This window comes from Rhinoraja longicauda, chromosome 31 (genome assembly GCF_053455715.1).
Source record: "Rhinoraja longicauda isolate Sanriku21f chromosome 31, sRhiLon1.1, whole genome shotgun sequence".
In the NCBI taxonomy this organism is placed as follows: Eukaryota; Metazoa; Chordata; class Chondrichthyes; order Rajiformes; family Arhynchobatidae; genus Rhinoraja; species Rhinoraja longicauda.
In genome coordinates, this window is record NC_135983.1 from 11,537,967 (window position 1) to 11,682,145 (window position 144,179).

The 144,179-nt window shown below is 44.8% G+C and overlaps 3 protein-coding genes and 1 long non-coding RNA gene across 5 annotated transcripts in view; 3 read left to right on the plus strand and 1 right to left on the minus strand.

The window, feature by feature from the left end:
• Window positions 1-1,065, plus strand: part of LOC144608404 (P2Y purinoceptor 1-like) — a 6,330-nt gene extending 5,265 nt beyond the window's left edge. Inside the window, exon 2 of the mRNA XM_078426132.1 lies at window positions 1-1,065. This exon is cut by the window's left edge and continues 732 nt beyond it. Coding sequence (XP_078282258.1) covers window positions 1-249 — 249 coding nt within the window. The 3' untranslated portion in view covers window positions 250-1,065.
• Window positions 1,066-57,858: 56,793 nt separating this feature from the next.
• On the plus strand, window positions 57,859-62,829 carry LOC144608230 (glutamine synthetase-like). Its single transcript, XM_078425812.1, has 5 exons — window positions 57,859-58,024; window positions 58,103-58,264; window positions 58,450-58,596; window positions 62,408-62,535; window positions 62,626-62,829. The coding sequence occupies exons 1-5, from the start codon at window positions 57,859-57,861 to the stop codon at window positions 62,827-62,829; spliced, it is 807 nt and encodes a 268-aa protein (XP_078281938.1).
• Window positions 62,830-69,802: 6,973 nt separating this feature from the next.
• LOC144608431 (uncharacterized) lies at window positions 69,803-75,310 on the minus strand. The gene is made up of 2 exons (XR_013549197.1): window positions 74,889-75,310; window positions 69,803-72,876 (listed from the first exon to the last, which is right to left on the minus strand). It is a non-coding gene; the product is annotated as an uncharacterized LOC144608431 (long non-coding RNA).
• A 77-nt stretch (window positions 75,311-75,387) lies between these two features.
• Window positions 75,388-116,761, plus strand: arrdc1b (arrestin domain containing 1b). Of its 2 annotated transcripts, none has more exons than XM_078425975.1 (8): window positions 75,388-75,530; window positions 90,173-90,283; window positions 97,008-97,058; window positions 99,442-99,596; window positions 101,687-101,869; window positions 106,928-107,104; window positions 109,774-110,191; window positions 110,455-116,761. In XM_078425975.1, the coding sequence occupies exons 1-8, from the start codon at window positions 75,413-75,415 to the stop codon at window positions 110,517-110,519; spliced, it is 1,278 nt and encodes a 425-aa protein (XP_078282101.1). In that variant the 5' UTR covers window positions 75,388-75,412; the 3' UTR covers window positions 110,520-116,761. The 2 variants fall into 2 exon arrangements, with proteins under 2 accessions (XP_078282101.1, XP_078282102.1); XM_078425976.1 differs by having other exon boundaries at window positions 109,774-110,179.
• The last annotated feature ends 27,418 nt before the right edge of the window (window positions 116,762-144,179 follow it).

The following is a 144,179-nucleotide window of genomic DNA, read 5'->3' on the forward strand; positions in this document are numbered from 1 at the left end:
CAAATGATAGTGGTGTCCCTGACAATTTTTATAGTCTGCTTCTTCCCTGTGCATGTGGCTCGAACGGTCGGGATCACAATTAAGTTCTTTTATCCTGATCAGTGCCAGGAGGCGAGCAAAGTGGAATTGGTTTATTACAGGTGCTTTGCATTGTCCAGCATAAATTGCTGCCTGGACCCTTTATTGTATTTTTTTGCATCGAAAAAATTTCGTGCGTCAATGAGCAAAGTGGTGAGTTTCACAAGATGAAGTGAGAAGGTTTCGTTTTTCTCATGATTCCACTTCATTGCTTTTGAAGGAGTAATTGCCCTGAAACATTAACTCATTCCCCTATGCAACGTGTTGGATCTGCAAAGTCCTTCTAACAGTTTCTGCTTCCAATACAGCTATCAACATCTGCAACACCTCACATCATGCTTGTACTGCTATCTGTGATTAAAGTTTAGCATCATTGAAAGTTACCCAGATTGTCTAAGTGATTAAGGATGTAAAACCACAAAACCTAGTCTGCTCCACCATTTGATCATGGCTGATCTATTGTTTCCCTCTCAATCCCATTCTCCTGCTTTCTCCCCATAACCTTAGATGCCCTTACTAAACAAGAACCTATCAATCTCTGTTTTAAAAATATCCAATGTATTGGCCTCCACAGCAGTCTATGGCAGTGTATTCCATAAATACACCACACTCTGGTTAAAGAAATTTATCCTCATTCACATTCAAAAATATTCTGCGGACACAGGTTGCTGTATCTCTAGGAAAGAAGTTGACAATGTTTCTCAATGTGAAGGGAACAGGTTAGGTTGCTGGTGCTTCCGAATTTGAAACTCTCGACAGCAGCTTAGTTTAATGTAGTTTAGAGATACAGCGCGGAAACAGGCCTTTCGGCCCACCAAGTCCACACCGACCAGCGATCCCCGCACATTAACACTATCCTACACACACATTAGGAATAATTTTTACACATACCAAACCAATTAATCTACAGACTAAACACCTGTATGTCTTTGGGGTGTGGGAGGACACCAAAGATCTCAGAGAAAACCCACATGATCACGGGGAGAACGTCGGGAGAAGTGAGGATTCACTGCAGGGGAAACATGGGAAAATGAGGGGTGTTGAGGTTGAGAGGTCAATAACGATGACAAGGGGCATCGGCGGAGCAGTTAAAGGAGACGACAAGGTCTATTCACAAGGTGAATGTTGGGAGGCTAGAAATCATGGCCTGAAGGTGGAGCAGGCAAAAATAAATTAGATCTGAGTTTGAAATCTCCAAGCTAAGAATTCAAGCATGGAGCAGCATCTATGGTTAGAAAAGAATTGTCAACGTTTCTGGTCAGGACCTGAATCCATCAGATATTTTGCTCCAGATGCCAGCATCAAGCAGTCTCTTGTGCCTCTTTATCCTGCTGTAACCTTTGATAATCTTCCTCCGTCGCCCCATCATCACCAATGTCATCCACAAACCTTCTGATTAAACCTCCTATGTTCACGAGAGGGTAAAGTATATCACAAATGAGCAGGTACACAGCACTGATCTTTGTGGTACCCCATTGGTCTTCCAATTAGATCCCCTCTCGACCTTCTTACTCCTTTCTTTCTTTTTTTCTTTCTTTCTTATGTCATCTACAACAATCAAAAGTGGCACTTGGTGCTTCAGAGTACTATAGTTGACGCTTTGCTGCAAATCTTGCCAGTTCCGTAGAACTACCCAGGGTGCACGACGACGTAAAGCACCTCCCACCCCCTTCTCACTCCTTATGTTAACCTATGCCCTCTGACCTCAGACATGGGGGAAATGTTTCTTATTATTTATTCTACATCCCTCATCACTTTGTGTACTTGTGCTTCAAAAAACAACAGACTGCGCAGACTCTCCGCGTAATTGAGGTATTTTTGCACTTTCCTCGCCACAGAGGGAGTTCCTCATTGTAAACCAATCTGTAACATCCTCTTTGTGGCACATGGATAAATGACCACCCTGACCTTCTCAGCGCCACATTGCCCCTGTGACACCAGTTCCCTATTTCCACTGGCTTGGTGGATTAAGAATTGAACGAGTAAGATTGAAAAGGAAATAACTGGAGTCCCTTACGTTGGAAAAATGTAACACCACCAGCACTGGGAGAGATGAAAATAGGCAGATTAGTTTTCAAGAGTTTTCTTTCAAATTCATTTATTTTTAAAGAGACAAGGAATATGTCACACTGCCCAGTATTAGAAGCTTTTTTACATTGCACTTGTGAAATGCCGACAAGCACTTACCTATGTTAATTGCACTGTATAAATCTAGTTAACTATTGAGAGTGTATGATTTGATTTTTTAAACGAACCTGGTGCATTTAGTACACAATACAAGTATTTAAAATCATTCATATTTATCAAATAAATTGTGTTTAATATGCATTGAATAAAATTTCTTTAAATGCCAGGTATTTTTTTCTCCACATGGTCAACATTTGTCCACAGGATTTCTGCTCCAAAATCTAAAGGTACAAATATTGCCCTGAAATATTCCCAATAAACATTTCAGCTTTCCGGTTATAGTTGGTTCTGAAATGTTATTGGTTTTGGTTTTGGTTTTTCGTTGATTACTGTGCAAACATCTCATAAGTGGTTATCTCGTGCAGGTACAAAGTGATCGAGGGGTGCCTGTGAACTACTGATGCGTTTGGCTTTTACTCCTAAACATCCCCAAGATAAATTGACTGAATGACAATTTACCCTTCCCACCTCACCACCTCTCAATCTCCCTCACCCCACCCATCTCCATTTGCTCCATCCCATTTCAATTTCCCCCACCCCACCACCTCCCAACCTCTTCAGCCCCAACCCATCCCAACCTTCCCCACTCCACCATCTCTCAACCTCCCTATCCCACCCCATCCCATCGCAACGTCCCCGACTCCGCACTCTCCACCTCACTCACCCCACCCCGCTCCATCACAACCTCCCCAATCTACCACCTCTCCACCTGCCATATCCCACAACCTCTCAACCCCACCTCACACCATCCCAATCTCCCTCACCTCACCTCATCCCATCGTAACATCCTCACCCCACCTCAACTTCCCCAACGCACCCCATCTCTACCTCCCCCACCCCAAAACCCTCCATCTCCATCTCCCCCACCCCATAGCACCCCAATCTCCCACACCCCACCCCATCAGCTCCTCCCCCATCTCACTCTATCCCCACCTCCACCTCCCACACCCCACCACCTCCCAACCTCACCATACCTCCATGTATTTCATACAATTCACATGACAATCTGCCTCTGCCACACTGCAGGGAATTCATTGCTAGGACTAGTTAACAATTCTATCTATAGAGTATTTTAACACTGGTGATTGGACACCATGGGGTGGTTCCTCTTTCCTGCCAGATACTGACTGGATTGAGTAAGTTCCAAGATCAAATATACCAGTGTGCAGAAAATACATCGGCTAATTAGTCACGTGTTCAGTATTTTCTGCATTTGTTGGAAAGATTGTAACATGATTTTATTTCTTCTGGCATTTGCTATTATTTCAGTTAACCAAAGGAGAGGGAGCCTTGCCCCTGGATTTTCTCATCCATAGACACTGCTGATATTGACATTGCAATGAATGCAAACTTTGACATTAAAACGAAGCTTGTGGAGGAGTGACCGGATACTTAGCTAACAAGCTGGAAAGTTCACAGGTTTAGATATAAAGTTCCGAAGTGTGGGTTGATAGTGATTGAAGTCATACCTTGCTGTTTGGAGAATTGGGTTGCGCTAATGCAGAATGAGAGATGGCAGAAGTCACAGAGTCGTAGAGCACGGAAACAGGCACTTTAGGCTCATTGCCTGCCTCTTTGACCCTTATCCCCCTCAACCTTTCCCATCCATGTACCTGTCCAAAAATCTTCAAAATGTTGTTATTGTAGCTGCCTCAACCACTTCCTCTGGCAGCTTGTTTCATATACATACAACCCTCCTGATTCCTCTAGCCTGGGAAAAAGACATTCTGTGTGCATTCACCCTATCTATGCCATTCATGATGAAAAACACATCTATAAGGTCACCTCTCAGCCTCCTGCACTGCAAGGACTTATCCTGCCAACCTTTCCATATAGTCACGTCCTCAATTTCTGCCATCGGCCTCAGTGACTGAGATTGCAGAGGCGTTGGGGGACTGTGGGGGATCCCAGAAGGTACATCAATGTTCTCCCTTTCAGAGCGAGCATAGAAATCATTGAGCTTGTCCGGGGGCGAAGTCGTCGCTGTCAGAGCAGCAGGTAGTCCCCCTCTCTCTCTCTCTCTCTCTCTCTCTCTCTCTCTCTCTCTCTCTCTCTCTCAGTAATGGGTGGTGTGGTTGGCCTTAGATAGATCCATGGAAGTGAGAAGGGCTTTGTTTCTGTGAGTCCTGTGTTTTGTGTTTAATGGTTGATAATTTGAACCAAAGAACACAAACATTAGTTGGCAACATCAGTGATGGCACATGCCAAGGTATAATGATCCATCAGCTGTTACAGGTGGCTGAAGGATGAATAATTGTAGCTGAAATGCGGAGGTGAAGATACCAATTGTAAATGAAAAAGCAGTTGACTGTTCAGTTAAGGTGCAAGTTGAGCCATTTAACATGAAGCACTATTAACCCTCTCGGATATCACTTTACGATCAGATTCTCCAAAATCTCTGGTTTTCCCTCATCTATTACACAAACTGAAGATGACAAAATGGATATTTTGGGATATGCCTTCTGCAGGAAATGCTGAATGTCGGATTGTATATGCATCAAACTTCACCTCAGATATTCAGTTCCCCTGATCAATAGAACCAAGTTTTAAAAGTAGAGCCCAAAGGAAACTGTATCATTAATTGAGCGAGTTCACGAAGGAACAACTTTGGTCCAGAGCAGGAGTTAAAGGTTGGGTGTTGCTGTTGTTTAGTTGGCTCACTCAGGAGAGGTTGGAGAAGTCACGTGCCAGCTTGCAGGCTGTGGAGACTGGGGAGGACACAGCGCGGAACTGATTCTATTTCTGCAGAGGATGTGGTATGGTAGTGGCTATGTTTATGGACAAGGAATCAAGAAATACAAAACTGCAAACGCTGAAAATGTTCAGCAGGTCAGGCAGAATCAGTGTGGAGAGAAAGAAGGGTCTCTCGACCCAAATTGTCACCCACCCATTTTCTGCAGAGATGCCACCTGACCCGCTGAGTTACTCCAGCATTCTCTGTCTATCTTCAGTGTAAAGCGGCATCTGCAGTTCTTTCGTACACAAAGAGCGAAACGGTGTTTGCATGGATTTTGCATTATTGTTGAGTTTACAAATTCTGCTTTGACCTTGGTACAGGTATTGTTTTCTTATTGTCACGTGTACCGGGATACAGCGAAAATCTTTATTTGTGCCACTCGATCAAATCATACAAGGATTACAATGAATACAAACACAGGAACAACAGAGGACAGATTGTTCAGAATTAGAAAGTGGGAGGTCAAGGGTGATAATAAAGACGTGACACGGGTTGGGACTGGGATTGACAGGATCAGAGGATGGTGGGGGGGGGCACATATAGGGGGGGTAAGGTGTGTTGGGGTGAGGGATGGGATAAGAGGTGGGTGGGGAGATGTGGTTTGGTCAGAGGCAGTGGAAGAATGGTGGGTTCCAGCGGTGCTGACATCGGAGATCCAGTCCTGGTGATGGGTGGGAGCATGGTTTGATCCGGTAGCGACAGTGGAAGTCCCAGTCTGGAGGTGGACGAGCTTGCAGTCCTTGGTGAACGTCAGGTAGGTTAGGAAATGCCTGTTTTTTACATCAACTATAATTTTTACATCAAATACAATTTTTTACATCAACTATATTTAACTCCGAAAAAATTAAACAATTTAAATCCAAATTTACCTGAAATTTGTTTTAGATGCAACCAGGATGTGGGTACTTTTTTACACTCCACATGGGCATGTCCGAAGGTAACTCCTTTTTGGAAAGACCTAAAAAACTTTTTGGAGCAATTGATGAATAAGACCATACCATTGGATTCAAGGTTGTTTTTATTGGGAGATACTAAAGGAATATTACCAAGATTAATTTTAGATAAATATCAGGAAAGATTTCTCAAAATAGCAATAGCAATAGCAAAAAAATGTGTGGCGGTCACTTGGAAAGATCACAATGAAATAAGAATTGCAAGATGGTATGCAGAAATGCGTAGTTGTATCCCATTAGAAAAAGCTACTTATAATCTGAGAAATAAATATGATTTATTTTTGAAACTTTGGAACCCATTCACTTTAAAACTAGGATTAAGAATTGGAAATATTTAATTTCAGGATTGTTTTGATACCCCTAAAAAGAATTTACTAAGAAATTAGCCGGAAGTGTTTCCTTCTTGTCTCCAGGTTTCCTTCTTTCTTCTTTCTTTCTTTCTTTCTTTCTTTCCTTTTTTCTAATATTTTTTTATCTTTCTTCTTCTCCTTTTTCCTCTTTTTTCTAACTGGGGGGTGGGGGAGAGGGGGGTTGTGGGTGGGGAGATAATACAGAACAATACAAGTATAATCGAATTTAAAATGTATAATCGAATTTATAATGTAGGTACCATCGCGTACTATGAGTTCATACATGTATTTGTTTTGTTAAAATTTAAATAAAATTAATTTTAAAAAAAGGAAATGCCTGTTGAAGGTGTGGATCCGGTGGAGGATGAGGAAGAGGAGAAGTCTATGGCACATCCAGGAGACCGTGGACCAAAGCTGTGAGAGTGTCTGAGAAAGGGCCAGAACGTCGACTGTCCAGTTCCCTCCACCTTGACCCGTTGACTTCCTCCAGCACTTTGTGTTTTGCTCAAGTTTCCAACATCTGCAGTCTCTTGTCTCTCCAACCTATTTAATCTTTCCAAATCTCAGAGTGAGAGACAAACTCATACAAACTGTCTGAGAGGGACTGACAGGGTGGATAGCAGAAGGCTGTGTCCTCGTGGTGGTCTGGAATGAGGACACAATGTCTGAGGGTGAGATGTTGGCTGTTTGGAACTCAGAGAAGGAGAAATTATTTTCAGCAAATGGTAGGAATAATTTCCCTCAGTGGATGTGAGCGCTCTGTCATTGAGTAGACTCAAGGCTGAGGTTTTGGCATGACAAGAATCGGAGCTTTGGTTACTTCTCTATTGAACGAGCACGTTTGATCTTGTTTCTATTTCTTAACGTCTCAGGCACTTAGGATTAACAGGTAGCAATACAACATTTAGGTGCAATTGGAATTTGTGAAGATTAATTATTTTTCACCATGCAGTACTGTCCTGAAGTTTCTAACCCCATTTTAAATATTGCAAAGTGTGAGCATTCTGAGACCAGAGGGTTGTTGGTGTACAATCCCTAGATCCTTGGAGATGGTGCCACTGGCAGATAAAGAAGGCATTCAAGATGATTGCCTTCATTCTCTGAGGCACAGAATATAACAGCAAGGAAATCATGCTACAATGCTATAAAACTTTACTTAGGCCACAGTTAATTTATGTTGTTTGCAGTTCTGGTTGCCCCTCCAGATTACATTGTAAAATGTGCAGGGGGATTCACCAGGATGTTGCCTGGGGTGGAATGTTTGAATTGTGGGGAAAGATTGAATAGGCGGGGTTTGTTTTCCGTAGAGTAAAGAAGGTTGAGGGGACCTGCTATAAGATTGTGAGAAGCATTGATAGGATGGACTTTTGGAATTTTTTCTTGTAACAAAAATGCCTGAATAATGATACAACATGGAAACAGGCCCTTCGGCCCACTGAATCCAAGCTGACAATCAATTACTCGTTCACACTGGTTCTATGTTATCCCACTTTCGCATCTACTCCTTACACACTAGGCGCAATTTACAGACACCAATTAACCTACAAACCCGCACGCCTTTGGGATGTGGGAGGAAATCAGAGCACTCGGAAGAAACCTTTGCAAACTCCACACAGACAGCACTCGAGGCCGGGGATCAAACCCGGGTCTCTGGCGCTGTGAGACAGCAGCTCTACCAGCTGCACCACTGTGCTGCCCAGATGGCATATCTTTAACATGACGTATGAGAATTAAAAGGGATCTGAGAATTTTCTTTCATTCAGAGGATGGTTCGAATCTATCAAAAGGAACTGTAAATGCTGGTTTATACCGAAGATGGACACAAAGTGCTGAAGTAACTCATTGGGTCAGGCAGAATCTCTGGAGAAAAAGGATGGGTGACCTTTCCAGTTGGGACCCTTCTTCGGACTGTTATACTTTGAGGAGATTTCGCTGTGGACCAGAAAAAATGTGTAGGACGGAACTGCAGATGCTGATTTATACAGAAGTGCTTGAGTAACTCAGCAAGTCAGGCAGCATCTCTGGAGAGAAGGAACGGGTGACATTTTCATATCATATCATATATATACAGCGCGGAAACAGGCCTTTTCGGCCCACCAAGTCCGCGCCGCCCAGCGATCCCCGCACATTAACACTATCCTACACACACTAGGGACAATTTTTTACATTTACCCAGTCAAATTAACCTACATACCCGTACGTCTTTGGAGTGGTTCAGAACTCCTCTTTACACTGGACTGGTTATAATCTGGGCTGGGTGATGCTGGCAGGTACACTCACAAGAGTAGATGAACACTTGAATTGAGGCTACATACCAAATGGTGGCAAATGGGAATAGTGTAGATGGGTGTCAAAGGATACGGGGAGAAGGCAGGAGAATGGGGTTGAGAGATAAAAATAGATCAGCCATGATCAAATGGTAGAGAAGTGTCAATAGGTCAAATGGCCTAATTCTGCTCCCATATCATATGGCCCTGTGGTCCTATGGACATGGTGGGCCAAAGGGCTTGTTTCCGTGCTGAATGGCCTCATTATTTCAATCTATGTCTCCTCAACAGACGAATCTAGGGATCGAGGGTCTTCCATATACTGTCGTGTGATCATTTGGCTGAATATCTGACGGTGATTGTAGAAGAATAATGACTTTGCTTTGCCAATCCGATGGAGGTTCCAGGAACATGCCGAGGATGGGATAGACGTTGTGTACCTACAGTATGTCCTCCAGAGATGCTGCCTGCCCCACTGAGTTACTCCACATTACTTTGGATTCTGCACAATAAACCATGCATGCATCGATTCCAAGTGCTTGCTGGGACTTCCTCTGAGGTGCCAGAATTTCTGGCCGCAATGGTGGTGACAATCACATAGCAAAGGGACTCTCCATTGACAAATATTAAAAGCTTTGTAAGGAACTTAAAGAACTTCCAATGACATACTGATTAGGACATGTTGGGGGGGGTGGGGGTGTAGAACCAGGAGGCACAGTTGGGGGAGTGCAGAACCAGGGGCCACGGTTTAAGAATAAGTTCAACAGTTCAACAGTTCAACAGAGCTTTATTTGTCATTCGGTACCAAGGTACCGAACGAAACTACATAGCAGTCACACACAAAAAAGAACACAAGACACATAACCCCAACACAAACATCCATCACAGTGACTCCAAACACCTCCTCACTGTGATGGAGGCAACAAAACTTCCACTCTCTTCCCCACGCTCACGGACAGACAGCTCGTCCCCGACCGACCCGCACAGTCCCCGCGGCCGCGTCGCACCGGGCGCTGAAACGTCTCGCGGCCGAGCCGGGCGGTGGAAGGCCCCGCGACCGAGCCGTGCGCAGCTAAGTCCCGCGGCCAAGCCGCGCCGGGCGATGTTAGGCCCCGCGGCCGAGCCGCACCGGGCACTGTTAAGTCCAGCGGTCGAGCCGCACCAGCGATGTTAGGCCCCGCGGCCGAGCCGCACCGGGCGATGGAAGGCCCCGCGGCCAAGCCGCACCGGGCACTGTTAAGTCCAGCGGCCGAGCCGCACCGGACGATGTTAGGCCCCGCGGCCGAGCCGCACCGGGCGATGGAAGGCCCCGCGGCCGAGCCGCACCGGGCGATGTTAGGTCCCGCGGCCGAGCCGCACCGGGCGATGGAAGGCCCCGCGGCCGAGCCGCACCCCGCGCCGTGAGGAAGAGACCTAAAAGAGAAAGGTTTCCCCCACCCCCCCACCCACACCACCACCCCCCCACCCACACCACCACCCCCCCACCCACACCACCACCCCCCCACCCACACCACCACCCCCCCACCCACACCACCACCCCCCACACATACACAACCAAAAAAAAACAACAACAAAAAAACCATCCCAACACCGACACACAACAAAAAAAAAAGGAAAAAAGACGAACAGACTGCTAGCGAGTCGCAGCCGTTAGGCGCCGCCACTTCCACATGTAAAATGTTACAAGGGGTAGGCCATTTAGAATTGTAGGCCAGAGAGTTGTGAATCTGTGGAATTCTCTGCCTCAGAAGGCAGTGGAGGCCGATTCAATGGATGCTTTCAAGAGAGAGTTAGATAGACTTAAAGAGAGCTCTTAAAGATATCTAAGGGATATCAGGAGAAGGCAGGAATGGGGTACTGATTGTGGATGATCAGCCATGATCACAGTAATATATTCCTTTATTCGTCCCACACCGGGGAAATTTACAGTGTTACAGCAGCAAAGTGGATAGCAAGTGAGCAAGAGATCATTCATTATAAATAAAAGAGACATAAATTGTCATCAGTTTTTTGTGTGTTCTTAGCTGTTATTGTTGACTCGTCTGCTGGGAGCAGTGCTGGTTGTGCAGTCTCACAGCAGCGGGAAGGAAGGACCTCCTATATCTCTCCTTCACGCACTTGGGGTGAAGGAGTCTGTCACTGAAGGAGTTACTCAGTGCAGTGACAGTGTCCTGCATTGGGTGGGAGTCGATGTCCAGCAGCGATGTTAGTTTTGCCATCATCCTCCTCTTTCCCACCATCTGCACTGAGTCGAGGGGGCAACCCAGGACAGAGCTGGCCTTCCTGACCAGCTTGTCGAGTCTCTTCTCTTGACCAGCTTGTTGAGTCTCTTCCCTAATAGTGAATGGTGGTGTAGTCCGAATTGCCTACTCCTACAACTATTGTCTATTGTCTATTGACATCTTAAAGTACTTTACAACCAATTAAGTACTTTTGAAATGTGGCTAACACTATAGTTTTTATTCGCGTCATGTCAACCACCTACTGAATCATATGATGATCACTTCCCTTTTAGCACTAGCATTCTATGCTTCAGTCTAAAAGCCTGCACAGTAGGATATACTGAACGACATCAAAGTGCTGAGAAAATTGGTTTCCCTTTGCAAGGCTCTGTTGAGGGTTCTGACAATGGTGAACTGCTGTGGAAGCAAACTGACCAGAAGGCCATTGCAAGATATACCAGCCCTGGTTTCAATAACACCAAAACATCACAAATGAAGACTTTTGAAACTGCACAACATCAAACGTCACATATTTTGTTTGCCAGTATGGTAATTAATCATATTTGAGAACAGAGATATGATTATTCGATTTTGTTAATTCTTCAAATAAAAAGAATGCTGGCTTTCATATTCTGGGCAGTATTTCTGAATTTCTAATGAACCAAAAGAGAGTTACAAAGCATCCCATTCATGGGATTTTGACATTTTATTTTTTATTTATACTTTGCATTTGAAGGCATTCAAGTTAATAAGAAAGGTATCGTTCCAGAAACTATTTTCTGTTATAGTTTAGTTTAATTATACAGCATGCAAATGAAACCTTTGGCCCAGCGAGTCCACACCGACTATTGATCATCTGTTCACACAAGTTCTATGTTATCCCACTTTCGCATCCACTCCTTACACACCAGGGATAATTAACCTACAAACTCGCATGTCTTTGGAATGTGGGATGGAAACCGGAGCATCCAGCGGAAACCCATTCATTAAGGGGACAAATTACAAACTCCACATTGGCAGTACCTGAGGTCAGAATCAAACCCAGGTTTCCTGCATTGTGAGGCTCTACCAGCTGTGCCACTCACTGTTGAAAATCAATTTGGAGAACTTGAATACTGACTGCTCACCTGACCTTGTGACCTGCTCACGTGACCTTGAGGTGACTGACATTTAGTTGACAAAACTTGTGGCCTGCTCCCGAAGCCTCACGAGCCAAAGCCTCAGCACTTACCCTTATGACTTGGAAATGCATTGTCCATTCCTTCATTATCTCTGGAAAAAATTCCAAGAGCTCCCAATCCAGACTAGAGGAACTGTAGATGGTCATAAGAGCAGTCTGCCACCATCTCAGGGGCAATTGGAGAAGGACAATAAAAAGGCAGCAACACCTTCACCCTGAAAAATAAAGTCAAGAAAAAACATTTCCTGAACATCACCCAAACCAACCTGCCTTCCATTGACTCCATTTACACTTCACGTTGCCTTGGCAAGGCCACCAGAATATTCAAGGACGAGTCTCACTCTGGTCATTCCCTCTTCTCCCCTCTCCCATCTGGCAGGAGGTACAGAAGTATGAAAACGCACACCTCCAGATTCAGGGACAGCTTCTTCCCAGCAGTTATCAGGCAAATGAACCATCCTATCACCAACTAGAGAGCAGTCCTGACCTATCATCTACATCATCGGACTACCTTTAAACGGACTTCACTGGAATTTTCCTTGCACTAGACTTTATTCCCTTTATCCTGTATCTATACACTGTGGACGGTTTGATTATAATCATGTACAGACCTTCTGCCAACTGGATTGCACACAGTAAAAAAGATTTTCACTGTTCCTCGGTACACGTGACAATAGTAAACTAAACTAAACTGAAATATTCAATTTGAATTCAGTGTTTTGAAGTCGGTTGCAAAAACCTCACCCACACGACCGCTGTCACATTGAAATAAATTACTGTGAGTGGGTTCAAAAGCTTTCACTTTTCTTAAAGTGAAAAGCATTCTGCAGATGGCCAAAAAACAGTGAATTCCCCGCCCAGAGCAGAACTAGACGTTCACTTGGTGACAACATGATACCACCTCCTTTAGATCACTGCAGATTTTACAAGGGATCTCGCTGGTCATTAGTTTAGCCAATTGTTGGAGACAATTGTTGGCAAAATCTGGGTGTGATGGCACAGAGGCAGATCATCCAGGTTTCCATTTGCTAGGTGACATCCAATCCCACCCTGCCTGCTCTCCAGCTCCCCACTCCCTGCCTGGTGAACCCTCCATGCAAATCCTCCGAAGCCAACAGCCCAACGCCTTCACATCATGCTGCAGGCAAAGTAACTCCAGTGGGATGTGCACAAAATAATGGAAATGCTGGATGCTCTTCCTTGTACAGATAGAGTCATCGAGTCATTCAGCGTGGAAACAGGCCTTTCAGCCCAACTTGCCCATGCCGACCAAAATGCTCCATCTTCACACAGAGAGTGGTGAGTCTGTGGAATTCTCTGCCACAGAAGGTAGTTGAGGCCAGTTCATTGGCTATATTTAAGAGGGAGTTAGATTTGGCCCTTTTTGCTAAAGGGATCAGGGGGTATGGAGAGAAGGCAGGTACAGGTTACTGAGCTGGATGATCAGCCATGATCATATTGAATGGCGGTGCAGGCTCGAAGGGCCGAATGGCCTACTCCTGCACCTATTTTCTATGTTTCTATCTATGTTTCTATCTATGCTAGTCCCACCTACTTGCATTTGGCCCATATTCCTCTAAAACTATCCTATCCATGTACCGATCTAAATGTCTTTTAGTTAGTATAGTACCTGCCCTAAAACTACCTCCTTTGGCACCTCGTTCCACACACCCACCACCCTTTGTATGAAAAAGTTGCCCCTCAGTTTCCTTTAAAATCTTTCCACTCTCACCTTGAGCATATGTTCTCTGCTTCTTGTCTCCCTTATTCTGGGTAAAAGACTGTGCATTCACTATCAATTCCCCTCATGATTTTATGCACATCTATAAGATCACCCCTCAGCCTTGTGCCATCTGAGAAATAAAGTCCTCGGCTGCCCAACCTTTCCCTGTATCTTGAATACCACTGCACTGACGCAAAAGCAGATGTTAGATTCAGACCATTATGTGAAACTGAGTTTTAGTATTTACTAGACGACTCGTGGACCCGTTGGGTTCCTGTTGTTACTAAAGGTTCTTTAGTAACTTGTCAGTTTCTTTGTTGAACTAAATTAAGGCGCATGTTGCAATCAAAAGCACTTGAACAAATGGTTGGGCAGAAAGCAGCCAAAACGCTACACGATAGCGCAACAATTTGAACGAAACACGACACGTGGACCTGTTGGGTTCCCATTGTGACAGTCCTGGGGCCGGGTGCGGGCGAGGGGGGAGAGGAAAGGGGAGAGGGAGCCACTCACCCCGGCCCCGGGTGGTCATCACGGCGGCCAGCAGCAGGAGGGCGTCTGCAAGGCGCTGCCCCATGTTCGTCCTGCCGGCGGCCATCTTCTTTAACCTCTTCTCTTGTTGTTGACAATAACAGAGTCGTCACTGTACCTGGTGTCATCGCACCGCCCTCTCACTCCACCTCTTTTCTTATATCTCAGAGCAAGAGGCAACACCAGAGTTCACATCAAAGAGTAACGTTTGGTTACAGATGGAAATGAATGCAGAACGACACACAAAGATCCAAGCTTAAGGTATGTTGATACTACTAAAAATAAGTAGTTCATCGAATTGTTCCTTGGTGAAGTTCCATGTTAGATGATGGCTGAAACTTACAAACTGAGTAAGGAACAGGTTGGCACGATGCAGATAAAATCAACATGAGGAAGTAATACAGAAGAATTTGTAGATTAATAACACAGATCGGTTTGGGTGAATACAGTTGCAACTAGGATATTGTATCAATCTGGCTCACATACTCTCAGTAAAACGCTGCTACACCTCTGGAAACCCCATCTGATTCACCGACTGATGGTCACTGACCTCCCATCCCATTAACCGCTGCCTCCGTTCCCAGCTCCCTCCTTCCTAACCAGGATCGCACATCCTGTCCCTCCCTTTCACCTTACCTGGTTTCACTGGAAGAATTTTTGTCAAACTCTGCACCATTTGCAAAATATGAATTAAAGTGGCATCGATACATTTGTGCAAATAACTTCCTGCAGTCCAGAAAATGTGCACAGTGAATGGCAGGGACCTTCAACTGGAGCACCCGGATGAAACCCATGCAGACACAAGCAGAATTCGCAAACCTCACACAGACAGCATCCGGGGTTAGGTTTGAATGCAGGTCTCTGGCACCGTGAGGCAGAGGCTTTGCAACATGCATCACTGTGCCGAGTCTTGACTCATTGCCTCTCCGGATCCCTGTATTCAAATTAAAGTGGTAGCTACAAGGAATCTATGAGCGAGTATTAGTGTGGATAGGAAAGCTCCATGGGATCAAAGTTAGTGCTCAAGTTCATGCAAAATATTATAATGCATGCACAGTGAATTGTGTTTCCATAGTCAATGTTGTCACATTTCAACTTTGGTTCCACATGCATTTCCTACTGCATTGCATGCTTTCGATCTTACAAAAGAAGATGGATTTATTTCCCATTAATTGAGAAATCAAATCGATGAGCGGCCATTTTTCAGATGCCATTCACTCAAAAATTCGATTGAGCTGGAGTAGACCCAAATAGTTCTACTATCACATCTGGGGTAATCCTGCCTGTTGTCAGGGCCGTCTTTACAGCATTATGGGCCCCGGGCAAAGCAGTGTACTGGGGCCCCTCCTCCTCCCACCCTCCCCGTCGCCCCCACCGTTACTCTCCCCACCCCCCTTTCCCTACCAGCCCCCCCCGTTGTGCCGGCGAAAAACACTTACCAAAAAGCACTTTGCGATGGACTTAGGGTGCTACATTGTTGCGAAAAGCACTTACAGATCGCTGTGAGAAGCACTTAGGGATGGAAAAGCAAAGCACTTAGGGAGCTAATTGTTGCGAAACAGATCGCTGTGAGAAGCACTTAGGGATGGAAAATGTTGCGAAAAAAACACTTAGGGACCGAAAATGTTGCGAAAAAAGCACTTATTGAACCTACATTTTTAAAGTAGCATTTATTTATTGCAAGTCACTTAACATACACAGATCAGTATGGGGCCCCTATGCTCGTGGGGCCCCGGGCAAGTGCCCATCAGGCCCATGCGTTAAGACGGCCCTGCCTGTTGTGAAACTGGAGCTGATGCTGTGTGACCCCTGACACAAACAGAAGGTCGAAGGTGCAGCCTGCGTGCTAAACCTCAGATACAAACAATTCCTTCTTGGGAAATGTTATTACCCCAATCACCTCTCCTACTTGTCCCACACTCCCTTCATGTGCCTTAAAGCTTTTATGCATTCACTGTTTTAAAAAATAACTATCAACATTACTATTTTTGATTCTGTGATACAAGTGAATGAAGTTATTCTGAGCAACTTGAGACGGAAGCTGATTTCCTTGTCTGAACTTCTCTCCCAGCTTTCACCACTGTTGTAATGTAATTGGATGTAATGTAATTGTAGCTTCTTTTACACAAAGGGTGGTGGGTGTATGGAACGAGCAGCTGGAGGAGGAAGTTGAGGCAAGTACTATTGCAACATTTAAGAAACCTTTCGACAGGCACTGTCTGATAGGACTGATTTAGAGGGGAATGGACAAAACACAGGCAGGTGGGAATAGTGCAGAAGGTGTAAGTTGGTCAATGTGGGCAAGTTGGGCTGAAGGGTCTGTTTCCATTTTATATGACTATGACTCTATAAGTTCAGGAGAGATATTTAAAGGTGCTCACTTCAATATTTTCCCTTTTACCCTGCCATCCAAAGTTAAGCGTAGGTTTCAAAGGTCTTTTATTGTCACATGTACCAATTAAGGTACAGTGATTTGCGAATTACCATACAGCCATACGGAAAAAAAAGCAACAAGACACACAACTACATAAAAGTTAACATCAACATGTTAGCAGATTCCCCACATTCCTCACTGTGCTGGAAGGCAAAAAAGTCCAAACTTCTTCCTCTTTATTCACCCGCGGTTCGTGACAGTCCAACCATCCGTCAGGGCGATGGAAGCTCCCGCAGCTGGCGGTCGAAGCCCCCGCATCGGGGCGGTCGAAACTCCCGCGGCTTGGAGTTCCCGAAGTTGGGCTCTGACTAGAGTCTCTGACCAGAGACCGCGGGCTCCGTGATGTTAAGTCCGCAAGCACCCACGGTTGGAGCTCCGAGGTCGACCCCCAGCAAAGGCCGCCAACTCCTCGATGTTAGGCCGCAGGCTCCCATGGTGGAGCTCCCAGTCGGTCTCCAGCAAAGGCCGCCAACTCCTCGATGTTAGGCCGCAGGCTCCCATGGTGGAGCTCCTGGTCGGTCTCCAGCAAAGGCCGCCAACTCCTCGATGTTAGGCCGCAGTGCGGACAGAGATACGATACAGAAAAAAATCGCATCTCTGTCGAGGTAAGAGAGCACATAGCCTTTTAGACCCTGTTAATATTATTTTAATTGTAGTTGCTGGATATCTAAAATAGAACAGAAAATGCTGGAAATGTCCAGCGGGGGTCTTCAACTCCATTAATCTTCACACAGATGTGCCAGTCCTATCAGAATGTTGTACATTTCAATGGGAAATTTCAGTTTCACATTTCACTGTTCAAAACTCTAGCAAAGACATATCTAGTCAATTCAAAGTCTGAAGAAGGTGATCCAAAACGTCACGTATACATTTGCTCCAGAGATCCTGCCTGACCCGCTGAGTTACTCCAGCATTTTGTGTCTATCACTAGTCAATTCTTCACGGTCTTCATAGTTATTCTTCTAGTCAAAACTGTCAAAATGGCGGCACTGCCCTAGCAGCTGCGGCTCACCTGCGGTCCATTTGTTTCTGTGTTTTTGTTGGTTTTTTTTGGTCTTAATTGTAGTTGTGATGTGGTGTTTTTGTGTTTGTGTACTATGTGTGTATGTGGGGGGGAGGGGGAAACTGTAACATTGTAAATATGTGTCCCTTCCGAACGGAGACCCGACCTTTGTTTTCTGGGTGTTGTCTCCGTTCCTGCTGCGGCCTACCATCGGCCCAACTCCTGGAGCTGGCGGCCTCCAGGGCTCTGGTTCGCAGAGCCCGCGGATCGGACTTACCACCACCGGAGCCGGCCGTCTTCGGAGGCTGCGGGAGCGGCTGCGACTCGCCTTAGGCTCGGGCCGCGTGGATGCCGACATCGGGAGCTCCGGCAGCGGCAGCGGGTTCGCCCGCCCCGGATCGCGGGGCTTGGGTCGCGGACATTTCACCGTCCGGCGCGGCCTAAGATATGCCGCGGGATATTTCTCTGCTGGGCGGGGGCTTCAATGTCGGGAGCCACGACCGCCCCGACGTGCAGCAACAGCGGCAGCAGCGTGTTCGCCCGCCCCGGATCGGACTTATCATCGGCGGAGCCGGCCGTCTTCGGAGGCTGCGGGAGCGGCTGCGACGCGACGCGCCTTGGGCTTGGCCCGCTGTGGACCGTCCGGTGCGGCCTGCAACCACAACAACCTGGCTGCGGGCGAGGACAGCGGGAGAAGGGAAAGACATTGTGGCCTTCCATCACAGTGAGGAGAGGACTGAAGGAGACTCACTGTGATGGATGTTTCTTTGATGGATGTTTCTTTTTTTGTGTGTTTTTGGGGTTGGGTGGTTTGAGTGCCTGTTTGATGCTTTTATTGTTGGACTGTGTTTTTGGGGGGGGGGTTTTGGGGTTGTGTAATTTGAATGCCTGTTTAGCGCTTTTATTGTTGGACTGTGTTTTTGGGGGTTTTGGGGTTGTGTGATTTGAATGCCTATTTAATGCTTTTATTGTTGGACTGTGTTTTTGGGGGTTTTTGGGGTTGGGTAATTTGGGTGCCTGTTTAGTGCTTTTATTGTTGGACTGTGTTTTTGGGGTTTTTTTGGGGGTGTAATTTTGATGCTTATTTAATGCTTTTGTTGTTGGACTGTGGGTGATTGAATTAACATTTTGTTCAAGATGGCCGCGCCGTTGCGTTTTGGCTGCCTGCCACTGTATGTTTCTTTTTTTTTCCTAGTCAGATGTGCAGCACTTTGGTCAACGTGGGTTGTTTTTAAATGTGCTATACAAATAAATTGACTTGACTTGACTTGACTAGTCTATGTTTTGGCACTCCTCCATTGTCAGAGTGAGGCCAAACGTAAATTGGAGGAACAGCATCTCACATTTCGCTTGTGCAGCTTACAACCCAGCGGTATAATTTTGGATTTCTCTAACTTCAAGTAACCTCTGCATCCCCTTACTCTCCGTTCATCCCCCACCCTAGTCATCAGACTAGTTTTACTGACATCCAGTTAAAAAAATCATTGTGATTGAAATCGTGAAAGAAAGTTGAAGAAATTTAGCTGCAAAATGACTGCCCATGGCATTATGGATTATGGCATAAATCATTCTTTAGTCAGAGGGTGGTGAATCTGTAAAATTCATTGCCACAGTCAGGTGGCCAACTCAATGGATATTTGTAAAGCTGAGATTGACAGATTCCTGATTAGTAAGGGTGTCAGCGGTTATGGGGAAAAGGCAGGAGAATGGGGTTGAGTGGGAAAGATAGATCAGCCATGATTAAATGGCAGAGTGGACTTATAGACAAAAGGTGCAGGAGTAGGCCATTCGCCCTTCGAGCCAGCACCGCAATTCAATGTGATCATGGCTGATCATTCTCAATCAGTACCCCGTTCCTGCCTTCTCCCCATACCCCCTGACTCCGCTATCCTTAAGAGCTCTATCTAGCTCTCTCTTGAATGCGGCCGAATGCGACTTGATGGGCCGAATGGCCTAATTTTGCTCGTCGAACTTATGAACATGAAATATTTAGTGAGATGGAAGTATCGCAAATTAAGAACTATAGGTTCAATGCAAGATTTATAAACAGAAGCTGAAAATAGGTTCCCAATCTCAGATCCTCATTTAACACATGTGACTGTTGAACAGAATTAGTCAGATATTTCCATTGAGGGACATTCAGTGAAACCCCCTCTGGATTGCTACCCTGCCCCTTTCCTGAGGAGGTCACATGCTGACCTTCATCTTCAGGCAGTAGCAGAGTGTTGAAGTCCCTTCAATGATATTCCAACAATCTAAGTTCACAACCCTATTGTCCCAGTACCTCTTGGTTACTAACACCATACTACCAGATTATGTCATTAGAAACAGACATGTCCCAGTGTTTCTAAATGAAAAGACAAACAGAACTGTGCATCAAAAAGGTTTATTTCTCTTCTAGCTTTGGAATCAATTGTTTCACTTCTTCATTGTTATTAAGGGTATTAAACATTCATCTTAAAAAGAGAAGCGAATTGGAAATAAAAATTAATATCAAGCTACCAACTTACATTGATATTGAACTTTACAACAAATCTCCATCACGAGCAAGGAAATGTTTTTGAACCAACTCAACCCAAACACTACCAATACATAAATTCAACAATTCCCTTGTTCAAAACGAGCCTTCCCCTATCACCCTCCACCTTGCAGCTCCTCAACCAAGGGGCTATCCTTCAGTGGTCTGGCCAAAGAAAGCAGGGAGGCTGATCACAAAATTAAGTTCCCAGTTTGTTCATTCCTTCCACTGATACAATGACCAAAGGGCCTGATTCCATGTTGTATCTCAGGTAGTTTTTTCTTAGTTTAGTTTAGTTTACTTTAGTTTATTGTCACATGTACAGAGGTACAGTGAACAGCTTTTTTGTTGCAAGCTATCTAGTCATTGGAACGACTGTACATAATTACAATCAAATAGTCCGCAGTGTAACAGATACAGTAGAAATGAAATAATGTTTAGTGCAAAATAAAGTCCAGTAAAGTTCGATTAAAGATAGTCCCGTAATCTCCAATGAGGTAGATGGTAGGTCAGGACCGCTCTCTAGTTGGTGATAGGATGGTTCAGTTGCCTGATAACAGCTGGGAAGAAATTGTCCCTGAATCTGGAGGTGTGCATTTTCACACTCTTACCTGATGAGAGAAGGGAGAAGAGGGAATGACCGGGGTGATACTTGTCCTTGATTATGCTGCTGGCCTTGCCGAGGCAGCGTGAAGTGTAAATGGAGTCAATGGAAGAGAGGTTGGTTTGTGAGATGGTCTGGGCTTTGTCCACAATTCTCTGCAATTTCTTGCAGTCTTGGATGGAGTAGTTCCCAAACCATGCAAACAAAGTATACTATAACGTATATTCAATCAAAATCATTCAATGAAAACTATTACCAGGGTATTGCATCTATTGCAGTATCGGTCTGCTGTTCACATGGACACATCGTGAATCTGCCTCACTGACATCCAACATCCTGCAGTAACGCTACGCAGACACAGAGCGGTGCTGTAGTTTCAAATTAAATGGTATGCTTATCAAAGCCGACAAATCTCGAGATCCAGACACTCCAGCAAAGGACAACTGCAAGGTGGATTTCAATAGTGCATAAGAAAATATAAAATACTGCAGCTGCTGGAAAATGAAGCAAAATAAAAATGGAAGAGGCCCGTAGCGCAGCGGTAGAGTTGCTGCTTTACAGCAAATGCAGCGCCGGAGACTCAGGTTCGATCCTGACTACGGGTGCTGTACTGTACGGAGTTTGTACGTTCTCCCCGTGACCTGCGTGGGTTTTCTCCGAGATCTTCGGTTTCCTCCCACAGTCCAAAGACGTACAGGTATGTAGGTTAATTGACTGGGTAAATGTAAAAATTGTCCCTAGTGTGTGTAGGATGGTGTTAATAGTGTTAGTGTGCGGGGATCGCTGGGCGGCACGGACTTGGTGGGCCGAAAAGGCCTGTTTCCGCGCTGTATCTGAAATATGAAAAATATGAAATACTTGGCTAATAAAGTATGATAATCATTATGATTATGATAGTCGCCACATACTGTGCTGCCAAAGTTAGAAAGTATCCCCCATCCGCACGCTGGTTCCCCCATGCTGCGTCCCCCTTTGTTCTCCCTCCCCCTCTCCCTCTCTCCCCCTCCCTCACGTCGGTCCCCCCACGCCTGGTCCTCCATTGTTCTTAGGTGCTTGAAGAAGACCGCTATCACCCAGTGCCAAAGAAAAACATGGTGGCATGCCTAAATGACCACTGCCCCATGACTCTGACATCCACCATCATGAAAGGCTTCGAGAGGCTGGTCATGGCACACATCAACTCCAACACAGCAGACAGCTCAGATCCACTCCAATATGCCCACTGTAGCAACAGGTCCACAGCTAACACCACCCCCCAGGAACAATTCATAACTGCATCATTATGATTTTGATTTAATATTCGTTTTAGTATACTTTGTTTGCATGTATTGGGAACAGTTCCATCCAAGGCCACAAGAAATTGCAGACAATTGTGGACGCAGCCCAGCCCATCACACAAACCAACCTCCCTTCCAGTGACTCCATTTACACTTCACGCTGCCACCATAAAGCCACCAGCATAATCAAGGACGAGTCTCACCCCGATCACTGCTACTTCTCCCCTCTACCATCAGGCAAGAGGTACAGAAGTGTGAAACCAAGCTCATGCCCAACCTCCCGGTCAGGGTTCAGCACCACTCTCTGTAACTGGATCCTTTACTTCCTGACCCATAATCAGTAAGAATATACGCCTAAATATGATAGGCACAATGTATTGTGCTGCATTCACAACTCTGCAATGTCTTGCCGTCATGGGCATAGCGGATACTATACCATATAGTGATGCATCTGGATAGAATGCTTTTTATGGTACAGCTGTAGAAATTGGTCCAAGTCATTGGAGACGTGTTACAATACGTTACAATACAATACAATATATCTTTATTGTCATTATACAACGAGATTGGGAATGCGTCTCCCATACGATGCAATAAATTAATTAGCTAGTCAGTATTAATTTAAACAACCCAATGAAACAAATTAGAACAGTTTTAAAACAGAATAAAGTGCAGTAGATCTGTGCCGGTTCACTGTGTGATGTGACCATCCGGCTCAGCAGGACCGGTTCATAGTAGCTATGGCCCTGGGGATGAAGCTGTTCCTGAGTCTGGAGGTGCGGGCGTAGAAGGCCTTGTATCGTCTGCCCGATGGTAGAAGTTCGAACAGACTGTTGCAGGGGTGTGAAGAGTCTTTGTGGATGCTGGTGGCTTTTCTGAGGCATCGTGTGTTGTAGATGCCCTCCAAGGCTGGTAGCTGTGTTCCGATGGTCCTCTGAGCTCTATGGACTACCCACTGAAGAGCTTTCCTCTCTGCCTCCGTGCAGCTGAGATACCACACAGGGATGCCATGTGTTAGGATGCTCTCTATGGTGCAGCGGTAGAATGTCGTCAGCAGCTGTTGGGGTAGACCAGACTTTTTCAATGTTCTTAGGTAGAACAGTCGTAGTTGTGCCTTCATGACCAGCGCAGCAGTGTTATTGGACCATGTTAGGTCCTCCGAGATGTGAGTGCCCAGAAACTTGAAGCTGGACACTCTCTCCACACTGTCCCCGTTGATAGAGATCGGGGCATATTCCCCGTTATGTGACCTACGGAAGTTGATGATCAGCTCCTTGGTCTTGGTGGTATTTAGGGATAGGTTGTTATCAGAGGACCAGTCCGCCAGGTTCTGCACCTCCGCTCTGTATTTTGTTTCATCACCGTTGGTGATCAGCCCGATCACCGTTGTGTCATCTGCAAACTTAACAATGGTGTTGGTGTCGAATGCAGGAACACAGTCGTGTGTGAATAGGGAGTAGAGCATGGGGCTCAGAACACAGCCCTGTGGTATGCCGGTACTCAGGGTGATAGTGGAAGACAGGTGCGGGCCCATTCTCACTGCCTGCGGTCGCTCCAGCAGGAAGTCCAGGATCCAGTCGCATAACGACGAGCTGAGGCCTAGCTGGTGGAGTTTGGTGATGAGCTTGGTGGGGATGACCGTGATGAAGGCAGAGCTATAGTCAATAAATAGCATCCTCACGTACGTGCCCTGTCTCTCCAGGTGAGTCAGGACAGTGTGAAGAGCCAGAGAGATGGCGTCCTCTGTGGATCTATTCGCCCTGTATGCAAATTGGTGTTGAACTTCTTTTGCTTCTGGGAAGTGGAGGCATTGACGTGCTTTCATGGCTTTAGCACCAATGTGGTTGCACCAGGACAAATTGTTGGTAATATTTATACCCAAGTGTTTGAAGCTCTTGACGTGGAGCTTTTGCTCCCTGTGACATTCTCACTGCTCCAGCACCACAAAACCACCTCCCTTAAATGAGGAGACTACTTCTGACAGACGAATTCCCATTATCATTGCCCCCATGACCCCCCCCCCCCCCCCAACCCCACTGTCCCGCCGTTAGAATCAGAGAAAATATACAATAGTCCACTTGAAGAGCTCTCCAGTCTAATGCTGCCTCCCAGCACATAGAACATCGAACAGTACAGCAGAGGAACAGGCCTCTTGGCCCACAATGTCTGTGCCAAACATGATGCCAAGTTAAACTAATCTCTGTCTTCACGTGATCCTTATCACCCCCATGCCCTACATACCCTTGTTCCTATCTAAATATCTCTTAGATACAGTAGTATCTGCCTCCACCACCGCCCCTGGCAGTGCGTTCCAGGCAACCACCGCCCCTGGCAGTGTGTTCCAGGCAACCACCGCCCCTGGCAGTGTGTTCCAGGCAACCACCGCCCCTGGCAGTGCGTTCCAGGCAACCACCGCCCCTGGCAGTGCGTTCCAGGCAACCACCGCCCTTTTAAAAAAAAAGTTTGCCCTGCACATCTCTTTTAAACTTTTCCCCTCTTACCTTAAAGTTATGCCCTCCATCCCTTCACATTTTTGGCCTGGGATACAGGTTGGTACTGCAGGTAAAGCAGCGATTCCCTTGAGCTTTTAGCGGGCTGTATTTGGTGCTTGCATTGTGGTCTCCCCCATATTGGAGAATCTGAGAACATTGCAGAACAGTTGGACTCTCCATCCCACTCTGACCTTCCTGTCTCTGGCCTTTTACACTGTTCATAAGATCCATAAGCGATAGGAACAGAATCAGGCCATTTGGCCCATCAAGTCTACTCCGCCATTCAATCATGGCTGAGCTATCTCTCCCTCCTAACCCCATTCTCCTGCCTTCTTCCCAGCCTCTGACACCTCTGTTGAACCTCTGTTCCAACGATGTAAAGTGGGGAATAACACTGAATGCGCCTCTTTGATATGCAACAGTGCTGCTCTGAAAGAAGAGATTTCATACAGTTTACGTCAGTGCTGGCTGATTTTAGTGAGGGAGCAGAGAAGGCAGAAGCCTAGGGTTGTTCGATAGATCGGGTGGTGTATTTGGAGAGTTTAGATGGCGAGGACTAACACCTTTGATCAGTTGAGTGCATGGCAGGAGGGTTGTTGATGGTGTGTTGCTCTGTTTCTCTCTCCACAGACGCAGCCTGCTCTTTTCGGTGTTCCCAGCATCGTCTGTTTTTGTTTCAGATTTTCAGCAGCTGCAGTTTTATTGCTCTCCAGTTCCTGGCTTGTTTTTAACATAACTTTAGACTTTTTCATACTTTAAAGATAAAGCATGGGAAAAGGCCCTTCGGCCCACCGAGTCCATGCCGACCAGCAATCACTCTGTATGCGAACGTTCACACGCTAGGGGACAAATTTACTACTTACCAAAGCCAATTAACCGAAAAAACCTGTGCTTCTTTGGAGTGTGGGAGGAAACCGGAGCGCCCGGAGAAAACCCACGTGGTCACAGGAAGAACGAACAAACTCCGTACAGACAGCACCCGTGGTCAGGATTGAACCCGGGTCTCTGGCGCTGCAAGGCAGCAACTCTACCGCTGCGCCACTGTGCTGTTGCTTGTGTTGATTTTCTATGGAAGTGGCCTGAATAAAACTCATGTGTTAGTTCAGATTCTCAGCATCTGTCCTTCTCTATTTTAGTCCATTTTTCCTTGACCTCCTCAATCCTCCCTCTGCATGCACTATACAGGGGTGGCCAAACTTGCTTAATGTAAGAGCCACATACGATAAAGTTCAGATGTTTGAGAGCCGCAAGACATGAACAAAATTTACTGTTACATATGCATTTTGTTACAAAAAAATTATATAAATATTAAGAAATGCATGTATGCAATAATATTTATTCATGTATGCAGTTTTTTAAACTGTTAATTTGTATTAGTTTCAGTAATCACAAAGTACACATATATACCAAATGTTTTCAAAATCTTGACTGATGATTGTTTTAACTATATTGAGCGTATTTAATACGGTAATGAACTACGGGAACTTCTAAGAAAAATGTGCGAATTTGCATTTCAGTAACATAAAATTAGACTGCCAAAACTAAAACTAAAAAGGAAAACATTATATTTTTAATGATATTTATTTGTCTTAGTAAATATCAGGTCAAAACATGGAGGAAAATATGTTTTAAAAAAAAGCAAACCAATAAAATTAGAGATATTTTAATCAGATACCACCTTACAAAATTACAGTCTTATCATAATATTTTTATGACAAACAGATAAAACTTGTATCCGAAGTGTACCAACTAGGTCTGCACAGTTCAACGTCTTGTGTTACACTGACGTGAGTGCGGTCGGGCCTAGACTCATTAAGCCACCTGTGACCATTCTTACTCCCCGGCGCACCCAAATCTTTAACCCCCTTACCCATGACCTCAGTCTTCTGACATTCCTCTGTAACCCTTGCTGACCTGAAATTTCTTTAATCCCTCTGCCTCCCACCATTCCTTCCCCCAGCACTAAAGAACAATGCCTCACTCAGAAATTAGCATTAAAATCAGGATTTAAATTCTTAAATATTTTTACTAACCATGAACATTAAACTTACGTTTTATTCCAATGGGGTCTCAATTCATACCCAGTAAATAATTATAAAGCTTGAATTTTTTTCTTATTTACCTTTTATATTAACTGTGATGAGCTCAGCCAACATATTTCCACGTGCCGCATATTAAAGGTCAAAGAGCCGCATGTGGCTCGCGAGCCGTGGTTTGGCCACCCCTGCACTATTATTTTGGATTCCTGGTATCTGCATTTTTTTTTGCTTTGTCCGTGTCACCGAGTGCATGATTGCTTTTTGTGATGAGGGCACCTCGTCATGTGCGGCACGGTAGCGAATGCAGCGCCGGAGACTCAGGTTCGATCCTGACTACGGGTGCTGCACTGTAAGGAGTTTGTACGTTCTCCCCGTGACCTGCGTGGGTTTTCTCCGAGATCTTCGGTTTCCTCCCACACTCCAAAGACGTACGGGTATGTAGGTTAAATTGGCTGGGTAAATGTAAAAAAAAAAAAAAATTGTCCCTAGTGGGTGTAGGATAGTGTTAATGTACAGGGATCGCTGGGCGGCACGGACTTGGAGGGCCGAAAAGGCCTGTTTCCGGCTGTATATATATGATATGATATGATGTACCTGGCTTTGTGTTTCAGTTTTGCGAGGAGGGTGGATGTATGATAATGCACCAGGCAATAAGATATTAGGCTTAGCAATTCATCACAGGCATTCAGCACTGAGGCACAGCCTCGAGGCTCTTCTGTTATTCAATTTGAATGGAATTCAAGCCTAAACAAATGACAAAAAACACAGAGTCGTTGAGTCATAGAGTGATACAGTGTGGAAATTGGCCCTTCGGTCCAACTTGCCCACACCGGCCAACATGTCCCAGCTACACTAGTCCCACCTGCCTGTGCTTGTCCCATATCCCTCCAAACTTGTCCTATCCAAGTACCTGTCCAACTGTTTCTTGAACGTTGGGATAGTCCCTCCTATGGCCGCTTGTTCCATACACCCACCACCTTTTGTGCGAATAAGTTACCCCTCAGATTCCTATTAAATCTTTTCCCCTTCCACTTGAACCTATGTCCTCTGGACCTCAATTCCCCTGCTCCGGGCAAGAGATTCTGTGCATCTACTCGATCTATGCCTCTCATGATTTTATGCAGCTTTATAAGATCACCCCTCATCCTCCTGCACTCCAAGGAATAGAATCCCAGCCTACTCAACCTCTCCCTATAGCTCAGATCCTCTAGTCCTGGCAACATTTTCGTAAATGTTCTCTGAACCCTTTCAAGCTTGACAATATCTTTCCCATATCTCTTCTGAACAAGGGTCTCGACCCGAAACGTCACCCATTCCTTCTCTCCCGAGATGCTGCCTGACCTGCTGAGTTACTCCAGCATTTTGGGAATAAATCGATTTGTACCAGCATCTGCAGTTCTTTTCTTATAATATCTTTCCCATAACATGGTGCCCAGAACTGAACACAATACTCTAAATGCGGTCTCACCAATGTCTTATACAACTGCAACATGACCTCCCAACTTCAATACTCAATAATCTGACTGATGAAGGCCTATGTGCCAAAAGCCTTTTTGAAGGCTTGCTCACAGTGATAGTTGTGCTTCGCACTCGATACACTTATTCTCATAAGCGGTAGAGTTGCTGCTTTACAGCGAATGCAGCGCCGGAGACTCAGGTTCGATCCTGACTATGGGTGCTGCACTGTAAGGAGTTTGTACGTTCTCCCCGTGACCTGCGTGGGTTTTCTCCGAGATCTTCGGTTTCCTCCCACACTCCAAAGACGTACAGGTATGTAGGTTAATTGGCTGGGTAAATGTAAAAATTGTCCCTAGTGGGTGTAGGATAGTGTTAATGTACGGGGATCACTGGGCGGCACGGACTTGGAGGGCCGAAAAGGCCTGTTTCCGGCTGTATATATATGATATGATATGATGATGATGATTTTCCTATTATATTTAATAATAGATTGCATAATACAGATTCCAGGCAAACCCAGTCAGTTACATTCCAGGCAGGCTCCTCACGGAACTGTTTTTTTTTTTTTTTTCAGATGATGCATCATGATAGCAAGAACTGCGCTTCAGAAGTGACAAACACAACCTCCCACTTCTGAGAAATGTGGTGCAGGAGAGCAAATTTGAAGGTTAATAATAATAATAATAATGCATTTTATTTATATAGCGCTTTTCATATACTCAAAGACGCTTTACAGAGATTTTGAGAACATAGGGAAATGAATAAATAGATAAATAAGTAAATAAATAAATGAGCAGAGAAAGGAGACAGAAGGTGAGGTGACCTTCAGTGGTTGAAGGCAGTACTGAACAGGTGAGACTTCAGCGATGTTTTGAATGTGGTGAGTGTGGGGGAGTCTCTAACGGTTAGGGGTAGTGAGTTCCATAGGGTGGGAGCAGCGATGGAGAAAGCCCTGTCCCCCCAGGATCTGAGTTTAGTCCGGATGTGGGGGGATAGGAGATTGGCAGCGGCAGAGCGGAGAGTGCAGGTGGGAGTGTGCCTGTGGAGGAGGTCGGTCAGGTAGGATGGGGCCAGGTTATGGAGGGCTTTGTAGGTTATGAGGAGGATTTTGTACTGGATTCTCTGGGGGATGGGGAGCCAGTGGAGTTTATAAAGGACGGGGGTGATATGGTCACGGATCGAGGTGTGTGTGAGTAGACGGGCAGGGGAGTTTTGAATGTATTGAAGTTTATTGATGATTTTTGAGGGTGTGCCATAGAGGAGGCTGTTGCAGTAGTCCAGACGGGAGGTGATGAAGGCGTGGATGAGGGTTTCTGCAGCTGTGGAGGAGAGGGATGGACGGAGACGGGCAATGTTTTTGAGGTGGAAGAAGGCTGTCTTTGTGATGTGTTTGATGTGTTTGTCGAAGGAGAGGGTTTGATCAAGGATGATTCCAAGATTCCGGAAGTGAGGTGAGGTGGATACTGTTGAGGATGAAGTTTTGGGTGGATTTGGTGAGCGTTTTTGGACCAATGATGATGATTTCAGATTTCAGATTTCAGATTTCAGGTTGTTGGAAAGAAGGTGTGTCCATTGAATCAAAGGAGGTTAGAGAGTCACTGGGTTTAACATCATGGAAACATGCCCGTCGGTTCAACTCATCCATGCCAACCAAGGTGCCTACCTAGGCTAGTCCCCTTCGGCTACGCTTGACTCATATTTTCTCAAGGTGTGGCTGGAGGAAGCAATGTGGTGCCATACCTGTGGGTGCAATGCCCTGCTTTGGACCTCAATGCTGGACCGGAGAGCTGACTACAGTAGTAGCTCTTCATTTTCACGCCAATTTCCTTACTCTGTCTTCTTGCGATATACCAAAGCCCTTGCTAATAACCCCTCTCGCTCTGCCAATGCACTTTGTTGCGTCTCTGTCTGTCCAGGGGCAGTGGTATTCACCCTCACCATGTTATAGCATGTCACTTCCCCCTCATAGCCACCCTGCACCAATGCTCTGCCTTGCCTGTTCAACACATGCCATTATCCACACTCACGGGACTCTCCCTTCCATCTTCAAAATAACTCAATTAAATCCGTGAGGCACAATCTCCCACGCACAATCTCCCACTGACTATCCCTAATCAGCAAGAGGTGTTCCTCTGTTTAAGAAGGGCAGTAGAGACAAACCGGGAAATTATAGGCTAGTGAACCTTACTTCCGCGGTAGGAAAATTATTGGAGAAGATTCTGTTGGATAGGATCCACTTGCATCTGGAATAGCATAGACCTACTTGGAATAGTCAGCATGGCTTTGTACAACGGAGGTCATGTTTGATAAATCAAATTTGATTGATTTTGAGGCGATGATGAAGATGATTGATGAGGGTAGTCCAGTGAATGTGATATAATTGGAATTTTGCAACAAGAAACAGAAACATAGAGACTAGGTGCAGGAGGAGGCCATTTGGCCCTTCGAGCCAGCACCGCCATTCATTGTGATCGTGGCTGATCATCCACAATCAGAAACCCGTGCCTGCTTCTCCCCATATCCCTTGATTCCGCTAGCCCCTCGAAATCTATCTAACTCTCTTTTAAATTAATCCAGTGAATTGGCCTCCACTGCCTTCTGTGGCAGAGAATTCCACAAATTCACAACTCTCTGTGTGAAAAAGTTTTTCTCATCTCAGTTTTAAATGGCCTCCCCTTTATTCTTAGACTGTGGCCCATGGTTCTGGACTTCCCCAACATTGGGAACATTTTTCCTGCATCTAGCATGTCCAGTCCTTTTATAATTTTATATGTTTCTAAAAGATCCCCTCTCATCCTTCTAAATTCTGAATACAACTCTCCTGACAAGATCATTCATGGTGGGCTGATCCAGAAGATCAAAGTACATGGACACTCAGTAGATTGGATTCAAAATTGGCTTGACCATAGAAGACAGAGGGTAGCAGTGAAAGGGTGTTATCGTTGCTGAAGGTCTGTGAACAATAGTGTTCTGCAAGGAATCAGTGCTGAGACTTCTGTTGTCGGTGATAAATATAAATGATTCGGACTAAAATGTAAGTGGGCTGATGAGTCGACTAGCAGATGACACACACATATTGGAGTTTGGGGAAGGTTGTCAAATGGTTCTATTGGATATAGACTAGTTGGAAGTATGGTCAGAGAAATGGCAGATGGAATTTAAACTGAACAAGTTGCACTTTGGGAGATAAAAGGGAAGAGACTACAATATATGGAAGGTCCCTTAAGAGCACTGATGTACAGAGGGATCTTGTGCTCCAAGTCCACAGCTTCCTGAAAGTGACAGCACAAGTTAATAGCTTGGTAAAGAAGGTAAATGGCATGATTGCCTTCATGGGTTAGGGTGTTGGTATAAAAGTTGTGAAGTCATGTTGCAGCTTTATAAAACTTTGGTAAGGCCACATTTGGAGTATTGCATACAGTTCCAGTTGCCCCATTACAGGAAAGATGTTGAGGATTTTGGTAGGGTATCGAAGAGGTTTACCCAAATGGTGCCTGTATTAGAGGGTATTAGCTATAAGGAGAGGTTGGACAAACTTGGATTGTTTCCTCTGGAGCGTCAGAGACTGAGGGGAAATCTGATGGAAGTTTATAAAATTATGAAAAGCATAGGAAGGGTAGACAGTCTGTTTCTCCAGGCTGGAAATGTCAAATACTAGAGGACATAAGTACAAGGTCAAAATGGAACAGTCTCGAGGAGCTTTACGGTGCAAATTTGTTGCTAGGTAAAGGGATTAGATGCCTGGAAAATGCTGCCAGAAGAAATGGAGGAAGCAAATATAATGCTGTAGCGACCATAGAGAATGGTCCAGGTCGTCGAACCCTCGGATTGGCCAGCGAGGTCACGTGGGAACGCGACCATGGGGATTGGTCCAGGGAACGACATCGCTGATTGGCCAGCGATGTCATGTGCGCGTTTGGCGCCCGTTTTAGTCAGTTCGGCGAAGTCTTCAAGGAAGACAGTAAGTTTGTATTGGTTGTCCTGTACCTTGTTGTTTAACTCTGTATTCGTGTATTGCGGCTGCAATAAACTTCGTCTACAACCAACAAGTTTCGGACTCGCCATATTGGTGACCCCGACGTGATCTGGACGATCACCGACTGAGCAGGAACCCGACGCCTCGTTGACGATGACCGAGCAGGGCACACCGGAGTCAAGCGCGGCAGGCGTTCATCTTCCGTTATTTTGGACGTACGCACCGCAAGCTTGGTTTATCCACGCCGAGGCTCAATTCCATATAAAGAAGGTGTCGGACGAGTCCACGAAGTACTTCTACCTCGTCAGCGCTCTATCGCCGGACACAACCAAGCGTGTGATGCGGTTCATCGTAAATTCACCTGCGGAAGACAAGTACGAGGCCATGAAGAAGGTATTACTACGAACCTTCGGGTTGAATAAGCATGGTGGTGCGGCAAAACCTCTGCACCTACCGGATCTTGGAGACCAACTGCCTTCCGTCCTCATGGCCGAAATGATGATGCTAGCCGGTGAGCATACGGATTGCCCGATGTTTGAACAGGCATTCCGCGAGAAACTTCCCGAGGATGTCCGACTGCTGCTCACGGATTGTTCTTTTAAGGACCCCGAAGCATATGCAGCGAAAGCGGACGCGCTCATAGCGGCAAAAAACAAGGCAAGTGGTTCAATCAACAAAGTCTCGACATCGGTGACCACGCCACAGCGACGGCAAGATGGCGCCACGTCTCCCGCCAATTCTTCGAAAGCCCGCCAAAAAGATCCGCACAAGCGCGGCTGGTGCTATTATCACCTATGATGGGGTAACGAATCCCGCAACTGTCGTTTGCCTTGTACCTTCGCGTGAAATGCCTCGGCCGATCGTACATAGGGGCAGTTACGATTGGCCAGAACCGGCGCCTCTATGTCCATGATCGATTCACGGACACAGAATTTTTGGTAGACACGGGAGCCATCGTCAGCATAGTGCCGCCGACCGACCTCGAAACCAGATCGGGTAAGACAGGTCCCACCCTCATCGCGGTTAATGGCAGCCCAATTCGCACTTTCGGTACACGGAAGATGTCCCTTGTGTTAGGCCTCCGCACGTACGAATGGCCATTCATCATAGCCAACGTTAAACAAGCGATCCTGGGCGCAGATTTTCTCTGGGCTTTTTCACTGGTTCCTGATGTCCGCGGTAACGACCTCCGACCCTCTGCCGAAGATGAGCACGTCGCTCCGACAATCGCCTCCTCGCCCAGCCCTACTGTCCAGGCCGTCGTCGCGGCCCCCGACTCGTATGCTACGATTCTGGCAGAGTTCCCAGAGCTGCTCGTCCAACGTTTTGACGCACCTTCGGCTAAGCACGGTGTGGTCCATCACATCCGCACCGAAGGCCCTCCCGTTTTCGCTCGGGCCAGGAGACTACCGCCAGACAAACTGGTGGTGGCAAGGGCGGAGTTCAGGAAGATGGAGGAAATGGGAATTGTCCGTCAGTCTGACAGCCCGTGGGCCTCGCCGTTACACATGGTCTCCAAGGCATCTGGGGGGTGGAGGCCATGTGGCGATTATCGGCGTCTCAATGCTGTCACCACGGCTGATCGCTACCCCATACCGCACCTACAGGTCTTTTCATCTGGGCTGGAAGGAGCGGTGGTGTTTTCCAAAATCGATTTGGTGCGAGGATACCATCAGATTCCGGTGCGACCGGAGGACATACAAAAAACTGCAACTATTACTCCGTTCGGGTTGTTTGAATGGTTGCGTATGCCTTTCGGTTTAAAGAACGCGGCACAGGCTTTCCAGCGACTGATGGACCGCGTGGGCCGGGGTTTACCCTTTTTGTTTATTTATTTAGATGACATCCTGGTAGCCAGCCCCTCAGTGCAGGAACACCAGGCCCATTTGCGGACCGTGTTCCAGCGGCTCCAAGACCACGGGCTCATTATCCAACCCTCCAAATGTCAATTCGGCCTGCCTGCCCTCGATTTTCTAGGGCACAGAATTACTCCTGCCGGCGCCGCCCCTTTGCCCGAGAAGGTGGAAGCTATCCGGGCTTTTCCCAGGCCCACCACAGTAAAAGGGCTGCAGGAGTTCGTAGGCATGGTTAATTTCTACCATAGATTCGTTCCGGCAGCGGCGCGAGTCCTGCGCCCGCTTTTCCAATGCCTTGCAGGGAATCCGGTAGAGTTGTTGTGGTCCCCGACCGCAGAGTCGGCTTTTACGGCAGCTAAGGCAGCCTTGGCAGACGCCACCATGTTGGTCCATCCGAGCCCCTCCGCCCCCACGGCCCTGACGGTTGACGCCTCTGACGTGGCGGTGGGTGGGGTTCTGGAGCAGCAGGTCGGTGGCCGTTGGCAGCCTTTAGCGTTTTTCAGCCGGCAACTAAATTTGGCCGAGCTGAAATATAGCGCATTTGACCGAGAGCTTCTAGCTCTCTATTTAGCTGTCCGTCATTTCAGGTATTTCCTCGAGGGCCGCCCATTCGTGGCATTTACGGACCACAAGCCATTAACATTTGCTTTTTTGAAATTGTCTGACCCATGGTCGGCCCGCCAGCAGCGGCACCTGACTGCTATCTCCGAATTTACCACAGATGTCCGTCATGTCACGGGTAAGCTTAATGCCGTTGCTGACGCCCTGTCTAGACCTGCTTTTCCCCCTATTTCGGCGGTGGACTGCGAAGTGGATCCCCAGGAGCTCGCGGAGGCACAGCTCCTAGCGGATACCGTTTCGGCTTACCAGTCCACCACTTCGGGATTGAAGTTGGCCCAGGTAGCTTGTGGGTCGGAGGGCACGAAAGTCTGGTGCGATGTTTCTCTTCCTCGTCCCAGGCCGGTAGTACCGCCCTCCCTTCAGCGCCGGGTTTTCGATGCCATTCATGGGCTGGCGCACCCGTCCATCCGCTCCACCTCTGCCTTGGTAGCAGCGAGGTTTGTCTGGCATGGCCTGCGGAAACAGGTAGCGGGGTGGGCACGTTCCTGCGTGCCCTGTCAGACCGCTAAAGTCCAGCGCCACGTCCAGCCCCCCGTACAGGATTTCGAGGTCCCGGCTTTTCGTTTTTTCCACATCCACGTGGATTTGGTTGGGCCTTTGCCTTCCTCCCGGGGCTACACCCACCTCCTCACGGTGGTGGATCGGTTCACCCGGTGGCCAGAGGCTTTCCCATTGTCTGATATCTCGTCAGCGTCTTGTGCTAGGACTTTGGCCCTTCATTGGGTAGCTCGTTTCGGGGTCCCGGCAGTTATTACAACTGACAGAGGGCCACAGTTCACTTCGTCCCTCTGGGCCGCGCTGGCGGAACTGTACGGGTCCAAGTTACAACCCACAACTGCATATCACCCCCAGGCAAATGGACTCGTAGAAAGGTTCCACCGCCAACTTAAGGCATCCCTCAGTGCAAGGATTGAAGGCCCGGACTGGGTAGACCAACTCCCTTGGGTGCTTTTGGGCATCCGGACTGCTCCTAAGCCAGATCTCGGTGCGTCGTCCGCAGAGCTAGTATATGGCTCGACACTTCGAGTACCCGGAGATCTGTTTCCGGACCCTTCAGCCCTGCTCCCTACAGTCCCATCAGCGTTAGCATCTCTCCGGGAACGGGTGGGCTCCCTGGCTCCAGTGCCGACTTCACGTCATGGGTGTCCCATGGTACATGAACCATCTTCCCTGAAGGACTGTGAGTTTGTTTTTCTGCGTAAAGATGCCCATCGCGCCCCGTTGCAGAGGGTCTATCAAGGGCCGTTCCGGGTTTTACGTAAGGGAACGGCTACTTTCACCTTAGACATGGGCGGCAAGAGTGAACTCGTCTCGGTGTCCCGGCTCAAACCTGCCCATTTGGACCCGGATCAACCAGTCCTGGTCGGTCAAACCCCTAGGAGAGGCCAACCTCCGTTAGTTCCGCCCAGTCCAGAAACCCCCGTTCTGACAGTTCCTCCAGGACCCCCCGTTTCGGCAGTTCCTCCAGGACCCCCCGTGCCGGTAGTTCCTCCGGAACCTCTCGTTCCGGCTGTTCCACCAAGTCCGGAACCTCCGGCTCCTGTGGTTCAGGCTGTCCCTCTCCGTACTCGTTATGGTCGCGAAATCCGGCTCCCAGCTAGGTTCCGCACCTCGGGTTCTGGGGGGGGTCATGTAGCGACCATAGAGAATGGTCCAGGTCGTCGAACCCTCGGATTGGCCAGCGAGGTCACGTGGGAACGCGACCATGGGGATTGGTCCAGGGAACGACATCGCTGATTGGCCAGCGATGTCATGTGCGCGTTTGGCGCCCGTTTTAGTCAGTTCGGCGAAGTCTTCAAGGAAGACAGTAAGTTTGTATTGGTTGTCCTGTACCTTGTTGTTTAACTCTGTATTCGTGTATTGCGGCTGCAATAAACTTCGTCTACAACCAACAAGTTTCGGACTCGCCATAATGCAAATATTTAACAGAAATTTAGACAAACAAATGAACAGCTGGGGAACAAAAGGATGTAGACTATGTGCAGTCAGATGTGCCATTTGAAATGGTATCATGGTTGCCATCGGCATCGTGGGCTGAAGGACCAGCTCCTATGCCCAGCTGTTCTATGTTGAATGTTCCATGTAAATCAGGATGTGAAGGATCTGGAAGGGTTAACATTTCAGATGGACGTCCATCAGCACTACCAGTTCCGAACTGTACTATGTTATCAATAATCTGTGGAACATGCCTTTCTGAAAATAACTTGCGATTTTATGCAGGCAACCGGTCATATCTGTATTTTAACTTTTGCAATCCATCTGACATTTGATCCATCTGATCCCTGGACGAACTGTACGGGATTGTAAATGAGCTGGAGAACTCCCATTCCTGAGGCTGCGTTTATTGTTCTGGGAGACTTCAACATAGCCAATATGAAGAGGGTTCTCCCAAAATACTTCCAACACATTACCTTTCCCACTAGGGGTGAGCTGACCCTGGACCATTGTTACACCCCAGTCAGAGACTGTTATAAGCCCCTCCCTCGCCTTGCTTTTGGTAAGGCAGATCACTGTTCCATTCTACTGCTGCCTGCATACAGGCAGAAACTAAAACAGGAAAAACCTTTTTCCAGGGTCATATATAAATGGAACAATGTGGTTGATGAGGTCTTACAGGACTGCTTTGACACAACTGACTGGCAGATGTTTGAAGACGCAGCAGAAGGCAATACCAACGAATACACAGACTCTGTCTTAGGCTACATAAGTAAGTGCATCGATGATGTGGTTCCAAAAGCCACCATCTGCACTTACCCAAATCAGAAACCCTGGGTCGGACGGGAAATCCGTGCAAAACTTAAAGCACGGACTACTGACTTCAACTCAGGTGACCTCAACGCCTACAAGGTAGCCAGATATGACCTCCGGAAGTCCATCAGGAAAGCCAAGAGAGACTACAGAAACAAAATGGAATCTAACTACTACAGCTCGGACCCCAGATGCATGTGGAGTGGATTACGCTGCGTCACAGACTATAAAGGGAAAAACAGGAGCACTGTTCAGCCAACCGCATCGCTCTCAGACGAGCTTAACACCTTTTACGCCCGGTTCGATGCAGACAACACAGCGCCCACCATGAGTCCACAGGTGTGCTGGGGGACTACCACACTGTCCTTACAAACGGCAGACGTGAGGCGGTCCTTCTAAAAGGTCAACGACCGCAAAGCTCCAGGGCCGGATGATATTCCAGGGCGGGCTCTCAGAGCGTGTGCTGATCAACTGGCAGTGGTGTTCACCAACATCTTCACCCTCTCTCTGAGTCAGTCTGTGGTTCCCACCTCCTTCAAAGTATCCATCATCGTTCCTGTTCCAAAGAAAACAGTCACCTCCTGTTTAAATGACTACTGTCCTGTCAGGCTGACATCAGTCATCATGAAGTGCTTCGAGCGACTAGTCAAAACTCACATCTGCTCCTCTCTCCCTGACACCTTGGACCCTCTTCAGTTTGCATATGGACCAAACAGGGCCACGGACGATGCCATCGCCATGGCAATACATACTGCGCTCACCCACCTGGACAAAGGAAATACATATGTGAGAATGCTCTTTATTGACTACAGCTCGGCATTCAACACTATTATTCCCTTAAAACTCGTCCCCAATCTCCTTGATCTTGGACTGGAGACCTCCAACTGCAGATGGATATTCGATTTCCTGACGGGCAGGCCCCAGGTGGTGAGAATTGGCAGCCACACCTCTTCCTCACTGATCCTCAACACAGGCACACCACAGGGCTGTGTGCTCAGTCCTCTCCTGTACTCCCTGTTCACGCACGACTGTACCGCTGCTAAGCTCAGCTCAAACATCATCCTAAAGTTTGCTGACGACACGACCATCTTGGGCCTCATCACAGACAACAATGAGACGGCCTACAGAGAGGAGGTAAAGGCACTAAACAGCTGGTGCCAGGATAATAACCTCTCTCTCAATGTCAGCAAAACTAAAGAGATGATCGTGAACTACAGGAGACAGTGGGGGAGTGGACACTTCCCCATCCACATCGGTGATGCTGAGGTTGAAAGGGTCAGCAGCTTTAAGTTCTTCGGTGTGCACATCACTGAGGACCTTTCTTGGACACTGCACACAGACACAATAACAAAGAAGGCCCACCAGCGGCTCTTTTTCCTGAGAAGACTGAGGAAGTTTGGCATGAACGCCAGCATCCTCACAAACTTCTACAGATGCACCATCGAGAGCCTGCTGACGGGCTGCATTACAGTCTGGTACGGGAACTGTTCTGCCCACAGCCGCAAATCACTACAGAGTGGTGAAGACGGCACAGCACATCACTGGCAACTGTCTCCCGGCCATTCAGGACATTTTCTACCGGTGGTGCCTGCGGAAGGCACGCAGCATCATCAAGGATCACAGCCACCCAGCACGCAGGCTGTTCTCCTTGTTACCGTCAGGCACACGATACAGGAGTATGGCTGCGCGTACCACCAGACTTAAGAACAGTTTCTACCATCAGGCCATCAGGCTTCTGAACTCATAAACACATTTCGCATCATATATGTTGATTATTTTAATATTGTCTTTTTATCTTACTAATGTCATTTTTTATCTTATTTATCCTTGGAATATTACTGCTGAGGTGACCCGTTGTCTTGTCAAATACATTTCATTGTATCGTTGACCCTGTGCTAACTTACATATGACAAATAAAATTATTATTATACATTTTAGATCATACTAAACAACAATTTTATGTGCTGGTATGGAACCACACCCATCTCTGTATTTATTCACAAGATTAGTCCTATTAAAGTAAATATCTATTGCCTTCCAAAAATAGGTTCAGGCAGGAATTTAATTAATGACAGTCCACATTTCAAGTGATTGTTTTACAACAAAGGAACTGCGTGGAAGCATTTTATGAGGTGCTGCTTCTGAACCTAAAGAACAAGTCTGATTAAAATGATCATGCAACATTGGAGCACTTTCTCTTGGTAGCAGTGATCATTGCTCCTTCACCTTTGAGTAGAGATGAGGTAAATGCCAGATTCCATCTCTGTCTACCTACACAAAGCCCAGGATCTGCAATCTACAAGAAACAGTAGCAATTTGCAGCAGTCAGTAACTTGCTGTGGAGAAAACACGTTGCAAAGCTTTGAGAAAATACTCTTCATTGGACTAAACTATTAGAGTTACAGAGTGGAAACAGGCCCTTCGGCCCACCGAGTCCATGCCAAACAGCGATCCCAGTATACTAACACTAACCTGAACACTAGGGACAATTTACAATTTTACTGAAGGTTGTGATATTGCTGGGACTACTTTGTGTATCCCAAGGACTACTTTGTTTGCATGTGTAGTAATGTGTATATAAGAGATTGGTGTGATTAGGTGGTCACTCTGGTTCCAGGTGGCCACGGAATAAACAGCCTGGAGTTAAGCTCCAGCATTGTAACCTTTTACATATGTGTACTTGTGGTCCGTCCAGAGTCTCAACAAAGGTATAACAGGTACCGGACCACGAAGTACAACATGGTGGCAGCGGTTTGGTGATTAGCCTAGAAAGATAAAGAAAAACCCAAGCAGAAAAGGTCTTTGGAATGTGAGAGGAAACCGAAGCACCCGAAGAAAATCCACGCGGTCACAGGGAGAACATACAAACTTTATACAGACAGCACCCATAGCCAGGATCAACCCCAGGTCCCTGGCGCAGTAAGGCAGCAACTCTACCTCTGTGCCACTGTGCCACCCAGGAGTCCTGGCATTGTTAGACATGGGTAAAGTGTCAGAAGACTGGAGGGTGGCTCATGTGCCTATATTTAAGAAAAGGTGCAAAGAAAAACCTGAGAACTGCATACCAGTAAGCCTGATATCTAAGATAGTAAAGTTACTAGAGGGGATTCTGAGTGATAAAATATACATGCATTTGGAAAGACAAGGGTTGATTAGGGATAGTTGGAATGGTTTTGTGCATGGGAGAAGGTGTCTCACAAATTTGATTACATTTTTTGAAGAAGTTATCAAGAAGGTTGATGAGAGCAGGGCAGTAGAGCAGTTGATATGGACTTCAACTAGGCCTTTAATAAGGTTTTGCATATTAGGATGCTCTAAAAAGTTAGATCGCATGGGATCCAGGAAGAGTTAGCTAAATGGATACATAATTGGCTTGATGGTGGGAAGCAGAAGGTGATGGTGGAAAATTGTTTTTCGGACTGGAGGCCCGTGACAAGTGATGTGTCTCATGGATCGGTGCTGGGCCCATTGTTATTTGTCATCTCATCAATGATTTAATGAGAATGTACAAGGTATGATTAGTAAGTTTGCAGATAACTCTGAAATAGGTGGTATCGTAAACAGTGAAGATGGTTATCAAGAATTAAAACATGATCTTTATCAGCTGGGTAAGTCAGATGAGAAATGGCAAATGGAGTGTAATGCAGATATGTGTGAGATGTTGCATCTTAGAAAGTCAAATCAGGGTAGGGCTTTCACAGTGAGCAGTAGGAATCTGGGGGTGTATTGTGGGACAGTGACCGATGAATGCATAGTTCCCTGAAAATGGTCTCACAGGCAGACAATGCGGTGAAGAAAGCTTTTGGCAAGCTGGCCTTCACCAGGGCATTGGGTAGAGAAGTTGGGATGTTATGTTGCAGTCATATAAAACATTGCTGAGGCCATTCTTGAGTATTGTTCAGATGCAGAGCGGAAACAGGCCCTTCGGCCTACCGAATCAGCGCCGACCAGCGATCCCAAGCATATTACCACTATCCTACAAACATCAGGGACAAGTTACTTTTTATACAAAGCCAGTTAACCGACAAACCTGTACGTCTTTGGAGTGTGGGAATAAACTGAAGATCTCGGAGAAACCCGCGCGGTCACAGGGAGAACGTACAAACTCCGTACAGACAGCATCCGTAGTCGGGATCGAACCTGGGTTGCTGGCACTGAATGCGTAGGAAAGAACTGCAGATGCTGGTTTAAATCGAAGGTAGACATAAAAAGCTGGAGTAACTCAGTGGGACAGGCAGCATCTCTGGAGAGAAGGAATGGGTGACGTTTTGGTCTCGACCCGAAATGTCACCCATTCTTTCTCACCAGAGATGCTGCCTGTCCCGCTGAGTTACTCCAGCATTTTGTGTCTACCTTCGTTGGCACTGAAAGTGCTGTAAGGCAGCAACTACCGCTGTGCCACTGTGCCACCCATATTGTGTTCTATGTTCAGTGTTCAAAGTACTGTTCAGTTTTGTTCACCCCGATGCTATTAAGCTGGAAAGAGTGTAGAAAAAAATGATGAGGCTGTTGTCAGCACTCAACAGACTGAATAATAGTGACAGATTGGGCAGGCTAGGACTGGTCCTTGGAGCAAAGGCGTTGAGGGAGTGTAGAAAATCATGTTGGGCTTAGATGGAGTGAATGCACTGAGACTTCTTCCCAGGGTTGTGAGAAGGTAACCCCAGTCCATCACACAATCAACCACCCCACGACTCCATCCACACCACGCTGCCTTGGAATAGGGGATAACGTAATCAAAGTCCCCCAGATCATTCCCTCTTCTCCCCTCTCCAAAAGGGCATAAGATGCAAAACCTTGAAAGCACACACCACCAGTTTCAGGAACAGCTTCTTTCGTGCTGTTATCGGACTATTGAACGTATCTATCATAAAGTAAAAATATAGTCACAATCTAGCTTGTTGTGGTCCTTGCATTTTGTTTTAATCTGCTGTTCCTCTGTAGCTGTGATGCTAAATTCTGCACTCTGTTCCTCTTTGCTCTACCTGTTCTATTTGTATGTGATTTGATTCGACTAGTGTATGAGATGACTGTATCTGGGGTCGCGTGGCAATAATGAACAATGAACCAATACCAAACAACTGTAACGAGGCAAGACCTAGTTCCGTTTATCTGTCAACATTTCGAGGCAACGCCCTTTCCTTTAAATTTTTCCTCGTCATTGGGAAGTCCATGGTGGACATTCATGATAGTTTTCAAGACAACATGTCAATGAACCAAATTTCGAACGTTTTGATTTGCATCAAGTGTTATGTAATAAATAGGGTTAATCAACAATCAAAAAAAGGATCCTCAGGGAAGGAGAACAAATGGACAGAAAACAGATAAGAAGCGGGCACTGCCAAGAAAACCACTTCCTGATTCTCAATAAAAGGCTTTCTATTGAATTAATTTTGCTGGCAATGCAGTGATTTGCTAAGGAACTGATGAATCAATGATTCAAGGGAATGACAAAGGCAAGCAATTCAGCAGAGCCTGGTGATAAGGTCATAAGTGATAGTAGAATTAGGCCATTTGGCCCATCAAGTGTACTTTGCCATTCAATCATGGCTGATCCATCTCTCCCTCCTAACCCTTCTCCCCATTACCTCTGACACCTGTATTAATCAAGAATCTATCTATCTCTGCCTTAAAAATATCCACTGACTTGGCCTCCTCAGCCTTCTGTGGCAAAGAATTCCACAGATTCACCACCCTCTGTCTAACGAAATGTCTCCTCATCTCCTTCCTAAAAGAACGTCCTTTAATTCTGATGCAACATGTCATAAGGTCATAAGGTATAGGAGTAGAATTAGGCCATTCAGCCCATCAAGTCAACTGTGCTATTCAATCATGGCTGATATATCTCTCCTTCCTAACCCCATTCTCCTGCCTTCGCCCCATAACCTCTAACACCTGTTTACGTAATCATTAGGTGGACGCTACTTATGATGCTCATCACACCACCTCGCCAGCTCAAATGATAATTTTGACAGCCAAATTCAAGCAATTAGGCAGAAGTTCAAAACAAATTAAACAGGAGATATAAAGAGAAAATGTCAAAAATACTGAAGTCTGGTAAACATCTGGAAGGACAGAAATAACAAATGCTTTAATCTTTAGACTTTAGACCTAAGAGACGCAGTGTGGAAACAGGCCCTCCGGCCAACTGAGAAAGCACCGACCAGCGATTCCCGTACACTAGTACTATCCTACACAATAGGGACTATTTACAATTTTTACCAAAGCCAATTAACCTACAGACCTGTACATCTGGAATGCAGGTGGACCCTGGAGCACCCGGTGAAAACCCACTTGGTCACAAGGACAACGTACAAGGTCCATACAGACAGCACCCCTGTAGTCAGGATCGAACCTGGGTCTCTGGTGCTGTAAGGCAGAAACTCTACCGCTGCACCATTGTGCTACCCTGGCTTTGAGGTGAGGTGAGAGGGGCAATGTGGTGAGGTGAGGAGGGCAGTGAGAGCCAAGAACACAGGGTGCTTTCCTACAGGGGCAGGGTGGAACTGTGTCAACTCCAGACAGATTTGCAGCAGCTACTCCTTCTGCAGAGGAGAGGGGTGGATGTGAGGGAGGAACTGAGAGAGTTGAAGGGCCGGCAAGCTCGGCACTTTACCTCTGAATCCTCCAAGATCATCTTCCGGTCCAGGGTCCGCCATGTTGAGCAGGATGAGACGTGCTCACGTTACTTCTTCCATAAGGTTCACAGGGGGAGCTCTGTGATCAAAAGCCTTAGGGAGGAGGACGGCTCGGTAACATCCTCGCAGTCAGACATGCTCAAGATCTGCAGATCCTTTTATAAGGATCTGTACGATGTAAAGAACACAGACAGCACCGCCTCCCAGAACTTCCTGTCCTCCATCACGGAAGTCTTGGACGACAGCAAGCAGGAGAGTCTGGACCAACCACTGACCCTGGAGGAGCTGACTGGCTCCATCCGTTCCTTTGACTCGAGTAAAACTCCCGGAGGCGATGGCTTACCGGCAGAGTTGTACTCGGCTCTGTGGGACTGGGTGGGCCCGGACCTGCTGGAAGTGTACAACGATATACTTCTAGCCGGCAGCATGTCAGACTCTATGAGGAAGGGCAACATCACCCTGATCTACAAGCAGAAGGGGGAGATGAATGACTTAAGGAATTGGAGACCCATCACATTGTTGAATGTAGACTACAAGATCCTGTCTAAGGCCATCGCCAACCGGGTCAAGTCTGCTCTGGGACAGGTGATCCACCCGGACCAAACCTGTGCTGTACCTGGCAGGAAAATCTCAGACAGCCTGGTGCTGCTGAGAGATACCATTGCCTACGTGCAGGACAGACGGGTGGATGCCTGCCTGGTCAGCTTGGACCAGGAGAAGGCCTTCGACAGGATATCGCACACGTACATGAGGGACGTGCTCTCCAAAATGGGCTTTGGGGAGGGAATCAGGAAGTGGATACAACTGCTCTACTCCGAGATCTGTAGTGCAGTCCAAATTAATGGGTGGGAATCAGACAGCTTCCCCGTCAGGTCTGGAGTCAGGCAGGGTTGCCCTCTTTCCCCTGTCTTGTTCGTCTGTTGCATTGAACCCTTTGCCGAATCCATCAGGAAGGATGCGAGCATAAGAGGAGTGACATTGCCAGGCAGTGGGGGCACTCAGGTCAAGGCCTCCCTGTACATGGACGATGTCGCCGTCTTCTGCTCGGATCCAGGGTCGGTCCGCAGACTGATCAGCGTCTGCGACCAGTTTGAGTTGGCCACGGGGGCCAGGGTAAACCGCAGGAAGAGCGAGGCCATGCTCTTTGGCAACTGGCCCGACCGATCTTCCATCCCCTTCACCATCAAGCCTGACTTCCTGAAGGTGCTGGGGATCTGGTTCGGGAAGGCTGAGGCATGTGACAAAAATTGGCTGGAGCGGATAGCCAAGGTGGGGAAGAAGCTGGAGCTGTGGAAGCAGCGCTCCCTCTCCATCACGGGGAAAAACCTGGTCATCAGGTGTGAGGTGCTCTCGGGGCTGCTGTACTTGGCGCAAGTGTGGCCCGTCCCTCCCACCTACGCCAAGGGGATCACCCGGGCCGTCTTCCGCTTCATCTGGGGGTCGGCGATGGACCGGGTGCGACGAGCCACAATGCACAAGTCGGCAGACAACGGGGGAAAAGACGTGCCCAACGCCGCCCTCATTCTGATGGCCACTTTCGTGTGTGGCTGCATCAGGCGGAGCATAGAGCCAAGGCACGTGGGCACCAAATGCCACTACCTGCTGAGGTTCTACCTGTCCCCGGTGTTGCGAAGGATGGGCCTGGCGCAGATGCCACGCAATGTGCCAGTCAGCTGGACATTGCCGAACCATCTGTCGTTTGTGGACAGGTTCTTCCGGACCAACACCTTTGACCACAAGTCCATCGGGCAGTGGTCAGCACGGAACGTCCTGCAGGCACTGCAGGGGAATGACTCCATGGATCCTGTGGCGTGGTTCCCAGAACGGACAGCCCAGCTTGTCTGGCAAAATGCCTCATCGCCAGTACTCACCAACAAGCACCAAGACCTGGCTTGGCTGGCGGTGAGGGGAGCCCTCCCAGTCAGATCCTTCCTGCACCGCCGGAACCTCACTACCAGCGCACGCTGCCCTCGGGACGGCTGCTACGGAGAGGAAACGGTGGCCCACCTCTTCAAAGAGTGTGGATTTGCCAGGCGAGTCTGGAGAGGTCTGCAGGGGTCCCTGTCACGATTCATTCCGAGCAGCTCCGTCACAGAGGACTCTGTGCTCTACGGACTGTTCCCAGGGACGCATTCCGAGACTGACATCGAGTGCTGCTGGAAGGTCATCAACTCGGTGAAAGACGCTCTTTGGTCTGCCCGATCCTTGTTGACCTCCCAGCGGAGCGAGCTGTCCGTCAAGGAATGTTGCCGACTGGCCCACTGCAGACTGCAGGAGTACGTGCTGAGGGACGCTCTGAAGCTTGGTGCAGCCAACGCCAAGGCCCTGTGGGGGAGGACCACAGTCTAGGGTCCTTCCGCTGCTGGACATGGGGGGCAGGGTGTGGGGGAGAGAGACGCCCCTCCAAATAAGGGATATGTATGTAAATGTATGTAAATGTCCAAGTAAATGCCTGTATTGAATATGTAACCTCCGGAAATGTCGGATGGGTTTGTTTAAAAATTATGGTTTGTAAATGATATTTATAACTTGAATAAAGTATTTTTTGATATAAAAAAAAAAATAAATAAATAAATAAAAAAAAGGGTGTTGGTCATTAACCAGCGCTCCCTCTCTTTCACAGGGAAAAATCTGTGTGGTCCGTCCCTCCCTCCTACGCCACGGGGATCACCCGGGCCGTCTTCCGCTTCATTTGGGGGTCAATGATGGACCGGGTGCGACGGGCCACAATGCACAAGTCGGCAGACAACGGGGGTAAAAGCGTGCCCAATGTCGCCCTCATCCTGATGGCCACCTCAGGCGGAGCGTAGAGCCAAGGCACGTGGGCACCAAGTGCCACTACCTGCTGCGGTTCTATCGGTCCCCGGTGTTGCGAAGGATGGGCCTGGCGCAGATGCCACGCAATGTGCCAGTCAGCCGCACCATCTGTCGCTCGTGGAAAGGTTCTTCCGGACCAACACCTTTGACCACAAGACCATCGGGCAGTGGTCAACACGGAACGTCCTGTAGGCACTGCAGGGAAATGACTCCATGGATCCTGTGGCGTGGTTCCCAAAGCAGACTGCCCAGCTTGTCTGGCAAAATGCCTCATCGCCACAACTCACTAACAAGTACCAAGACCTGGCTTGACTGGCGGTGAGGGGAGCCCTCCCAGTCAGATCCTTCCTGCACCGTCGGAGCCTCACTACCGGCGCACGCTGCCCTCGGGACGGCTGCTACGGAGTGGAGACGGTGGCCCACCTCTTCACAGAGTGCGGATTTGCCAAGAGAGTCTGGAGAGGTTTGCAGGGGTCCCTGTCACGCTTTATTCCGAGCAGCTCCGTCACAGAGGACTCTGTGATCTACGGACTGTTCCTAGGGACACGTTCAGAGACTGACATCGAGTGCTGCTGGAAGGTCATCAACTCGGTGAAAGACTCTCTTTGGTCTGCCCGAGCTTTGTTGACCTTTGTTGACGGAGCGAGCTGTCCGTCGGGGAATGTTGCCGACTGGCCCGCTGCAGACTGCAGGAGTACGTGCTGAGGGAAGCTTGGTGCAGCCAACGCCAAGGCTCTGTGGGGGAGGACCACAGTCTAGGGACCTTCCGCTGCTGGACATGGGGGGCAGGGTGTGGTGGAGAGAGACACCCCTCCAAATAAGGGAAGGGATTCTGTGTAAATCTGGCAATGTATATCTGTTAATTACACTCCCGAAATATGAATTGTGAAACCTAAGTGTTGCTTACCTTGCTAGTAATATCTAGCTTTATGTCATTAACAAACGGACACATTATGCTTGATCTCTTTGTCCAAATCATTGATATGACCATGAATAGGGTGGGGTCCCAATGTTGAATTCTGTACCATCCCATTAATCTTACCCGCACAAGCTGAAAATTATCTGTTTATTCTTGTTCTCCATTTTCTGACCTTTAGCCAATCATCAGAGCATGCCAGCCTATTTCCCCGAATACTGTGCGCTCTAATGTTGTTCAATAGTCTCTCATGAGACAACTTATCAAAGGCCTTTGATAAGTTCAAGTACAATACACCTACCGGTTTATTTGCTAGTAACACCCAGATTCTGAAAAATGAATGAGAAAAAAGCAAGTTCTTATTTTACAAGTTGGCATTATGCAGCAAGAGATTGTGCTGTTTCAACCAGAGTCATAGAGTCATACAGCGTGGAAACAGGCCCTTTGGCCCAACTTGCCCACGCCAACCAACATGCCCCATCTACACAAGTCCCACCTCCCTGCGTTGGCCACATATGTTTCTAAACTTATCCTATACATGTACCTGTCTAAATATTTTTTCAACATTGTGATGGTACCTGCCTCAACTACCTCTACAGGCAGTTTGGCCCATTTGTGGAAAATATTTGCCCCTCTGGTTCCTCAAATCTATTCCCCCCTCACCTTAAACCTATGGCCCCTGGCTATTGAATCTCCTACTTGTGGTAAAAGACTGTGCATTTACCTTATCTATTCCTCTCATGATCTTCTACACCTCTATCAAATCATTGTCCTGCGCTCCAAGGAATGAAGTCCTAGCCTGGACAACCTCTCCCTATAGCTGAGGCCCTCGAGTCCTGGCAACATCCTCGTAAATCTTCTCTACACCCTTTTCTTAACATAACAACATTTTTCTTATAATAGGGTGACCGAAGCTGAACGCAATACTCCAAATATGGCCTCACTAATACCTTGTACAACTGTAACATAACCTCTGTTACAATATTCTGACTGACTGGGACGCCACTTTCAAAGAACTATGTACCTGCACTCCAAGATCCCTCTGCTCTACAACACTTCCCCAGCCATTCACTGAAAATGTCCAGCCCTGGTTAAGCTTCCCAAAATGCAACAGCTCACACTTCTGTGTATTAAACTCCATCAGGCATTCCTCAGGCTAACTGGCCAACCGCTCAAGATCCTGCTGCAATTTTTAATAACCATCCTTGCTACCTACAAAACCACCTACTTTAGTGTCACCTGCAAATTTACTAATCATTACTAATATTATTAATTGCTGAATATTTAGTGAGGCTGAAAGGACATCAGTCTTTACATAATATTTGTATAACACTAAAGTTTCTCTAGCAGGGAGGAGCAGGTTTTGAATTCCCCTCAAAGCAATTTGTTACTATTAATACATCACAATCTGGATAACTCACTGATCATCCTATATTACTGTAAATTTACACATGAAACACGAAATACCTGTTTAATATACCTGAAAAATTATACCTGGAAAATATAATTTTTCAAACGTTAGCAGTGTCTGGAAAATTCCAGGATTTTGATACCTTGATAGTTAACTATTTATTCACAAAATGCTGGAGTAACTCAGCAGGTCAGGCAGCATCTCAGGAGAGAAGGAATGGGTGACTTTTCGGTCGAGACCCTTCTTCAACTATCCTTGATAGTTGACGATGAGTGATATAGCTCCAGACCAGTTTTAATTCACTTGAAGCGAATGGTACAGGAGTTGTTGCTTTCACAACATTGCAGAGCTTGTGGGAGTAGAGTTTGCAAGATTGGAGATGAGGCCTTGGTGATTTGTTGTAGTGCATCTTACCGATATACTGTGCTGGTGATAGCTGACATGAATACTTAGGGTGATGAGTAAGATGCCTATCATGTGGGCTGCTGAGTCCTGGAAGATGTTGATCAGTGTGATGAAGCATTCCAACCCGAAACGTAACCGGTCCATGTTCTCCTGAAATGCTGCCTGACCTGTTGAGTTACTCCAGCACTTTGTGTCCTTTTGCGTAAACCAGCATTTGAAGTTAGTTGTTTCTACTCCTAGATGGTGAGGTTGTTGAGCATCGTTGATTAAACAAATCATCTCGGGAACTGAACTTGCTCAGTCATTCTATCCAAGAAAGGAAAGAACAGACAGTACAACAAACCAAACAGGCAACTCCATTCCTTACCCATCCAACTTTCCACCCATTTCTGATTATATTAGTTAATGGGTGTCAGGGGTTCTAGGAAGAAGGCAGGGGAATGGGGTTAGGAGGGAGAGATAGATCAGTCATAATTGAATGGCAGAACAGACATGATGGGCCGAATAGCCTAAATCTGCTCCTGTCCCTTATGACCTTAACAGGCAACGATGGGTAAAGACAGGGTTTGAGTAAAACTGGGGTCCAGGTCTTCAAGAAAATCTCCAAAAACCTCAATCTTCAACAACCATAAAGGTAAAGGAACGCCTTTGAATAACACAGCATTTTTACTTGGACAGGTCATCATTCCTCCATCATTGTTGGGCCCAGATCTTAGACCTCCCTACCCAAGCATAATTGAAGTGCAAGGAACTGCAGATACAGGGTTATATTAAAAACATACAAAGTGCTGGAGTAACTTAGCAGGTCAAGCAGCAGGAGGACATGGGTAGATAACATTTTGGGTCGGGATAGTTCTTCGGACTGATTGTAGTTGCGGGGGGGGGGGGGAAGACATCTAGCTAACCGATGAGGGGCGGGACAAAGCTTGTCAACCGATCTGCCAATCAAACCCCTCCCTCACCTTCATCCACCTATTACTTGCCAGGCTTTGTCCTGCCCCCATCTCTCTTTTCCAGCTTTCTACCCCCTACGATAATCAGTTTGAAGAAGGGTCCTGCCCCAAAAGGTCCCATCTATGTCCTCCAGCCCCGCAGAGTTACTCCAGCACTTTGGTTTTTTTTAAGCATAATTGAATGTGGATGCGCTTCTTGACACCAGTGAATCCAAAAACAATGCGTGGCATCACCTACTCACCAATGCATATGGATGCCAAACATTTACTGACTTTGCCTGTGTTTGCAAATAATACAAATTAATACAGAATTACAGCCCACACTTCGCATGTTTCCATAGGTTGGGTGATGAGTCAGCCCACCAACCTTTCAGAAGGCATACCAGTGCCACACAGGTTCATGGTGTATGCTACTGTCAATTTATTAAGATGAGGAAATTAAAGTCTGACTCCAGGAAAAATCAATGCAGTCTCTACTAATTTAAGCTAACCAAACGCAAGCCACGTTGTACCAGGCAGACGAAGCCAAGGTGCCAATGACACACTTACTTTCCAATCACCAATGCAAAACACTAGCATTTCTCCAATACTAGATTTATGACAAAGCCTGGCTGTGTTTGACAAGGCTCTTCAAATCAGGCCATATGGATTGGTAGAAAAAGGGAGCAAACACTTTGCTGGGGCATGCTCCAAGCCTCGTGACAGTCGACGTGAAATAGAGGAGCAGATAACAGAGAGGCAAGAATAACAACGTTATGGTGGCAGGACATTTCCACTGCCTAGATATGATCTGGGATCATTAAGCATGAAATACAAAGAGGAGTGGAGTGCATGAAGGAGCATTTTTGAACCAGTACATTAGGCAGCTCATCTGATGCATCTCCTAATAGAAACATAAATTGAGCCATAAAGTGCCATACACAAACCAAAACTATTCCCTTTGAGATCTTATTATAATCAATGCGAGAATGTAGGGCGGTACGGTGGCGCAGCGGTAGAGTTGTTGCCTTACAGCGCCGGAGCCCCGGGTTCGACCCTGACTACGGGTGCTGTCTGTAAGGAGTTTGTACATTCTCCCCATGACCGCGTGGGTTTTCTCCGAGATCTTCAGTTTCCTCCCAAACTCCAAAGGCGTACAGGTATGTAGGTTAATTGGCTTGGTGTATGTGTGAATTGTCCCTAGTGTGTGTCGGATAGTATTAATGTGCGGGGATCGCTGGTCGTCGCCTGACTCGGTGGGCCGAACACCCTGTTTCTGCTCTGTATCTCTAAACTAAAGAAAACATTGTTGAAAACAACAATCAAAACCAAGTAGTTCCTAATTAATGGTTGTGTTCTACAGATTTTTCATATCAACAAAACGTAGATCATGTCAAAAGCTTGTAATTTTAAGATTAAATATTAATACTTATGATTGCATGCTAAGCATCAAGGAGTTGGCAGCAGCTACCTAACAGACAACTGTAAACTCAAAGAAACGTTGAATGTAATTGTCACACAGGGGAGTGAAGCAAACCTGAAAAAAAACTGTAATCTATTCTCAAGGTACAATAAGTTATAAACTGCTCATGTTTCAACTTATTTATTTCTACAGGTATTCAAATTACATCATTACACTTCATTCACTCTCAGATCAGTGTTAATGTTTCTGTGCATCCTTTATTCCAAACAACAATGGTGGCACATTAAAATGCTTAAGTGCTTTGGAACATAAGTTTATTATGAAAAAAATATTTACAATCAAAGTATAAGAAAATAACTGCAGATGCTGGTACAAATCGAAGGTATTTATTTACAAAATGCTGGAGTAACTCAGCAGGTCAGGCAGCATCTCAGGAGAGAAGGAATGGGAGACGTTTCGGGTCGAGACCCTTCTTCAGACTCCCTTACAGACAGCACCCGTAGTCGGGATTGAACATAGGTCGAACCTGGGTGTGTGGTGCTGCAAGGCAGCAACTCTACCGCTGTGCCACTGTGCTGCCCAATCAAAGGTCAGCCACTGTGCTGCACAATCAAAAATCATTCTATCTCACTTACCCATTTGATTGTTGCCCGGCGAGGGAAATGGTGGAATCAGATGCAATAGTAATGTTCAAGAGGAATTTAGACAGACACAAGAAAGATTTTAAAGGGATCTGCGGGGCAATGTTTTTCACACAGAGGAAGGTGTGTATGAGGAATGAGCTGCTAGATGAAGTGGTTACAATTACAGGACATTTGGACAGGTACATGGGATAGGAAAGTTTTAGAGGGAAAGAGAACAAATTCAGGCATATGGGTATTGGCTCAGGTAGTCGACATGGACAAGTTTGGTTGAAAGGTCTGTTTCCGTCCTGTATAACTTAATGATGCTCTGTCAGGCAGGGAATACAGTAATATGGACCAGATGCAGGCAGATGAGTTTTGTTTAATTTGGCAATGACGAGCCCAAAGGCTTGTTCGTGCTCTATGTTCTGTTTTTAATCCCACAATTACAATTTGGACGGGCTTGCCCGGGTGAGCGACGGGGCTGCATCGGTTATTTATTAAACAGAGTGTTTACACAATGCGTGGACCACTACAGTGATGACCCCGACGATCCAAATCGGCCTATTTTGGATTGCATCGTGTCTGCAGCTGACACCCCAGACCAGCAGAACACAGTTTCGATCAAACTGCCCATTTTCTGGACATCACAGCCCCACGTGTGGTTTACACAGGCTGAAGCCCAGGTCCACATCCCCCAGATCACCACCGATGCCACCAAGTACTACTACGTGGTCAGCGCGCTGGACCAGGACACCACCAGGTGCATGATCGATTACCTTCGTCAGCCACCTGCCGATGGCAAGTATGAGGGCCTCAAAACGCTCCTAATGCGCACTTTCGGTCTCAACCGCCACGACAGGGCAGCCAAACCCCTGCACATGGATGGCCTAGGCGACCGCAAGCCATCCGTGCTAATGGATGAAATGCTCGCCTTGATGGATGGACACATCACCTGCCTCCTGTTCAAAAAGGTTTTCCTTGAGCAGATGCCAGAGGGCATTCGCCTGCTCCTCGCGGACGATGATTTCACTGACCCGCGACGGCTGGCAGCCTGTACGGACGTGCTGTGGCACATGAAACAGCAGGGTGGCGCCACCATCAGCCGGGTGGCGGCGGTGCTTCGGCAGGCCAGGCGCGGCAGTGAAGCCGGCCACGAGCGACGCCGGCAAGGGTGAGTGGTGCCACTACCATCAAAGGTGGGGTTCCGCGGCCCGCCAATGCCAACCACCCTGCACGCATCCAGTGCGGGCTACTGCGGCCGGCCAGAAGCATCGCCTCCTCTACACCTGGGATCTTCATTCAGGGCTGCATTTTCCCATGGACACGGGAGCAGAGGTCAGTGTTTTGCCCCCGTCGGAAAGAGGGGGCCTTCTCTGGCCACCGCCAATGGCAGCAACATCAAGACGCACGGGGTCCGCACGATCCCGCTCAACTTCAACTCCTGACACTTCAAGTGGCCCTTTACTATCGCCGACGTCTCCCAACTGCTGCTGGGCACTGATTTCCTCCTGGCGCGCTCCCTGCTGGTCAACGTGAAGGGACAACGTCTCGTCAACTCTGAGACATTCGAGTCGATCGCCTTGCAACACGCCGAATTGACTGTTCCACATCTCGGTTCGATAACCTTCTCCGACAACGAGTACGCCAGGACCTTGGCCGATTTCCCTGACATCATAACCCCCTAGTTCACAACGGCCAGCCTCAAGCATGGGGTGAAGCACCATATCCCCACCATCAGAGCGTCACTCCATGCAGCGCACGGAGGCTGCCCCCCCCCCGACAAGCTCCAACTGGCCAAAGACGAGTTCCGCAAGATGGAGGAAATGGGCATAGTGTGCCGCTCAGACAGCCCGTGAGCATCCCCGCTTCACATGGTCCCCAAAGCGCATGGGGGCTGGAGACCCTGTGGGGACTACCACCGTCTCAACGACGTCACAAAGGCCAACCTCCCGCCATGGACTCACCACCACGTACGTCCCACCCGCCATCCAGGACTGCCAGTACGTGTTCCTTCGCCGTGATAACCACCGTACACTACTGCAAAAGCCTTACGAGGGACCCTTCAAGATACTGCAAAACGGCGCCACGACCTTTGTCGTCAACATGGGCGGCAGGCACGAGACTGTCTCCGTGGACTGTCTTAAGCCGGCACACTTGGTCATTGACCAACCAATGCAAGCGGCACAACGCCGCCGCAGAGGGTGTCCACCGTCACGACCGCGCCCGGCCTCAACTCTGCCAGCTGTGACCCCGGACACAGGATACATGTACACGCGATCAGGCCGCCTCACTCGTCAGCCTAACCGCCTCCATTACTCCGGTTCTGGGGGGTGGGGGGGGTGGGGGGGTCATGTGGCGGGCTGAGCCATTTTAGTTTCGAACCGTTCTTTGTCGGGCTCGAACTCTCGCGTAGACCGGGCGTGATCTGGGCCGACCAATCACGGGGTCAGGGGGTGGGCCGTCATATGTGGGCGGAGAACAAAGGATTTGTAGTTACAATTCGAACTCGGGCACACGCGGGTGAGCGACGGGGCTGTATCGGTTAATTATTAAACAGAGTGTTTACACAACGCGTGGACCTCTACAACATTCAACATTTGGGTGGCACAATGGGGCAGCTGCACAGTTGCTGCCTTACAGTGCCAGAGACCCGGGTTCGATCCTGACTACAGGAGATGTTCGTAAGGAATTTGTATGTTCTCAGTGTAACCGTGTGGGTTTTCTCATGCTTCGGTTACCTCCCACACTCCAAAGATGAACAGGTTTGTGGGTTAATTGGCTGGGTAAATGTAAAAATTGTCCCTAATGGGTGTAGGATAGTGTTAATGTGCGGGGATCGCTGGGCGGCACGGACTTGGTGGGCCGAAAAGGCCTGTTTCCGGCTGTATATATATGATATGATATGATAATTACACACATGCCATTCCATTCCACATGCCATTCCAAGAACTGGTCTAGTGAATCTTTTCTAAATTGCTCATTAAACAAATTATCCCTATTTGGGAACAGAAATTACATACAATAATTTAGGTATGCACTCACCTAGGTCTGGTATAACATTGGTTAGACAAATCAACTTGAGTGTACTGTCATATGCACAATTACAGTGAGGTACATGTACAATGAAATACTATGCAAAATAAAGACAATGCACAAAAATACACAGGAGTGCAAGAGGTGGTTTAGTTTAGTTTAGAGATACAGCGCGGAAACAGGCCCTTCGGTCCACCAGAGTCGGCGCCGACCAGGGCATATTAACACTATCCTACACGCATTAGGGACAATTTTTACATTTACCAAGCCAATTTACCTACAAACCTGTACGTCCTTGGAGTGTGGGTAGGAACCCGAAGATCTCGGAGAAAACACACGCGGTCACGGAGAGAATGTACAAACTCCGTACAGATAGTACCCGTAGTCGGGATTGAACCTAGGTCGAACCTGGGTGTGTGGTGCTGCAAGGCAGCAACTCTACCGCTGTGCCACTGTGCTGCCCAGGTGTTCTGTAGTGTCCCATCACCAAGGTAGTCTCAAAGTTGTTCAGGTTGTTTCATGTACATAAGAGTTGTTGGAAAGTAGCTGTTCCTGAACCTGGTGGTAATTTTGCATTCAAGTCTTCCAACAATAAAGACAGCATACAATAAATAAGCTAACAAATAGATCATTGTTAGCTAGGGGAAGGTGACAACGAAGCATACAAAGCCAACATTTTTGTGTGCTGTGTGAGTCTATAAACTTGACTTCATGATAGTCAACGTTTTAGCTCCTTCAATAACAATTCCAACTTGCAACAAGGGTGCACCTGGGAATGGTGAGGGATAGTCCACCCAATACAGATAAGATTTATCCCTGGTGGACAAGACTTTAGAACCTCTCTCTCACAGTATGGTAGAAACAGACACTTTTAATGTGTTTTTAAGGCAGAGGTAAATGGGTTCTTGATAAGGGAAGGGGGGAATGGTTCCCCTCAAAAGATAGGAAAGCAGAATTGAAGTTGTAATCAGGTCTGCCATGATATGACTAAATGAGAGAGCAGGTTTGCTCTGCCACATCCCCTGCTCCCACTTTCCCTTGCCATCATCTTGTCCTCCTCTGTCCCCTCTCCTACTGCCTCTTCTCAAGACTGGTGGGGTGGGCCTGTGGGGGGGGGGGGGGGGGGGGGGGAGAGAGGGGTGAGGAGGAAAGTGTGGTTAAGGATGAATAGGTCCAATAGGGAGTGGTCTGTGGAGGGGAGAAGGGGAAGTATAGGGTAGAAATGGGAGAGGATCAGCAGAAGGTAGTAGGAGGAGAGAGGAAGAGAAGGGATGATCCACAGGAGGGCGAGGGACAGAGGACAATAGACAATAGACGATAGACAATAGGTGCAGGAGTAAGCCATTTGACCCTTCGAGCCAGCACCGTCATCCAATGTGATCATGGCTGATCATCCACAATCAGTACCCCGTTCCTGCCCTCTCCCCATACCCCCTGACTCCGCTATCATTAAGAGCTCTATCTCTCTCTTGAAAGCATCCAGAGAATTGGCCTCCACTGCCTTCTGAGGCAGTGAATTCCACAGCTTCACAACTCTCTGCTTTTTCTCACCTCTGTTCTAAATGGCCTACCCCTCATTCTTAAAACTGTGGCCCCTGGTTCTGGACTCCCCCAACATTGGGAACATGTTTCCTGCCTCTAACGTGTCCAATCGCTTAATAATCTTATATGTTTCAATAAGATCCCCTCTCCCCTGAGGAGGGTGAGAACCTCTTCTCTCCCCCTCTCCCCTGCTCATTCACTCCTTCATTTCCACTTCTAACCCAAACCTCTTTCCCTTCCTCCACATCGGAAACCTCTATCCATCACCCCACTATTCCTCACCCACTCCCCCCCCCCCCCGCTCCACTCCTCTTTCTCCCCTTACTCCCTCCCGCCCTTGACCTAGTGTGCAACCCCTCAGCTCCATTCCCTTTCCCATTCTCAGTCCATTCCTCATCTCCCTCGTGTCCCTGACCGGTTTCGGCCTCCGGGGTGAAAGGTTGGGTGCACACGCCTAGAGTTGGCATCCCAACTATGTCCAAGTTGTGCAGGAAAATAACTGCAGATGCTGGTACAAATCGAAGGTATCACAAAATGCTGGAGTAACTCAGCAGGTCAGGCAGCATTTCTGGAGAGAAGGAATGGGTGACGTTTCGGGTCGACACCCTCCTTCAGACTGAAACGTCCCGAAACGTCACCCATTCCTTCTCTCCAGAGATGCTGCCTGACCCGCGGAGTTACTCCAGCATTTTGTGATCCCGACTATTTCCGAGTGGCTCTGCGTCCAATTAATGAATGAATCGGTGACGGGGCTCCGCCCTCTTCCCACGTCAACCAGCTTTCTTTAAAGTCCCGGGTGGTCGGCTCCCGGTGCAGTTGCCAGTCGTAGTCCTCCACCTGTCAGGTCTCTGACTCGCCGAGATGTCGGTTGCCGTGAGTTCCAAGCTGAACAAGACTCTGAGGGAGCATTACCTGAACCTGCCCCAGGGCAGCAACGTCCAGGCGACCTATGTCTGGATCGATGGCTCGGGAGAACATCTTCGCTCGAAAACCAGGACCCTGGAGTGTGAACCGCATGCTTTGAAAGGTGCAGTATAATCCGTGCATCTCCAAGCGCCGCCGTTTCCAATCCAACTCAAATAACTTGTTTTGTCCTCGTTTTCAGACATCCCCGTGTGGAATTTCGATGGCTCCAGCACCGCCCAGTCGGAGGGCTCCAACAGCGATATGTTTCTGATTCCAGTCCATATCTTCCGAGATCCCTTCGCACTGAATCCCAACAAACTTGTACTCTGCGAAGTTCTCAAGTACAATCAAAAGCCGGCAGGTAGATCCCTTTCGCTGAATATGCACCGACCACTAGCTAAAACTCTCTGGGCGTTTTCAATTAAAATTTATCCTCTTACTTTCACGTTATATTTTGTACTAAATAGTTATGTATTTAAACCATTGCCTTATCTATGCAAATCCTGGAGTTTAATTTTGGACTATCTCTGCTCTAATGTTTTGTAGAGTCCAACCTGCGACACACCTGTAGTCAGGCGATGGAACAGGTGAGAGACGCTCACCCCTGGTTCGGCTTGGAACAGGAGTACACACTCTTGGGGATCGATGGACATCCGTATAGTTGGCCGCAAAACGGATTTCCGGGACCGCAAGGTGAGGAAGAAAAATATTCTTATTTAAAATTAATATTCTTGCTTCCTTAAACACAATGCCAAATCTTTAGCAACGGAAAATGCTGTAAGTTCTCAACGCCTTGGTGACCCAACCTGAATGATTTGAAGTGCATGTTTAATCTTTGAGCGAGTCTAATATTGAAGCATGTGTGAGAAGGAACTGCAGATGCTGGTTTGAACCGAAAATAGACACAAAATGCTGGAGTAACTCAGCGGGACAGGCAGCATTTCCGGAGAGAATGAATGGGTGACGTTTCGGGTCGAGATCCATGAAGCATGTATGACTTTGAAACAGGAAGTGAAATTGATGAAAACACGGGAGAATGCAGGTGCCGGAATCAGAGGGGGAAAAAAACCCAAAGTACTGGAGGAACTGGGCGGGTCGAGCAGCAGAACTGATGCAGTGTCCCGACCCGAAACCCTCCGTCTTCACAGGTGCTGCCTGATCCGCTGAGTTTATCCGGCAGGTTTTTTTTTTGGAAGTAGATAGTGACATGTGAGCGAATCTAAACATTCATTCGCGGGCTTGTTACTGAATTGCATTCGTACAATTAAATAATTGGAGGGCGGTGAGCGTGACGTTTGGTAAACCCGTTTGACAGGCTGGTCCAGAAAGTTAAGGCATGTGGAATCCAAGTGTAAACTGGTAGAAACAAAGAACTGCAGATGCTGGTTTATACTAAAGATGGACTCAAAGTGCTGGAGTAACTCAGCGGGTCAGGCAGTATCTTTGGAGAACATGGAAAAGTGACGTTTCTGGTCAGGACCCTTCTTCAGACTGGTGGATCTTTTTTGACTGGACACTGTCATCAGTGGTGCACTGTTGGGATTGGTGCTGGAACTTTTGTTTGTGATCTATATTAGAGGCTTGAATGTTAATCAAGGAGATATCAGTAAGCTTGTAGATGACATGAAAGTTGCTAATGTTGGGGATAGCAAGGCTGCCTACAGCAGGATATAGGTTAGATGCACTGTTGACAGGTGGTTGATATCTGGAGCCAAAGCAGGTAATGATGTCGGGTATCATCACAACAATTAACAAACATCAAGACGGACTAATTGAACGTTTAATTCTTTGTAAGATTTTTTTTTTTAATTGCAATTTGCTATAGAAAGTGTGCCTTCCCTAAATTATTGGTAGACTGGATTTTTTTTCCAAAATCTAATTGAAATTATGTAAAGATAATTGTAAATGGGATATGGGTGATGGATAGAACCAAGATCTGGTGTTCTGCCAGTTTTGCTCCTGGTTCCATTTGTCATTTTCATTATGGCTCCTCTTCCATTTCTCATCCACCTCATCTGGTTCTCTAAATTCCAGGTTGCAACACTGGGTGAATCTTTCCCTGCCTCGGAAAATCCCGCCCATACCTTTGTCACCCATTTCACTACACATCTTGCCAAACTCTTGTTCAAAACAGTGTGAACTTGAAGCCATTTGGAATGTCACCCATGCGCCAACTCCAAAACCATACACTTATATGTTCCCCCTTCCAGTGGTTGCAGGGAAAAGTGCTTGGAGAGCGGATGGGGAGGGATGCGCAAATCGAGTTTTAGAGAGAGTGGCCTCTGTGGTAAGGGGTGGGGTCAGGAAGATGTGACTGGTGGTGGGATTCATTTGAAGGTGGTAGAATGATGTGTTGGATGCCAAGACTGCTGAGGTGAAAGATGAGGACCAGGGTTACTGTATCCCTGTTATGTCTGGGTGGGGGCAGAAAGAAGAGCTCCTCTGCCTCTAGCCCTCTGGCTCTGGCAAGGAATCCTTGCTTCCCAGTGACTACTCCTTCGCATGATTTCACCATTCCTTCTCTGGACTCCCCCCGCTGTCCTCCCACCTTCTCTAGATCTCCATTTGCAACTGCTGCTGTGGTATTGACCTCCACAACTTCTCCACTTCCCTTCACCATCCCAATCTCTCCTGCTGAATGTACAGCTCTCTGCTCACAGTAACAACCCCAATATTGTCATCAAACCCACTGACAAGGGAGGTGCCATTGCAGTCTGGCAGTCTGACAGCAACTATGCTGAGACCAGGCATCAGGTCTTGGACACCTCCTTGCATCACTCCTTGACCATGACCCCACAGTGGACGACCACGCTGTGCGGAGTTTGGGGAACTAAGGTTGTGTAGGGGAGTTTGCCAGAGGTGATAAGATTAATAACGGTCTCCCAAGACCTACCGATCTTGCCATCTTTGGTGATCTCCATTCCATAGCCAATAACCTTAGTCCCCCAATCCTGCACTACCTATTTTTAGCTCCTTGCCAAAATCCACAGGCAGGGCTATCCTAGCAGACCCATGTATCTACCTGCTTCTAATGGACACATTAGAGGCAGGAAACATGTTCCCAATGTTGGGGGAGTCCAGAACAAGGGGCCACAGTTTAAGAATAAGGGGTAGGCCATTTAGAACGGAGATGAGGAAGAACTTTTTCAGTCAGAGAGTGGTGAAGGTGTGGAATTCTCTGCCTCAGAAGGCAGTGGAGGCCAGTTCGTTGGATGCTTTCAAGAGAGAGCTGGATAGAGATCTTAAGGATAGCGGAGTGAGGGGGTATGGGGAGAAGGCAGGAACGGGGTACTGATTGAGAGTGATCAGCCATGATCGCATTGAATGGCGGTGCTGGCTCGAAGGGCTGAATGGCCTACTCCTGCACCTATTGTCTATTGTCTATTATTGTCTATTGTTCCACCGAAGTACTCTCCAAGTACCTTGATTCCATCTTGTCCCCTTGTCTTATCTCTGCTAACTTGCATTCAAGACAACTTGCCTTCTCTTCAACATTTGAAGTCTGAAGAAGGGTTCCAACCTAAAACTTTGTCTGTCCATCCACAAATTCCCTCCTCTAACCTGCAGAGTTCCACAGGCATTTTGTTTTGCTCAGGATTCCAGCATCTGTAGTTTTGTGTGTATCCAAAGAAAATGGGTATGGCTGGGGATCCATGCGAGTGTCATGGCTACACCGTTGACTTTCACAAGCCTGTTTCCGTTCTGTATCGCTGTACTAAACTGAACTAAAACGAATCAAAGGAGAAATTAAGATTGAGGACCAGCTCCACCTGGTGGAGGAGAGTGTTAGATGTGGGGAACTGGGTCTCTGTTCAAGGAAGAACCAGAGGGCCCAGAGGTCATTCCTGATGGGAAATGGAAATGTAAAGCACCAATATTTGTGGTTTTAGTCATTTACCCAAGCAGTTCCTTGTGTAACTCCATGCCAAGTTTTCCAAGATAATGAATGTACTTGTGACTTGCTTTGGGAGTTTTTTTTACTATAAATTAAAGATGCTTGGGAAGTTTTTATTTAAATGTCTAAAGCAAATGGGGAGAAACATTGTGCTCACATCTATCCACTTCATCTATAGAATCTCGCTGCTGCTGTACAGCTATGGTTTGTATTGCAGGAGGCAATATCTTAAATTGCTAAATTACTCATTTGCATTGATTTTTCTTTTGAAATCGACAGGTGAGGTTACAAATTACCTGGGAGATTGTGTGCCAGAACAAATGTCCTTTAGAGTCATAGTGACGCAGTGTGGAAGCAAGCCCTTCGGCCCAACTTGCCCACACCGGCCAACATGTCTCAGCGACACTGGTCCCGCCTGCCTGCGTTTGATTCATGTCCTTCCAAACCTGTCCTATCCATGTAGGTTTTGTAGACTTTGGTTTGTAAAGTCACTTATTGAGGTTGAAGTGGAAGAGCAGGAAAGTATATTGTATTTTTAAAATAACATAATTAGTAATGTCATAATTCCTATTGGCTTTATTTACATTGTCTTCATTTTGTTTCTACAAGGACCATACTATTGTGGTGTTGGAGCAGACAAGGTCTTTGGTAGAGATATAGTAGAAGCTCACTATAAAGCCTGCTTCTACGCTGGAGTGAAGATTGCAGGCACCAATGCTGAAGTCATGCCATCACAGGTACCAAGTTGTTCAGAGGTTACACAAACCCCATTTTATTTTCTCTTTGAGAACCTGATTAAGCCAGAACTTGTTTCTCCTTTCTTCCAGTGGGAATTTCAGGTGGGGCCATGTGAGGGGATCGAAATGGGAGATCACTTGTGGATGGCCAGATACATCCTTCATCGCATCTGTGAAGACTTTGGACTTGTAGCCACATTTGATCCAAAGCCAATAACCGGAAACTGGAATGGAGCTGGATGCCATGCCAACTTCAGCACTGAAGACATGCGCAATCCAGGTGGACTCAAGTAAGATGGTTTGAATTCTTTAACTTTGTGTACTCTCAGGCACTTTGTCCTATGTTGCCTGTGCCAACCATGATGGTGGTTTTAAACTGTATATTTACCTGCACATATTTCATATCCCTCAATTCCCATCCTGTCCATGTGTCTATCTAACATTTCGAACCTTACACCATGCCCACTAGCCTTTGACATTTCCACCTAGGATAAGTGTTTACCTATCTATGCCTTTCATAATTTTATAAACTTCTATCGGGTCACCCCTAGGTCTCCAAAGCTCCAGAGAAAACAATCTAAGTTTGTTCAAACTTTCCTTGTAACAAATGCCCTCTAATCCCGACAGCACTCTGATAAACCTCTTCAGCACACTCTTAAGCCTCCACATCCTTCCTGTAAAGGGGTGACCAGAGTCCAAACAAAATACTCCAAATGTGGCCGAACCAAAGTTTTAAAAGTTGCAATGTGACTTCATAACTTTTATACTCAATGTCCTAACTTGATAGCTAGCATGCCAGAAGCTTTCTTTATCACCATATCTATTTTGTGTTGCAGTTTTCAGAGAGCTATGGACTTAAACCCCAAGCTTCTTCTGTACATCAATGCTCCTTAGGGTCCTGCCACTTCCTGCATGCTTTCCTCTATATTTGACTTCCCATACTGTGAGAAATCACACTCATTTGGATTAAACTCCATCTGCCATGCCTCATTTCCAATTAATCTAAATCATGCTGAATCCTTTGACAACTTACCACAACATCTTGAACTAGTGTATCCTGACCCAAAATGTTTGTCATCTGAAAACTTGTAATGAGCCACTTGCATTTTTGTCTACAGCAGAGATGCCAGTACTGGTTCTTGCGGAACACAATTGGTGTTCAGTCAGACAAATCTCCAGTCAGAATGACCACCACCATCGAAATATACTGAATTTATTGGAGAAATTAATTTCCCCAATACCTTCCCAACCACTGGTGTGCAGTTACCTGCTGTATCTGTTTTCTTGACTAAAAGGCAAGCACTCCAGACCCATGGTCTGACAGAAAGCCTACCCATGGTCACAATTCCAGCTCTGGTCTTTCATCCAGCCCACAATCTAGACCCTTGACTTTGGCTGAACACCACTCGCCTGTCTTCCAAACTAATATTCAAGCCAGATGCTGAACCATCATGGATTTCTGAGGGTTTTTTAAACTTGAGTTGGGCTGAGAAAAGCAAAGTCTTTAAATGGCAGCCTTTTTAATTTGCTATACAAGAGTAATATTGAACACAATTTTTCAGTGAATCACTTGAAATATAAGGACAGGCGAATAGTTTTCAGAACATACCTGCTTCAACAGTCTTAAAGAAATGGAGGCAGGAAGTTGGTGCATGGAATTCCAAAGCTTAGGCCCTCGGTATCTGAAGAAATGGTCAGCGTCTTCATCATGAAATACAGCAAGTCAGGATTTTGCTTCTAAATCTAATATGATACCAAAGTTTCAAATGGGTCTGCTGCCAGGAAGAGGGATAAAATAAGTGGTTGGGAAATGCATCCGGGGCCAATTGATCACAGTCCAGGGGCTGTTTCCTGTCAACTGGCTTTTCAAATTGGGAATGTTAAAGGTTTAGCATTATTGAGCATCAATTTCTGCTGCCTTTCATGGAAAGTCTCACCAAGGTCAGAGTGCATGTCTAATGCTTGCTCAGGTCAAGTTGAGTTTATTGGCATGTGTACAAGTAGGGGAGGTAGGGACAAAATGAATATTGCTTCCAGCAGCATCACAAGCACGGGCTCAGGCAGTCCAATAGAAAGAAAGGCAGTCCAAAAGCACACATTTGAAAACCTGTCCATTCTGAATAATGGAAAATAAGTGGTCTCTGCCTCATTTTGTAGTAGATTGAAATAATGCAGAATGAAAGACTAAACAGACTTGCATTTATCATGTTTGGTTTAGGTGCATTGAAGAATCAATTGAAAAGCTGAGCAAGAGGCACCCATATCACATCCGCAAGTATGATCCAAGAGGAGGGCTGGATAATTCTCGGAGACTGACTGGCCTACACGAAACTTCAAGTATCCATGACTTCTCGGCTGGAGTAGCAAACCGTGGTGCCAGCATTCGAATCCCACGCCAGGTTGGGCAAGATCAATGCGGATACTTTGAGGATAGAAGACCAGCTGCAAATTGTGACCCTTATGCAGTAACTGAAGCTCTGGTCAGAACCTGTATCTTGAATGAAACTGGGAATGGAACTGAAAATGAGATAAAGATTTGCACTAAGTAATGGGCTTTGGAGGTAAGGGGATCTTGGGTACCCATGGGCTGAGCAATATTTTTGAACCTATCAACAAAGGTTTTCCTTGTCTTTAAAAAAAAAAAGTGCCACTATTCCTGTATAAATTGTTGTTTATTACTCTTCGGGGCAGTACGTCCAAATACTGTATTTAATAGGTTGTATTTAATCTTTCCACATCAATTTTGATAATTAACTTTTCAAAGAGGAATGAATTTGTAGGGTCCCTTGGCACTACTATGGCAAGGAGTGACATCTGTCATATTTACTGGAGGAAAATGTATTTCTCTGGAATGGTGCTTGAGTTTGAAACTGCTATTTTCAGTCTGTGTACAAAGTCCTGCCTTGAGTTTGCGCTTTGAGTTAGAACCTTCAAAGTAGTAGATTCTAATACTTGTATTTTAATGAAATAAAATACTTTGGACAGACATTTGTGAGCACACTTTTTTAAAATAAAAAGAATTTTGCAACTTAGATTGTTTTATATACTTGTATAAATGATTTTTGCACATGAATGAGGTACCAGAAGACTGGAGGATGGATAAGGGGATGGTGTCACCATTTTCTAAAAGGGCAACCAGAATAAACCTGCACCCGAATGGCTAGTGAGCCTTGTATCTGTGGTTGGGAACTTAAATACTGAGGGTCAGGATTTGGAATGGCAGGGACTGATTAGGAGTTGGCACGGGGGATTGATGCAGGAAAGTCTCATACCAATTTATTATGGAAAAACAAGTTGTTTTTTTAAAAACTGAAGACACAGTGGTTGTGATTTACGTAGACTAAAGCTAGGCTCGTTCAGAGGCTTAAGTGCAAGGGATCAGAAGAATAGATCCTAAATGAATGGCGCCGTACATGGCAGCCGCACCAACAGCCTGTCTCGTCTTTTTCTTCTTTTGCTGTTAGGTCTGTGTTTACTGTGTTTACTTGTATGTTTTTAGTGTACCTTTAGTTTTTGTATTATGTGGGGGTGGGTTGGGGGAAACCTTTTATTTCTTTCCTCGACGGAGATGAGACTTTTTCATCGTATCTCAGTCTGCACTGCAGCTTTAACATCGTGGAGCTGGCAGTCCCTTTGTTAGGGATCGACTGTGGGAGCTCCAACTGCGGGAACTTCAACCCCCCCCTCGATCACGGAAGTTTCGATTCTCCGCTTATGCTGTGTGCCCTAGAGATTCTCACAAGCTGTTGTGGTGGCTGTTTAAGTCCATGTTTAATTTTTATGTGGTTATGTATCTTGTTGCTTTTTTTGTATGACTTGGCAAATCAAATTTCTTGTATGTTTACATACTTGACTAATAAATTAACTACAATACAATACAATTAATTACAATACAATAAACTAGTTTGGTGATAGGATGCAGAGGGAAGAAGTCGATAAGTGTTTTTCTGACTAGAACTCTATAATAACAGGTGGACCATAGGGATCGATGCTGGGAGTTTTGTCTGTAATATGTACAGGTGAGTTGGGTGAGAATGTAGTCTGATTGGTAAGTCTGCAGCCAAAACAAATTGTTGGAGTTGCAGATAGTGAAGAAGATTGAAGATACAGTGAGGCATAGATTAGATGGAAAGTTGAGTGGAGCAGTGGTAGGTGACGTTTAATCAAGACAAATAAATGATATACTTTGAAAAGTTATATTTGGTAGGACATTTAGTCATTGACAGGAACCTTGAGAGTCTTGTACAGAGAGACCTTCAGATGCAAGTCCACAACTATCTGAAGGTAGATAGGTCAGTTAAGAAGGCACATAATGTTCACCTTCATAGGCTGAGGCATTAAGTACAGGCATGGGTACATCATATTGCAGCTGTACAAAACATACACTTCAGAGTATTATGTACCTTGTTGGTCACCACACCACAGGATGCGGTGTAACAGGGAGTGCAGAAGAGATTTGCTGGGATACTGCCTGGAATGGAGAGCTGTAGGTTGAAACAGATAAGATGGATTTTTTTCTTACTGGAACACAGGAGAGTGATAGGTATCCTTATTGTAGTTCATAATGTTGAAGGACATGGATAGTTTTTTTTTCCCAGGGCAGGTGAGTCTAGAATTAGAGGGCACGTGTTTAAGGCAAGAGGAGAGAAATTTAAAGGAGATCTGGGGACATAGTTTTTCACACCACTATTACATCTGCTTCCTCCATGCCCCCTGACAACATATTCTAGGTACCTACTATGCTTTTTTAAGACACACCCTGCATATCTCCTTTAAACTTCCTCCACCACCACCCTCTCTCTCCTACGGGGTAAGCTATATTTCCTCAAATACAGCACTTAAACAGAACAACACTGGATCTGATCTTTTGCCCCACAAGGTCCTACTAAACATTGTGTAAGTTAAACTAATCTCCATGGCTTGCAAGTGCTCCATATCCCTCCATTACCTGCAAATTCAGGTGCTATCTAAAAGACTTTTAAACACCACAATCGTATCTTCTTCCATCACCACTCCTGGAAGCATGTTCCAGGCATCCACCACTCTTAAGTATAACAAAGAATAACTTGTCCTGCACATCTTATAATGGTAAGATCAGACCTGCACACACTACTCCAAAAGGACCCAAATCAAAGCTGTAGACAGCTGCAACATGAGTTCATGACTCTTCTACTCAATGACCTGACTGATGAAAGCAAGCATACCAAGTGCCTCCTTTACCAATCTACCTGCATTGCCACTTTCTGGTAGCTGTGGAGAAAGACCCCAAGATCCCTCTATACATCAAGCACTTGGAACTCAAACACAGCCAATGTCCGGGGTGACTAAGCCACTATACCTGGCTTTCCTATCACCTGATGTACCTCTCAGTTAGTCAATTAGATATGCTTCCTTGGCTCAGCTCCATAAAAATAGCTTCCTCACTGCTGCTCTGCTCCACCTCATGGCTGCATACGAACTAGCTCAGCACTCTGATGTTTTTTTAAATCTTCTGCTCTGCCTTGCCTCCTGTCTGCAAATTAGCCAGTTGGGCTGGAGCATGTTTCCATGCTCTAACTCTAAAGACCTGTTCAGGTGAATCTCTTCTGCAAGTAAATTGCTGAAAGGTGTAAGAACAATAAGGTTAAAGTAGTAATTTTCACAACTTTCACAATGTTGATTGGGATTGCCTCAGTACATGGAGTGTAACTTGATGAGTGCACCCAATACATATATTTTTTTTGTTAACAGTATGTTGAGAGTACTATTGTGTAGACAGGACACTACTCAATCTTTTCTTTAGAAATGAGACTGGGCAGGTGGGGGAACATTTTGGAAACAGTGACCATAATTCTGTAAGTTTCGAGGTATTCAAACGAAAGGTTAAGGTTGATGCATTTGGGGAAGTCTAATAGTGGTGGGACAAATACTGTAGTTCGCTGAGTAGCAACACAGGTAGGTAGTTGATATGAGGTGATAATGACTTACAGCATTCTTGCTTTCATAATTGGGGCATTGAATATAAGAATCGAGTTTTGTATTATATCTTCATAAAACACTGCTGAGAGTGCATTTGGAAGATTGTGCGCGGTTCCGGTTACAATGCTGTGGATTGGATGTTATTGCATTGGAGAGTGCAGAGGAAATTCACCAGGATGTTGTCTGGGGTGGAGGACTTTAGTTAAGGGGAGAGGTTGGATAGACTGGATCTGTTTTCCCTGGAGTGAAGGAGGATTAGAGGTATGTAAAATTATGAGAGGCATACCTAGGGTAGATAACCAGAGTCTGTATTCCATCGTAGGAGTATTGAAAGCTAGAGGGCATAGGTTTAAGGTGAGAGAGAAGTGTAAAGGGGATCTGAGGGGGTAATTATTTCACAACGGTAGTTGGTGTCTGGAATTAGCTGTCAGAGGAGATGATGGAGACAGGAACTGTCAGGACATTTATGAGGCATCTGGATAGGTGTACTTGAACAAACAAGGTATAGAGGGATATGAAATTCATATAGGCAAGTGGGATTAGTATAGATGGGGATGATGGTTGGCATAGACAAGGCGGACTACAGGGCATTTTTAATGCTGTACTACTCTATTTCTACTATCTTTATACATTGAATGTAGTGATAAAGTTGTGGCCACGCAACCTGGACAAGATTAAATCAATCGCTTGTCAATCTGCTGACTACACTGTCGTGCACAGCTGCAATTGATTTCATGCACATAATTTGTGCTATCTTCCATTAGTGGGAATTATTTTGTTTTTACCACAAAAAATTGCTTTAGTCTGTTATAACTTTTTAAAATAGACTTTTCATCCTTGAGATCTATAATCCTCAATCCCCAAGATCTATAATCAAATGGAAATGAAACTCCTGTGATTGCAGGGCATTTTAATCAACAGTTGCCCATACTTAACACAGGCAGGGGTTTCCTCTACTTTGAGCCAGAACTCATAGCCATGTAATTTTGGCTCCGGGTAAGACTTTGTACATTTGATTGGTACCAATCATACCCAGTAGTGTTCTTTATGTTTCGTTTTCCCTGTCTAATTTGTACCAGCCCATCAAAGTAAAACTGGCCTCAGATTCCAAATTAACTGACCATGTTTATTTTCTGAAATTGAGCTGCTAAATGTATTCATGATTCATAGACTGATGTACACTGAGACCCAGAAAATGACCTAAAGTGCAAGATGATATTATAATATTGGATCCCATAAGTACTTTTATTACTAGCAAAACTACCTCTTTTGCCCTGCTGTTGCAAAGGAGTTGAAACTGGAATCAGAATATCTGACATTTATTTATTTAGTTTGATATTCATGGATGCATTCAAATGATTTAAGTTTTACATTCTCATAAACTACAATCCTCTTCTGGCATATATGCCAACCATGGAATAATTTTGTTCATTGTTTACATTTTTTCACATGCATTTTGTTACACAACTTAAAGCATAATTTGGGAAGTACACTATTTTCAGACTGGCTTCAACAAATGAAAGCTGAAACATTGTATTATATCCTTTGGGTTCTGCTTTACATATATTAGAATGTAGACCAGTATACTGATGCAGTTTATAGCACTGTTGCTTTACAGCTTTTGTGATCAGGGTTCGATCCCAAGTTTGGAACCGTCTGTGTGGACTTTGACTGCATAGATAGGGTGGTGAAGCCATTTGACATGCTGGCCTTCACCAGTCAGAGAAATGAGTATAGAAGTTGGGACGTCATGTTACAGTTGTGCAAGGCAGTGGGGAGCTCCACGTGGGGCATTATGATCAGTTTTGGTCATCCTGCTATAGGAAATATGCCATTAAGCTGGAAAGAATGCAGAGAAGACTTACGAGGATGTTGCTAGGATTCGAGGGCCTGGGGTATAGGGGGAGGTTATTCCTTGGAGTGAGAGAGGCTGACAGGTGATTTCATAGATGTGTACAATATCATGTACTAGATAGGATGTACAATATCATGTACAATATCATGGACTAGATAGGGTGAATGTACAGAGACCTTATCCTAGGGCAGGGGAAAGAACTAAAGGGCATGGGTGTAAGATAAGGGGAAGATTTAAGAGGAACCTGAGGGGCAATCTTTTTACGCAAAGGGTGATGGGTACACAACAGGAGTGCCAGATGAAGAAGTTAAGGCGGGGACAATAACAAGATTTAAAAGACATTTGGGAAGGTACTTGAAAATAAAGATTAGAGGGTTATAGGCCAGGCATGGGCATATGGTACTAACTTGGATGTTTTTTTTGGACAAGTTGGGCTGAAGCTCCCGTTTCTGTGCTGAATGACTTTGACTTCACCATTCTCATCTCTGTTGTCTTCATTATCTCTACCATCCTCTAAATACATTCACTTCTAACATTAATGTTAAATATGCTAAAGAACACATAAACCTTCTCCTTTTTTCCTAACTTTCACAGTGACCTTTACCATAAATATGTAGGGAAAAAAACTGCAGATGTTGGTTTAAATCAAAGGTAGACACAAAATGCTGGGGTAACTCAGTGGGTCAGGCAGCATCTCGGGAGAGAAGGAATGGGTGACGGTTCAGGTAGAAACCCTTCTTCAGACTGATGTACCTTTACCATAAATATGATCATAGTTACTTTTCAGAAGGTTGCTTTTCAGACTGGAGGCCTGTGACTAATGGTGTGCCTCAGGGTTCAATTTTCTGGTTTCTGAGGCAGCTAATGAGCCCAGTGTGGGAACCACAGAACGATCAAGTGGTGGCAGCTGAGGTAGGTTTGTGGGTAGATTGTTAACTCAGCACCCATTAAGGATCAGATCACTGTTCATTAAGTTTAGAGATTAGTTCAGTTTACTTTAGAGATACAGCGCAGAAACAAGCCCTTTGGCCCATCGAGTCACCATTGACCAGCGATCACCCATACACTAGCACTATGCTACACACTAGGGACAATTTTACCGAAGCTAATTAACCTACAAACCTGTACGTCTTTGGAAAGCGGGAGGAAACGGGAGCACCCGGAGAAAAGCCATGTGGTCACGGGGAGAACATACAAACTCTGTATAGTCAGCTCAGCTAGAAGTGTTGTTATTTCAGCAATGATACTCAAAAAGACTCAACCAATTAGTTTGCCTGCTTAACTATTCATTGGCTTATGTTTGAACTACACCGACAACTGATCATTTAGATGCTATTTGTGAACAAACATATAATAAAAATGTCAGCTCGTCATTAATCTTTTCCCTCTATATTGTTGTACAAAGTATAATTTGAAATGACAAATCCAAAACCATAAATCAGATATTTTATTCACATAAGACACATTATCTCAGATTACTTGATGCTTAAGTCAATATTCTGTTCACTCACAGCTTCCAATTGAAGCTGAGTTTTACATTAGCAACACAAAAATATTTAGTAATTCATCAAATTATAATACCATCTCAATTTTTCATCAATTTAATAGATAGCCAGATGGGGAGTGGGTGAACGAAAATGGTGGCAGGGAACTGTGGTGTTTGTAAGAGATTTACCCGATGCACAATTGACGGACAGCTGCAGAGCCAACAAACTGTAATGCGACCTGAATTTGATCAGGCACATAAAATAACAGAGTGCAACTGCTTAATAACAAGGGGAAAATAGAAAGCTCAGAATGGCTCACCGCATTTGAAAGCCAACAAAGTACTTTTGACGTACAGTCAACGTTTTAAACAAAAAAAGTCAACAACTAATTTATGCTTAGCAACGCCACACAAACAACAATGCTGTAGCAACCAAACTAGACTGGCCGATCTTTTCGGTGAACACCTTCGCTCAGTCTGCCTTTGCCTACGCGATCTCCTGGTTGCCAACCAATTTAACTCCCCTTATAAATACTGTCCTTTATGTTCTGGGCCTCCTCAACTGTCAGAGTGAGGCCAAACTCAAATTGGAGGAAGAGTACCTCATATTTCCCTTGGGCAGCTTACAATCCAGTGGTATGAATATTGATTTTTTTTAACCCTCTCTCCGTCTCTCCCCCACCCTAGTCATCATACTAGTTTCACTGTCGCCCTGATGAGTTTCACTGTTTGCATCACTTGTTATCACCTTCCCCACAGCTAAACACTGGCCCATTGTGGACTCCACCTTTCCTTGATTGCCATTGCTGACTTTGATTTGTCCTTTTACATATCCTACATTCATTTGTTCTATGTACCTTTTCCATATCTCTCTTTCCCTCTCCCCTGACTCTCAGTCTGAAGAAACATCTCGATCCGAAACATTACCTATTCCTTTTCTCCAAAGATGCTGCCTGACCTTCTGAGTTACTCCAACTTAGTGTGTCTGTTTTAATAACATTGATTGAGGGATGAATCTTGGCCAGAGGCAGATGCTGGAAATCTGAAATTAAACAGAAATATTCATTAGATGAGGCAGTTTTGTGCTATATCCAAATCTGTCATGGAGTAATAGAGATACAGCCCAAATAGGCCCTTCAGCCCAACTTTCCCACACGAGCCAACATGTCCCAGCTGCACTCGCCCCACCTGCCCGCATTTGGTTCATATCCCTCCTATCCATGTAATTGTCTAACTATTTCTTAAATGTTGGGGTAGTTCCAACCTCAACTACCTTCTCTGGCAGCTTGTTCCACACACCCACGTGTGAAAACGTTACCCCGCAGATTCCTATTAAATCTCTTCCCCTTCACCTTAAACCTATGTCTTCTGGTCCTCGATTCACCTACTCTGGGCAAGAGTCTCTTTGCATCTACCTGATCTATTCCTCTCATGATTTTATACACCTCTATAACATGGTGCCCAGAACTGAACACAATACTCTAAATGCGGCCTCATCAACATCTTGTATAACTGCAACATTACCTCCCAACTTCTATACACAATACTCTGACTGCTGAAGGCCAATGTGCCAAAAGCCATATTTGAACTTATCATATCATATCATATCATATATATACAGCCGGAAACAGGCCTTTTCGGCCCTCCAAGTCCGTGCCGCCCAGCGATCCCCGCACATTAACACTATCCTACACCCACTAGGGACAATTTTTACATTTACCCAGCCAATTAACCTACATACCTGTACGTCTTTGGAGTGTGGGAGGAAACCGAAGATCTCGGAGAAAACCCACGCAGGTCACGGGGAGAACGTACAAACTCCTTACAGTGCAGCACCCGTAGTCAGGATCGAACCTGAGTCTCCGGCGCTGCATTCGCTGTAAAGCAGCAACTCTACCGCTGCGCTACCGTGCCGCCCAGGCAAGTCCACCTTCAAGGAACTATGCGCCTGCACTCCTCGATCCCTCTGTTCTACAACACTCCCCAGAGCCCTACCATTCACTGTGTAGGTCCTCCCCGTTAAACTTCCCAAAATGTAACACCTCACATTTCTCTGTATTAAATTCCATCAACCATTCATTCCTCAGCCCACTTGGCAAATCAATTAAGATCCTGCTGCAATTTTTCACAAAGTCTGAAGGGTTTGAAGAAGGGTCTCGACCCGAGAGATCACCCATTCTCTCTATCAACAGATGCTGCCTGTCCCGCTGAGTTACTCCAACATTTTGTGTCTAACCTGGCTGAGGTACCGCCGGGCCCGGACTCCACTAACGGGCACTGCTTGTCTGGGCTCGCGCTTCGTGCCACCGCCCCAGGCCTGGGCTCCACTAACAGATACTGCTTGCCTGGTCTCGGGCACCGGGTCATTACCGGGTTGTCCCGGGCCTGGACTCTCCACTACAAACACGACCTGGTCTCGGTCAACACCCCCGCCCAGAACTGGAGGAGACTCACTGTGATGGATGTTTCTTTTTGTTTGGTGTTAGTTTATGATTGTATGTGTTATTGCATTTTTATTCATTATTCTTATTGGTCTTATTGTTCAACTGCGGGTAATGTTTCATTTCACTACACATTTATGTGTATGTGACAAATAAACGACTATTGACAGACTCCGCTAACGGACAAGACCTGGTTTCGGTCACCGCCCCTATCTGGTAAGACTCCACTATCTGGTCTGAAGTATCCGGTCACCGCCCGGTGTCTGGACTCTACTAACGGAGACTACCTGATCTCGGTCACCGCTCCGGGGTCAGACTCCACGGACGGACACTGCCTGTTCTGAGGGCACCGGGTCACCGCCACTAACGGAGACTGCCTGGTCTCGGTGTATAGGAAGGAACTGCAGATGCTGGTTTAAACCGAAATGGTGGAGTCACGTCTCAGCGGGACATGCAGCATCTCTGGAGAGAAGGAATGGGTGACGGTTCGGGTCGAGCCTTCCTCAGACTCGGTCACCGGCCGGGGCTCGGACTCTACTAACGGACACGACCTGTTCTGCTTGATTACTGCGCAAACACCTCATAAGTGGTCGCCGTCATTAAAGGGCATTACCTGGTCTGGGTCACCATCAATTGCGGGCACGGCCTGGTCTGAGGTACCTGGTCTGGGGCAGCGGGATACTGTCACTGGCGGGCACGGCCTGGTGTGGGGCAGCGGGTCGCCGTCACTAGCGGGCACGGCACGGCCTGGTCTGAGGCAGCGGGTCCCCGTCACTAGCGGGCACGGCACGGCCTGGTGTGGGGCAGCGGGTCCCCGTCACTAGTGGGCACGGCACGGCCTGGTCTGAGGCAGCGGGTCCCCGTCACGAGCGGGCACGGCCTGGTCTGAGGTACCCGGTCTGGGGCACCAGATCACCGTCACTAGCGGGTCCCTGTCACTAGCGGGCACGGCCTGGTCTGGTCTGAGGCAGCGGGTCACCGTCAGGTCGAGGCTCCGCCAACTGCCGCTGGCGGCGCGTGCGCCGTGCGGATTGTTGTCGCGCTGACGTCAGGCGGCGGGCGGGCGGAAGGACGGGCGCGCGCCGCGGGTGACGGCAGAGTCCGGCGGGCGGTCGTCGTCGTCGTCGGCGGGCGGCCATGGGGAAAGTTCAGGAGTTGCTGTTGACGCTGAGGAACAACAAAGTGGTGTACGGCCCCGGCGAGCTCATCTCTGGCGAAGTGAGGATCAAGCTGGCCGCGCACCTCAACTTCAAAGGTCAGTGAGCGGCAGCGTGCCTCACTGATAGTGGTGGCGGTGGCGGTGGTGGTGTCTCCGCCGCCGGGATCAACTTGCGGCCGGGAGAGGGGATGGGGAACTGGGAAGAGGGTGTCCTGGCCTTGTGAGGGGGCGGCAGCCCCGGGGAGACGCTGGATCGCCGGCCATCAGAAGGGAGGACGGTAGACCTCAAGACTGGGAACTGCCTGGTACGAGTCAAGGGACGAGGGCTGACCAGAGCCTGGAGCAGGGAGGGAGGAGAGAGGGGGGGGGGGGGGGGAGAGAGGGAGGGAGGGAGCCGGTGGATGCGGGGGTAGTGGGCGGGACAACGATAACCTGTTGAGGGGAGAAGGGTGGGGGAGTTTGCCGATTTAATTCTATCAACTTTTATTTAAAGCGGTGGATTGCGTTGCCTCTATCGTTTTGCTTATCGTACCGATTAAACAGTCATAAAAATCACGAACGACTAATTGAGTCATCGCTATTTGTTTTATAAGCTGAATGAACTATGTTCAAAAACATCACAATTGCTTCACGTGTAGGTGTCGAACAAATAGGCACCTGACCTGAGACCTAATTCCTTCACCTCACCAAAACCCCACTCAGTGAAATGTTCACTTACTCTGCATTTGAGGTGGTGTTTAAAAATGAAAGTCAACTATACATTATGGTGAAGGCTATTATAAGAGGCGATAAAGGGTCACAAAAACCTATGAACCAGAGTCAGCTTCCAGAATAATATAAGACAGTATAAGAACATGAAGATAGACACAAAAAGCTGGAGTAACTCAGCCAGCATCTCTGGGGAGAAGGAATGGGTGATGTTTCAAGACAGAACCCTTCTTCAGACATGAACATGAAAGCTGGATAAGTATTTTTCTTTTTCTGCAAAGTCACTGTGACATACCTTAATGAGTCAACAAATATAATACAAAAAGCAAAGTGCTGGAGGAACTCAGCAGGTCAGGCAACAACTGGAGAGGGAGATGGACAGACAACATTTTGGGTTTAGACCTTCAGTCTGAAAAGATCCTAACCCAATACATCTGTCCATCTCCCTACACAGATGCTGCCTGGCTTGCTAGGTTTTTCCAGGCCCCTTATTTTTTTGTTCTCCCACACTCAAGACACACAGGTTTGTAGGTTAATTGGCTTGGTATAACTAAAAATTGCCGTCTGTGGTGTATGTAGGATAGTGTGCATCTGCAGTCTCTTCTGTCTCCAGTATAGTAATACAGATGTCTATAAATGATAGATTAAACACTTTGTATGGTAGAAATTTAAGCTATGCATATGATTTCATTAGCAACCGCATTTCAAACACATCTACTTCTCTTTTCGCTTTCTTCGGAACAGAGGAATTTGAGGCCAGAACCTGCCAAACTTGTTTGGCAGGGGGATGGTAGTGGGGAATTCAGCAAGGAGAAAAACAAAATTGTTAGCTTTTGGCTCAAATTTTTCGTACCTATTTACATACATGATATGGAGAATGAAACTAAATGTCTGAAAACTGACCCTGTAAACATATTGTGATGCCTAGGGTGGCGTTTCAATGGCAGCCTCGCCTGCAGTCTGTCTGTCCTTTTCATCTTTTTTTGGTTACTTGTAGTGAGTTTTAAAAGTATGTGTTAATGTTCTCTGGTTTGTTTTATGTGGGGGGGGGGGGGAGTCGGGGGAAACATCTTTCAATCTTTTACATTGCTGGAGTTGCGATTGTTTTCCGGATCGTATCTCCGGTCGCTCTGTGGCCGAACATCGTGGAGCCAGAGGCCTTGCTCGGGTCTGACTTTGAGCCTCACCGCAGAGCGTGTACTTACCATCAGAGCGTACGATCACCTTGCACCTGGGATCAACGCTCCAACCGCGGCCTGCGGACTTTAACATCAAGGAGCTTGCAGTCTCGGATTGAGACTGACGTCGGGAAGCTCCAAAAGCTGCAAGATGTTCGACTAGTCCCGACCTGCGGTAGATCTCCCCGGCGCAGGGGAGCTGAGATTCCCCCCCCCCCCCCCCCATGCAGGAGCTTGAAGAGGAAGGCCTGCCGCCGGCTACGGGAGTAAGATCATCCCGTCAACGGAAGGTTAGAGGCCACCGACTGCTGGAGGACAAAGAAGGGAGAGTTTGAACTTTTTTACGCCTTCCATCACAGTGAGGAATTGGAGGAGTCACTGTGGTCGATGTTCATGTTAAAATGTATTTTGTGTGTTCTGTTGCTTTTTATTGGTCTGACTTGTATGGCAAATGAAATTCCTCATATGTTGCAAAACATACTTGGCCAATAAAGTATGATTATTATGATAGTTCCTTCATTCTAACCACCTCTCCTACTTTAGGTTAATTTTATGTCTCTCTTTCCCAATTCCAGTGAAGGATTCCAGATCTGAAATGTTAACTGTTTCTATTTTCCCAGATTCTGCCAAACCTGTTGAGTGTTTTCAGCATCTTTATTTATTCCAGAAAAATATAACAAGAAGTGGGGAAGATAGAAAAGTAGTAACAAAATACACGGAGATACAAGAAACTGTAGGTGCTGGAATTTTGAGCAAAACAAAATGTGCTGGAGGACTTCAGCAGGCCAGGCAGCATCTGTGGAGGGAATGGACAGACACTGTTTCGGGTTGGGACCCTCCTTCAGACTGAACAAAATAAGTAGCAGAAATATAAAGAACCGGTAAATGTGGTCAGGAAATACAAAAAAAATGATGACGTTAAAAGTGCGTTATCTGACTCCTTGCAGCATTCACCACAATTTAGATGAATTAATGAAGTAGATTAGATGCATATGGTCTAATTACAATTATGGAGAAATTACCACATGAGCTGAATGAGGGTATTCAGCAGTTGGAAAGCATAGGGAAAAATGAAAGGAAGTTGGATCAAGTTATTAATAATGGATGAGATCACTACAGATGTGAGATACAACCTTAGAACGGTTGGAGCCCTTTGGAACCAAGGCAAGTTGGGAAATAGTATTCAATTTGCCAAAATGCCTTGGATCCAAAGTTGGCTTGTCAAAGGTGACGGGAATGGTGGAGGTTGCTTTTGTGAGAATTGAGAAAGTGAAAGTTTGTTTTGTGTGTTATCCAGCCTAATCAGCATACGTGAATACATGAAGTGGTGTGAAAGAAAAAAATAAAGTGTCCATAATTTAGTGTTGCAGGTACAGTAAAGGTGCAACGAGTTAGGTTGGAAGATCCTAAAATTCATCCTTAGCATTTAAAGAGTTCAAGGGTCTGATAACAGTGGGGAAGAAGTTGTTGTAGAATTTGGTTACATTTTAAAAACCTTTTGTATCTTCTACCCAACGGGAAAGGAGAGAAGCGAAGATGACTGAAATGTGAATTACTTGTCAGCCGCCAAAGAGTGGTTTATAGTATTAGGCACAGCAAAATAAGAAAATTATATATTATAGGGATGATACAGTTATTCTGGGTGACTTCACAAATATGCTCAATAAGTCAAATTAGCAGGAATTGGGTAGAGAATGTATTCATGACATATGATTCAAAATGATGCAGACCAACCAAGCTACTTTCTTGTGTAGGAAGTAACTGCAGATGCTGGTTTAAACCAAAGACAGACACAAAAAGCTGCAGTAACTCAGTGGGACAGGCTGTATCTCTGGAGAGAAGGGACGTTTGGGTCGAGACCCTTCGTCACCCATACTTTGGTTCTGTCTTCACTAAGGAAGACAGAACCAATCTCCTGGAAATACAAGGGGACCAAGGATCTAGTGGGAGGGAGGAACTGAAGGGAATCTTTTTTCATATGTCTTTATGTTAATTCGCATATCACTGTACCTTAATCGGTACGTGTAACAATAAAAGACCTTTGAACCTTTGAATTTATAGATCGTATTAAATTCAACAACTTTGTTCATACAGTTGGAAGAAATAGTGACAGGCTTGAGGATTGGGAACATTTTAGAGCATGGGACAAAAGAGGCCAAGAAGTTGAAGCATAGGAAGATAACATTTGTGAATAAAAGCATGAAACACAAAAATAAACTAAAATCCTCAACAGATATGTAAAAAAGAGAAAGGTTCGTGAGGGAAAATGCTGGTCCCTTCACATGAAAATAAGGGCAAGAGTAGACATTAGGTTCTCAAACATGCCTCCCATGCTCTGTGATCATAACTAATCTCTGCTAGTCTCAACTCGTGTACCAGACAGCCGTAACCCTTAATTCCTCACTTTCTATCTGCGCCTTGAATGTATCTAATGATCTGGCCTCGGCCAACCACCGGGGCAGGGAAAACCAGAGATTCAATATCCTCTGACAGAAGACATTTCTAAGTGCCTCAATTTTAAATAACCAACCCCATATCTTTCAACTATATCTCTTGACTAAAACATCTTAACACTTACCCATCAAGTCCACTTAGGGTGTTGTATGTTTGAATTAGATCACCCTTCATTCTTGAAGAAGGGTTCCAAACCAAAACGTTGTCTGTCCATTGCCTCCATGATGCATTTATCTTTTGCTCAAGATTTCTACAGTTTTGTTTCTCCGCCCCTCTTCTCATTAACTTCAGGGAACACTGGCCCAACCTAACGAGCCTCTCTTAATAGGAGAACCCTCTCAACCTGGTAAATCTCCTTTAGCTGCCTCCAATGCTGTATATCCATTTTTTGACGAGGAGAACAAAACTGTGTAGTACTTCAGGTGTGGCCTCATCAACACCCTGTATAACTGAAACAAAACATTCCTGTTCTTAAACTCCAACTCCTTCACAATAAAAGGCATTGTTCCAGACAAGAGAATTCATAATGGAAAATTAGAAAATAGCAAATTAATTAAACAACTGCTTTGTGCTCTGTCTGCGTGCCAGAAATACCAGAGAGCTAAAAATCTAGCGAAAACAAGGAACCGAATGAAGGAAATAAATTGTTGTGGTGAAAAAAGTACAAGAGAAATTGATGAGATTATAAGGCTCAACCTTAGAAATGGGTTGGGAAATTTCTTTCAGTACTGCAAGTCTTTGAAAATGTCCACCTTTTGATGTGGTTGCACAAGTTGTTGAGTGTGATCAGGGCTGAGCTTGATAGATGTTTTAAACATTATGGAATTGTTCGTTTACGGATCAGCAGGTACCTAGACATGGTAGAGGAATGCCTTTATCTTGTTGAATCGTGAAGAGTAGGCTCTGAAAGGCATGGCTTCCTTTTGTGTTTTTCATACCATTTCTTTAAACTCTATTGATATTACTAAACTCAAGCCTCAGTAGCTTTCCCGAGGAATTGGTGGTAGAATTATCCAGGTTTTCTTGGAGTATTGCCTTGCTCCAAATGTCATGTGGTTTCATCCTTTTGGTCGCCTTTCATGAAGGGAGGTATTTCTCTGGTTATCCCATCAAATTCTCTAATGATCTCGGCTTCCATAACCTTTTACATTCAACAGGATGCCGCCAGTGCTATCTGGCTTTGTGAGGCAAACTTGGATAACCCACCCTTTGTCTCTACTCCAGGCCATTGATATAAACAGTGAGCTGTTGAGAGCTAAGAATTGATCCTGGGCCAATCCACTATTCACATATTACCAGCTGAAAAATGACTTTTTATTCAAGAGTTAAAAGCAGATAATCTGATCAATGATCTGATTGTTTGTGGGTTCTTATTGCTACAAGAACGAAGCTTCAAGAATTGGTCAATATTGCAAATGCTGTGTACATGAAGTTACTCTCCAGCCTTTTCACTGAGAACCTGCAATGCTTAAGTTGTGGTTCCTCTAATCATTTACTAAATTGTCTTTACTTTGATGTTTTGAATCAATTCTATCTGATTATTGTCTGAACCATCGTTTTGCAGGAAGACCTCCATTACAATGGGCTTCAGAACCCAATGGTTGAATAGAGTGCAATCTACCAGGAAATTGAATTAACATTTCCACAGTGTTATCAGTCACCTATACATTTTAGTGTATTGCCTAGTACAGTCTTTATCCTAATTAATGGGAGGTAGAACTACCTCTTTTTAAAGACAGGAAAACAAAATTGATTATTACACTATACTCTTATCAACTACTCAATTTTGTCGTGGTATAGAGTTTTATTTCATAAAGATATTTGGATTTCTTTCGAGAAGCTAATTGCTTATTTATTGAAAATGTCTGTTCAGCAACAAACAGTTACGATATTTTGTTTTCTAAATTATATTAGTTAACCTGTTGGCCGCCTTGAGTATTGCTGCCATTTTACTCATGAATTATGCACTAAACTTTACATCCGGACCAGATTGTCCAAACTCATTTTATTTCAATCATAGGGAGGAAGGCAAAATACTTTGCATTGTGCCAATCAAAAAGGGATTTAAAGCTAGATTTGAGAAGCAAAGGGACAGGGTAAAGCAATGCACTTCACCTTTTTGGAAAATGAGTAAGATTTGAATGGTAGATATTTTTACTCCCATGTGCTGTTTTGTCCTTAAAAAGCTGTCCTGTCAATTGACAATTGGCGGCACGGTGGCACAGCGGTAGAGTTGCTGCCTTACAACTTGCAGCGCCGGAGACCCGGGTTCGATCCCGACCCAGTGCTGTTTGTACGGAGTTTGTACGTTCTCCCCGTGACCTGTGTGGGTTTTCTCCAAGATCTTCGGTTTCCTCCCACACTTCAAAGACGTACAGGTTTGTAGGTTAATTGGCTTGCTTAAAGTGTAAATTGTCCCTAGTGTGTGTAGGTTGATGTTAATGTGCGGGGATCGCTGGTCGTCACGGACCCGGTGGGCCGGAGGATCTGTTTCAGCGCTGTATCTCTAAACTTTAAACATTACACTCCCTTCAGGAATATGCTGTGCGGAAATGGGAATAGTTTCTGTATTTCATCTATTATCTACAAGACTTCCCAGGAAACGGGTATTTTAATGTTACCTTTGGAATGGTTGCAGCATGTTTCGAGCTCTGGCAAGCCTTTTAGGGGAGTAAAACTGCTGCCATTGTCTTACAGCAAGGAAACCGGCCCTTCAGGCCAACTTGTCCATGCCGACCAAGATGTCTATCTGACCTAGACACATTTGCCTGTATTTAGGTTGTATGCCATTGATAATTTTTTATCCATGTTCTCTTCCAAGTGTCTTTTAAATGTTGATATTGCCCCTACTTTTACGTCTTTCTCTGGCAGCTTGTTCCATATACCCACCACCCTTGGTGTGAAAAGATTGCCCGTTGAATACCTTTTAAATGTCTGAAGAAGGGTCTCGACCCGAAACGTCACCCATTCCTCCCCAGAAATGCTGCCTGTCTCGCTGAGTTACTCCAGCATTTTATGTCTACCTTCGAATACTTTTTAAACCTCTCCTCTCGTCTAAATCTCTATCTTTAGTTTAGAGTACCCTACCCTGGGTAGAAAGGTTAAATAAACTCTTTAAAGGTCACTCCTTTGCATGGAATGCTGGAGTAACTCAGCAGGTCAGGCAGCATCTCAGGAGAGGAGGAATGGGTAATGTTTCGGGTCGAGACCCTTCTTCAGACTGATCAAGAAGGGTCTCGACCCGAAACATCACCATTCCTTCTCTCCTGAGATGCTGCCTGACCTGCAGAGTTACTCCAGCCTTTTGTGAATAAATACCTTCGATTTGTACCAGCATCTGCAGTTATTTTCTTACATTCCTTTGCATGGAATCTCCTGAAAACTGAGTCTGCCCAAAACCTGTTGTTCCAGTACAAGGAGATGTTCTGAGCAGAATACTGCAGACAGGTATTTCTCAGGTTGCAGGGTTATGTGCTGAAGAATGCACTGAAACTTGGTGCAGTCATAGCAAAAGCTGTGTGGACAGACGCCACTGAGCTACTCAGTCCAGAGTTTAACAAAAATAGATTACTTCTCAAATTTATTAATGAGATGTTGACCAAATTAAAATAACGTAAGGAAATGTAACTATATTCTAGGTAAGCGAATAATGACATAATGTTCCACATTGTAAAATTGCTAATCTGAAATTAAGTATAAATATGGGAGAAAATGGTTCTGCATGGCAACAGTGATTATACTTCAAAAAGTACTTGAAGTACTAGGGCGGTGGCGCAGTGGTAGAGTTGCTGCCTTACAGTGCCAGAAACACGGGTTCGTTCCTGACGATGGGTGCTGTCTATACGGAGTTTGTACGTTATCTCTGTGACCTGTGTGGATTTACCCCGGGAGCACCGCTCCCACACTCCAAGCCGTACAGGTTTGTAGGTTCATTGGCTTGGTAAAATTGTAAATTTTAGTGCGTCCCTAGTGTGTAGGATGTTAAGGTGCGGGGATTGCTGGTCGGCGAGGACTCGGTGGTTCGAAGGGCCTGTTTCCACGCTGTATATCTAAAACTAAAACTACTTAATTAATTAAGGTGCTTTACAGCATCTTGAGATTGTAAAAGGATATATTTATGAAAGAAATTAAAAAAAATTAAAAAAAATTAGAAAAACTACCTGAAACATTTACAAAGTGCTGGACTAACTCATTGGGTTGGGCTACATCTCTGGAGGAAAAGGATCGGTGACATTTCCGGCCATGACCCTTCTTCAGACTGAAAGGGGGGGGGGTGAGGGGTGATCAGCTGGAGAGGAGAAAAGACCAGGACCAATCAGTGCTGTCAACAGATAGTGAGCAATTTTGAGCACCATATCTGAGGAAGGATGTGCTGGCTCTGGAGAGGGTCCAGTGGAGGTTTACAATAATGATCCCAGGAATGAGCAGGTTAACTTATGATGAGCGTTTGTTGGCATAGGGCCTGTACTCACAGGAGTTTAGAAGAATGGGGGGGGGGGGACCTCATTGAAACATACAGAATAGTGAAAGGCTTCGATAAAATGGATGCGGAGAGGATGTTTCCAAGAGTGGGAGAGTCTAGGACTAGAGGTCATAATCTCAGAATTAAAGGACGTTCTTTTAGGAAGGAGTTGAGAAATTTCTTTGGTCAGAGGTTGGTGAACCTGTGGAATTCTTCACCACAGAAGGCTGTGGAGGCCGTCAGTGTATATTTTTAAGGCAGAGGTAGATAGATTCTTGTTTAGTCAGAGGTTATGGGGAGAAGGCAGGAGAATGGGGTTAGGAGGGAGAGATAGATCAGCCATGATTGAATGGCGTAGGCTTGATAGGCCGAATGGCCTAATTCTACTCCTATTCCTTATGAGATGACCACAGGCAGGATGGTGCCCTGGTAGGCCCATTGTTGGCTTGGGAAGGTGTGATCTCAAGAGGGATGCAATGTGGTGAACTGTGGAACTGGTTAAATGACTAGGGTGGAAGAAGAGGGCAAGGGTGGGGTGGAGAATTAGTAGAAGTTACTTAAAATTAGAGAATTCAACATTCATACTGCTGGGTTGTAAGCTGCCCAAGCGAAATATGAGGTGCTGTGCCTCCAATTTGCACGTGGCCTCACTCTGGCAATGCAGGAGGCCCAGGACATAAAGATCAGTATGCGAATGGGAGTGGAAACGGTTGGCAACCAGGAGATTCCATAGTCCTCGGCAAAACAGTTGCTAAGTGTTCAACGAAACACTCGCTGCATTTGGTCTTGCTGATGTGCAGGGGCCCATATTGGGACACTGGATGCAGTAGATGAAGCTAAAGGTGGTACATGTGATCCTCTGTCTCACTTGAAAAGACTGGAGGTCCCTGGATGGAGTTGGGTGGGAGAGAGGGGGAGGTATAAAGGCAGGTTTTGCATCTCCTGTGGTTGCTGGGGAAAGTACCCGGGGAGGCGGTGGTTTGGGTGGGAAGGAAAGAGTAAACCAAGGAGTTGCGGAGGGAATGGCCTCTGCCGAAGACAGAAAGAGGTGGAGATGGGACAATGTGATTGGTGGTGAGATCCCATAGGAGGTCATGGAAATGTCGGTGCATAATGTGTTGGATGCAGAGGTTGGTGGGGTGAAATGTGTGGCAGAAGGGGGAAGGACACAGAGAAGGACACACATTCTCCGAAGAATGGGGACATCTCTGATATCCTAGTGTGGAACACCTCATCTTGGGAACAGATGTGGCGGAGGCGGAGGAATTGAGTGTAGGGAACAGCATCTTTGCAAGAGGCATGGTGGGGTGAAGTGTAGTTCAGATAGTCGACAGACAGTAGGTTTGCAATGAACATCTGTCAATAGTCTGTCTCTTGTGATGGAGACAGATGATGAAAGGGGAGAGAGGTGTCCAAGATAGTTCAGGTGAATTTGAGGGCAGGGTGGAAGTTGGTGGTGAGGTTAATAAAGTCAATGAGTTCTGCACGGGTGCGGGAGGTAGCTCCGATGCAGCCGTCGTGAAAGAGTTGGGGAATAGGGCCAGTGTGTGCCTGGAATAAGGACTGTTCGGCGTAATCGACGATGCGCGGCCAATATGAGTGCCCTTGGCTACACCTTTGATTTGGAGAGAGTGGGAGGAGTCAAAAGGAGAAGTTGTTGAGGGTGAGGACATTCCACTAGGCGGAGGAGAGTGTTAGTAGAGTCTTTGTTCGAGGAAAAATCGGTGGGGCCTAAGGCCCTCCTGGTGGGGGATAGAGGCGTAGAGAGACTGAACATCCTCGATAAAGATGAATGAACGGCGGCCTGGAATCTGAAACTTATTAAAGAGTGAAAGGTCTTGTGAGGTGTCTTGGACGTAGGTGGGAAGGGATTGGACAGTGGGGGGGGGGATAGGATAGAATCAGGTACGTGGAGTTGCAACATTTATTTGGAGACAGGGCAACAGATGTTTCCACTTCCCCAAATATTTGGTTGTAATCTATAATATTCAAAAACCTCCAGGCGAATATTTTCATGAGGTGTGACTTGTTATGATTTAGTATTAGGAAAAGGTTCAGTTCCTATTCTCTTAAGCCGCATATTACTTGATTCCAGTTAACTGACTTGTTCCAGGCTTCTAAAATGTATTGGAAGCTTTGGAAAAGTATAGTAATAACCTTGAATTTTGTTTCAATTTGTTTCCTACTCTCCTGTGATTGGGGGGAAATTGACAATTCAGTAAACATTTGTTTTAACGGTTCAAGATCAAGGACAAAACACTTTATTTGTCCCCTTGCGGCAATTTACAAAGGCACGTAGAGTAGTACAAAAACTATTGGGGGGGGGGGGGTTAGCAGGGTGAGCAGAGGGACGGGGTGGTTGAGAGTTGAGGAGCTGAACAGCCTTGGGGACACAGGTTGCCCTTCTCCTCTGTGTCCTACAGCCTGGGCAGCGAAGCCGGCGTCCTGAGGGGAGCCACTCAAACGCAGAGAACAGGACGTGGGAAGGGTCCTGTAAAATCCTGCCAGCTGACCTTAGCATCTGCTGGTCGCATAGGGTGGGGTGCTCTGACAGGGAGTCCAATAATTTTGGAACAGACTTTGGCTGTGCTCTGCAGGCGGTTTCAGTTCTGAAGGCTGATGGAGTGGAACCAGCAGGTGAAGGAAAACGTGATGACGCTCTCAATGAAGGAGTAGTAAAACGTGATGAGGATGTCCTTGCTGACCCCAAAGGAGTTGAGCTTCCTCAGGAGATACTGCCGCTCCTGGCATTTCCTGAGGATCCCCGCTGTGTTGGAGGCAAATTTCAGCAGATTGTCGAAGACTGTACCCAAGTACCTGTATTCCTCAACAATCTCCACAGGCTTCCCGTGGATGGTAGTGATGACTGCCGGAGCCAGTTCCCTCTGCTTGTTGGAGAATGTCACGACCATCTCCTTGGTCTTATTTGCGTTTAGTTCAAGACAGGAGTTGTCACACCAGTCCACAAACTCATGAAGAGCTGAGCTGTGGTGCTGTGAGGGGCCTGAGAGCAGAGATAGGAGAACTGTGTCATCAGCGTACTTGATCAAATTACAGTTTGGCTGGGTGGACCTGCAGTCATCAATGTACAGAATGAAGAGCAGGGATGAGAGGACACAGCCCTGCTGGGATGTGTGTAGGAGGTTGGAGAAGGTGTTATTGACCAGCACTTTCTGTGACCCGTTGGTGAGAAAGTCCATTATCCACAGACACCTTTATAGTGGATTTTGGTTATAGCGGATGGACCTGCCGACGCCACCCCTGGCACGCAAGGTGCGCCTGTGAAGCCCTTCTTCACCCACCACACGGTCTGGTTGACATGGCTATTGTTGTGGCTCACGTAGTAGTCCATTGTTCTGGCACCATGGAATCAGACGATCGATCTCCCTCCTATACGCTAACTCGTAATACATCCAACAACAGTGGGTCGTCATCATATTTAAAGATAGAGCTGGAACTGTATCTGGCAGCACAGTCGTGGATAGAACAGGGGGCTGAGCACACAGCCTTGAGGTGCCCCTGCGCTGATGGTTATCGAGGTATTGCTATCAATTTGTACCGATTGTGTTCTATTGACGAGGAAGTTGAAGATCCAGTTGCAAAGGGATGCAGAGAGCCCCAAATCCCTGAGCTTGGTAACAGGTTTGGAGGCAAAGATGGTGACGAATATTGAGCTGCAGTCTACGATCAACAGCCTGACGTATGTCTTTTTTATTGTCCAAGTAGTCTAGTGCATCGTGAAGAACCAGTGAGATTGGATCCCCTGTTGATCTATTGTGACGGCAGGCAAATTGTGATGGATCCAGGTACTTACTGAGATAGGAGTTGATATGTGCCATAACCAACCAAAAGAACTTCAACACCACGGGCCCTTTTAAAGCAAGTAGGAACCTCAGTAACAAGAGGTTGAAGATGTCAACAAAAGCTCCAGCCAGTTAGGTCCATGCAGGGTTTGAGAATGCAACCAGGTACATCAGATCCGAGGGTTCACCCTCATGAAGGATCTTCTGACGTCGGCCTCGGTGACTGAGATGGGGGCTATGGGGCCCAAGAAGGCACATCAGTGCTCTCCCCTTCGAAGTGTGTGTAGAACGCATTGAGCTCGTCCAGGAATGATGCCTTGCAGTCGTTTGAGTTGCCACTTAATTTTGTCTTGTAGGAAGTGATGGTATACTGCCCTGGAGTAGAGAACTATTTCTATCCATAAAGAAACGTATCTTCATTTAATTATTTATCCTGTTTTTTAAAAAGACATCCAGGAAACAACCTTTAAAAATTACCCTGTAAAGTCTTCTCTGAATCTTGATGAGATTCTTAATGAGGTCACCTTTCATTTATAAAAACTCTAAAGGGTTTAGCCCATTTAATATGAGAATAACTTCCTTATTACAGAAATGAGTGCGGTAAATCTTTGACTGTACTGTATCTCCAAGGCAAAAATGTACTTCCTTCTATAAGAAGGGCATAGTTGTACTCAATACTTCAGATGTGGGCTCATTTACAACACTGTATATTTGTAGCAAGTCTTTTGTTCTTCCTGACCACACCGTTTCTGAAAGGAATAGATTGTTGATGAAATAAATTGCTTTTCCAGTATGTAGCTTTCTACAGAATGCATGTAAAATCTATGGACCAAAAATTAATATTAATAGTAGATGGTAATTTTAAGCCTCAAAGACAATGCTCCTTTTAATACAAGAGTTGGAATTTAAACAAAACAACATTCTATTATCTTTGCCAAGCATCACTGTACTTTATTAAATACATTTGGATTTTCAGATTGAACTTTTTTTAGGGTCACCCAATTGTGAAGTAATAATGAAGCTTTAGGATAACAATACCATATAACTTTCATGAAATAACTGAAGTTTCACTCTGAAATTCAAAGTATTTGATAAAAAACAAATTGAAGAGTTTTACATAGCTTTATTTAGGAATGATTTATTACAAGTAGGGCACTACTTATTAGCTGAAAACATTAAATGAGAGGATGAATGGCTGTTCAAAATATTTTCAGCATTTTTGTTAACGATATTTAAACAATGATATTGAAGCAAAACTACATTCTTTCAGAAAATACTAGTATTTTAATTCCATGTATATTGAAAGATATGAAAAAAAAGACAACAAATGCTGGAATGTGGGATTAAAAAAACAGCTCTGAAAGAACTCTGAATAGATTGATAGTATATAGCAGTATGGGGCAGAGGGAGGTAGGTGATGGGGAGGGGTTGATGACAGATGGACTTATCCCCTCCTCCCCATCTAGTTCCATCTGCCCATCGTCTCCTCCCTTTCCAGTCCCACCTGTCACCCAATAGCCTCTAACCTGCCCTTACCTACTGTTATATAGTGGAAAGCTTTTCTCTCAGTCTTGATGTAGGGTCTAAACCCAAAACATCCACCATCCCATTACCTCTATGGATGCTACTTGACCGCTGGAGTTCTTTCAACATTCATTAGTCTATATCGCAGAGATCATTTAAAAAATAGAATGAGGCCCATTTTCTGTTGCTTAAAAATATAGGTTTTTATTCAGTGTTAATTGGGGCCGCACAAAGCTTGAAGTTAATTTGTGGCTAAGACCAGATTTCACTTAAATATATTATTAATAGTAATTATAGAAGGGAGGATAGAGAATTGGAAGATCTTTATGGTGATTGTCCATGAACATTTGGCATATGCATGCATATTTGCAAAGAAAGTGATGCTTATTGAATTCCACCTTGCCTATGTCAATATACACTAACATTTTTGGCCCAGTCTTGCAACTTTACAGAACTTTGAACTTATGATGGAATTACCAATGATTTCATTGTGTAAAGAATAATGTTCCGTCGAACTGTTTTACCTCTGCTCACGTACTGCTCATTCCTAGGTTTAATAAACCGTGCTTCAAACATTTATTTGCTTGTGTCCATTTTTCACTCTGACAGCTGTGAAAGTCAACTGCATTGGATCGTGTGGGGTTGCCAACAAAGCAAATGACACAGCATGGCAGGTGGAGGAACAGTACTTCAGCAGCACACTTGTTGTTGCAGAAAAAGGTAAGAGTTGTGCTCTGGTTCATTCATTTAAAGGCATCGAGACAGTTTATTTGACATTTACTTTAACTTGCATGTTCATTATCTTGATTGTCTATACTTTAATTTCAGGGACTGTTAATAACTTCCCAATGCCATTGCATCCATGTTTTCATATCATTGTTTAAACAGGATAAATGAAATCTTGTAAAATTAAAATACTTTTTAGTCATTTGAGTATGTGATGCTGTGCATTTTACTTTTGAGGACATTGTTTAATATCTTTCATAAGGTGGAGACAAATATGAAATAATTTGAGAAAGTGCAAAACTGAACAGTCATGCTCAAAAGTGTTGACTGGGGGCAAGACAATCAGAAACAATGAGCTGGATCTTGTTGATTATTGCTATTTATTCTTAAAGTGCAATCATATTTTAATGGTATTAATGGTTTTACCAGATTTGCAATGAAGGAACTAAGGAATGACTAAGAAATAATTTTGTTTGTGCAAAAGTAAAATACTCTGGATTCTGGAAATATAAAGAAAATGCCAGGGGTTGTCACCACATCTGGAACAATAGAGTTCACGTTTGTCTACTATCGCCATTCACAAGATTGTCAGTCTTATATATTAACTCTTTCTCAATTTACAGATGTTTCCTGATCAGAGTAATATTGGCATTTTTGGTTTCTCTCCTATTGAGTGTGTTTTGGATAATAGTTTGAATTTGAATTGTCAGGTTGCGATGAGCATCATAACTGGGGCTCCATAGTTGATTGCATACGTGGTAAAGCATATTTTTCATAAGATTCTGGTGAACTGCTGCTTCTGAGAGTCATCAGTGATTCACCAGTTCCTTGATAAATCATTGGACTACATGCAAACAGTCTTTTATGGAATGAGAAAATGGGTGGATGTAAACCTTTTACAATTTGATTAGAGGTCATACTAATTCCTGCTACTGAGATATTAAGATTGTAAACCAACATGATAAAATTGATATCCTGTAAATTGGATTTTCTAAAGTTACATTTTATTTGAACATAGTAACCTGTAGCACATTTTCTTGGAGCATTATAAGACTAACTTTTTTGTTTTGGATATTTGTATGAGTAATGCCATGGAGAGCAAACTGTAGTAATATTGTAGCACAAAAACCATGAAGCTCCCACGGTATTTTCTTAGTCTGTTTTGGGCAGTCTAATCAAAGTCCCAATTTTCCTTTAACCAGGAAACTAGTGTTTCATTAAGATGATTACAGAAGCTTATTGGAATTGCATGTGCACGTAGACATAATTGTAATTATTCGTGATAAAGCAAGGGTTTGGTAACCTAGTCAGAAATTGCTGGCGAAATGGCAAATGGATTTAATCCGAACAAGTGAGGTATTGCACTTTGGGAGGTTGAATGTAAGAGGACAGTTTACAGTTAATGACAAGACCTTTAACAGCATTGATATGTAGAGTGATCTTGGTGTCCAAGTTCATAGCTCACTGAAGATGCCAAAACAAGCAGATAAGATGGTGAAGAATGCATATGGCACGCTTGACTTCATTGCTAGGGGCATGGAGTATAAAAGTCAGGAGATCATGAAGCAGCTCTTTAAGACGTTGGTTCGGCCGTTTTTGGAGTATCGCATACAGTTTTGGTCACTCCAATGCAGGAACGATTTGAAGGATTTGGAGAGGGTGCAGAGGATGTTCACCAGAATGTTACCTGGATTAGAATTAGAATGATGGCTCATCATTTTTAGTGGAAAAAAATAGATTTGTGAATTGAATGAAAAATGATGACAGCAGCACAAATTAAAAAATCAACCTGTAAATCAAATTTAGTGCAGTACATATGGCTCCATGGTATTCATGAATTTATTTTGAGGTTTAAAAAAAAAAATTATGGTTCAAGACAAGCTATGCCAATGTTAATCAAAGAATATATGCGAGTTTCATCAGCCACCTAATTAATATGAGGTAGTAATTGACGAATGCTGATATCTACAAATCTGTTCTGTAACTATCAGAAAGTAATCTCGCAAGTGTGTCCACTTTATTTATTCCACTGCCCATTCATTCTTTCCATTGTGTTTAAGCCTTTTATCAGCATTACTCAATATGTTTAGTTTCCTGAGGCTGCTGTAAAATGGCCTCCAGGTTGGTTGCTCCAGAAGTTCCTGAAAATAGTTTTTCCAGCAGTGTGGGTTTATTTTGCTTCAATTTCCAACATCTGCAGTCTCTTGCGCCCCCTTTTTCCAGAGTTTGTTTCCTTTTGTCTTAACAACGTGACATAAAACATGATGTTGACACAAGAATGTGCTTTATTTGAATAGTGTCATAAGATAGCATGCACAGTTTGTGCAACATCAGCTACATGCACAGCGCTACATTGAAAAGACTGCTCCACAAGTAGCTGCCAGTAAGCGGAGTGTGGGAGTCCAATATGCCCAAATAAAACTTTATCTCTTCTATCTTGGATAATAAACAATAGCTCCATTTAAGCTTCTTTGTGAGAATGGTCAAATAATAATGTTACTGCATTGTTAGTACTTTGTAGATTGTGATATTTTACATTTCCCTTTTAGTACCCTTTGGAACAGCTGTACTTCAAAACTCAAACAATAAATTTCTGTTTGATCTTGTTTAAAATCTTGTAATAGCATGCAACTGCTGCCACTTGTGACAAAAATAGTTTCTTGGTTGCATACCAAATGACTTCCACCAATGGAATTGACCTTTCCTCCACTGATGGTAGATTTGGATGGTGTAGTGAGTAGAAAAAATGTTCTAAGCATTAGTAGAATTATTGGAAAATCTGCGTTCAGTTGGATGATCTTGTTCTATCCTACCATTTTTCTTTGATTACCCATTATTCCCTCATGGATCATATCTTCATGATACTTTCTCGTGACAATTCTTCACATTTCAGGGAAATAAATGGCCAGACCCTTAGGAACATTGATGTGCACAGAGATCTAGGGGTGCGCCAGAACTCCCTGAAAGTGGCAACATCAGTATCTAGTGGGGCATTGAGTGTAAAAGTTGGGAAGTCATGTTGCAGCTGTATAAAACATTGGTTAGCATACATTTGGACGATTGTGTGTTATTCTGGCCACCACACTATAGAAAAGGTGTGAAAGATACAGAGAGGAAATAGAAGAAGTTTACCAAAATGTTGCCTGGTTAGGAGTGTATAAGTTACAATAAGCGATTGGGCAAACTTGGATTGTTTTGCTGCAGCATCGCATGCAGTGGGGGTACGTGATAGAGGAGTATACTATTATGCAATGCAATGCATTAATCGGAGTGCAGAATTAATTTCCTATCTAAAAGATGCTGTTTCACAATGCAATAAAGGCCACAAGTCCTGTCAGCAGAAATGGTTTAATTTTGGATGTGCTCAGTATGAGCTTGGAACCTGCAGAAAGCTTGAAATGTAAAATTGTATCTTTTAAAAGTTGCTATTATGGGCTCTACTTGTATTTGTCTATAAAGTTACAGATGTTAGTATTTGAGGACCTGATTTGATAGTTAGCATTTTGCGTCATTGAATGAAAGCTTTTATTATTTTTACGTAATTGGTAAGTTGGAAGAAAATTAGGGAGTAGGACAAATTATAACTAATACACTGCTAGTGTAAAGTTCTAGGGGTGTACTCCTCTGAGCGCAGCGTACATTGCATTCTGTTTCAAAAATACAACGCACCTCTGACTTAATTTTTATAGGAAATGTTACTGAAACTGCTACTGACAGTCTTGTTTTTTTTTAATTGAAAATTCTTACATCAATGGAAGGGTTAAGATCGTGGAGGTCATCTTACATGTAAGAAAGAATTTTAAAGCTGAGGTAGCGAGACAAAAAGTCAGTGTCAGTCATCCAGCTAAGATGAAGGAGACTTGATGCATTTTATTTGATGCAAAACACAAAGTGCAGGAGTAATTCAGCGGGTCAGGCAACATCGTGGAAGGAATGGATAGGTGATGTTTTGTGCCGTGATGCTTCTTCAGGCTAATTGTAGTAAGGGGAGCAAGCTGGAAAAGTGGAGGGGCTGGACAAGGCTTGACACATGATAGCTGGATACAGGTGAGAGGGGCTTGATAGGCAAATGGGTAGACAAAGGCTTCTGCCAGGTCAATCCAGATACTGACGACCCTCTGAGTGAAAAAGTTGCCCCTGAGTTCCCTCTTAAAATCGCTTCTCTCTCACCATAAGCCCATGCGTGCTAGTTTTAGAATCATTTATTATCCTGGGAGAAAAAAAACTGAGTCATACAGCATGAAAACGTGCCTTTGGGCCCAACTTGCCCATGTCGATGAAGATGGCCCATCCGCATTAGTCCCACCTACCCACGTTTGACCCATATTCCCCTAAACCTTTCTTATCCGTGCACATGTCCAAATGACTTTAAAATATTGGTATAGTACCTGCTTCAACTACCTCCTCTGGCAGCTTATTCCATACACCCACCAGCCTCTGTGTGAAAATGTTGCTCCTCAGGTTCTGACTAAATCTTTCCCGTTTCACCTTAAACCAAAGTCTTCTGGTTCTTGATTCCCCTATTCCGCATAAAGTAATATGTATATCTACCCTATCTATTCCCCTCATGATCATATACCCCTCTAGAAGATCACCCCCTCATCCACCTGTACTCCAAAGAATAAAGTCCAAGCCTTCCCAACCTTTCATATAGACAATAGACAATAGGTGCAGGAGGAGGCCATTCAGGCCAGCACCGCCATTCAATGTGATCATGGCTGATCATTCTCAATCAGTACCCTGTTCCTGCCTTCTCCCCATACCCCCTGACATGGGTAGTATGTCATAAAGTACAAACAGTACATAAAGAGTGAAAAAACACACTTCAAACTAGAAAAAAAACACTGACAATAATGTTGGAAAAATGCAAACTACAAAAGAAGAGATATTTTGGTTGCAAACTGGCCTGTCCAAGTGCAGTTTTTATGCCCCTGTGTTGATGGAATCCAATATAGTTGGTTTACAGGCCTTGAGAAATGTTTCCGTCACAAGTGTAAAATAATTGAAATATCAGATTGAAAAGATAAAACGCTGAAAATTTACAGCGAGTACAAGGACATATGGTGCCAGCATGCGTTTAGGGGCAGGGATACAGAGCAGATAATCAATATTTAATGTTTAAGTAGTTGATAAATTTATGTTATAACTTTTAGAAGCTCACTTATGGCTCAGTCCCTCAAATCCTGACAGCATCGTCGTAAATCTTCGCTCTTTTCAGCTTAACAATTTCTTTGCTATAGCAGAGTGACGTAAACTGAACACAATACTCCAAATGTGGCCTCACCAACATCCCAACTTCTATACTCGTTACCCTGAAGGGCAACGTGCTAAATCACCCAATCTAGATCACCCTATCTAGATGTGACGCCGCATTCAAGGAACTATGTACCTCCGCTCTTAGATCCCTCTGCTGCACAACACTCCCCAGACCCCTGTCATTCACTGTGAAGGTCCTGCCCTATCGACTTCCCACAATCCAACATCTCGCAATAATCTGCATTGAACTCCATTAACCATTCCTCTGCTCACTTGCCCAACTGATCAAGATCCTGCTATAATTTTTTAAACCATCTTTGCTATCTACGATACCACCCATTTTAGTATAATTTGCAGACTTTCTAAATATGCCTTGCACATAAATTCATACAAGTTGGAAACAGGCCCTTCGATCCAACTTTCCGATGCCGACCAACATGCCCCATTTACACTAGTCCCACCTGCCTGTGTTTGGCCCATATCCTACTAAACCTATCCTATCCATGTACCTATCCAAATCATTGACATAAACAACAAATAGCAGTAGGCCGGGCACCGATACCTGAGGTACACCACTAGTCACCAGCCCCCTGTCTGAAAAACAACTTTCCACCATCACCCTCTGCCTTCCATCCATGAAGCCAATTTTCTATCCAATGGGCTAGCTTTCCCTGAATCCCTTTTCCATGTCCCTTATTTTCTTGTACAACTCAATAAGGTCACCCCTCAGCATCTACTCTCCAAAGCTAAAAGGCCTGGCCTATCCAACCTCTCCCTATAATTCAAGCCCGCAGTTCAATGGTCTCCACAAGGAACGCCATAGTTTCCTCATCAGCTTCCCACAAGGTCCGAGGATGTACTTGGTCCGGCCCTCGGGATATATCCAACATAATGCGCTTTAAAATCACCAATACATCCTCTTTGATAATCCATATATAATCTAAGACATCACAACTATAATTCCTCAGTTCTTTGGCCTCCAGAATCTTCTTTTTGGTATAGTTGGATGAGAAGTATTCATTTAATATGTCCCCCATCTCTTCTTTGCAGCCATGAATGTAACAAATGTAAGGGGACATATTCATTCCCTGGCCACCTGTTTTACTGTTAATATACTTGTATAATCTCTTGGGGTTTTTCTTTATCTTGCCTGCCAGCTCCATTTCATGTCTTTTATTACCTTTCTGGTTGCCACCTTAAGAGTACTCCTACACTTGTAAAACTCCAAGAGGGATTCTCCTGATCACTTCTTGAACCTGCCCTACTATTTTTGCAAAGTGTTGTCTGTTAACACCCTTGTACAGAGCACAGTATAAAACTCTATCATTTAACCTTGTACACATACCACCAATAAAGATCTTGCAATGTGTACCATTCCCAATGAAGTTTCTAATAGATCTTATTACATTAAGTATAAATAAAATAAAAATATAATCATTTAATAAAATCCCTATCTCTACAGGAGCCCTGGCAGCTGGAGAATATACTTACCCGTTCCAATTTCTTTTATCAGGTAAGCATATATTTGTGTATATTCCAAGTAATTTTAATATTGCTAACAGAGTAACATTATTGTATAGTGAAATCTTTTACTACAGAAGACTCCAGTGAGATAAGCCTTTAGCCACATTCTGTCTTTAATTAAATTACATTTGTGATAGAATAATACTTAAATCTTATTGCCCTATTCCTGCATCAGGCATTTTTTTCTTAACCTTGGGTGAGGTCAGGTGAGCTGCTGTTGCTTCTGTGTGTTTCATACAGTTTCTTACTGCCTTCAAAGTATGAAACACTAGTTTCATATTCTCTGGATCTTTTCAGGTCACCGATCTATCTCTGTATGTGCTTCATCATATTCTGCAATTCTGGCATTGAGAGGGATTAAATATCACTGAAATTCGTTCCAAAATAATTTATGTACTTGAATAAACAAAGCTAATTGTCCCCTCTTCACAAAGCGATCTCAATTACCTTGTTTGGCCTGTACTAATCCCAAACTATTGTCTATGAACATGACCACTATCAAGTACTAACGCAACATGTTTTGGTTATTTCTCAAGGAACGGGTCCTTCAGCTGACTTTCAATGTCAGTATCTCTGCCCCATGCGTCTGTCAAAATGCCTCTTAAACATTGCTATCATATCTGCTTCAAAAACCTGGCCAGGCAGTGTGTTCGAGGCTCATACCCCACTGTATAAAAGAAAGAACAAAAAACCTGCCTCACACATCTTTAAACTTCTCGCTTTCAGTTTAAATCAATGTCCCCTAGTATTTGATATTTGTACCTGGGTGAGAGCAATGTTGGCTATCTGTGCCTCTCACAATTTTAAATACTTCTATCAGATCCTTCTTCCACTGCAACATGACTTCCCAAATTTTGTACTCAATGCCCCAACTAATGAAGGCAAATATGCCATGTGTATTTTTTAACCACCCTATCCAATTGTTTTGCTGCTTTTAGGGAACTATGGACCTGCACCCCAAGATTCCTCTGTACATCATTGCTCTTAAGAGACCTACCATTTACTATATACTTTCTTCTTGCATTTAACTTCCCCAAATACACCATCTCACACCCTTTAAGCCAATTGATAAATGCTGATGTTGTATATGGAATTTTAAAAAAAAAATCTTAACCTGACATTTGGAATGTTTGGCTATCAAAGGTGTCACCATCAACAAAGAACCAAAACTGATATGAAGATTTTTTAAATTACGAAACAGATGGTCAGGGTCTGGAAGACACTGCCAGTTTGAGTAGTGGGGGCAGGTTCAATCATAGTATTGGAAGTGAAATAAATACTTGAAAAGGTGAAAAAAATTACAAAGCTATTGGCGGGTAGGGGGAAAAGGGATGCAAGGACTTCCTGGACTCCTTTTGCATAGAGCCAGCATTGGATCAATTGACTGAATGGTCTCCTGTGCCGTAACCTTTGTGATTCTACAAAACCTGCTGGGATGAAGTGCATTGTTTTGCAAGTATTTAAATATATCAGCATGATTTACAGCGCCACAAGAGCAGATCAAATTCAAGCAGAGATCAACTAGGAATCTCAGGCAGTTATATTAAATTGGGATAGATTTAAGGGTTCTGTGACAGCATGGTTTGAAATATTTAACTTGACATCCATGCGTTTGGAATTTTTTCCAGTCCATATAGGCACACTATTTCATTCATACTTTTGTACAGTGACCACCTGAGTTCCTGATCTTCAATGTTTTTTGAAGATGATTACAGAATAGTTGCTGGCCAATAAATGCTCCTGACATTCACTGTGACAAAACTATGCGGAGGGTAATTCACTTGCACTGATTTAGTGAATCTCCCAAGTTGCTGCCTGGTCTCCCAAAATTAATTCTAAGCCTTGTGTGGTGCAGTTTGGAGGAAAGTATTTTCCAGAATTAATTGGGTTTTTTGTTTGGCAACATTTCTCTCTCTGTTCCCATCTGCCCTCCCTTATTTGGTTCCATGCTTATTTTCCTTTCCTATCAGATTCCATTACCTGCAGCCCTCTTTTGCCTCCACCTATCTCCTCCCAGCCTCTGCTGATATCTCCACCTTTCCCTGCTTCACCTGACTCCATCTACTGATGACCTTCTCACCTGTATCCACCTATCACTTGCCAATTCTTCCTTCAACCCTCCCTCTCACCTCTTTATAATTACTATCTTACCTCTACTCTTTCAATAAGACCTAACCCAAAATGCCAACTGTCCATTTCCCTCCACAAATGCTGCCTGACCCATTTAGTTCATCCAGCAGAATGTTTGTCCCTTTAAAACAATTTTCTATTTTCATATGACCTTAAATTACATTTTGAAAAGGGATGTAATAACTATGTTCACTAAAAGGCTGAATTATACCCATTTAATTTCTGTATATTTTCTTCCAAAGCAACAATTCCTACTTCGTTTGAAGGTCTCTTTGGGAAGATAAGTTACCGCATCAGGGCTACAATAGAAACTACACGATTCTCCAAAGATTATAAAACTGAGAAGGTGTTTTACATTCTTAACCTGCTGAATCTCAATGAGATCAATGATATTGAGGTAAATGGATTGTCAGCATGTTTGCAGTTGTGTCAATTCCTCTTAATTTATATACTGATAAATGGAAATTTATTCCTGTAACTATTGTTGTTCCAGAGAGAGCAAGTTTTTTGTGCAAGTTGTCAGTAAACTATATAGATTATGGCCACGGCATGAGAACCATTGAGGATCATTGATTTTAAAGTAAACTGAAAAGATCCAAAGCCAATATGATAACTATACAAATGCCAAAAAAACATTATTTTCATGGTTTAATTTCAAAAGCCATTGCACCTTCACTGTGTATTTTAGGTTGTTTAGGAGTTAATTGGATTAGAAATACAAATTTTGTAGGATTTAGTTGGATTAAAATTACAAATTTTCACGTTTTCCATAGTTATCTGTGTTTTGTTATTGCCCCACCACTACTTCCAAAAATGTTTGAATGTGTTACTTGCACTTCACACATCCTAATAGTAGCATCATATAAAGCCATAAAACATATGAGCAGAAATAGGTCATTCGGCCCATCAGAATATAGAAATTATATTAAGATATTATTGTTGCTTTCTATGACCAGAAGAATTGGGGATTATGCCAAGGCACACATTGGGTTGTGTAGGGATCAAGCCCTATGTATGTCTTAACATCTTCTGGGCCACTGTTGCCTCTCCACTTCTTTGCCATTGTTATTGTGACAGTTACGATGTGCCTGCAAGGAGTTGTTTTAACCCCAGTTCCTCATTTGGCGTGATGGTTCAAGTTTTAAAGGAAGGAATCTGGAGCTGGGTATCTCTATCAGTAACCTGATTCAAAGCTTCATAGTTTGGCTTGATTCTCTGTGCAACCTATGAAAGTTATATTTGCTGGCAGGTTCGATTTAGTCTTTGAAATCAATGAAATAAATCTCACGGTGCAGTCACTGGAGAACAATTGTTTAAACCTCATCATTGTTCTAATCAGAAGAACCATGTTAACGTACATTGGTGTCGTAGAATTGTGCAGCAGAGAAACGGGCCTTTCAACCATCGTGTCCATGCAACTTTATTGCATATCGACATTAAGCTAATTTCTGGACGAAGGTCATATCCTTCTATGCCTATGTTTAAATGCCTGCCCAAATGTCTCTTAAATTAGTAGAGTGATTGTAGGCAGAGGTTAGTTGTGGGTGAGTGCTTTTCTGACTGGCAATGTGTAATTAGAAATGAGCCTTTTAATAAAGTTATTTATTTTAAAGGTTGTAATTGTCCATTCATGGCAACTATTAAATGCAAAGTTTATTCTGCTCTCAAAGCATGGGAATGTGTCCTTTGCAACGCCTTCATGTCAGTCAGTTGACATTCTGGGATAGTCCCATTTTTCTTGTTTGGCCTAAACCCTTCCTATCCATATCTGTCAAAATGTCTTTTGAAAGTCGTAATTTTATCAGCATTAACTTTCGCTGGTAACTCATTCTATATAGTGACTATATAATTTGTAGTGCAAACCTTAGGGATTGTAACATCCTGTCCTACTAATCAATCACAGTGGCGCAGTGGAGGGTGGCGCAGTGGTAGAGTTGCTGCCTTACTGCGCTTACAACCCCAAAGACCGGGTTAGATCCTGGCTACGAGTGCTTGTCTTTACGCAGTTTGTGTGTTCTCCCCGTAACATGCGTGGGTTTTCTCCAAGAACTTTGGTTTCCTCCCACACTCCAAAGAAGTACAGGTTTGTAGGTTAATTCGCATGGTGTTATTGATAAAATTGTCCCTTGTGTAGGATAGTGTTAATGTGCAGGGATTGCTGGTTGGTGCGGGCTCGGTGGGTCGAAGGGCCTGTTTCCGCGCTGTATCTCTAAACAAAACTCCAAACTATCATCTGAGTGAAAAAATTGCCCCTGCGAATTCTCTCCACTCTCCGCTTAAGTCTAGACCCTCTAGTTTAAGAGTCTTCTAACCTGGAAAAAAGACTGCAAATGTTTACTTTAATCCATGCTGCCCATGATCTTGTACCTTCAATAAAACCTTCCCTCAGCCTCTTATACGCCAAAGAAAAAAGTCCCAGCCTATCCAGCTTCTCCCTACAACTCTGTCTGTAGAAGTGCTAATTTGTTGAACATTTTTTCTTGACAGCAACCAAATATTGTAACGTTGACCAAGAAGTTTAGCTACTTGATTGTGAAAAGTGGGGTTATCATCTTAACAGTGAGCACTGATCTGAAAGGATACACCTCAGGACAGATCATTCATCTTACTACAGCGATCCAAAATAAATCTGGGAAGGATATAGGTAATATTGTCGCCAGTCTCATCCAGGTAATCTCTACTGAATTCTAAGCTCCACCGTCTGTCTTTACTGAAGTGACTGTTCTGTATCAAATATTAAAAATGTTAATAAAAGCAATTTCCATTTACGGGAGCATTGTCAAATGAAAGACTAATGTCAAACCATGTAAGAAGCTACTTAGGCAGATGGCCAAAGAGATGAAAGTATTTTGGAAGAGAAATCAAGCCCCTGGCCTTCAGACTGAGGCATACTTGCCACAAACCCAGGGTTCTTTTGCACATCCGGGAAGTTTATCGGTATGTGAGATGTAACAACTACAGGAAATAAGCGGGGCAATGAGTCATGCTCTGAAAACTGGCATAGACACAATAGTTTAAATTAACTCCTGTGTCATAAGAAAATTTGAGAGCTAGAACAAGAAATAGGAACAGGGTAGTTTGTACAACCCTTCATGCCTGGTATGACATCCAAGAAGATCAGGTTGTATGACCCTGGCTTTGGATCCACTTCTTTGTCTGTTCCCCCATATAGCATATTTGCTTATCTCCAATAAACCTTGACTCCAATGCAGACCAAAGAGCTGCCTCTGTCAACATTCAATTAATTCGCGGATAGAGAATTCCAAAGGCCCATGGTCTTGGGAACAAAGAAAACATTCCTTGCCTAAAAGATCTAATGACTTATTCAGAAGCTGTGGCTCAAAGTTCCAGTTCTCCCTGCACATATCTATTCTGTTAAATCCCCTTTGGTAGCTTGTGTTTCACTGGAGCATATCTTCTGAAGATCCATCAGTGGTTACTTTGATAAATGCCAGTACCTGGCATTTCTCAAAGGCTTTTCTCCTCAGAAAACATGCATACAGATCAGTGTGCCGTTTGCCTGAATAATGAGCTTTCTGTTGTCCATCACTAGGTGACAATGCTTCCAGGCAAATAATCACACTTAATGGAGGTCAGTTTCCACAACTACTCCAGTAACCCCTGCATATACTGATGACTTGACATGCATCATCACATTTAACGTAAATTACTCAACTGGGGTATTATCTGCACATTTCTGAACTGGCCAGGTCTTCAATCCTTCTTTTACACAATTACTTTCAAAGCTTTTGTGTTCTTCAATCCAGTCAAGTTATTGTGGTTCCTCCTCAAGTCCATGTTTTATCAGTTGTTTCACCAGTCCACTGATGATGACTCTCATAAAGGAATCAATCGGGCAGACACCATCTATTGCCTTTACCTTGAAAGCTGCGGAGCAAGCAGACAGCATGTTATCTTTACGTAGCCTCTGATTGCTCAGCCACTTCTACAATCCTGATACAACAATTACATATCCTCTCCATTGTTCATGTCCTCGGCCCCAAGTCTTGGTCTTGGGCAAAGCTATCCCCAAACCAAGCTGTGATGCAACTTCAACAGTATACTTTCTAAGGTATCGTGAAGTTTGAGTCTGGCCACATGCCAAATTTCCTCTGGAAATATAGGCATTGGTCAGCCTTCTTTTCTGTCGCATCAATGTAGTTGGTCCACGACAGATTGTTGGTAACAGACAGCTGGGGAGATCCATGCAGCACCGGGCCTTGAGAGTCATCTGGGGGCTGCCAACTGTTGTGAGGAAACTGCTACTCCCAGTGATCTCTGGAAACTCACTCAATAAGATCGCCTCATTCCTCGGAGGTCCAACTTAAACACACCAATGCCTCTACTTCCTAGAAGGCTTAGGAAGTTTGGCATGTCCCCTACAACTCTCACCAACTCACCATAGAAATAATTTTATCAGGATGCATCATAGCTTGGTTTGGGAACAGCTCCATCCAAGATTGCAAGAAATTGCAGCAAATTGTGGACGCAGCCCAGACCATCAGACAAACCAAATTCCCTTCTATTGACTCCGTATATACCTCGCGCTGCCTCAGCAAGGCCAGCAGCACAAACAAGGATTGAAGGAATCCTTGGCCACTGGCCACTCCCTCTTCTCCCCCTCTCACATCAGGCAAAAGGCAGAGGTGTGAAAATGCACATCATCAGATTCGGGGACAGTTTCTTCCCAGCTGTAATCGGGCAACTGAATCATCCGGCCACAACCAGAGAGCAGTGCTGAACTATTATCTACCTCTTTGGTATAACAGGTATAACAGAGCTTTATTTGTCGTTCGGCACCGAAGTACCGAACGAAACTACATAGCAGTCATAGAAAAAAAGAACACAAGACACATAACCCCAACACAAACGTCCATCACAGTGACTCCAAACACCCCCTCACTGTGATGGAGGCAACAAAACTTCCACTCTCTTCCCCACGCCCACGGACAGACAGCTCGTCCCCGACCGACCCGCACAGTCCCTGCACCGGGCGCTGAAACGTCCCGCGGCCGAACCGGGCGATGAAAGGCCCGCGACCAAGCCTTGCGCAGCTAAGTCCAGTGGCCGAACCGCACCGGGCGATGTAAAGTCCCGTGGTCGAGCCGCACCAGCGATGTTAAGTCCCGTGGCCGAGCCGCACCGGGCGATGTTAAGTCCCGTGGTCGAGCCGCACCGGGCGATGTTAAGTCCCGTGGTCGAGCCGCACCGGGCGATGTTAAGTCCCGCAGTCGAGCCGCACCAGCGATGAAAAGACCCGCAGCCGAGCCGCACCGGGCGATGTTAAGTCCCGCAGCCGAGCTGCACCGGGCGATGTTAAGTCCCGCAGTCGAGCCGCACCAGCGATGTAAAGTCCCGTGGCCGAGCCGCACCGGGCGATGTTAAGTCCCGCGGCCGAGCTGCACCGGGTACTGTTAAGTCCAGCGGCCAAGCCGCACCGGGCGATGTAAAGTCCAGCGGCCAAGCCGCACCGGGCGATGTTAGGCCCCGCAGCCGAGCCGCACCCCGCGCCGTGAGGAAGAGAAAAGTTCCCCCCCCCCACACCACCACCCCCTCCCACACATACACAACCAAAAAAATATATAAAAACCATCCCAACACCGACACACAACAAAAAAAAGAAGGAATAAAGACGAACAGACTGCTAGTGAGCCGCTGCCGTTAGGCGCCGCCACTTCCGGAATGCTGTTTAGGGAAGACTCTGTCAATGAGGGTATTGCCTCAGACTACCCTTTACCTTGCACTAAATATTCCCTTATGTATCTATACACGGTAAATGGATCGATTGTAATCATGTATTGTCTTTCTGCTGACTGGTTAGCACGCAACAAAAAAGCTTTTCACTGTACCTCAGTACACATGACAATAAACTAAACTGAACTGAAACTGGGTCTTTGTGAGGCAATACCCTCATTGACAGAGTCTTCCCTAAACAGCATCTGTTAATCTTGTTAAACCAAAACAGGAAATGGGGCTCCCACTAGTTGGGCAACATCGATCTTACTTTCAAACTCCCTTGCTCTGCAATAAGGCCAACAATCTATTTTTCTTCCTCATTACTTATAGTGACATGCTAACTGTATTTGATTGTGATGATAACCAGATCACTTGATTATTCTCTCTGTTTGCAGCCAATATTCTGGTTTTTGTCCTTATAATATTGCACATTTTTATCCAGAATCTTGGACAGTGGTGAAGCAAGGTTAGTTAAAGGTATAGGGAGAGCAGAACCAAAGAGGGGAATAATTTTAAAGTAATTTAATCTGGAGTAAGTGCAGACCAAAAATTCCCCATATGATAAAGGAACCAGCATTGCAGCAGAGTTTTGGATGACTTCTTGATTTCAGAGATCCGAATGAGGGAGGCCAACTAGGAGTGAATTGGAATCATCAAAGGTGGAAGTAATTAAGGCAGTAATGAGTCTTTCAACGCCAGAGGAGCTGAGTCGAGGCTGGAGTCTGGTGTTATGACAGGTGATCTTGAAAATGTATGAGGAACAAGGTGGGAGGGATCATATTGATGCTAAAGCATTGAACAGACAGGTTCAGTTTCATTCATTAGCTGGGGAGAAGAAAGGAGTCGTCAAGGGAACGGAATTTTGATACCGAGAGCAATTGTATCATTTTGTGTAATATTTACATTGGGAAAATTTTGTTCATTCAGTGTAGAGTTTCGACCAAACAGTCTGATAATCTAATAACGAGATCATTAGATATGCTGAAAGCAAACTGAGACCTTGCAACCTCAGACTTTCCTTCAATACTTAGAGTTTACAAACATTCAGAAACCATTAAAAAATAGAAACAATTAAAAGCTTTTTTAATACTTAAACTTTATAAAATTGTGAATTAATAAGACAATGGAGTGATTTAAAAATTCTTCCGAATGGTCAAGCCTTTTAAAATAGGTTGATTGAGAAAAGTAAGACGCATGGGATCCACAGAGACTCGTTCGTTTGGATTCAAACGGGCTCAACCGTAGAAGACAGACGGCAGTGGTGGAAGGGGGTTATTCTAGCTGGAAATCTATGATCAGTGATCATCGCAGGGCTCTCTCCTAGGACCTCTTGTTTATGATGTATATAAACGATTTGGACGTAAATATAAATGGGTTATTTAGTAAGTTTGTAGACCATAGCAAAACTGCTGGAGTTGCAGATAGTGAAGAAGCCTGTCAGGTATACACCAGAATTTAGATTGGTTACAGATGTGAGTGGAGAAAACGCAGATGGAGATTAATTTGACCAAGTATGAGGTATGCACTTTGAGAGGACAACTATATGAGGAAAGTACACTGAGCATGGCAAGATCCGTAACAGCATTGATGTACAGTGTGATCTTGGGGTCCAAGTCCATAGCTCCCGAAATGTTGCAACACAAGTTCCCAGTGTAAAGAAGGCATATGATGTGCTTGAGTTCATCGGTTCCCATATATTCCCAAGAATTAGTTTACACAAATTTGACTTCATTCGTGTGAACCTGTTGGTGGTCCTTGCCATTGCAGCCCAAGTTAATAAATTACTGCGTAAGCAGGTTCCTTTTCGGCATCTTGTTGTAACAAACAAAAACATCATATCATTTTTCTTTCATCTCTTTCGGAGTTATTCTGTGATTTAACGTTATGGTGTGTGTGTTGTTGGAATTGTATTCTGTATCGCAGGAACTCCAGTTTTTGAAGGAGTATATTGGAACATACTGTCTAATTAAATGTTTTGCCATTTTGTTTCAGAAAGTTACCTATAAATCAAAGCGAATAATCTATGACCTACGGACAATCGCAGAAGTTGAAGGGTCAGGGGTAAAGTCTTGGAAACAAGCGGAATGGAAGGAGCAGATCATCGTGCCGCCATTACCTCAGTCATCTCTGCATGGCTGCAATTTAATACAAGTAGATTATTTCATTCAGGTGAGGACAATGTTATCGTTTAATATCTAATATCCATATGGAACCATTTTTCATCTTGCCCTCTTCCCTGAAACAAAGACTAAAATAATAAATATGAGATTACCAACCGTAGCACTAACCGTATAAATATATGAAGCTTCAGCATACAGCAAGAATGACTGGGAGTTAGAGCATATTTTAAAAATAAAGCTGCAAACAGGCTAGCATAGCAGATATCAGGAGGTGCGTGACTGAAGAAGTAGGTTTAAGTGTCTTAAAAGAGGACAAAGGTAGCAAGCTGAAGTGGATTGAGAAGGGAGTTCCAAAGCTTAAGATCTCGATGGCTGAAGGTATGCTTTGGCAAGGCCAGTGTTGGTGAGATGTAGAGGTCTTGATGGTGTGTAAGATGTGAGGAGTGATGAGCAGGTCAGGCTGTGTTTCAGAACACAGTTACGGGATCTTAATGTCTGGTTTTGTGGTGAACTGTATTTGGTGAATATAAAGATGTATGCATTGGATTTCAAGAAGAAGGTACTTGGAGAAGCAGCTAGCAGGTGATTTAGATAGTGTTACAATGATCACACCTAAAATAAATCAGCAGAATGGATGAATATCTCAGAATCCCATGTGAGGTAGAGGCAATAGGTTTCTACTTAGTTGGATAACAGAAACAAAGCATTGAAGGATGTTGGCAAGGTCAAATGTATGATCAAGAACGAGGTCAAATGTATGCAGGTCAAGAATGAGGATGGTTAGAATTGGGTAGTCACACTCATATTATCATTGACTGTTATCTGCAGTGCATTGTCCAAAATATCAGTCCTATGTAATCAATTAGATATGAATTATAAAGTTAGAAATAGCTTTAGAAATGTTGATTTAAAATAATGCAATTCTTTGTGCTATAATAGGATTTATCATGAGGAAATCACTGCAAATATTGTCTTTGTTCAACGTGTAGTTGCAAGGTTTCCAACATAAGTAGCCCAATAGCGCAAGTCGTTTTGAGTTACTTTGCCATTTTGATTACCTCATTTTTCCGTGGTTTAATTACGTTGTTAATTTTAACTCCCTTTTAATTTTGTCTTGTTTATTCTTACTCAAGCCTTTTGTCTCTCCATGCACTGCTGTATTTTGTAGAAATTGGAAAGATGCACAATCGGCAGACATTGTTTTTCATGAGTCAATGTAATGAATGAACCACTTTCATTATGAAAAGTTCCACTTTTCGGAAGTGGATGTATTTTCACCAATTTAGATAATTTACTTCAAATTGCCACTCTTACTTCCAGCCCCTCTCTCCTAAACCTTGCTCTGATCACTTCCTTCTATTACCAACCTATTGCCCACCTCCCAATTGCACCCACTAATGCTGCAGTCTGTACAATCTTACCGAGTCCGCCATTCATTATCCACAGGACTTAGAACGTGACAACAAACTTACCCTGAAGATCACTCAATTAACTGCCTCCATACTGGCATTTCTGATCATGTACAAATTGGCGTTTCTGATCATGTACAAATCATCTACCTTTTATTTGACCATTCTCCTCAAAAACTGTCTAATATTTCTCCCCATCTGCTACACAATTTTTCATCGATAGCTTTACACCTGGTCAATTGGATATGATACCAAAATCTGCTGATTTAAAAAAAAAAAAATTTAATGGTTGATTATAGAGAGCATAATTTTGCAATTTTCCCCACCCAAGACAACTTTGCTAGTATAAGGGAATTGAATTAAACAGATCTGCCAAACCCATGCTCCCAGCAGCATTTTCTAACCACAAAAGTCCAATATGTACACAATTATACTAATGTGCCTTGGTAGGTCACACCAGTACATTGTCTCATAACTAAATGCTTACGTCAATTGTACTTAAAGGATTAGCGAATTGTAAGAGCCAGTTTGTAACAATTTTGGAGATTGAATAGTAATTACTAGCAGGATTAAACAATCCAGTGGTAGAGTCATTGGGCTGAATACTGAAGGCACAGTAACCAGAATGGGACCTGTTCCCAACAGGCAGGCAGTCTCTCTGGCACTGTTCAATGCAGCAAAACTGACGCGCTCGGCTTTGGTGCCGTGCTGGCAATTTTTCTGGATTATTGAATGCTATTCTTATTTGCCCGCATCACACATTTCATTCACTTTTCTGATGTTGCGCTATTGTAATAAATCATTTTAATATTATATAATCTAGTGAATCCAGTGCCTTTGGGTTTATTATATTGCGTGTGCAAAGGTATGGTGAGTAGCTTTGTTTTGTATGCTATCCAAACAGATCAGATATACCGTAAATAGATACAATCAAGTCAAGCTGAAGTACAATAGAAAGAACAAAGGGGAAGTCTAAAAGGAATGTGGTGAATTTAAAGGGAGCAGGGTAAACATCGCCCAATGATGCTGAGCATTCTGGATTTCCAACAAGGCAGAGAGTGGATTCTTTGAATCCTACTGTATTTAATGAACAGGAGTGAAATTGCTGATGTTTATGTTATTGTGTCTTTAGCCCCTGCCTCTGAATCTTATCTGAAGTCCTGACTGAATTTAGCCAGTTTAGCACAAACCAGGAATGAAGGCTTTTTTCTTCCATTTCCACTGTAGAACTCTACCTGAATATGATACTGCTTAAAGGAATGTGGTAAAACTGGAGTTAAAACAAGACTGGCTTTTTTGTGTTTTGCAGGTTTCTGTCCGATCGCCAGAGGTTTTGGTCAGCCTGCCCATCTATATTGGCAATATTGCAGTCAACAGTCCTCCGCTGACTCCATCTGGGCCACAGCAGCCTACTGCAGGGACAGTGCTACCCACCGCTCCTCCAGCCGAGGATGTTGGGGCAACAGGTTACCAGCCCATGGATAGCGTTATTCTCCCAACCAAAAGCCACTCTCAGCAGCAGACTTTGACGCCTCATGCGTTTAGCTACATGTCGGGCTTTGAAAGCGATGCCAGTGGACAAATCCCTGGTCCCAGGCTGTGTATTTCAACTGGTGCTACTGTCCCATACTATGCAGATGGACCTGTAGTTGCAGATCTCACCGAAAATCCTCTCATTTTACCTCCCGAGTACAGTATGTGGGCCCAGCCTTACGGTGAGTTTTGCGGTGAGTTGTGTCCCGGTTATTATTAATCCAAAATACGTGGTGCTATCTATAGGTGTCTATTTTAAAATTTTGCTGAATAAATGGTGCCTTAATAAATACTGGCCGAGTTATAAATTTGTTGCTTCAGATATTAGCATTTTGTGGGGGGTTTTCTGAATATTTGAAAACCTCAAAGATTTGAATTTGCCGCTTTTCAAATCTGAAAGCAGCGGGCTACTTGCAGATTTGAAGGATATATAATTTGATTGTTATCTTTTTAACAGAGCCTCCCCCAACATATGAAGAGAGCTGCAGCAGTGCTAATTCCAGCATGAGTGCAGGAAACTAACTTGCACCAGACTTCAAAGATGTACTACTGTTTGTGTACACAAATGCCTTTTAGTGATGTTTTACTGAAAAGCACAGCCTGACTTTACTGAAGCACCACTGCAAATGCATTCTGAGTTTGAAGAAGTTGATATTTTGTTATTATGATGTACTATCAACACTTGCAGATATTTCTCCAGCTTTGAATGCTCTGTGCAATGTCTGCCTATTTACTGCTCCTTTGCTGGGGGCAGGAACTATTGTTGCTGTTAACAATCTGTGTTCACTTTTCTTACGAGTATTTTTGAGATGAAGAGCATCGAAGGGTTAAAGTATAAATATAACAAGCCTCCAGTTTCATGTATATAAATATAGTTTTCTGTTGAACAGCTCCACCCTATTATAGACTGTTATTTAATCAGTCTAGTTGTATGGAGCAAGTTGAAAATAATAGACAACTCTGAGCCTTAAGAACCATGAAGTGATGATGCTTGCTCCTTGATTTTGCTTGTTCAGGTGAAGGGATAGCTGCGATTGTAGATGGTTTATATGCAATGGAAATTCAATCCCAATTCTGTTCAGGTTTAAGCGGTTTATATTTAACTATGTAGTAGGTTATGTACATCGCAGGCTATTGTAACAAAGCTTATGTATGCCGGTCTTTGGAAGGACCAATACTAACCAAAATGCATTAAGGATCCTTTCACCTTGAAGTGTTATGTTGCACCTTTTCTAGAGAGATCCATATTTGCTGTATTTTAAGTTGTATGTTTGCTAAAGTTGTAGCATCATTTTTAAACTAGCACGTAAAAATGGCAAGTTCAAAATCCTGCATGAGTTACTTCATTTTATAACTTAGGCCTTATTGAAGTCAGAGAAAAGCCAAACCACTCACTGGAATGTTTACTGAATGCATCTTTTTTAACTACTGTATTTGTAACCTTCAGGATTTTTTAATGTGCACATGATGAAGTGCTATATAACATTTAACCTCAAGCACAGGTTTAGTACTGAAATATATTTTCATGGTTAAATCGAGAACTCTGCAGTCTGTTGCAAATCACTTCTTGTCTGTAAATGGTTTCTCTGAGTTAATTTCCCTTTTATTAATGTCTATAAAGTGAGACTGCATTTAGATACAGGAAACCTACGAGCATGTCAACCTAATTTTTCATATGATGCATAGAGTTTGAATATACGTAATGTTGCTATTTTGAACACGTCCCTATGCAAGCTCTTGATTAGTTTGTGCTGCAATTCCACTGAGTACTTTCCTGCTGGAGGGAAGAGTTCCAGCAGTACTTTAGAGAACATTGGCAGAAGGACATAGATTTTGGAAAGGGATGGATTGGGAGGAAGCTCGACATTGGCAGGAATCGCCCTTAAAGAGGATACGGTGAATGGAGCAGGGACTTGGCTGAACCAGAAAACAATTATTTTTACTTGCCGCACACCACTTTGTCCTGTCATTGAACGTAGTTCAAGATTCATTTATTGCTAAATTCTTATAGAATGAAACAAAGTATAATAACGTCGTGAAACTGGTGATACTAGTGGTCAAACTCACACTCACTTTTGCTGCTATTCATGTGTAACAGATTGGTTCTGAATTTCTTCTCGTAACGATTTTGTTAAGACAGACGTGTTCACTGAAGAGTATTTTCCTTTGGAAGGCTGAAAAATTAGCCTGGAACTAATTTTAATCTTTGTATGTATTTTTTAACTTAATTTGCTTACATTTTGTAAGAAAAAAATGAAGGGAACTATGACTTTTTATCAACTATTTGTTACTGTTAGCCCATGATTTCCAATTTTCATGACCTAGTTTCAGATATTTTACTCTATTGTATATATGTATTCTCCTGTCTATATATAGGTACAAATTATAAATATTTTTAACTAATTCCAAAGTCGTTTCAGTACATGCATCATGTAGAAATTTGCAATTCATATTATTGAATTCCATGGATACTAGCAGAAATATGTGAAACATTGCTCATGATTTTTTTTTCTACCCTTAATCCTCCACCTTTTGCAGGCATCATATCTAATTATAATAATAAATAAGCAAAGTTTGCATATGTTTACATTTTTCAATGTCGTAGAAATTGTCCAAGTTTGGGAAAGGGGCAGTATTACATAAAATCCATCTTGCTGCCGAATTATCCCATCTGTTTGGTCGATTGCACTAATGTGGGCACCACCCCCTGATTTAAAGATGTACTCTGGGAATTCGGGGGGAGGGAGGGGGAATGAAAAGGGCATTCCTGCGCACTGTTCCAACGGAGTAACTGGATAGAAATTTGAGTTCTGCAGGAAAGCCGCCCAGGTTATTGATTGGAATCAACTCACCGATCTGAAGTCCGCAAAGAAGGTAGGAGAATTGGTTAGATGACGTACGTAATGAGGGAGTGTGCAGCAGCATTCTGTACTCTTCAGCAGTGGGTAATCAAGCAGCCTAGGCTGACACATTAGTACACCTCAAACCACTTGTACTTGACTACAGAAGGTGTACAGATAGAACAACCCAAGAGCAAAGAGATGGAGGAAACTGTTGGTCCATCTTGCAGGCCTCTGTGTATTTTTAAAGTGTGCTCTGCAAAAGTGCAATAATCACTTAGTAGCCATTTCCTCTCTGTCTATAATTACTGGAAAACATGGTTTATCATTTGAAGCAGATTTTGTGAGGGAAAACTCAGGACATGCAAATCTCACAAGAAACTAGAAAATATTGCAAAATCCCTCGGGTTTGCTCTTGATCATCCAAAGGATGCGGCCTGTTGTATACTTGGTGTGAGCTGTGTATGCAAACTATTCCTGACATAAGCTTGAATTTTGACTTCAAGGGTTGAAATTGAAGGTGGCATAGATTAAATGTAGGTAACTTAGGAGAAGACTTTCTTATTTTGAATCGTAATAATGTAGTTCCTAATAAAGACCCAAAATGTCCAATGTGCTCATTTTTTCTCGCATTTGACTATTATTCTTTCTTCAGTATCTAGTCTTGGGAGATGCGAGCTAATCTATAGCTGTAGTCTCAGTGTCACAAAGCTGTACAGCCCAGAAATGGGCCCTTTGTTCCAATAAATCCATATAGATTTTTTAATTGTCTATCTTCACTGATCGCATGATTATGCATTAGATCGAATCCATCTATACCTCGCTTATTTTAAGTGCCTGTTTAAATGTCTCTTGAGCATAATGATTGTATCAGACTCCAGTTCCCCTGGTGGCACGTTCCAGATACCAGCCACTTTGTGTTTTTAAAAAAACCTCCCATCGAATCTCCTTTTAAAACTTCTTTCCCTCACCATAAATCTCTGCCCTCTTGTTTACGATACCCTAACCATGGGAAAAGTAACTATTTATGCCTCTTATTATTCTATATACCTCTAACAGGCCAGCCCTTCCTCATTCGCTCCAGGGAAAACAAGCCCAGCCTATCTATCACTCTCCATAACGAAAACCCCTGCAATCCAGGCAACATCCTGGTGAATCTTCTCAGCGCTCTCTCCATTGCAATCGTATCCTTCCTTTGGTACGACAATTAGAACTACACACAACACTGCCCATAAAGTCTTACAGTATAGAAACAGGAGCTTTGACCCATCATGTCTATGGCAACGATTGAACACCCATCTATCGTAACCCTACTTGACAAGACTTGGTAATTCAAGTGTCAGTTCAGATGCTTCTTAAATGTTAACCACACACGACAGGGCTTTCCATATTTTCAGTTCTCGACGCTTGTATCTTTACCAAACCTTTGATTATCCTTGCCATCCGGTGTTCCCTAGACTTGTGGTCCTTTCCCTTCACCCTTTAGTGTGTCACATCGGTTTGAATTCCCTCTATTTTGGTTCTCAAAGACTGCCACTTCTCAAATGTAGATTTGCCTGCAAGTAGCTGCTCCCATTCTGTATTTGCCCAGGTGCTGGCTGTTGCTGCTTGCCCCAGGAGGCCAACACTCCTGAACCCACAATAGTATCCCATGCAGTATATCTGTTTGAGAGGGGAATGACCACAGGAGACATTTGCACTAACTCCCTATGCCTATTGCTCTTCCTGATGGTCACCCATCGGTTTTCTGCCTCTGCAGCGATTTGTTCCCATTGAATGCCCTGTTCACAGTGTACTACGTATTGTTGATGATCCACAGTGAGTCCACTTCCTGCACTCATCGCTGGGGGCACAGGATGTCTCTCTGACTTCCTAGATAATGCAGGTCCAAGGTCTCCCATCTCATCCTTTGGATTCAACACTTAGTTATTTCCCCTTTCCTTTTAATTTCAAGTGCTAATTCTGCTAGAGACCACCAGTTTTAAACAGCAGCAGAATCCCTGAATGGAACTGCAGGTAGAAAATGCCCACCTCATCAGCTGCCTTTGCTGCCTCAACTATCTTTACTTTTACTTCAGTGAATGAAAGTGTTTTTTAAATTAGTAGAATTACCCACTGTTGCTCACCAGTTGCCTTCCTCCCCAAAGCCCCTTCACTCACCAAAGTGCATAGACTACTGTGCAAATTAGGAAATAGTTTTCTGAAACCACCAATGTTAAGGAAATATGTTCAATTAGATTTCAAAATGTTACTCCATATGCGGGTTAATTCAGAGTGGCAGAGAAGTGGCTTTTGGATCTTATCATTCAGTGTCAAATAAAAGTACTTGTTAACATGGGGACACTGCCAAACAATTGACGAAAGGCTTCTTATTAGTCCTGCAATAATTACATAAAAATCAGAAGTTTGTGAGAAATTGAGTTACACCTTGCTGAGATAATGTGTGCTGCACTGGGGGATAATCTATCTTAAAATGGTGTTTCTCTTTTCGGATCAAGTCGTTTTGCAGAACAGTGTGTGCAATCAGGCCTGTAACTTTCCATTCACGTTAAACAATGAAAATATATACGTGGGCGAGGAAGGAGATGCAGTCGATCTCTGGATGACGCATTCCACTGTCAGGAGGATTGGGCTGTTAAAGAATGGTTGAGATTTGCACCAGTTGTATTAAAAAGGAAATAACTCGTACCCCGAACTGTTTTGCTGCACTCTTAACATCTATCAAAGGGATTGTAGTTTAAAATATAATCTGTTGGTGTGTGCCTTTATTCGCTCTTTGAGATGGCGATAGAAGCATTTGTCCTGCGTTTATGCTGCCTCGATAGGAATGAAAATCGAGTGAAAATTCCAGTAATTTAGATCTTATCTAAACATGCACATTGTTCTGTACTTTCCCTCAATGTTACAACTTAGGAAAGGTATTCTGTTCCTACTGTCTTCATGTTATGGGACTTTTAACCACATTTTACTGAGTCACCAATTTTTGTGTTGCATTGGAGTAAATTATTGCCTCAGCAACATAATGTTATTAGATCCATCCACCAAATTAATAAAGTAGATTGTGCAAATATTTTAACTTCGAAAACCATTTAAAAGAGAGATGACCGTGAAGCAAGCCAAGCACATTTCAAACAAATGAACTTCTCAGAATTATGGATTTGTGCTAAATGTACGCGTTGGGAATAGAATATGATAAATACTCTTAATTTTATCATCCTCCCTAAATTAAAATTATTTCAATCATTGATTTAATATTGTCAATAATGACCATATTTTAAAATTCCTTTAGCATGCATTTCCTGTGTTTTATTCAAGTGTGGTGATTTTTTTAAATTAAAAATATCTTGATTTTGGTTGTATCCAATTTTATATTGAAACAATACTGTGATTATGATCTGTACTTCCAAAGTACTTTGCACAAGCAGTTTTCTGAGGGTACCTGGACATGAATTGTACCTGTTGCTTTCCAGGCACATGTTCCAATCCATAACACAACCAACTCCTGTAGATCAGTTTGTCCCAATAATGATTTCTTTATGGATAACCATGTCCAAACATCTTCAGTTCCCGCCAACGCTTGCTTGACAATTCCAGAAGGTTAAGTTTTCAAAAATCTTATTTAAATATCTTCAATATTTCCCGATGTTTTGTATTGTTTTCCTAAAAGATTATCTGGATTTTAACAGAATTCATTCCAGTACAACAAAGTTTTTATATGCTGTTCAAAGGGGAAATGGCTTTAAATAATGCTGAATCCCACTTTCGGCTCATCGCTTTATTAACTTGTTTTTTATCTGGTGATTCTTATTTTTGAACTCTGCATTGATGTATATTTTCCCCTGTGATGTTTTTGTAATAAACTGATATATTGATGCACTTTAGTGTTTTAGGTTTTCATGTAATTGTCTGAAAATGTAAATTGAGCAATCAAACATCATACTAATAAAAAAAAAATCAAAGTAATCATGCTGTGACTCTTGGTGAAATCTTATAGAAGATAGAAAGTGCTTTAATCCTAAAATTGCCCTTTTGGAGAATGATTTTTAAGGAGTTAATGATGAGCCAACCTGCTAAAGATTGCTTGTTTTTTGTATCAATACCTTAAACAAAAGCAGTCCCTCGCGCTCGAGGATGACTTGTTTACACTTATGTTTTATGGTTCTGAGTTATAAATGAGGTCAATGTGCAACCCTTCCAGAGATGGGGAAAGTGGGTACTAGTTGCGAAATGGTACACTTCTTCCATGACTTATTCCAGGTTTCTGTGTGCTCCTGACTTGCTGAGACTTGTTCACCCCATGAAGACAGCACTCCTGTGTGGAGGATGTATCTAACCGAGTGCAATGATATCAATGTCAAAAGCACCGGGTCCATGACAGGGGAGTGGAGTTTGGATCTGTCATTGTCCATGAGGGTCCTGACTTCCAGGTCCTGGACTTCGTGAGTGCAAGTTGCTGAGTAGAGAGGTGAATGTGAGGGAGCTGTTGCACATCAGCCACCAAATGAGCTTCACACAGCATGATCTTGATCCAGGGGCAAGGGGAACCAAGATGCCTGGGGAGCCAGGACCTGCTGAATGGGTATTAATGTGCACACATAAAGATGGCACAATTGCCACCCAAAATGTCATCATTGTCCTTTCAAGAAAACCCTCTCGTATCTCAGGATCCACCTCGCATCAAAAGCAGACATCAGTGATGATGAAATTCACCACTTCCCTCATTGTGCCAGCACAGCTTGGCTGCTTGAGGAAGGGAGGATTTGAAGACCTGGTAGAAAAATTGAACTATGTTGGACAGCAGAGATCACTGCTTTGCTACATGTTTCTGAGACTTGGACTACCCACAGAGGGCATCACAGAGCATTAAAGAAATACCACAAAGCTCAGAATTCATTTTAAGGATCAGCGAACCAATGTTAGTGCTCTCCCCGGACATTACCCCAAAAATACATAAGTGTGCAGAAATGGAAAAGCAAATGTTGGCTCATCTCATCTGTCTTGCACTGGTATATGCATTTGAATGAGGTTTGTTGAAAAGCTGGCACATCTTTAAGCAACACCAAAAGTCCACTCCACTGTTACTGCAAAAACTTGTTTAGATTCCATCTTTAAAGGCATAACCACCAAAATGTGAGAGGGGAAAGCTGCAGGCAGCTGAGAGAGAGACTGCTGGGAGAGAACAGAAGGTGGCAACTGGACTATAAATGGAGTTGACTTGCCTGACGCTGAGCTTGTGGTTGAGAAAGTGACTTCTAGCAGAGGAGACAGCTGACGGGTAAGTCTCAAGTGGTGAGTATTTCAACTAGTTCTCCAAATAGGAGTATAGACAGTGACTTCAGACGAGCACGTAGTACCTAGAGGGAGAATAAGGCTCGGGTCCGGTATTCCAACTTAGAGGGAGTAGCCAAGGTCATTTGAGTACAATTCACGGCAGGAGAACCTCAACCCGTGGAATGCTCCTGCAGTATCTGGGAAACCAGGGAGACTTCCAGTCTCCCTGGGGACTGGGTGCCCAGCTGCAGTCCTGACTGACAGCATTAAATAGCTGGCATTTATTCACAAAATGCTGGAGTAACTCAGCAGGTCAGGCAGCATCTCAGGAGAGAAGGAATGGGTGACGTTTCGGGTCGAGACCCTTCTTCAGACTGATGTCAGGGGGGCGGGACAAAGGAAGGATATAGGTGGAGACAGGAAGATAGAGGGAGAACTGGGAAGGGGGAGGGGAAGGGAGGGACAGAGGAACTATCTAAAGTTTGAGAAATCGATGTTCATACCGCTGGGCTGCAAGCTGCCCAAGCGAAATATGAGATGCTGTTCCTCCAATTTCCGGTGGGACTCACTATGGCACTGGAGGAGGCCCATGACAGAAAGGTCAGACTGGGAATGGGAGGGGGAGTTGAAGTGCTCGGCCACCGGGAGATCAGATTGGTTGATGTGGACTGAGCGCAGGTGTTGAGCGAAGCGATCGCCGAGCCTGCGTTTGGTTTCGCTGATGTAAATAAGTTGACATCTGGAGCAGCGGATGCAATTGATGAGGTTGGAGGAGGTGCAGGTGAACCTCTGTCTCACCTGGAAAGACTGTTTTGGTCCTTGGATGGAGTTGAGGGGAGAGGTAAAGGGACAGCTGGCGCTGCGGCTGGATTTACTGTAAAGTATAAGGTTGCTGAGGACTTTGTGGACAGCAGGTTCAGCGAGCTGGTCACCCTAAAATAATGGCTGCAAGAACAGAGGAACAGCGAGTGATCGCCGGAGGAGTGAGATGTGTAAGCCGCTGGTGCAAAAGAGACCTGTGGGCACCCCCTCTCTAACAGATGGACACTGTTGGAGAGGGTGGGTGGGGTGGGGTGGGGTGTGGTGGCCTGACAGGAAAATAGTAACAGCCAAGTTGATACACCCTGATTAGTCCAGTGGCGGAGGTGTGTACAGGAGAACCTGTGATAGTGGACAATTGTGAGGAGAGCAGGCAGGCGATTCTGTGGGCACAAATGAGCCTTTCAAATGACCTGTTGCCCCCCCCTCGTGCCGGTGAGAGATGTCTCTGAGACACTGCTCGACATTCTGGAGGGTGAGGGTGAACAGCAGGTACCAATGACATGAGGCATGACAATAGTCCTGCAATATGAATTTAGGGAGATGGGCAGCAGATTAAAGAGCAGGGCCTTGAAGGCTGTAAGTCCTGGTTTGCGTTCATTGTTGATGGCAGAGGTGTCTAAGACCGGAGGCCAGGTTCAAGGTGAGGAGTGACTTTTATTCACCCAGACGGTGGTTGGTGCACTGTCTGAGGGGGAGGAGGAGGCACAGAGACCCGTGCAGCAGTTACAAAGTACCTAGACAAGCATGTAAATTGCCACGGCATTACATGGACATGGTGGGCCAAAGGGCCTCTTTTTTGCATTGTATGACTCAATGAGAACTCATTCTGAAGACTATGCCATTTAGTTCTTTCTATTGAGTAAAAACTAAATAGAATAATGGCTGTCATTGAGCAGTCTGAAGTACACTACAGCCAAACAGTCATCTTATATTAGCTCTCAGTTCAAATGTCTTAATAAATGGGAAGTTGTCATTTGATACCGGAGTTTGAGTTACAGCTTTGTTCCACAGAATGAGAATTAGACATTCCATCTGCACAATAGCAAATTATATCCAAGGCCACAGGAACAATGGCCATGCATATGACCTCCTGAACATTACACTAGTTTTCAACTTGACTCGGAAAATCTGGAAAGGAACAGATTGCGGCTCTGAGATCTGGGAATTAAAAGGGTTGGAACTGCTGGATTCGATGATCCGGGAAATAATGCTCCAAGGCTAAACCATATAAGTAGCCCTGTCACTTCTTGGCAGCAGGGAGAACTCTTAAACTCATCAATTTGTACTGAATTTTAATGCTACCTTTAGATAATTAAATGGTAGTTTCTGACAACATCTATATACTACAGCTCTCATTTGTTTGTTCCTGAACTACAGCCAAAACGGTACACAATAGCGTGACAATTTTAGGCCCTCCTTACCATTGTCCCTTTGGTGCTAATGGAAGAAGTTTCATTGAAATTGGTGTTATGTTTAAAGTTATTCACATTTTAAAGTTTAAATCTATCTCTTAGGGAGGGAGGGGGTGGAGGGGAAGGGAGGGAGGGTGGCAGGAGGGATGATAAGGGGGGTTGAAGTGGATGGAGTGGGGGGGAAGAGGGAGAGGGGACGGGAGAGGGGACGGGAGGGGAAGGGAGAGGGGGACGGGAGGGGGGAGGGAGAGGGGGACGGGAGGGGGGAGCGGAGGAGGGGGTGGGAGGGAGGGGAGAGGGGAGAGGGGGGGAGGGGAGAGGGGGGGAGGGGGAGGGGATGGGAGAGAAGGGGAGGGGATGGGAGAGGAAGAGAGGGGAGAGGGGGAAAAGGAGGGTAGAGGGGGGAAGGGAGGGAGAGGGGAGAAGGGAGGGGAGAAGGGAGGGGAGAAGGGAGGGGAGAAGGGGGAGGGGAGAAGGGAGGGAGAGGGGAGAGGGGAAAAGGAGGGGGAGGGGAGAGGGGAGGAGAGGGGAGGGGGGAGGGGAGGGGGGGAGGGGGGGGGGGGGGAGAGGGGAGAGAGAAGGGAGAGGGGAGGGGGGAGGGGAGGGGGGAATGGAGGGGGGAATGGAGGGGGGAGGGGAGGGGGAGGGGAGAAGGTGCAGCACCAATTCAGGAGAGGTGGACTGGAGTAACTCAGCGGGACAGGCAGCATCTCTGGAGAGAAGGAATGGGTGACGTTTCGAGTCGAGACCCTTCTTCAGACAGACCCTTCTTTGTCTGAAGGAGGGTCTCGACCCGAAACGTCACCCATCCCATCTCTCCAACGATGCAAAATAATGGGCCTTGCGCCCCTCTGTGTATTCGAGTCTCCTGTCTGCCCTGGCTGGCACCATAATGCACACATCACAGTCCAAGCTCTCTCCCTCTCTCCCCCTCTCTGGGTGAGGTTTTCTCTCCCTAAAGGTAAACCTTCTCTCTCTCTCCCCGAAGGTGAAGCTTCCCTCTAACAGTAGCAGCATACACATATATCATAGCCACGACAAATAACTATGTGTCATAACAAGCTATCCCTTGGTACCATAATGGCGTGGGTTGTGCGTTCTATCAGACTACCGGGCTAGTGTTAGAGGTCTCTCGGAAGTCAAAGCTTATCTCAATGACCTCGCAGGTGGCCTCATGAATTACTGGGCCCTTCAGGTTAGCCTAAGCATTCTTCGAAAACATCGACTTGTTTTCCTAAGCAGGGTGGTGCTACCAATTTAGCTGACAGAAACTAAATTTTGCCTGACAAAATCTGTTTAACCCTTACATTACACCTTCCTGTAGGGTGGTGAGCAAATTGCACACAATACTCTCGGGCCTCAACGAACCAATGATTTTATGCCTCGGGTTTTTTTAAATTTTGTTTCAGACTTTGTAGTATTTTGCTAAAATGTTAAAAGTCTGTAAATCAGTCTGAGTTTACATAGGAAGCAGTGAATTAAAGAGCACATTAATGGCATTTTGTGCCAATGGTATCAAGCCTGACTTGGACAATACCTGACAGTACGACTTCCAAGTCATTTCCGATTTTGATAGCTAAGCATATTATTTTAAGTCTATAATTTTCAGAGCATTTTCATTGAGCATGTCTTTTTGTGTGGGGAGAATATTTCCCTTCAACCCCATTAAAACGTAGAAAAAATTGAATAAAATTGAAAGGCAGGCAAATAGACAAAGTTGACAAGTTAGTCCACATGGACGAGTTGGGACAAAGGGGTTGTTTCCACGCAAAATATGTAAGTAAGGAAAGAAAGGGGCAAAGGGGTCATTTGGAGAGGGTGAAGGTGGAGACGGAGACCGAAGGGTGATAAGCGAGGGCACAAAGGCTGGAATCTGACAAGTAGCGAAGGTGAGAATCAGAATCGCTCAGGAGAGAGATGGATGGCCGGAACTGGACGTGGGAGGGGATGCAGTGGATGAGTGGTGAATCTGTGGAATTCTCTGCCACAGTAGGTAGTTGAGGCCAGTTCATTGGCTATATTTAAGGGGGAGTTAGATGTGGCCCGTGTGGCTAAAGCGATCAGGGGGTATGGAGAGAAGGCAGGTATGGGATACTGAGTTGGATGATCAGCCATGAACATATTGAATGGCGGTGCAGGCTCGAAGGGCCGAATGGCCTATCCCTGCACCTATTTTCTATGTCTATGTTTCTATGGATGGAACTGGGATGGAGAAGGGCAAGATGGTGTGATAGACGTTGGCTTCTGGGTTGCAGCCGTTCATGTTCCCCATTACCACACCAACCCATTTCTCCACGTCCTTCTCCATTGGCAGGATAAGCCCAGTACAAACCAGCGGACCATCATTTTGCATTCCCGGGTCTGTTATGAAGATTGAATTTTCCGATTTCAGGTAACCCTCACCTCCTGTGGGGTCTCTCTCTCTCTCTCTCTCTCTCTCTCTCTCTCCCTCCCTCCCTCCCTCCCTCCCTCTCTCTCTCTCTCTCTCTCTCTCTCCTCCTGCACCTATTGACCACACTCCCCAGGGCTCTACCGTTCACTGTGAAGACCTTGCACTGGTTTGATTTCCCAAAATGCAAAACCTCACACTTATCTGAATTAAACTCCATTAGCCATTCCTTGGCCCACTTGCACAACTGATCAAGGTCTTGCGTAATTCATGATAACCATCGTCTCTGTCTACGATGCGGTTTCGTTCATGTGCCATCTGCAAACTTACTCATCAGGCCTTGTACATTCTCATCCAAAAGATTGATATAGATGACAAACACTAATGGGCCCAATACCCATACCAGAGGCCTTGTCACAGGCCTCCAGTTTGGAAAAACAACCTTCTACTACCATTCTCTGTTTCCTATCATTGTCAATTCTGTACTTAGTTGGCTAGCTCTCTCTGAATCCCATGCGATCTAACTTTCCACAGCTGCCTACCATGCAGAAATCCTATCTAACATAGGCCTTGCTGAAGTCCAGATAGACCATGTCCACAACCCTACCCTCATCAATCTTCATGTTTAGTTCTGCAAAAGAATCAATCTAAGTCATGAGACACATTCTCCCACGCACATAACCATGCATAGATGACTATTTTGGTTTGTTTCATTCAGTTTAGTTTAGTTTAGAGATACAGCGCGGAAACAGGCCCGTTGGCACCGACCAGCGATCCCAGCACATTAACATTATCCTACACACACTCGGGCCAATTTACACCTATACCAAGCCAATTTACCTACAAACCTGTACATTGGAGTGTGGGAAGAAACCGAAGAACTCGGAGAAAACCCACACAGGTAACGGGGGTAACGTTCAAACTCCGTACAGACAGAACCCGGAGCCGGGATCGAACCCAGGTCTCAGGCGCTGCAAGCGCTGTAAGGCAGCAACTCTGCTGCTGTGCTGCCCCGTGAGAGGCCAAATTCTCTCTCTGGTTACCCTTTTCATCTTAATGTCGTGATAAAATCTCTTTGGATTCTCCTTAATCTTATTTGCCAGACCTGTCTCATGCCCCCTTTTCACCCTCCTGGTTTCCTGTGTAAGTACATTCCTCAATCCTCTATTCACCTGACCCTGCTGTCTGGGACTGCTGTATGCCTCCTTCCTTTTCCTGAGCAGAGCCTCAACTTCTCTCATCTTGGTTCTTGGTTCGTTTACATTTCTAGGAATTCTGTAAAAGAAAGAATTGAATTTTGTTGGAATATTTGTCAGGAGACTGCTGCATGTTACACATCTTGCATCATGTGCTGTGCAGATAACAACATATCTCAGAGCTGCTCAGCCTTGAGTTTGATTTCTTATTTCAAACACGATATTTAAGAAAGTAGCTGAACCAGTTTCTGCTTGCCCTGACTACCTTCAGTGAGCTGACTACCTACTGTATCAGGTTCCTGCTTGCTGTATTGGGCCCATTGCTCTTTCTTTCATATGTCTCTGATTTTAGAGCAATTCACCATTTAATGAACTTAATGAACTGACCGCTTCTGCAGGTTTGCAAATACCTATGCGGCTCTTGGCTAATAATATCACAGTGCAGAAGCAACGGTGATTTTAGGAGTTGCTTTTCAAAAACTACACTTTGTTGATTGGAACTATAACTCTTTGCCTGATGAATTTTTGGGACTAAAGAACATACCTTTTAGAAAGGAGATGAGGAGGAATGTCTTTAGTCAGAGGGTGGTGAATCTGTGGAATTCAATGCTACAGACAGCTGTGGAGCCTGTCATTGGGTATTTTTTTAAGCGGAGATTGAAAGGTCCTTGATTAGTAAGGGTGTCAAAGGTTATGGGGAGAAGGCAGGAGAATGGGGTTGAGGGAAAGATAGCCCCTGGTTCTGGACTCCCCCAACATTGGGAACATGTTTCCTGCCTCTAACGTGTCCAACCCCTTAATAATCTTATATGTTTCGATAAGATCCCCTCTCATCCTTCTAAATTCCAGTGTATACAAGCCAAGCCGCTCCAGTCTTTCAACATACGACAGTCCCGCCATTCCTGGAATTAACCTAGTAAACCTATGCTGCACGCCCTCAATAGCAAGAATATCCTTCCTCAAATTTGGAGACCAAAACTGCACACAGTACTCCAGGTGCGGTCTCACTAGGGCCCTATACAACTGCAAAAAGACCTCTTTGCTACTATACTCAACTCCTCTTGTTATGAAGGCCAACATTCCATTGGCTTTCTTCACTGCCTGCTGTACCTGCATGCTTCCTTTCAATGACTGATGCACTAGGACATCCAGATCTCGTTGTACGTCCCCTTTTCCTAACTTGACACCATTCAGATAATAATCTGCCTTCCTATTCTTACCACCAAAGTGGATAACCTCACACTTATCCACATTAAACTGCACCTGCCATGCATCTGCCCACTCACACAACCTGTCCAAGTCACCCTGCAACCTCATAGCATCTTCCTCACAGCTCACACTACCACCCAGCTTTGTATCATCTGCAAATTTGCTAATGGTACTTTTACTCCCTTCATCCAAGTCATTAATGTATATTGTAAATAGCTGCGGTCCCAGCACCGAGCCTTGCGGTACCCCACTAGTCACTGCCTGCCATTCTGAAAGAGACCCATTTATCCCCACTCTTTGCTTCCTGTCTGTCAACCAATTTTCTATCCATGTCAGTACCCTACCCCCAATACCATGTGCAGGAGTAAGCCATTCGGCCCTTCGAGCCAGCACCACCTCATATAAGACCCGTTGCCCTGACGGTGGCCCTGACATATATTTCAGGTCCTCTCATTGCGTGACACCATTCCTCCCACTGCCCCACCCTCTCCTTCACGGTTGGTGGGTCTACCTCACCAAGACACTGAATGGGGAAAAAGCGCACATTTCTTGGCAGTCAGGCAGCCTTGGCGGCAGCTGTTTTGGAACTGCTTTCCACGGAAGTGAGAAAGAACCCCCGCATTTTGTTTTTAAATACATTTATGAATTTCCTCTGATTTGTTTGCCACAGTGTCCTGGGGATTGGATTTCTACGGCCTTGCAGATGTTTATCCAGTTGTAGTAAATTCAATGCTGGACATTCAGTGGTCTAGAAGCTGAACAATTATAAGACAAGGATAGAATTGTATTCGAGTGCAGCCTTGGTGAGACTGCAGCTGCAGTATTGGGTGCAATTTTGATTTCATTGCTTAGAATGCTTACACTTGCCATTGTGTGAATGCAGTAAAGATTCCTCAACTGCTTGAAGGAATGGCAGGAGATTAGGGAGACTGGGACTATATTCGCTGGAGTTGAGAATAAAGAGATCTTCATGAAATTGACAAAAGGGATTGATTTTTAGAGAGAGGATGTTCCCCCTAAATCTGGGATATGGCAGCATGGTAGTACAGCGGTACAATAAACTTCAATACATTCAAAACTCCGCTGCCCGTCTACTCACACACACCTCGATCCGTGACCATATCACCCCCGTCCTTTATAAACTCCACTGGCTCCCCATCCCCCAGAGAATCCAGTACAAAATCCTCCTCATAACCTACAAAGCCCTCCATAACCTGGCCCCATCCTACCTGACCGACCTCCTCCACAGGCACACTCCCACCTGCACCCTCCGCTCTGCCGCTGCCAATCTCCTATCCCCCCACATCCGGACCAAACTCAGATCCTGGGGGGACAGGGCTTTCTCCATCGCTGCTCCCACCCTATGGAACTCACTACCCCAAACCGTTAGAGACTCCTCCACACTCACCACATTCAAAACATCGCTGAAGTCTCACCTGTTCAGTACTGCCTTCAACCACTGAAAGTCACCTCACCTTCTGTCTCCTTTCTCTGTTCATTTATTTATTTACTTATTTATCTATTTATTCATTTCCTATGTTCTCAAAATCTCTGTAAAGCGTCTTTGAGTATATGAAAAGCGCTATATAAATAAAATGTATTATTATTATTATTATTATTATTATTATTATTACAATGGCTGCCTTGCAGCGCCGGAGACCCAGGTTCGATCCTGACTATGGGGGCTGCCTGTATGGAGTTTGTACGATCTATCCGTGACAACATGAGTTTTCCCCAGGTGTTCCGGTTTCCTCCTACACTCCAAAGACGTAAAGGTTTGTAGGTTATTTGGCTTTGGTAAAATAACATTGTAAATTGTCCCAAGTGTGTAGGACAGTGCTAGTGTACGGGGATCTCTGGTCGGCATGTACTCGGTGGGCTGAAGGGGCTGTTTCCGTGCCATATATCTAAACTAAAATAAAATAAACTAAACTAATTATGGGGCAGATATTTGGTATGGCGATGAGGAAAGGTTTATTTACTCAGAGAGCAGTGAACATCTGCAACACTCAACTCCAACATCCGGGGACACTTGGAAATTGAGTTAATTCAAGACAGGGATCAATAGATTTCTGACATTGAGCTGATGGTGCAGGAAAATGGCAGTGATCCTGATGAACAGTGAGCTTGCTCAAAGAGTCGGATCAAAGGGTCATGTTGAAACATGACCAGAAATATTTAGCGGACTCAGGGTTAAGAAATCAATTGATATTAGCATATGAGGGACAGGCTGTGACTTGAGATGTTTGGACAAGTTGGAGATTTGTATGTGGTGGAGTTGAATATCTACAGCAAAGAAACTACCATGAAGTACAAGCTTACTTAATATGCTATTTCCATGAGATATTTTTGTTTAAGGAAAGGACACAAAGTGTTGGAGTAACTCAACGGGTAAGGGAGTATCTCTGGAGAACATGGATGGGTGACGTTTTGAGTCGGGACCCTTCTTCAGACTCCCGAGTTCTTCTTGTTCTGCAGAGATGCTGCCTGATCTGCTGAACTACTCCAGCGCTTTGTGTCCTTTTGTGCAAATGCGCTGGGGTTTTTTTGTTAACATTTTAAACATTTTTGTTAGTTGCTCAACTGGAAAAACCAGCAAAAATATTTAGTGGGAATGCTATATTGGTGTACTAGTCACAATATTCTGTAACCTCAAAAACTAGGCAGGCGAAACTGTGATCTGTAAGATCTTAAGGCAGATGTTGAGATGTCATCACTTGTGGGAGAGTCATGAACAAGGCAACAAAGTTACACCACAAGATGGTGGTCATTTAAATCTGAGGTGCGTAGGATTATTTCTCTCAGAGGGTGGTGAAACCCCAGCACTCTCTGCCCCTGAAGGTGGTGGTGATCATAATGAATAAATATATTATTACCATAATAAATATATACATATATGTCAGATGTATTTAAGATGGAGAGAAATAAATATTTGGAAGATTAGGGAATTGAGGATTATGAGGAACTAGCACTGGAGAGGAGTTGAGGCCAATATAGATCAGCCATGTTTTTATTGAACAGCAGGACAGGCATGAGGGGCCGAGTGGTCTATTCATGCTGTATTTTCTCATGTACTTGGGTACTCCAGGTTGGATTAAAGGAGTTGCAGAGACATTGTCTTGAGATGCTGGCAAAAGTTAGCCCGGGTCTCAGAAGTGTATAAAGGCTCAGTAGATGATGAGTTTTGTGTCAGGCCTGAGGCGTTGATCTTCTTTGACCCATTTCCTCATCCAAAGGATATTTCTCCGTTTAATATACTGGCTGATTGGAAAAGTTGGATAAGCATCAGCTCACGAGACGTCCCCTCATCCTTTGGGGTTTAACGAGTGCATTGAGTTGGAGCAGTGTGTATTAACATGGATTATTGCATGGGTAGGAGGGATATGGACCAAATGCAGGCAGGTGGGACTAGAGAAGCCTGGACATGTTGGCCGGTGTGGGCAGGTTGGGCCGAGGGGCTTGTTTCCACACTGTATCACTCTATGGCTCTATGATCTAACTGCTGTGGTGTCAGTGGGGAGGTCCTGAGCTGATGATGTCTGGTGAACTGTCCTGGTGAGGGATACACCCCAGCTGGATGCAGACGCTGCCTGACCGAAAATGACAACTACTATTCAAAAATAAACTTCGAGCGTCCGAGGTACCAGAATAATCCAACTAACTTCAAACCAGCTGGGCAGTTTCCCTGCCTGGAGTGCTGCTACCTCAACTCTCTGGGTTTGGTGATGGAGGTTGGGCAAACCATCAGCCTGTCCACAGTCACTCTTTCATTCAGGCACTGTGGAAGCTTGCTGCCAATGGTTCAGAATCCATTGCACTTGCCTTGGTTGGCATTGAATTGGTTGTGGTATTGTTGGTGTTAGCAGTGTTCACTGTTCATTGCCCTTTGATTCGGCCAGAGGTGGTAGAGAGAGGACTCGGTCTGACGGTGGCCTCTGTTCATAGCTGCCTCACCCTGTTAGAAGTCACCATTATAGGGCGGCTCTAGCGGAATTACTGGCAGTGAGTATGTGACGTTGTTGCAGTCACGGCACAAAGGCAGCAGGTTCTCCGGTGTTTGCTGTGAATGGTGTCACTGAATGCTGAGTTATGCTGAAAACGAGTTGTATTTTTGTTCCACAGCACAACCAGTGCTGGATAATGAGGAAGAGGCTTCCATCCCTGCAGGGAGTTGATTTTCAGTTTTGTTTCGTTGAGAGGGCCTTCAACCCATTGAGTCCGTGCCGACCAGCGATCCCTATACACTAGCTCTATCCTACATACTAGGGACAATTTTACCGAAGCCAATTAGCCTACAAACCTGTGCGTCTTTGGAGTATGGGAGGAAACCGGAGTACCCGGAGAAAACCTATGGGGAGAACGTACAAACTCCGTACAGACAGGTCTCTGGCACTGTGGGGCAGCAACTCCACCGCCCTAAATGATGCATCTGAAGCAGATGATTGAGTCTGAAGAGGGGACCCGACCCAAAACCTCACCTATCCATGTTCTCCAGAGATGCTGCCTGATCCGCTGAGTTACTCCAGCACTCTGTGTCTTTTCTAATGCTCAGTCCCCTCGCTCCCCATCCACGCCGTACAGAACTGTGAACTTGCACACACTGACTGGGTTGCAGAGCAGGGTGTGTACAGTTCAGTTCAGTTCAGAGAAGCACAGCCAATGTTCTTTTCCCAGGGGTGAGCCCATTATTCACCCGGACAAAGGGAACTGCCTCATTGTTTTACCACTTTGTGCGTGCAGCTTTCACTCGGTGCTGCAGTAAACCTTGCTAGAAGCACCCCTTCCTTCTGTGAGGTCTTTCAAATACGTGCATCTCAATGGACCGTGAAAGCACTTTGCTAGTTTCCAGGAAACTTGGCTCTGGTATTCACAATGAAACTCAGTCCCCAGTCGCTGCATGTTTATTCAGTGCTCTGCTGAAGTGGGCGGATGAAGTCACCGTCGGACTCTGCACCAGGCACTTGGCCCTTGATAAAAGCTCCAGCCTCACGCCATAAGAAACCCGCCCCTCCCCACCAACAAAACACCACGTAGGTTGCCGAGCTAGCTCACTGTTGCTATTTAGTCGTTGGCTTGTGTTGACAGAGAAAGGTGTGATTGCAAAAAAAACTCAGACCATGAAGAATTCCCAAAAGCCCACCATGGCCACACGTAAACTGGAAGAACAGCATCTCGTATTCTGCTTGGGTGCCTTACAACCCGAACGTATGAACATTCAATTCTCCAATTTTAGGTAACCACAATACCCCATCTTCTTCGCCCCTCCCCCCCCCCCCCCCCCCTCCCACCTTGACTTTCCTCCTCCTCCCCTCCCCACCTGGACTCACACCTATTCCTTCCCTCCCCTTCCACCTACATTCCTTCCTTCAGCTTCATAACGCACAACTCTTCAATCCTTTTGTCTTACACTTTCTATCTTTTCACCTCTGGCCTTTGTTCAACCGTTAGCCCATCAACCCACAAGCCCCTCCCCACCTGCCAAGCTTTGTGTTGCTAATCCTCTCTTCCAGCCTTCTTCCCCCCCATCGGTACCCATCGGTAACAATAGTCAGAAGGAGGGTCATGACCCAAAACGTCACCTATCCATGTTCTCCAGAGATGCTGCCTTACCCACAGAGTTACTCCAGTACTTTGTGTCTTTGTTTTTCAACTATGGACCTGCACTATTCAATTCCTCTGTTCTGCGACACTCTCCAGCCACCTACCATTTATTGTATGTTCTGCCCTGGTTTAATTTACCCAAGGGCAACATTTTGCACCTGTCAGATTTAAATTCCATCTCCCATTCATTGGCTCACATCCAAAGTTCATCTAAATCCTGTTGTAATCTTAAATAAAACATAAAGTGCTGGAGGAACTCAACCGTGGGAAGAGTCCTGACCTGTTCATTGCCTCTACAGATGCTGCCTGATCCATCCAGCACTTTGTTTTCACTCTAGTTTCCAGCATCTTGTGTCTCCTGCACTCAGTGCCCTGACTTTACAGTTTAGAGGAATAGGCCCTTCGGCCCACCGAGTCCGCACCGACCAACAATCCCCGCACATTATCACTATCCTACACACACACAAGCGACAATTTACCATTTTTCCAAGCCAATTAGCCTACAAACTATGTACGTCTTTGGAGAGTGGGAAGAAACCGGGGCTCCCGGGGAAAACCCACGTAGGTCATGTTGTGGTTCCCTGATCCTCGAAATTAAGACAGGCGACATGGAGAATTCTTCGAGAAGTTAAAAGCCTTTATTTGCAAACGACGGCTGGAACAATCAGGAAGCCAACCACCTGACTGCCCACTTAGTACATCGGGCAGCCTATTTTTGTAGGATTATTCCAAACCTTACCTTCTTTACATTACCTCATACCCACACTCCTTTCTTCGATCATTCATTCCTTTGCAGTCACCCATCTGTCCCGCCACCATTAAATCCCATTCAGTAATTTATCCTTATCTCAATGCTCACATCCCTTCATACTTCGCCTCCCTTGTTTCCCTGCTAGTCCACCCATCACATCCATCCATCACCCCAAGGTCTATGTCTTTCCTTATCTCGCCACCATTATCTTTCATCCAACACACACTTTCATCCAACACACAAAGTTCAAAGAATGTCGAAATAGTTTTACAATGTAACAAAGTGTAAGGAATGCCTAAGCAAATGATGCACAACAATATAACAAGGAATAAGAAGGTGTGAGATAAAGCAAATGGTTCAAAGAATGTGGAAGCAATTATAATACGTCTTAATGTGTTACTGATTACAGCAGTTGCAATGTAACAAACTAATATACAAAATACAACAGTCACAAGGTGAACGTACAAACTCCGTGCAGACCACACCCGTAGTGAGGATCAAACCCGGGTCTCTGGTGCTGTAAGGCAGCAACTTTACCGCTGCGCCACCGCGCCGACTGACGAAGGCAAGCATGTCAAACATCATCTTCGCCATTTTATCAACCTGTTTTGCAACTTTCAGAAAACTATGTACCTGTAGAGATAAGAATCAAGAAGCTGCAGATGCTCGTTTACAAAAAAAAGATACAAGTATTCGTCCTTGTTCCAGGCGTACACTGGCACCGTCCCTCGTCTTCCTCTCCGCTATATCTATGACTGCCTCGCTACTGCAACGGGACAGGTTGGAGCTCTTCTCCAGAGAGTGAAGGCTGAAAGATGACTTGAGAGATTGTAGGAAGGAACTGCAGATGCTGATTTAAACCGAAGATAGACACAAAATGCTGGAGTAACTCAGCGGGACGGGCAGCATCGCCGGAGAGAAGGAATGGGTGACGTTTTGGGTCGAGACCTGAAACTAGCCTGAAGAAGGGTCTGGACCTGAAACGTCACCCATTCCTTCTTTCCAGAGATGCTGCCTGTCCCCGCTGAGTTACTCCAGCATTTTGTGTCTATCTATCTTCGATGACTTGAAAGAGGTCTCCTTGAAGATGCAAAGATTTAACAGGGGAGATGTGGGGGAAATATTTCCACATTCATAAATATGACAGTCACTGATAGATCCCATCGGGTTGGGAATGTGGAATCTGCAACTCTCAGGATTGGCATCAGGACCACGGATGTATCAACGGGAAAATCGGGGAATTTTAGCAACCACAACAGCACCATCTTGTGGAACCCTGCTCTCTTCACAGTGAGCTGATTTCATTCTCTCAGGTTTCATCACGGTGGATTTACTATTTAGTTTGATGCAGAATTAATTTTGAAGGACCATGCAGCCTTTACCTTAACCTGTTGTACTCCCATCGCCCCTGACCTGTGCTTAAACCCGGTTAAGTCACACCTTGCTAGCAAGATTCCCACTCCAGTTTTCAGATAAATTTTGGGCTTTTGCCCGTACCTGCCTCTGGAATCTTCTCCAGCTCTGAAACCAGGTCCGTATTCTTGTCAAGCTGTCCTCTTGATCATCACCAAGTTTAATGGGTCCTCCATTGGCAGCCGTGATGACAGTTGCCAAGTTCCGATGGTCTGGATTCCATCCCTTAACACTGTCTCTCCACTTCTCTTACATGGGGCACTCTTTGAAACTTCCCTTTTTAACGCGGTTCTTGGTCATAATATCTCTTTATGTGGCTTGGTATCAAAGGAAGTAGATGCACTGGAGCAGGCAGCGAGGGGTGCACAATTCTAACTCTCAACATGCAGAGAGTGACGCAGGATTTTGGAGCTATAACAGCATGGAAACCGGCCCTTCGGCCCACCTTGCCCATGCCAACCAAGCTGGAATTCTGCGTGAGTGATATTTTTCCCGCATTTGCCCCATATTGCACTGAACCTATCCGATCCATATATCTGTCCTAATGATTAATGTAGAGATGCAGGGAGAGGGACACAGGCCCTTCGGCCCACCGAGTCCATGCCGACCAGTGGCCCACGTGCACTAGTTCTAATCCGACAGGGACAATTTACAGAAGCCAATTAACCAACAAACCTGCACGTCTTTGGAATGTGGGAGGAAACTGGAGCACCCAGAGAACACCCATGCTGTGAACATGCAAACTCCGTACAGACAGCACACATAGTCAGGATTGTACCCAGGTCTCTGGTGCTGTAAAGCAGCAAATCTACCACTGCGCCACCGTGCCACACCTAATTTCTTTTCAATTTTTAAACTTTATAATTGTATGAGCGTGTATTGCTAACTCTGGCAACTCTTTCCAGATACGATCGGCAGTGATCTTGCAGTGATTATGGCAGAGCTGTCACCCACACCCCCTCTCACCTCATCTTCTCCACTCCCAGTCCTGCTGAATCCAGAGAGACTCCACACTCTCCTGAACTCACAGCTGGGCCCAGGAAAAATCTAAAAATGCCCGTCAGGCAGATCTTGTGATGGGACCGGGGATGTGGCCTGAACTTTGAATAGCAACCAGTAGGGTTTGGTCCAGTCATGGATACCCCAAAATTTGGTCAACAGTCTGCAGCCTCTGAATCCAACAAGGTATTGTAATGTTTTGTTAGTTTTCCAGCAAGGAATTGGTTTGAACAACTCGTATCACATTAGGTGAGGTGGGAAAACTGACTTCATCAGAAAAGTAAGTTTTGGCTTTGAATTGTTAAGGGTTATGGGGAGGAGGCAGGAGAACGGGGTTGAGAGGGAAAGATAGATCAGCCATGATTGAATGACGGAGTAGATTTGATGGGCCGAATGGCCTTAATCTGTTCCTAAGACATCTGAATTTAGGAAATTAATTAGTTAATTTCACTTTTTTAATTTTTTTAAATGACTTATGTTTATAAAGATGCTTAGAGACAGTATTTAAACAGAGCCTGCAGCATTCTTAGTCCACACTAACCATCGCTCACCCTCCCTACCTGATCACACTGCGATAATCCCATTCTATTCTCCTCACACTCTGATCAACTCTCGCCAGATCCTGCCACCTATCTGACCAGGGGCAACTATAGTGGGCAATTAACCAAAAAACCTGCACGTGGTCACAGAGAACATGCAAACTCCACCACGGCAGCACCCAAGGCTGGGATCGAAAGTGAGTCCTTGATGCTGTGAGGCAGCAGTCTTAAAACCTGTGCTTTGGGGTATAATTAATTGTTCGAGTTTCTTAAAAGATTTTAATAATTTTAACCACAGTGTAGGAAAATAACTGCAGATGCTGGTACAAATCGAAGGTATTTATTCACAAAATGCTGGGGTAACTCAGCGGGTCAGGCAGCATCTTAGGAGAGAAGGAATGGGTGACGTTTCGGGTCGAGACCCTTCTTCAGACTGATGTCAGGGGGGCGGGACAAAGGAAGGATATAGGTGGAGACAGGAAGATAGAGGGAGAATTGGGAAGGGGAGGGGAAGAGAGGGACAGAGGAACGTTGGACAAGTCAATGTTCATACCGCTGGGCTGCAAGCTGCCCAGGCGAAATATGAGGTGCTGTTCCTCCAATTTCCGGTGGGCCTCACTATGGCACTGGAGGATGCCCATGACATAAAGGTCAGACTGGGAGTGGGAGGGGGAGTTGAAGTGCTCAGCCACCGGGAGATCAGGTTGGTTAAGGTGGACTGAGCGAAGGTGTTGAGCGAAACGATCGCCGAGCCTGCGTTTAGTTTTGCCGATGTAAAGAAGTTGACATCTAGAGCAGCGGATACAATAGATGAGGTTGGAGGAGGTGCAGGTGAACCTCTGTCTCACCTGGAAAGACTGTTTGGGTCCTTGGATGGAATTGAGGGTGGAGGTAAAGGGACAGGTGTTGCATCTCCTGCGGTTGCAGGGGAAAGTGCCCGGGAAGGGGGTGGTTTGGGTAGGAATGGACGAGTGGACCAGGGAGTTACGGAGGGAACGGTCTCTGCGAAACGCAGAAAGGGGAGGGGATGGGAAGACGTGGCCAGTAGTGGGGTCCCGTTGGAGGTGACGGAAATGTTGGAGGATGATTTGTTGGATACGCTGGCTGATGGGGTGGAAGGTGAGAATAATTTAAATATTATTTGTTTGTTTAAATTAATAATATTAAACTAATATTAAACCTATTAGTATTATTATTTAGTTTGTTGAAACTAATAATATTACACTAATATTAAACTTATGAGTATTATTATTTAATTAGTTTTAAATGTTTCTGAGTTGGTCTGACAGGGTGGTGTGGCTCTGTGTACCAGTGGTTTTGTGGGTGAGGTTGGCTCTGTGCTGTCCTGACCACTGTCGTGCCCCAAAGGACACCCCATGAGAGAGGCTGTCAGTGAGCTGGCTCCAGCCACACCTGTCAGAGCCTGGTTTACTCTGCAACCTCCTGTTGGGGAAGATGCAGGTAAGTGGGATCTGTTAATAAGATTAGCGGGCCACCCAACATGGCTGCTCACCAACCACGGACTGACAGCTCTGGGCCGTTTTCACAAATAAGGTCCACAATAATAATAATAATAATATTCATTTATTGTCATTGCAACGAGTACAACGAAATTAAAAAATAGCCAATCCTGACGGTGCGTACAAACATATATGCAATAAATGCAAAAACAAATAAATACATAAATACAATTAAATACAATTATATTAAGTACAAGATTTTTTAACGGTGTTGCCTAGTGCAAAGGTAGTGTTCAGTTCTCGTATGGCCCTGGGGTAAAAACTGTTCTTAAGTCTGTTTGTTCGGGATTTGATCGACCTGAAACGTCGACCAGAGGGCAGATGAACAAACATACGGTGGCCGGGGTGGGATGGATCTTTTATTATTTTGCCTGCTCTACTGAGGCAGCGTAGGCTGAACAGGTGCTCCAGGGAGGGCAGTGAGCAGCCGATGATCTTCTGGGCCGTCGTGATGACCCTCTGAAGGGCCTTCCTGTCCTTTTCTGAGCAGCTGGCATACCATGTGGTTATACAGTATGCCAGCACACTCTCGATGGAGCAGCGATAGAAGGACAACATGAGCTTCTCCTGCAGGTTGGTTTTCCTGAGGATCCTCAGGAAGTGGAGTCTCTGCTGTGCCTTCTTTACTGTGGTGATGGTGTTGGTAGACCAGGTAAGATCGATGATCGATGATCGACTATTTCATATTCCAGCTGGCAATCTATATTGTGAATCTCAACTTATGCAATTGAAGAAATGAACTAAAGACATTTTTTCATTTGAAAATTTTCATAATTAGCAAAGAACAATCTTCACTGACTGAGTAATAATGTTTTGGCCTGTTATCATCTCAAAGCATAAAATGTGGTGTTCGAAACAAAGAAATTGTTCTTCGTAGACTTGCCATGCCTGTTGTTGTGAGAGAAATGACAGCTGATTCTCGTTCAGGGGGGGGAAAGGGTTTCCAAATTGGCAATGACCAGCAGCACGTTAGAGTTTTTGCTAACTGCTCCTTGCATCTTAGAGGTCACTCGTGTGAAATGAGCACACTTGAATTGGATGCATATGCTACATTTCTGCTGACTTGCATCCTCTTAATTTCAGTAGGAAGCAAAATGAAGTGTACTTTGATCCAATACTGCCTGTTCTATACTTTCACCAAAAGAATCAAACTTATCGCCAGTCACTTCCATTCTTGAAGCCCTCTCCACCAGAATGAAAATCAGCCCCCCTCTCTCTCACTGCCATGCACAGAGACGACCAAAGGCATGAGAGCAATTTGTCATTTAGGGAATGATACACGTCTCAGGGGAACCTACAGTGTGAGGTTTTGCCAATGCAACAATTTGCTGTTTTATATCAGTACATTTATCCAGTTGGGGTTTAATGGTCATGTCAAATATTAATGCCTCAGTTTTAAATCATGTGTGCATTCGACATCTTGGCTATTACAGGAAATATTAAATAACTGATAGGCATATCAATAGTACTCAGAGTTAGTATAACAATTAATCACATTTAGAGAATGGAACCCAATTAATGTTTGTAACATTATTCTAATTGATTTACAATTGCTTTTTGCTTTAAAAAATGGACTACTCAATATTCTGACATTTAAATGAAATGGTAAAAGACATCTTAATGAAACGGTAAAAGGCATTTTTTGGGGCGATAACTTCAAATGCCAAAGAATTTGAATGGAATGATTTTGAATATAATTTAGAAAGAATGGGCCCGGAACAGAATATGCTCTGACCTACTTAGCAGTGCAATGACATTCAATGACATTCACCTACGCCTCCTCCAACCTCATCTATTGTATCTGCTGTTCCAGGTGTCAACTTTTCTACATCGGTGAGACCAAACGCAGGCTCGGTGATCGTTTCGCTCAACCAGTCCGCCTTAACCAACCTGATCTCCCGGTGGCTCAGCCCCTCCCACTCCCAGTCTGACCTTTCTGTCATGGGCCTCCTCCATTGTCATAGTGAGGCCCACTGCAAATTGGAGGAACAGCATCTCATATTTCACTTGGGCAGCTTACATCCCAGCTGTATGAACATTGATTTCTCTAACCAGATAGCTCCTCTGTCTCTCTCTTTCCCCTCCCCCTTCCCAGTTCTCCCATTGTCTTCCTGTCTCTAACTACATCCTATCTTTGTCCCGCCCCCTCCCCTGACGTCAGTCTGAAGAAGGGTCTCGAAACGTCACCCATTCCTTCTCTCCTGAGATGCTGCCTGACCTGCTGAGTTACTCCAGCATTTTGTGATACCTTCAATATCATGATTGCATATTACAGGATTTTTAGATGAAGTTTATAGACATAAATATCTCAATTTAAGAATGGTTTGACAACATTAGTGTCATAGAGTGATACAGCATGGAAACAGGCCCAACTTGTGTACACCGGCCAACATGTCCCAGCTACACTTGACCCACCTGCCTGCGTTTTGCCCATATTCCTCCAAACCTGCCCTAGCCATGTACCTTCCTAACTATTTATTTACTGTTGGGATAGTCCCTGACTCATCTACCTCCTCTGGCAGCTGGCAACATTCTTGCATTGTTTCTTCTGACCACCTGGTAACCACCTTCAATGACAGATGCATTGCCCAATGGGCGAGTGTCATGGCTGCCTTGCCTTGGGGCCTTAGTGCTGCAAACATCAGCTTGGAGGACCTCACTGATGTTGATTCACTTATCCATTAAACATTAATAATATATTTTATTTATATAGCGCTTTTCATATACTCAAAGACGCTTTACAGAGATTTAGAGAACATAGGGAAATGAATAAATAGATAAATAAGTAAATAAATAAACGAACAGAGAAAGGAGACAGAAGGTGAGGTGACCTTCAGTGGTTGAAGGCAATACTGAACAGGTGAGACTTCAGCGATGTTTTGAATGTGGTGAGTGTGGAGGAGTCTCTAACGTTTTGGAGTAGTGAGTTCCATAGGGTGGGAGCAGCGATGGAGAAAGCCCTGTCCCCCCAGGATCTGAGTTTGGTCCGGATGTGGGGGGATAGGAGATTGGCAGCAGCAGAGCGGAGGGTGCAGGTGGGAGTGTGCCTGTGGAGGAGGTCGGTCAGGTAGGATGGGGCCAGGTTATGGAGGGCTTTGTAGGTTATGAGGAGGATTTTGTACTGGATTCTCTGGGGGATGGGGAGCCAGTGGAGTTTATAAAGGACGGGGGTGATATGGTCACGGATCGGGGTGTGGGTGAGTAGACGGGCAGCGGAGTTTTGAATGTATTGAAGTTTACTGATGATTTTTGAGGGTGCGCCATAGAGGAGGCTGTTGCAGTAGTCCAGACGGGAGGTGATGAAGGCGTGGATGAGGGTTTCTGCAGCTGTGGAGGAGAGGGATGGACGGAGGCGGGCAATGTTTTTGAGGTGGAAGAAGGCTGTCTTTGTGATGTGTTTGATGTGTTTGTCGAAGGAGAGGGTTTGATCAAAGATGATTCCAAGATTCCGGATGTGAGGTGAGGTGGATACTGGGAGACCATCAATGTTGAGGATGAAGTTTTGGGTGGATTTGGTGAGCGTTTTTGGACCAATGATGATGATTTCAGATTTGTTGCAATTGAGTTTGAGGAAATTTGATTGAATATATTAGATATAGCTCTTAGAGCTAACGGATTCAAGGGATATGGGGAGAAAGCAGGAACAGGGTATTGATTTTGGATGATCAGCCATGATCATATGGAATGGCGGTGCTGGCTCGAAGGGCCGAATAGCCTACTCCTGCACCTATTTTCTATGTTTCTATGTTCATCCTTCCAGTGGATCCGAGGGGTTACAAGCCTTCATTAGGATCATGTGTTGCCTGCTGGAAAGCATTATTTGAATCAAGAATCAAGTCAAGAGTGCTTTATTGTCATACGTCCTGAAATGAACAATGAATTTGAAGCTTTTGACTCTCTCCACCCCCATCCTGTTGATGAAGACAACTTTCTAGATCCTCGCCCTTCCTCTCCAAAGTTCACATTCAAGATACAAAGAAGATACAAGATACAAAGAATTTATTAGCCAAGTACGTAAGAACATGCAAGGAATTTGATTTGCCATACAGTCATACAAAAAAGCAGCAAGACACACAACTACATAAAAATGAACACAAACATCCACCACAGTGCACTATGATGGAAAGCAATAAAGTCTTATCTTCCCTCCTTTTCCCCCGTGGTCGGGGCAGTCGAACCATCCGCTGTCGGGGCGATCAAAGCTCCCGCTATCGGGGCGGTTGAAGCTCCCACGGTTGGGGCTCCCGAAGTCGATTCCTGACAAGGGATCGCAAGCTCCACGATGTTAAGTTCGCAGTGCGGACGGAGATATGATACGGAAAAAGTCGCATCTCCGTCGAGGGAAGAGATTGAAAAAGTTTCCCCCACCCCCCCCTTCCCATCCCCCACATAATACAAAACTAAAGATACACTAAAACATAAACTTAACAACAAACTAAAAACAACAGAAGAAGAAAAGGACGAGCCAGACTGTTATTGAGACTGCCATTGTACGGCGCCAACCGGTGGCGTTCAATAGACAATAGACAATAGGTACAGGAGGAGGCCATTTGGCCCTTCGAACCAGCACCGCCATTCAATGTGATCATGGCTGATCATTCTTAATCAGTACCCCGTTCCTGCCTTCTCCCCATACCCCCCTGACTCCGCTATCCTTAAGAGCTCTATCTAGCTCTCTCTTGAATGCATTCAGAGAATTGGCCTCCACTGCCTTCTGAGGCAGAGAATTCCACAGATTCACAACTCTCTGACTGAAAAAGTTTCTCCTCATCTCAGTTCTAAATGGCCTACCCCTTATTCTTAAACTGTGGCCCCTTGTTCTGGACTCCCACAACATTGGGAACATGTTTCCTGCCTCTAACGTGTCCAACCCCTTAATAATCTTATACGTTTCGATAAGATCTCCTCTCATCCTTCTAAATTCCAGTGTATACAAGCCTAGTCGCTCCAGTCTTTCAACATATGACAGTCCCGCCATTCCGGTAATTAACCTAGTAAACCTACGCTGCACGCCCTCAATAGCAAGAATATCCCTCCTCAAATTTGGAGACCAAAACTGCACACAGTACTCCAGGTGCGGTCTCACTAGGGCCCTGTACAACTGCAGAAGGACCTCTTTGCTCCTATGCTCAACTCCTCTTGTTATCAAGGCCAACATTCCATTGGCTTTCTTCACTGCCTGCTGTACCTGCATGCTTCCTTTCAGTGATTGATGCACTAGGACACCCAGATCTCGTTGTACGTCCCCTTTTCCTAACTTGACACCATTCAGATAATACTCTGCCTTCCTATTCTTATCACCAAAGTGGATAACCTCACACTTATCCACATTAAACTGCATCTGCCATGCATCCGCCCACTCACACAACCTGTCCAAGTCACCCTGCAACCTCATAGCATCTTCCTCACAGTTCACACTACCACCCAGCTTTGTATCATCTGCAAATTTGCTAATGGTACTTTTAATCCCTTCATCCAAATTCCTTGGTCTTACTGATGTTGAGAGCAACGTCGTTGTTCTGGCTGTAGAGTACTCTATGGACTACTGCCTGATGAATTCAAATGCGCTACGATGGTTGAGAAAGCCCATGGTAGGTGCAGCTCCCTGAACTCTTGAAGTCATCACGTGGTGAAGATCATCTCAATTGTGCTTCCACACTAAGGCGCAAGTCTATGGGCAGTGGGAAGAGCTATTAAGGAGGACCTGGAGATGATACTCCCAGTGGGGACAGTAAGGACATTCTCTGTGGTCACTGGTACAATGGTATCGGTACAATGGTACAATGTCTACTTTCATTAAATCATTTTAGGGCGGTAAAGAAGGCGTATGATATGCTGTCGTCATTTCTAAGGCCATTGTATATAAGAGTCAGTAAGTCATGATGCAGTTGTGGTCGCCCTATTACAAGAAAGATGTGGAAGTTTTGGAGAAGGTGCAGAAGAGGTTAACCACAATGCGGGGTTAGTTTGGATGACAAAAGGGTCAGCATGGATGTGGCGAGCTGGAAAGCTGGTTCCTGTTCTGTATAATTCTGTGTCTCCATAAATATGACATGCTGTTCGATCCAGTCATAAGTTCAGACCATAACCTTTTTTGTTCCGGATCACGGGTTACAAACAGCATGGGACACCCCAGAGCTCCGCAGAATCAGGCTAAGACTTATTGCAATTTACAAGGAGATTCACAAAATCACGCCATCAAATCTTCCGTCATCCCAGAAGCACCAACCGCCATGAAACAAGACAAAATACCGGTCCCGACACCTTCAACTCGCTAAATTCCAATAAACTTTGCTACCAATATTCCCTTTACCCAAGGACGATAAGGGAATGGAACACGTTACCACCCAACACATGGGCCGCTCCTGATGTCCATTCATTTAAAAAGGGGATCGAGCAACTAGATCTCCTCAACTTGGTCAAAAAGGCCCACTTCAAAATCTAATCACTACTCTACTCACTCCGACCTGCGCGAGATAACCACTTATGAGGTGTTTGCACAGTAATCAAACAGAACCAGCTGATACTCTGTTATCACTTGGTGAACAATGATACTCAGATAAGTCACTAAAATCAATGCTGCACTTTTAATCCCTTTCATAATCCACAGATATGCAGCGGAATATCTCCATGAAAATTAATGTAAGACTTCCCAGCAAAAAGCATTTGCCATGGTTGTTGATTAATAGCATTTGTATTCTGCTTCCCCTGGTGGGCCACTGGTTAACACATTGATCTAAAATATATTATGACATTATACTACATTTTTGGTGCCCTGTTTATTTTAAACAGGTTAACAAATGGATCAACATGCTAAACAAAGGGTTTTTATTTACTGTATTAGCCAGTGCACTGACAAAGGAAATTAAACTCATCTATCTTTCAGTACGCCTCCTAAAGCGAATGTATACTTAGATAAAAATGAAGATTGCACATAAGCTCATAGCAGTGTTGAATTAGAGAGTGAGATTCCACCCACTTATGCTGCACATACTCAGTTGAGCAGCTCTGCATTGTTTTGTTATCCACGAGTGATCCAGTATTTTACTGTTTTTGAATTGAAATGGGAAAGATGCACGTTGTGACTAAAAGCATCCATCAACAAGAAGGTTGTAAAGTGACAATAATGCAGCCATGTTTTATACTGGCATAGAACAGTCCTGCATTGTGAAGTGGCAACAATACAGCCATCTTTTATACTGGCATGGAGAAGGGTCAATAAATCTTATCATATCATATCATATCATATATATACAGCCGGAAACAGGCCTAAGAATCGTTCTGAATCAATTCAAGAATTGAAACCTATGCTGTATATTATTCAATATTCGTGTTTGATTCAGGAATTTCTGGAGAAACGAGTCTAATCAATTAATTTAATGTATATCATTAATTAACCAGTTTTTTGTTATAGAAAAAAGGAACTGCAGATGCTGGTTCACACAAAAGGACACAAATTGCTGGAGTAACTCAGCGGGTCAGGCAGCATCCCTGGAGAACATGGAGAAGTGACGTTTCGGGTTGGGACTCTTCTTCAGACTATCCCTTGCTACACGGGAAAATAATAAACCAAACTAAATTAAATTAGTTGCAATGAAATTTAAGTAGAACAATAATTCCTATGTATTTCGGGTCAAGAATACAAAAGTGATTGGGAAAAAAAATTGTAGTAATCTCAACATGAGATACAATTAGTGTGCTCAAGAAGAGATGAAGATTTAAGATTTGTGTCTCGGAACTACATAAACTGTGAACAAAACCATGGAAAGGTTTCAAAATTTAGATTAAACTGGACCAAGTGGACCCGTTGGGCCCAAACCTCTCCTGCATTGGTGCAGCATCCTCTCCTCCCCCCCTCCCCTTTCCCCCCCCATCCTCCTCCCCCCACCCTCCCACTCCCTCATCCCCCTCCCCCTCCCTCCACCCCCCTCCCCTCCCCCTCCCCCATCCTCCCCCTCCTCTCCTCCCCCTACCCCTCAACCTCCCTCCACCCCCTCCCTCCCTCCCTCCCCCCTCCTTCCCTAGGAGATAAACTTTAAAATGTGAATAACTTTAAAAATATAACACCGATTTCAATGAAACTTCTTCCATTAGTACCAAAGGGACGACGGTGAGTAAGGTGGGCCTAAAATTGTCACGCTATCGTGTACCGTTATGGCTGTAGTGAATAGACAATAGATAATAGGTGCAGGAGGAGGCCATTCGGAACAAACAAACAAA

Excerpts from the sequence above, each read along its gene's own strand:
- LOC144608230 (XM_078425812.1), top strand. The coding sequence starts at position 57,859 with ATGTCGGTTGCCGTGAGTTCCAAGCTGAACAAGACTCTGAGGGAGCAT. Across the intron at positions 58,025-58,102 it reads TGAACCGCATGCTTTGAAAG|ACATCCCCGTGTGGAATTTC; the intron begins GTGCAGTATAAT and ends CCTCGTTTTCAG. Across the intron at positions 58,265-58,449 it reads GTACAATCAAAAGCCGGCAG|AGTCCAACCTGCGACACACC; the intron begins GTAGATCCCTTT and ends AATGTTTTGTAG.
- arrdc1b (XM_078425975.1), top strand. The coding sequence starts at position 75,413 with ATGGGGAAAGTTCAGGAGTTGCTGTTGACGCTGAGGAACAACAAAGTG. Across the intron at positions 97,059-99,441 it reads GTTCCAATTTCTTTTATCAG|CAACAATTCCTACTTCGTTT; the intron begins GTAAGCATATAT and ends TTTCTTCCAAAG. Across the intron at positions 110,192-110,454 it reads GCCTTACGGTGAGTTTTGCG|AGCCTCCCCCAACATATGAA; the intron begins GTGAGTTGTGTC and ends TCTTTTTAACAG.